Source organism: Capra hircus, chromosome 3 (genome assembly GCF_001704415.2).
Source record: "Capra hircus breed San Clemente chromosome 3, ASM170441v1, whole genome shotgun sequence".
Classification (NCBI taxonomy): domain Eukaryota; kingdom Metazoa; phylum Chordata; class Mammalia; order Artiodactyla; family Bovidae; genus Capra; species Capra hircus.
Genome location: NC_030810.1, coordinates 87,287,134 through 87,429,497, shown reverse-complemented (window position 1 = coordinate 87,429,497; position 142,364 = coordinate 87,287,134). Strand labels below are relative to the sequence as shown.

Genomic DNA, 142,364 nt, shown 5'->3' with positions numbered 1-142,364 from the left:
ACTCTGCATATAAGTTAAATAAACAGGGTGACAATATACAGCCTTGACATATTCCTTTCCCTATTTTGAATGAGTCTGTTGTTTCATGTCTGGTTCCAACTGTTTCTTCTTGACCTCATACAGGTTTCTCAGGAGGCAGGTAAGGTAGTCTGATATTCCCATCTCTTTAAGAATTTTCCACAGTTGTTGTGGTCCACACAGTCAAAGGCTTTAACATAGTCAATGAAGCAGATGTTTTTCTGGTATTTACTTGCTTTTTCTATGATCCAACAGATGTTGGCAATTTGATCTCAAGGAATAACAAATGAAAAATAAATGAAGTGAGACAGGACCAGGGGAGATGACTTCAAGATACCCTGCCCACTGGGGGATGGCGTTCAAAAACAGGGTTTTGTGTCTTCTCTCTGGCTGGACCTTTGGAAGTAAAAGCCCAAAGGTAAAAGTAGAAGTGTGCTCAGTCACTAAGTCATGCCCAAATCTTTGTGGCCCCATGGGCTGTAGCCTGCCAGACTCCTCTGTCCATGAATTTCCCAGGCAAGAATACTGGAGTAGTTTGCCATTTCCTTTTTCAGGGGATCTTTCTGACCCAGGTATTGAACCCACATCTCCTGCATTGGCAGGCAAGCCACCAGGGAAATCTCAAAAGTAGAAGTAGCAGTAATTATTTGAACAACCCTGGGGTCAGATGCAGTGAGGTCTGGCCTCCTTAGTACTAGCTTTAAAGGTCTAAAATTGTATTAAGGTAGATAGCAAGTTTTCCTGGTTCACTACCCCATTTCCTAGTTCTCAGCTACTTCAAAATGGTGGATGCCATCTTCACACCTACCTTCCTGGAGCCCACCCCACCCCTACTGCCCGAATGTCCAGATGGGTAATTCCCTTTGCATAGACCTAGGGTCTGCCTTCTGAGTTCTGGTCTGAGAATCTTCTTTGTCTTCATGACAGATTCTTTCATGACTTCTACCCTACTGGGGGAGATCCTCTCTCTTCCCACCCACCCAAACCATTGTAGCCTCAACCTACAATCATGTTTGAATACAACATTAAATGTACTAACCAAGCAAGAGAATCACACATACGGTACAAGGGGACGTAATCTCTACAAATCTTGATTTTGCATTTGTAATCTATAGCTCTCTGAAGCTGTGGTTAAGAGGGGGATCATAGTAGCCACTCATGTTTGGGCTCTGAATACACCACAGTTGAGCCATATGACCTTAAGGAGTTTGATTAATTTCTCTGAGCCTCAGTGTGCTAATCTGCAAAATGAGAATAACAAAAATATTTACCTCATTGGATTACATAAAAAGATGCTTGCAACCAGTACTCTGTCTGGCCCACAGTGAATTCCCAATATTAGTTATCAATATGCTATCCTCACTTTCCACAGCAAAATAGTTATTTTCAACATTTAAGAAAATTGTTTCTATCAGGGTGAGTATGGTGCTTGTCACATAGTAGGTACTTGATAAATGCTTTTTGAAGGAGTGAGGTAAGCATATTTGGTTTGGGAAGACCTCCTTTCAGGCTCCTGACTGATGACAGTCACCATAAGGAGAGCTGTGATATTCTGGTCTATAATAAGAAACACACATTTGGTCTTTGTTCCATTTCCTGGCACAAAGCTAAAACTCTTGGAATTTCCTGTGACGAGAGCAATAAAGGTGTCTTTGCTATTCAAAGAGGTGATTTTTGGAAAACACTCGAGGAAAGGAGGCTGATTGGCTGGGAAGTCAGCCATGCTTGTGATTACAGGGTTGGAACCTTTAGTCCCTTTGCCCCCCTCACCTGGGGGAAGGGGAAGAGAGGGGCTGGAGATTGAGTTCAGTCACCAATAGGCAGTGATTTAATCAAACCTGCATACATAATGAAACTTCCATAAAAATTCCAAAGGATAGGGTTTGGAGGGTGGCTGCCTCAGAGGGAACGGAAGCTCCGAGCCTTTCCGCACATCTCAAGCTGCATTTCTCTTCCATCTGGTTGGTCGAGTTATGTCGTTTGACAATAAACCAGTTATCTAGTAAGTAAAATACTTCTCTGAGTTCTGGGAACCATTCTAGCAAATTAACTGAACCCAAGAAGGGGCTCATTGGGACCTCCAATCTATAGCAGTGTGGTCAGAACAGGTGACAACCCGGACTTATGACTGGCATCTGAAGTGAGGGCTCTGGGACAGTCTCGAGGGACTGGACTGAGCCCGTGTCACGTGGGATCCCATCTCAGGTAAATAGTGTCAGCATTGAGTTAAACTGTGGGACACCCAGTTGGTGTCTGAGAATTGCTTGGAGGCATGGGAAAACCACCAACATATTGGAATTGGTGTCAGAATCCTAAGGACACAGTCCATTCCAATGCATGATTGAGATGCAATACTTTATGGTCTCCCTCGATCCTCATTCCCTGGGTGAGGTTCGCAGGTCACTTTGGAGATGCTTTGCTGAAGTCCCTCCACCTGCAGCTGCACAGGGCTCCTTCAGCAGAACCAAGAGTTAAGGGAGGGCCAAAAGAGCACAGGCTTATTGGGAGAGAATGGTGTCACAGGCAAATACCCAAGGCAGAGGAAAAACAAAGAAAAGCTCTAATCTTCTGCTTATCTGTGGTCAGACATGCATGCGCCCTGCTCCTCTCCTAACTCTAAAAAAAAAAGAAAAGGAAAAGGAAGCAATGAGGCAACAGATGGACTTAGTTTTGGAGACAAAAAAAGAAGATTTTGTAAATACTGGAGGTTGTCTCTCACGAAAGGGGAGACGTGACACCAGCAGGGCAGGGTCCTTCAGCTCCACTCCAGGGATGACAGTTTCTTTCCTCTCTTTCTTCCCTCTGGGATTAGGGGAGTGATGGAGATAATTTACCACTTAATGTGGGCAGATGGCTTAATTAAGCTAAATCAGAAGGCAACTACAGTGGCTGTGAGGGTGTGAACGACTCCAGGTGGGACCTGCCGGATGTGTATTCTCACCTTCAGTCTCCTGGTTCGGCCCAAGGCACTGCAGTGCAGGGTGCCATGGGTGACTCGCTTGTGAATTCAGGGTCCCAACTTCCGAAGCAGCCTCCTCCTGCAGCCTCTGCCAGAGCGTCCTGGGTGGGCCCTGGCCCTCATTTGAGAAAAGCCTCTGGCTCTGTAGGGAGCGTCCAGGTCAAGAGACAGCGGCCGCCACAGAAGCTGGTGCTGCTGGGCCTTCCTGAGGCTTGTCCTGAGATTTCTGGGTGCTCAGTGACCCAGGGATTGAAGCCAAGTCCCTGCCCTCAGGGAGTTTATAGTCAGGAGGGGATACTAAACTCACAGAAAAGGCTGAGAGACTCGAGTCCTTCTAAGTCTGACAGATGAACACACGGGGCCCTAGACACTGGAGGAAACTGGCTCACCATCAAGAGAAGAGGGATGAGAAGCAGCTCCCAGCTCCTGTACTGTGAGCATGCGCGGGTCCAAGGATGCACGAGCGCACGTGTGCGCATGTGCATGTATGGCTGTATTGGGCAATATGACAACAAGGGTTGGAGGATATAGAAAGCACAGATTTTCTAATTCCTGCTCCCGCCCTGCTTCCTGTCTTCCTCAATTTATGGGTTCCTGATGAAGGCCAAATCCTTTCCTTCCTGCCTCTAGTTATGTCTGAAGGGGGTGGGGGCGGATCCCCGCCACCCCCAACAGGCAGTGAGCTTCTAGGTCCCACCCGCTCCAAGCCCAGAGCTTTACAGCCGTCAGGGGGTGGCTGCACATCATTTCCTCGGTGAATTCTACTTCCACGGCTCATTAAGCTATGCTGTCTGCAGTTGGCAAGTCTGGGGGAGAAACAATTCCTCCGTCCTCTCAATCCCCGACCCCCATCCTCAAGCACCTCAAAATTACTGTTTTGGTCCAGAACCGGAGAAGTGATGTTTTCCAAACCTTAAGGCAATGTTTCTTGGCTCGTCAGCTTGACTGCTTTGCCGACTAGGAGTCCCCTCGTCACCCCTACAGGAAGCCCAAGTCTGCCGCCTCTGAATCCCATGCCCCTGGGAGGATCTGAGTGATATGGGAAAGTATGCTTAGGGTCCAGTCCTCAGGGCTGCGCTGACTGCTTCAAGGAGGACTCCAGGAGAGGCTAAACTGGGGAAAGATCACTGGGCAGCCCTGGGCAGGGTACAGGTGACAGTTACTTGGGAGTTCCACTGGGGGTAGTTGGGCAGTGGAACAGGGAACCTGGAGATGGTGGGGCAGTACAACGAGGGATGATGAGGACGCCAGCCCACAACAATGCTATCTAGTGGATAGAATCGCTCCATAAAACATAAGAAAATTTGAGTTTTGGATAAACAATGAATAATTTCCTACTATAAGTATATCCCAAATAGTCAATGGGTCATACTTATACTAAAACATTATTTGTTGTGATTTGAATCTCAAGGTTAATTGTAAAAATAAAAACCATCCTGTGTTTTATTCACTACATTGGGCAGCCCTAATGCTGGGAGAGACAACGAAGAGATGGTGGGACAGAGGACCAGAGGATGATAGACAGTAGAATAGGGGGTGGTGGGCAGTAAGCAGGGCATGATGGGAATGCCGGGGCAGTAGGACCAGAAATACAGTAGAGTGCCCAGGACCTCAGATCCTCAAGACTGACAAACACAGAATGGCTGGGGGAAAGTGGCAAAAGTGAGTTGATAACAAGCGGTCCCCTCAATAAGCTCTTAAAATTTGGCAGAGAGCTAGAACACCCTCTCCTCCCACCCTAGGGCAGCCACCAAACACAAGCACTCGGGCTGTTTCTGTTAGAGGATTTATGGTATTGCTTTGCAAGCACGCTGGCCTGCCTATGAATCTGAGCTGAGTCCCCCACTAGCAGTGCACCTGGGCATGTAATTAACCACTCTGAGCCTCCATTTCTGAGAAACGGGGGTAAAAAGAGAATCAACCTTTTGTCGTTGTCTAGTGGGTTAATGTTTATAAAGCTGTTAGATCATAGCACTCACTAAATGATAGCTTAAAATACCTAAAACCCTCTAATCACCACAGGAAAGGGATAATAAAAAATAATAAATGCAGGGAAGTTACACAGTACCAGGTCTTTCAAAGCTCTCACTCACAGCCATTATCCCTCTTTTAGAAATAATGGAAACCATCATTCCCACAGTCCCTTTTCTTACCGGAGAGTAGCACTCACTAAATCACCTCTCCTCCTTCCGTCCCTTCCTTCCCCAAGGCTGCTTTCTCCAGCATTAGTTCAGAACATGAGCTGTAGATTAGAGTTCTTTCACCCCCCTGAAGCCAAGCAGGCAGTGTGTATCTTAGGGGGACCATAAGGTGGGAGACTCTTCATTTATTCAGCAAACTTGTATTAAGCCACTCCTGTGTATACGGAGGATAGACTAATGAATCAGACAGACCCTGTCCTTGCCCTCATGGAACTTACCATCTAGTTGAAGGTCTCATCCCCTACCTCTCTCAACAGCTACTGCCGCCTTCACCTGAATAGTTTAAAGACTGGAATGGCAAATTGATTAAATGACCGTGCCAGTTCTGATGAGTCATAACTGGCTTCAGTGTATTTAGCAATGCTCCAGTTCAAACGGGAAGAGTTTTGTGATTGATTAGTGATGTCTGCCACGGGTGCAGGAGGGAGAAGTGGTCCCACATGTGCCATTGATATTCACATCAAACATTTTCTTGTATTCTAAATCCCAGCAGAAGAGCTCACAGCTTGAATCTCAATGCTCTCTGAGGACAGGGAATTCACGTCTCCAGGGAGAAGTGAGAAGCTTGAGTCCCCCGCTCAGCTGAAGGTAACTCTTCAGAACTGGCAGAACTAAGTCCCAAAGGAGGAAAGAAATGGACAGGACAAGAGAAGATTGCACTCCTGGTTCCCTGGCAGACATGGCTCATAGACAGGAACAGAGCTGACCAGACAATGAGAGAAATTCGACAGTGAGAACAGTCCAGTGATGAGTGATGACCTAGCAGATCAACGGAGTGATGCCATCATGGACCCTATCCCTACCCCATCAAGCTTCTCTAACTGAAAATGCTTTCTTTTAAAAATGTATTTACTTTTGGCTGCCCTAGGTCTCCGCTGCTGTGTGCAGGCTTTCTCTAGTTGCACGAGCAGGGGCTTCTCTTGATTGCGGTGTGCGGGCTTCCCATTGCAGGGGCTTCTCTTGTTGCGGAGCACAGGGCTTTAGGCCCCCAGGCTTCAGTTGTTGTAGCACACAGGCTCAGTAGTTGTGGCGGACGGGCCTATTTGCTTCACAGCATGTAGAATCTTCCCGGACCAAGGATCCAGCCTGTGTCCTCTGCATTGGCAGGCAGATTCCTATCCACTGTGCCACCAGGGAATCCCTGAAAATGCCTTCTTTGATGATGGATGTTCTGTTGATGCTGGGAGGGACAGATAAGATGGCAGCAGGTGGCCCTGGGTCTGCTTAGCCTGGAAGGCAGCCCCAGGAGGTAAGGACAGAAACAGGAAGCCCTCCTGATACCTGAGAAAAATGCCTTGGGCCTTGCCATCAAAACTCAGGAGGTCCTAATTACACATGCTCATGTATGTTTCTAATACTCATACAGATGGGTAGAGAGTCTTATAGCTTGACTGTAACTTAGAGATCATCTACTCCAGGATTTCTAAACCTTGACACGATTGACGTTTTAGCCAAATAATGTTTTTGCTGTGAGGGGGCTGTTCTGTGAGTTGTACAATGTTTGGCAGCATCCTTAGAAGCCAGTAACACCACATATTTCACATTGTTACAATCAAAAATATCTCCAGGTGCTGCCAAATGACTCCAGGGAAGCAAAGTCATCCCTGGTGGAAAACCACAGACTCAAAATCATCTCAATTTATGAATAAGGAAATCGAGATCTAGAGAGGTGACCTTCCCAAGGAAACTTTGATTTATTCTTGGATGATTCTCTCTGGAGAATTCTTTATACTTCTCACACAAAGAAAGGGTATTGTAAATATGCACATAGTGTGATCCTATAATTATTGTTGTAGAATATGTCATGTCCAACTCTTTGAGACTCCATGGACTTTAGCCTGCCAGGCTCTTCTATCCATGAGATTTCCCAGGCAACAATACTGGAGTAGGTTGCTGTTTCCTTCTCCAAGGGATCTTCCCCACCCAGGGGTCAAACTCTCGTCCCCTGGTTGGCAGGCAGATTCTTTACCACTGAGCCACCTGGGAAGCCCATAACTCTAATACAACCATATCACATTTTTTAGGGTGAGCCTGCTTTTGGGCTTCCCTTGTGGCTCACCTGGTAAAGAATGCCTGCAATGCAGGAGACCTGGGTTTGATCCCTGGATTGGGAAGATCTCCTGGAGAAAGGAAAGGCTACCCACTCTAGTATTCTGGCCTGGAGAATACCGTGAGTCCATGGGGTTGCAAAGAGTTGGACATGACTGAGTGACTTTCACTTACATTTAATTAGAAGTGGGCCCTGCTCCTGTACCCTCTCCTGAGGGTCCTAGGGCTGCACTGTTCGCAATATGGCTTCCTACCCAGACTTTCCTGGAATCTGGTTTAGAACAAAATGTACCAGGCTTTAGATATGGAAACACTGTCACTCTCAGCTCCCATGGCAGTGCTCCTGGCTTGAATGTCAGTCTACAGGTCTTGGTATTAAAGGACAGCGAAGGACCTAGGTTTCATCAGAAAGGAGGAACCCCAAGGTTAGTAGTGGATGAGCTGTTTCAGGGGCAGATGAGGTGACTGAATAGGAAACGTGGCAGGCTGTCCGTTTCACCAATAAATCCTATTTTCTTTAAGAAAAGAACATGCCTCTGTTAATTTGTTAGAGCACAGAGTTGCCCACGGCTTTAAAAGTGGCACAGGGAATAGCATTACATTTCTATTATCTTCCTAATGCAGGCATCATGCGGCTATGCTATTTCACATTTCCAGCTAAAAAGCAAGCAATTTCAAAGGCATTCCGCTAGGCCTGAACATTTTTAATGATGTGTTCTTTCTTAACTTCACTTGTAATATCACCCTATCAAGTGAGTCTAGCCCCTGTGATTATTGAAATAGTTGAAGGAGATGGCTAAATTAAAATTCTGCCACTGTGTGGGGTGGTAGGTGGGGCTGAAAGCAGAAGCTTCAGAAGGAAAGGACAGTTTACAGGTCCTTAGCAATTTGGTTAAACTTGAGTCTCTTACTAATTAAAAATGTGTGAGCTGTTTTGGTAAATACACATGACCCAGGTCTCAGCACCACTCAGAGCTTACTGGGGGAACTGCCTATTGTCAACTCACTGTTGCAGCTTTTCCCCTGCCTTTCCATGTCTGTCAATCTTGAGTTTGTTTTTGGCGCAGTGACATGATGCACCATTTCTGCATGAGACTGTAGGGCTGTTCTTTTCATGCTGTGTTGAATACAAAATGTCTTGCTCTCTCTGCCTGAAGATGATGCTGTTGGATTTAGATGCACTGAAGGACCAACTCATGCCAACTAACCTCCTAAGAGGTTGATGGTAACTCAGAATTGTCTTGAGAAATGTTGTTCCCAAACAGCTTGGAGTCAGGAGTTGTATGGATGGTATTAAGGCAGAATGTTGGGGTGGGAGGTGGGGCGGTGGGCAGGAGGTTGGCTTATACTTTTAATGGTTAACATACATGCCATGGAGCCAGGTACCTACATCTCTGCTCTAGAAGAATTCCCACCAAGGAGTCCAGGTACCCATGGGGTTTGGTCAGGGCTCCCTCACTTTCTGACAGAGTTAGAAACAGTGATGTTCACTGGCTCTTTTTTGCCTGGACACCATGAAAGCTACTCTATTTCTATCAACTCACTGTTTGCATAAACAGATCCTAATGACCTGTTTATACTTTCAGATCCTAATGACATTTTAGTCCTGGGAGTATCTCAGGTCCTCCCTATAACCCACTAGCTTCTAAAGCCTGGTGACTCCCTTAGAACTCTTAGGGCAGCCAATAAACTTTGAAACAACTGGTTTTGCTACTGCCTTTATCTCCCAGAGGAATAGCTTTATCTGTGCATCCCGGGGAACCTCTCTACAACACCATTCACCCACACCTAGAGGACATGTGCTTTGAGTTCATGGTTTTGAGTGATTTTAACCACCTTCCTCACCCCTCTGAGGTCTCCTTTTGTGACCCAGGAGCACATATTCCCACGAGCAACATGTCAGGGCCAGGATCACCGTCAGTAGACATGGAGCAGCAACACAGTTCAAACCCACAGCTTTAACTAGAATTGAACTAATCAGTTCTCCAGTCACTTCCTCGTTGCCAGACTCTGCATGATAACCAGGGGTCCCTGTTCCTTCTGTACTCTTCATCTCATAGAGAAGACAGACACAGAGACAAGTAACTCTCAGAGAAGGCAGACCCTAATAAAGGCTTAGTTGTAGAACTAACCAACAAAGCACTAGCGTGTTTGTCTCCCTCACTAAATTGAGAAGAAACTGTGTCTTTATTTCTCTCTTTCTTCAGCACCAAGCCCAGGATCAGGCACACATATGTGCATAGTAAATGTTTACAGAATGAATGAAGGAACCAGCTTAAGAAACGCAGAACACTTCCCATCTAGGGCCCAAGCCAAGTCAGTGAAAGACACTTTCCATCATTAACTAGATGCTCTTTTTTGGCTTCCAGGCTCATTTTCTCTAGGAAACTTTTTATGCAGTTGTAGAAGCGGAACTTTCCTTCTTTCTCTCCTTGCTCGGCTTCTTAATGGTCTTTCACTCTGCCAAGCCAATTCTCATGGGAACTGTACAGACTTAGACACCACTACCAATTCCAGGGCCATCCCTTGGAGATTTGGGAATGATCATTTTTATAATACGTGAAACCAGATAACATGAAGATGAAGGCATCTTAGGATAGGTTTACTAGATGCAAAGAATGAAAAAGCACTCATGCAAGCCAAAATAAAGAAGGAAATTACTGCAATGTTGAAGCCTCCCCAGTGGCTCAGTGGTAAAGAATCTGCCTGCCATGCAGGAGACCAGGGTTCATTCCCTGGGTCGGGAAGATCCCTTGGAGAAGGAAATGGTAACGTACTCATTTTCTTGCCTGGAAAATCTCATAGGCAGAGGAACCTGGTGGGCTATAGTCAATGGGTTCACAAATGATTCAGTCATGACTGAGAGACTAAAACAAACAAAAACCATTATAAGTTTACAGTGCAGCTCATAGAAATAAAGTACAGCCCAGTTTCTTGCAAACTGAATCTGGAAAATTTGAACACTTAAGAGTTCAAGGTAGGCACTCTCTTTGATTCTCTTGGAAGCCTCCACGATGTCTTGTCTATTTACATGTGGTGCCATTTTCCTCTCTTCAGCTTTTCAAGAAGCTTCTCTGCCTCCTGACATCTTCAGACTGTGGTTTGTGGGTGAAGTCCTTGCAATAATCTTTGAATTCTGATTGAGTTCTGGCTCTGTGTTTTAAATTCTTGAGAGGGTGACTGATTGGTTATTGACAAGCAATGAGGTTCAGGGCAAGGTGCCCCAAATATGTCACTTTGACACATGGATTATTTTGAGTCAAAGTTATCTTAGGGGACTTCCCTGGTGGTCCAGTGGATAAGACTTCACCTTCCAAAGCAAGGACTGCAGGGTCTGGTCCCTGGTGCTGTGCTCAGTTGCTCAGTTGTGTCCAACTCTTTGTGACCCCATGGACTGTAGCTCACCAGGCTCCTCTGTCCATGGGGATTCTCCAGGCAAAAATACTGGAGTGGGTTGCCATGCCCTCTTCCAGGGGATCTTCCCAACCAGGGATAGAACCCAAGTCTCCCAAGTTGCAGGTGGATTCTTTACCATCTGAGCCACCAGAGAAGGCCTGGTCCCTTGTTGGGGAACTAAGATCCCACATGCCTCATGGCCAAGAAAACCAAAACATAAAACAAAAGTGATATTACAGTAAAAAATTCAATAAAGACTTTAAAAATGGTTCACATTAAAAAAACCTTAAAAACAAAATTACCTTAAGCAGCCAATGCAAGAACAATACTCTGACCTTCCTTTGCTTCCTGAAAACAGAAATAAATCTCCCACGTGAAAGGTACCGTCCCTGTGCCAGGAGACAGAAGGCATCCTTATCACCAGAGGTAGAGAATTTAGAGCTGAGAAGGATGTACAGGTATCTTCCACTTTTGGAAAGTTTGCTTTATGCCACTTCACTTGTACAAAAAACCTACATTTGCACCTGTTTTTTCTAACTGAAAGAAGTCTGAAGAGGTTTATAAAAATGTGTGAAAAGCAAAAATAGCATTCAGCAATTGTTTTGCAGGGCGCTGTTTTAGAGACAGCATGCACCCCGTGTGGCAGGAGTGGCCCCGTCAAGCTCCTCCCTGCAAGAACTCAACATCTCAGCATCAAGCTCCCACAGCTCTGAACTGTGTCTGTGAGCACCGGTGCTGTATCTCCATTTATTTCGTGTATCCATTAGCAAGATGCTTCCTTAGGTAATGGTTTCTTTGCTTTATACCAATTCAGCTTGTGAAAGATTTCACAGGAATGTTCTACCTTCGGATAGCAGGGGCGCCTATATGAGCAAACTTTGCTTCTTCTTCACCAGTTTATTACCCCAAACTCCAACTTCTTTGTCTTGGCAATTCCTCTCAAATGTATTGTTTCTTTGTCTAAAAGGTATAAAAACTGCCTGTTTTGGTCACTTCTTTGAGTCTCATATTTCTGTGAGCTCCTATATACACAAAATTCTAGTGGGTTTTTTCCTCCTGCATGCCAGTCAAAGAACCAAGAAGGGAAAAGGGGAAAAGTTTTACTCATAGTTCAGCATTGAGACAGGATCTGATTCTAGTCCAGTCAGCTGGTGGGGGGGAGGGTGTCACATGAAACAAATAGGGTAGCTTGAGCCTTTCCCTTCAGTAGGGTTTAGTTCAGATCAAGAAAGATTTCAGAGAATGGGGATTGGTGGCGGGCAGGGGGGGGGTTTCTCCAAAAAAAAAGTTACTACATTAGATCAGTTTTGAGGTCCTCAAAATTAACAACTCTAGGGAAGTTCGTGGCAGAAGAGGGGATGTGTCCAGGTCATGGTGTTAATAATTTAAAGAAATGTAAGGTAATTGTGAGTGATTGTGTGGTTTGGCTCCAGGTCACTCTTAGCCTTTTACGTGTGTTCAGAGCCTCCTCCTCCACCACCAGCTGCCTGCCTGAGTCACTGTACAACTGTCAGCAAGAGGGAAGATTCCTGAAGCATGTGGCAGGGACAGTGTCCTCCCCCACCCCATAACCCACCCCGCTTCTGCCATATCCTAAACTAGAAACAACCCCACATGGTTGTCTGCCTTCTGGCAAAACTGAGCCTAAATATTTCCAGGAACAGCTAGCCCTCTTTTTGCTGCAATGTCTGCCTCTAAAGAAGGAGAAACCACCCTCTCGCTCCACACTCCCAGGGTTAAACCCAAGCAGCCCGAGACAGGGCAAGTGCAGGTATTTGGGGTAGGAATGAGACAGTCCAAACAGATTTGAGCTCAAATGAGATTTGCTTCCTATTTTTAGCTTTTTGCTCTTTAAAGATAAGTTTTCTAGACTAGATTTTCCTGACCAACAGCCAGGTTTCTGAATTCAAAACTCTCTCTAAAAAGTCCAGAAACCTAGGTTCCCGTATTATCGCTATTATGTTAGCTGTGTGACCAGGGGCAGGTCCCTTCCCCACTCCAGACCTCAGATTCTTCACCTCTAGGCCAGCTCTGGCAGGCAATCCCTCCCCACCTTGCAGCCTTGGAACCCTCTTCACATAGTGTTTCTGCTTGTCTTCTTGTTTCTCTGGGAATTAATTTGCTCACGCTCACAGTTTGTGCTCAGCTCCATCAACCATCAGCCTGACTCACGAAAGAAGTCTGGTAGCCACACTATGGATGACTCACAGGAATGTGTGGATTTGGGGTTATCAGGTTGTTGGGCTGCCTCTCGCTCAGTCCACACTGAGATATTAGTGTATCCTCACCCAACTTCTTGGCTTTGGTTTGAACTTTTCAGGCAGAAGTGTCTGTCCTTCGCTATAATTGCCTCTTAATTCCATAATCCTCGATCTCCCCAGTAGCTTGTCTTCTGGGGAGCTCACTGGCCATACCTGGGACTAGAGGAGAGGGCCTCTCTGCATTCAGTTTATTATCAAAGGAATGAGGCTAATGTATGGGCAGAGTATCCTAAGAGAAAGGGAGCAGGAGGAGACTGCGGATGGCGTGACTTCAAGAAGAGGTGAGGAAGGGGTGAGCCAGATATGGTCCCATCACTGGTGGGAAGGTGTCTAATCATGGTGTTTCCAGGTGAGAGTGGTGGAGCATCAATAGCTCTGTCCTCTAGAAACTTCCAAGCATCGTGGAAAGTGTTCACTCATTCATTCATTCAAGATTTCCTAAGCTCCTGCCCTGATGTATTTTGTGTAGGCAATATTGAAATAAACAGAGCCTATCTCCTGCCATCCAGGCTGCCACGTGAAGTAAAGAAACACAGAAATAGATCATTAAAGTATCATGAAGCACATCTTTAGAATGGAAGGAGGGTGGACTGGGGAAACTAGAGATGCCTAACACTTGTGAGAGTGTGAAGCAACTGACTCTTTCACGCACTGCTGGTAGAAATGCAAAAGATTACAGCCATTTCGGAAGACAGTTTGGCAGTTTCTTAAAAGTTAAATATATGCTTACCTTACAACTCAGAAATCCCTTTCCTAGGTATATACCCCAGAAAAAATGAAAACATATGTCCATGTAAAAGTCTCTACATGAATGTGTATAGCAGCTTTATTCATAATAGTCTAAACCTGGAAACAGCCCAAGCGTTCTTCAACTGGCGAATGGACACATAAACTGTGGCACATGCATACCTTGGAATATGACCTAGCATTAAAACAGAAAGGGTTTCAGATACATGCAACAACATGAATGAATCTCAAAAAGGTTATGCTGAATGAAAGAAGTCAGGCTCCAGGGTCCATTCATGTGACATTCTGGCAAAGGCAAACTAGAAGGGAAAATACACCTGCCCAAACTGGTGGCTGTGAGAGGCTGGGGGTGGGCAGCGTAGCTGACTATAAAGGTGTATGAGAGAACATTTTGGGGCGATGGAACTGTTCTGTATCTTGATTGTGTTGGTGTTTGCATAATTGTTTGTATTTACCAAAAATCATACAACTGTACTCTAAAAAGGGTGTATTTTACTCCGTGTAAATTACATACCAATAAAGTTGACTAGAAAAAAAATATGATATGGTTTAGATACTATGCGTAGAAAGATCTATGGGGTAAGTGCTTCCTCAGAAGGTGGCCCTGTCCTGGAGGTGAGGTAGATGGGAAGCGTGGTAATGGGGATTAAAAATGGTGACTGAATTTAGAGGGGCACATCCCACTAAAAGGAAAAGAATAAGGCAATGGCTAAGGGCATGGCCAGCCTGAGAGGCTGAAATGAAGTTTCCGTGTTCAGGAAAGGGATAAGGATCCAGATTCTAAATGTATTTATTTTTAAAATTATTTACATATTTATGTGGCTGCACTGGGTCTCAGTTGCGGTACATAGGATCTTCGATCCTCATTGCAGCATGTGGGACCTTCAGCTGCGTCATGCAAACTCCTAGTTGAGACACGTGGGATAGACTAGATTGGCCAAAAAGTTTATTCCAGTTTTTCCATAAAATGATACGCAAGATCCAAATGAAATTTTTGGCCAAACCAATAGTTCCCTGACCATTGGTAGCATGGAGTCTTAGCCACTGGACAACCAGGGAAGTCCCCTAAATAGATATAGGACTTTCTGTGGGGGTGTGGGGATAGTGTTAGTATCCAGAATGTACAGATTTAGGAAAGACCCATGTCTATAAATGGCAACCCATTCCAGTATTCTTGCCTGGAGAATCCCAGGGACAGAGGAGCCTGGTGGGCTGCCACCTGTGGGGTCACACAGAATTGGACACAACTGACGCGACTTAGCAGCAGGATGTCTACAAGCAGTGGGGGCGGGGTGAGACGATAAGGGTCAGCCTTGGATCAGCTCAACCCATGTGTGGTGAGCACAGCACTGAGCCAGGAATGTACTTGCGAGCCTCAGAATTTACCAGTGCTTCAAAGAAAACCCCTGGACAGCAACTGCAGTATAAATAGAAAACAAGCAAACACATTCTTCCACATCAGAATGGAGCAAAGATGTTGGCCCTGAGGCAGGCTGAAGGGGTCCAAGAGCAGCCATCCCCACTCCTCCCAACACCCCCCCCCAAATTGCCCCCTCAGCTCCCAGAAAGCTATCCTCTTTTCCCAGCAGAGTCCAGTCCACATGGCCCCTGAACAAGTGATGAAGAGCAACACTCCCCAAGGGCACTGCCTGCGGAGGCTTGCAGGCTGCTTGCTAAATGGAAGCTTCAGAGGCCTCTGGGGCTGCTGCCGTTTGTTTTGCTGCAAGCCCCTTGGCGGATGCTGTTTGCTCAGCCTGCCTAGTGAGCCAAGGAGAGAAAGTGGGGTGCTCGGCGAAACCAAGCAGGCGATGGTGAGGGGACCTAAAAAGGAGCAGATGCCCTCACAACAAACCGTGCACCAAGGCCTGGAGCCCTTGGGGGCTGAGGGAACCCGCGATGTCAGGTATCTCCTGGCAGTGAGGTCCTTTGGGGGAACAAATGCCAAGGATTTCAGGGGAAGAACTGGGGCCCGTCACCAAGAGTGAATTTTAGCAAAGGGGCCAATCAGGCCAAGAAGTAGAAGCCACAGCTGTGGAAGTCAGAGCTGAGAGCAGACTGGAGCTCGGTTGCTTGGGTTCAAACCCCAGCCCTGCCCTTTATGGCTGCTGTGCCCCAATGTCCCTAGGCAAGCTGTGTAACATTCCTGAGTCTCCAGTATGTTAAAAGCTATTTGTTTATTCATTTTATTTTGGGCTATTCTGGGTCTTTGTAGCTGCGTGGACTTTCCTCCAGTTGTAGAGGGTGGGCACTACTCCTCGTTGTGGTGCACGGGCTTCTCATTGCAGTGGCTTCTCTTGTTGCAAAGCACAAGCTCTAGAGCACAGGCTCATTGGTTGTGGCACACAGGCTTAGTTGCTCCGTGGCGTGTGGGATCTTCCTGGGCTAGGGATTGAACCCTGTGTCTCCTGCATTGGCAGGTGGATTCTTAACCACTGGGCCACGAGGGAAGCCCAATAACTTTCTCAGCTTGTTATTTCTCCCTCTATTCCAGAGGCAGGTAGGGGAATCAAGTGAATTACACTTAACCATAAGAGTACTCACTCCACAGGGCTCCTTCTTTCTTCATGCAGAGCTCAGGAGCCAGTCCCCACTCTGTCCCTAGCTAATACCCCTGTACCACAGCCTGGCATTGCTATGTTTTCAGCAGGAGTGGGTCTAGGTCTGGGCAGGACCTAACCTGTCCTACCCACCCGCCAGGGCATCTCTCCTTGCTCTGAGTTATTTTGGGGGGCCTAGCACAGGCTAGAAGAAGAACTGAAGAGCCTTTTGATGAAAGTGAAAGAGGAGAGTGAAAAAGCTGGGTTAAAACTCAACATTCAGAAAACAAAGATCATGGCATCCAGTCCTATCACTTCATGGCGAATAGATGGGGAAAATGTGGAAACAGTGTCAGATTTCGTTTTCTTGGTCTCCAAAATCAATGCAGATGGTGATGCAGCCACAAAATTAAAAGACACTTGCTCTTGGAAGAAATGCTATGACAAATGAGAAAGTGTATTAAAAAGCAGAGACATCACTTTGCCGAGAAAGTAAAAAATATGATTTTTCCAGTAGTCATGTATGGATGTGAGAGTTGAACTATAAAGAAGGCTGAGCGCCAAAGAACTGATGCTTTCAAACTGTGGTACTAGAGAAGACTCATGCGAGTCCCTTGGACAGCAAGGAGACAAAACCAGTCAATCCTAAAGGAAATCAACCCTGAATATTCATTGGAAGGATTGGTGCTGAAGCTGAAACTCCAATACCTTGGCCACCTGATGCAAAGAGTTGACTCACTGGAAAACACCCTGATGCTAGGAAAGACTGAGGCAAGAGGAGAAGGGGACGACAGAGGATGAGATGGTTGGATGGTATCAGTGACTCAATGTTCACGAGTTTGCGCAAACTCAAGGAGACAGTGAAGGTCAGGGAAGCCTGGTGTGCTGCAGGGTTGCAAAGAGTTGGACATGACTTAGCAACTGAACAACAACAATGATAGGCTCCTTTGTGCTCATTGGGAAAATGATGTCTCCTTGGACTCTCTCCCTAAAACTGTGAAGGTTAACATTTTGACACAAGCATATTGTAATCCAAAGGGCTTCAAGCATCCAGGAGAAGAGTGTGGGGTGATCATGCCTAGTGCTGCCTGGGGAGAAGGGCCTGGATGAACCTCTTGGGCAGCCCTGTCATATCCAGGGCTTTTTCTAAATACTGTCTTGTAGTAGTCTTTGTAGAGAATGTGCATATCTTTTGCTAGGTACTCATCAGAAATATCCACAGGTTACATCACTTCCAGATAAATCCTTATTTATATAACGTTTATTTTGTAAGTAGTGGTGGTGGTGGTGGTTTAGTCACCAAGTTGTATACAACTCTTGTGACCTTGTAGACTGTAGTCCATGAGGTTCCTCTGTCCATGGGACTCTCCAGGCAAGTACACTGGAGTGGGTTGCCACTTCCCTCTCTAGAGGATCTTCCTGGCTCAAGGATCAAACCCAGGTCTCCTGCATTGCAGGTAGATTCTTTACTGACTGTAGTCATAATGGAAGCTGTTGTAAGTGGTATCATCTTTAAATAATTTTATTGCTATTGTTGGTGGCTAGTATTATAGAAATAAAATAGATTTTTGTATATTGAAAAAAAAAGCCCCTTGGACTTTTCCAGCAGCCTTCAGTCCTATTGGCTAGGGGCTGTCCTCTGGGTGGGATGCCTTTTTTTCTTTTCCCTGCTTCTGGAGACCCATCAAACCTGGCCATACTCCTGTTTACTCATCGGCCACTTGCATATCAGTTTTCCAAGGCTTCCAGATTAAGAAGAGCCTAAACACTACAAAGAAGAGATTTTTCTAGGGATTTTCAATGAGTGGCGGTGCCGGCGGGGTGGGATGGGGAGGAAGGTACGGGGCAGAAGAAATTCTAGTAGAGCATCAATAAATTATATTTGGATATTGCAGCTGTTTCTGTACTTAATTTTCTTTTTCTCTTCTACTTTTTTTTTTTTTTTTTTTTTGTTGAATCCTGTTAGAATTCCAGCCTTGTTGTACTGAGTCAAATTCCTTTGACCAGAAGAATGGGCGAGCTTTGTACTCAAAAGGGTGGCAAAGCCCAGAGGTAAAGAGAAGCTTTAAAACCCCGAAACCCCCCTCCTCACCTCCCCTCAGTCAAAGCTTGTAAGAGTTTGGTTTTGTTTTAGGAAGAGAGACTGTTCCCTTACAGACCTTCTTTTTTCCCCAAGAATAGCCCTCCTCGCTGAAAGAGCTGCTTTTTCTTTTACATCTAAAATGAGATTTTGAACCTATCAGTCCCCCTCCTGAAATGTCCTCCTCTAACTGATCTCCTTTGTGTAGGGGCACTTTGAACCCCAGAAGCAACTGTGGGTTAGATGATGGCCTGGTTGGCAGAGCCTGCATATTTCAGAGCATCTGTCTGTCTGTCTGTCTGTCTGTGTTGCCCAAACATGCTCCTACTTACCCTGGGTAATCCTTTCTGGACCAAGGGTGCCAAAGTAAATATCATTCATTCTATCTCCAGCAGCAATCCTAGATGGACAAGAAAACGTCAGCCTTGGAAAATAAACAGCCCTAATATTAGCCCAGACATGTGGAAATATCCCCAACAGGTGTGGGGAAAAAAAAAAACCCTTAAGTTCTCATGTATTTTTAAAGTATGATGCCTGCACCCAAAACCTCCCAGGGTGTCACTAAATGTATTTTGGCCCAAACAGCAGTTATTACGGTAACTCTTACCCAAGGAACGAGCCCGCATCCAGCCCTCGGTTCCTTGGCCTCAGGGCAGGCAGCTGTCCCCAAACCTGGTTGAGCAGCTCATGTCTTCTGACCCCACATGTCCCCTCTGCCACCAGACAGGCAGCGATTCTCAAGTCACAGCACATGGCCACTCCCTCCACTTAGACAAACACACAAGTGACAGAGGCAGACAGATCTCTGCACAGACCCCAGATAGTGCACTGTCAGCAGTGTGCACTCACTGCATACAGCGGCTGCCGCGCACAGTGAGTCATGAGGCCTGGGTCCCGTACCTGCCCTTGTTCCTGGGCTTTCCTCTCGGCCCTGAGGCTCCACGAAAGCTCACAGTCCAGGGCTCGTGGGTCTGACGGTCCAGTTGAAGAGGCCAGACATCCTCATCACAATAAGAGCTGACAGTGCCCGACTGTGCAGAGCAGTGCTGGAGAAAAGCTCTCAGAAAAGGGGCAGTCCAGGGAGGACTGCGGGGGCCAGGGCCAGTGAGGTGCAAGAAAGAAATGGGATCTGAGTGGGGTCCTGGTACAAACCTAGACCTCAAATAAGCGAGGAAAGTGCTTCAGGCAGAATCAGGAGAGGCAGGGATGTTGAATTTGATAAAGACCAAGTGAGGCAGAAGCACAATGTTGCTTCATGGAAGCTAAGAGTTTATCCTGTGGCCATCAGGGCGCCAGAGTGACTTAAACACACAGGCCTCACAATGTAGGCTGCAAGAGTGAGGCAGTCCCTGCTGGCCTGAACTTGACATTCACATTTACAGAGAAGGCACCTGCACAACACTGGTAGGCACCAGGGCAAGGCAGAAGGAGTCAGGGGAGAGGAGAGGCCAGGAAAGAATAAGAAACACCGAGCTTTCACTTGGGTCAGAAGACAAAGAGCACCCCCGTGGGATAAGACAATCATCAATATAAGGCAATATTCAGAAAGCATCACATAATTGCTCTAACACTCACAGTCTGTTCTTTTAAGCAAACAGAAACATTATCTAAATTATTTGTTATATATTACATAATTATTACACTTCGATAATTTTAATTGTCCTTCCCACATGGCTCAGTGGTAAAGAATCAGCCTGCCAAGGCAGGGGATGCTAGTTAGATCCCTGGGTTGGGAAGATCCCCTGAAGAAGGAAATGGCAACCCACTCCAGTATTCTTGCCTGAGAAATCCCATGGAAAGAGGAGCTTGGTGGGCTACAGTCCGTGAAATTGCAAAAGAATCAAACATGACCGAGTGACTGAACATACACACATGCAATAATTTTAATAGCTCGAAGTCAAAACCTATGGCAATTTCTCATTTAAAAGATCTTCAAACAAGTTAGAAAAGTTTTGTGCACATCTGGCTTTAATTTCTTTGCTGTCGAGTAAATGAATATCATGTGTATTTCTATCTTTGTAACAATGCCCCAAGTTCCTCTTTTTATTCCAGTTAATAGTTATTATTATTAACAGATAGTAAAACATTTTTAAAGGAAGTCATTTACTCTCCCACGTCTTTCCCTTACTGGTTTGAAATTAGTTCTTTCTCCTGTATTTCTATTAATAGTTCTTAAACAAAATCTAGCAGATACCATTAATTAAGAGTTTAGAAATCTCTATAGTTTTGTGAAAGTCCCTGAGCACTGTTCACCTCACACAACCTGAATGAGGTGGGTTTGAAGTTACTCTGAATCGTGAGGCACAGCAGTCATAGTCAAAGTGGGTTTGACTGCCTGCTTTTGTGTGTGTGTGTGGCCAGTGGGATTCTAATAGTTCCCTGCTGCTGCTGCTGCTGCTGCTGCTGCTGCTAAGTCACCTCAGTCGTGTCCAACTCTGTGCAATCCCATAGACAGCAGCCTACCACGCTCCCCCGTCCCTGGGATTCTTCAGGCAAGAACACTGGAGTGGGTTGCCATTGCCTTCTCCAATAGTTCCCTGACCAGGGATCAAACCCACAGCCCTGGATTGGAAGTTGAGAGTCTTAACCTCTGAACCACCAAGAAGTCCCAGAAATCTCTATACTTTTAATCAAACATAAAGCAAACTTCTTAGAAGATATATTTTGCCTTAATATTTATTTCTTAAAATTTTTACCACTATCTATGCATCTTTCTGGAGAAGGCAACTCACTCCAGTATTCTTGCCTGGAAAATCCCGTGGATGGAGGAGCCTGGAAGGCTGCAGTCCATGGGATCGCTGAGGGTCTGACACGACTGAGCGATTTCCCTTTCACTTTTCACTTTCATGCATTGGAGAAGGAAGTGGCAACCCACTCCAGCGTTCTTGCCTGGAGAATCCCAGGGACGGGGGAGCCTGGTGGGCTGCCGTCTATGGGGTCGCACAGAGTCGGACATGACTGAAATGACTTAGCATGCATCTTTCAATAATGCCTGACAAAAGATTGCATTTTTTTTTTGTTGCTGTGTTGCATTTTGTACATGATTTCAGTCAATTTTTTCATGGTAGAAAAAGCAAGGGTTTCCCTAAGGGCATGTGGATTTTTGTGTTTTGCAATTACTGAGAAAGACCAAAAGACTCTTATATATGTTAATCATTACATTTAAAGAAATTTTGTTAAGTACTGGAGTAAGTATTGTAATAACTTTGAGCATCAGTGAAATATTTAAGGAAGCTTATATTCATGGTCTAGATGGTTTGTTTTTTAAATATCTTGCTAATTGGAAAGCTTTCTTCTATCAGTTAATATCTCAAGGCAAAAACTTAGGTCAATAATCTCATTACCAATAATGTCAACCATATTTCGGGGATTTATTGTTTCATATCCAATTAGTTGTCCCTGCTTTTGCCTTATAATATAACAGATAAAGAGCTTAACCAGGAGGAGAAAGGCCATTCCAGATATTTTCTTATTGTTTCTTACATTTGCTTTGTTGATAGTATCTCTAATCAGGTTTCTCTGTGGTCTCTTTTAAAGCATTTACTCATTTTGTGAATATTATATAGATACATAGCAAACACCCAGATGGTGGTCGAACTGAGAAAAATCTGACAGATGATACAATCATGAAGTCATCATTTCCTCCTTAAAAAGCCTTAAGTACGTACAGATCCCCAAAAGTTGAGATTCATGATCTATGGACTCATCAGTGGGGAACAATCTCATGCCTTCAATGGTTTGAAACAGGGAGGGAGAAAATTCTATCCCTGGGTTTAGGAAGATCAAGTATTTAATTCTCAGGGAATTTTTAGCCCAGAAGCATTTTCCTGGATGCCCTATTCTCCCTTGGGAAGAATAAAAGCAGTTCATGGAACTTAATTCTTCACATTTCCCCTGAGTGATATATACAAGGTGAACAATGGAGAAAGAGCTCCGCAGAGTTTGAGATGCATGCCCAGGCCAGTTGGGAGTTCTGCTGGGAGAATTCAGCCGCAGTTTTCTTCCCTGATAAATGTGAGCTGATCTGAGCTGGCTGGGTTCTAAGTGCAGAGAAAGTGATCCTGGGGACAGAACCAAGACAGGAACTGCATATTGCTTGACAAAGTTTTGAACACACAAAAAGTCATAGCCCTCTGGCAATCTTTAGGCATCAGTTAGGATTACACTTGCCTTCCTGTATAACAGAAACTTACGTTGGCTTACCAAACTGAATAATTTTTTTTTTTGCCATATAACAAGAAGTCAGGAGGTAGGGAGTCCAGTGATATTATCAAGAAAGTCTTGAAGTACCTTAGAGCATTCTAGCTTCCTGCTCTCCGTCCAAGCATGAAGCTTTTCTTCCCAGAGTCATGAGCTGGCTGCTCCATTCCCACTCATCTCCTCTTTTCAGGCAGGAAGAAAGGGAGGGGTGAGGCCCACATGCAGTCTTCTCCTCTTGGGCATTTGCCTTTTATTAAGGGATGGACAGCCTTCCCAGGGATGTTTACCTGTATTTTACTAGCTATCCCTGGGTAAATCTGCAAGTAAGCCTGAGCGATCAGATATTTCAACTGAGCACTGCCACCAAATAAAATTGGTGTTCATTTACCAAAGATGAAGGGGAGAAAGAATTCTAGAGCCTGGGTTATTTCATGAGTGAACCATCCATGCTTCAGTTTCATTTGAATAAACCGACACTTGCTTTGCCACAGTCCCCTCTCAAAATCCTTTTCATCATGCCTTGGACAACTTATTACTTTATTTATTTTTGGCTGCACTGGGTCTTTGTTGCAGCACATGGGTTCTTTGTTGCTGCGTACAGACTTCCTCTAGTTGTGATGAGCAGGGGCTAGAGACTATCTCTAGCTGTCAAGCACAAGCTTCTCATTGCGGGGGCTTCTCTTGTTGCAGAACAGAGGTTCTAGGGCTCCCAGGCTTCAGAAGTCGTGGCACACGGACTTGATTACCCTGTTGCATGTGAGATCTTAGTTCCCAGACCAGGCTTCAAACCCATGTTCCCTGTGTTGGCAGGCAGATTCCCACCAGGGAAGTCCCCAACATGTGACTTTAAAATATTGTCAGGAAGCACTACATGGAGAGAAAGTCTTGCAGTGGGCTCCCCATGTGCCCAGTCATGCCCCTGTGCTGGCCTCTGAATCAATCCTAAAATAGTTTTGTCAGGGTGGCAGGAGTCAGGTTGCCTGGGCCCAGGCTTTGGTTTACTGCGGGGCTCCTCCATGTCCTTGACCTACCTTGCGAGTTCTTGAGGAGGATGGCTCCAATTCATAAATAACAGGAGCCATCTGCAAGAGGCTGAGCCTCGCTGGCGAACCAGCAGTGTTCACCCCGGCTATTCGGCAGACTCCAGGCAGGCTTGCAGCCCAGCAGCCCCGAAGGGCATTAGGTTTCAGCAGCCAGAGACTGTGTGTGGGAGGCACTCCCAGACAAGATAACCTGGCAGTGGGAGGCTCAGGACTGAGGACCGAGCTTTGCATAAAGCTATGATTTTCTCCAGTTCCTTGGTGGATCAACACTTCTACTCCAAGCCCCTTCCAAGAGTGATAACTAACTATAAGATCTGTAGATTTTGCTCTAACTGAACTGAATTGATATTAAGTTTGCGCAAACACTGTTTTAAGAATTTTTGCTCCATTCTCATGAAAGTGGCATAACATAGGTGACTCTGAGCAGGGCTAATAATCACTTCTGTGCATGATTAGAAGAGGGATGGATGAGTAGTTTTGTGTTTTTCTCGTTGTCAAATAAATATATACACACTGTTAAAACTTTAGAAAGCACAGAAAAGTTTTGAGAAGCAGGAAATAAAAACCCTTTATAAATCTTAGTACTCATACGTAGCTTGTATATACACATATGTATATCTATATATATGCGTGTGTGTATATATATATATATATACACATACATATATATGCTGTTTGCATATGTTTGTGTGTGTACATTATATCCCCATACAGTGCCTAGAAAAATTCTGTTCCCAGTATCATTCTCCCATTCTTCACTCCTACAGTCACTCCAGTGTTATATAGGGTAGCGATGTAACCAGATAGAAGATGACATTTTGTAACATTCCTTGCAATTAGCAAGCGCTAACAGATTATATGTGGGAATTAGACGAACTTTCAGGAAGACCCCTAAAGGAGAGAGGAAGGCAGACAGGGCTTGCATGCATGCTCTTTTATTCCTTTCTGATCCCCCTTTTCCTCCCTGGAATGTGGATGTGATGGCTATCACTCCAGCATCTTGGATATTTTAGGATTGAACTGTGTGCTAACGACAGTGATGCAGAAAGCTAGAGGGAAACTGCATGCCTGATAACGTGTCAAGATATCACTCAAGCCCTGGAATAACTGCCTCTGGACTGCTATGAAAAAAGATAAACCCCGAGTCTGTGTAAGTCATGTCTGTGGTCACATCTCTGTTAACAACAACTAAAAGAGATTCTTAGCTGCTCCACTGCCTGATACAGTGTAAGTGTCCCGTAAAAGTTTGGGGCAGCTTAGAAAGAGCTTAGAGAAGGTTAGAAAGAGCTTCTGGTAATGAGAAGGGTGAGCAAAGAATCCTGGCCCTTGCTCTATCATCAACTCTCTGAGAGACCCAGCTTCATGCTCTCTCTGGGCCTCAGTTTATTTTCTGTGAAGTTTGAGTGTCAGGTTAAATGCTCTCACCTTCTTTGGGCTCTTATCCTTCTGAATCTAAGGATTGGACAGAACTGAGTGTTCTTTGGTTCTACCTATTACCAGCTTTGTAACTGTTGGTGGGTCATCTCTCCTCTTGGAGCCTCAAGGTTTTCATCTCAGTTGCCTAGCATATCAGGTTCACAGGCAATATTTGCTGAATCAATGGGAAAATAGGGGACCATGCTACCTGTCTTGGCTGCCTCCCTGGGTGATAGCAAGGATATAGTAAAGTAATCCTACACAGTGCCAGCTGGAAGAGCGGGTTGCTACGATTCAGCTGGATCCAGGCCTGGGTTAACCTGTCTTCCCCCAGCCCCAAGCAGAGCTTTTGGTTGAGGCATTTGCCAAGACTGGTCTCTACTACAAAATGGCCCTGTCACCATTCTCCCCAAGCAGCTTTTTGGATAGCCAAAGTCCCTGGGTGAAGGATCAGAGAGAAAACTAAATCAGCCCTATGACAAGTGTGAGGGAGAAATAGAATCAATATCCATCCCTGCCTGAGTGAAGTTCCAGACACAGCATCCTGCATCTCCCGGCTGACCCCTTCTGAGGATACCAGGAACTCTGCCATCGTTCGCCTTCAGGAGAGGAAGCTGTGGCCATCCATGGAGTTCCTTGATTCCCATTGGCCCAGAGCTCTACCTGGGCCGTTGTTTTCCAACAGGAAGTTCATTTGCCCTGGCGCTCAATCTCCATGGCAACCCTTGCTTTTGAGACACTGAATGGAAACTGCTGGTGTGGGGAGGCCAGTAGCAGAATACTGATTTGCCAGGGTGTCTGTAACCACGACTGCATCTCAATACCTTTCCAGATACCCAAAGAGCTAAAAATACATCTGGCTCTGTCTAGGGCTCTCCAGCCAGGCTAAGCATCTTAAAGTGAGTCTGTGCTGACTCTGACCTGCTAATATTGGTTATCTTTGGTAACTTGGGCTTGGGAGACCTAGAGTGGAGCTTTGAATGTAAAAGTGCTGAGCGCAGGTCTGGAGGAGGGGTTACGTTGAAGAAAAAAAGGTAAAGGAGTGAGAAGAAGGATCTCCTGAGAGGAAACCAAAGGGTTGGAGAGGGACAGCCAGCAGAGCCCCACTGAATCCTGACTCTGCAAAGCGCTGGTGAACTTGCTGGTCCGACTCAGATGAGTCGGGCATTTGTTCTTCTATTCATTCAACAAGCATACCCTAAGCGACACTCTGTTCCACACTCTGTGCCAGGCACAGGGCTTACAGGTGTGAAGAAGAATGCATATGTTCCCTGCTTTTAGCAGAATTTACAGAATGTTTTGAAATTATCTTGGAAAGTGCAGACATACTCCATATACACCTGGATGCCCTCTCTACCATGCAGCGAGCTTCTTCAGCTTGAAGACTGTGTTACATGTAACCTTGGCAGTGTTTGCAGCAATATAGTAGGTGGTGAGCTAATACCGGATCAAATGTAACAGGATGGAATGTGATGGCACTGATGCCACAACTATGGCCTCTTCTGCCCCAGTGCAGCAGCGCTCTTCGTGGGCTTCCCCGAGGCGCTGGCCAGGTCTGCAGCCCATGCTCAGGCTGTGAGGTCCTGTGCAGGGGACAGAGGAGGTGGACTGCGCCACTGTCACCTGCTAAGGGAGCTCAGTGCAAATGACATTCATTCCTGGTCTGCTTGGCAGGACCTACAGACAGTCCTCCCCTCACCCCATTTCTTTCCTGTAATCGCTGCACATGTCATTCAGTTAATCCTTCATTTCCCAAAGCAGGAAGCTGTGCAGTGTTTAGAGCAAGCAGTTCCTGCCAGCGCTGCTCTTAAAAAGCAGGTGTCACACGCTCAGCCCACGGTCCCAGCTCCAACACCGGGCCCCTCCCCAAGGCAGATAAGCCTCAGAGGGAGGGGGAAATGGAAAGTGACCACGCTCTTTGGGGGCTGTTCTTGGATATACAGTAAGTGCTAAGCAGGCACATGAAGAGCCCACAAAAGATGCACCAGGTCGTGTGAGGATGCCGCCATGACCCTGACCTCCCTCCTGAGCCTGAGGGGGTCAGATCTGGCAGCTGATTGGTTGGCTTGGAGCAGAGAGAAGGGGCGGGGCTCCTGGGTGCCCCCTACCGCTCCCCGCCCCACCCACCCCCGCCCCACCAGATCCTTCGGGCTGTCTGGCTGAGAAAGTAACCATATAACCTAATTCTCTTTTTCGGGCAAAGCCGCTCTGTATATGCCCAGTGGAAGCACCCACTGCCTGAGGGAGCAGCGCTCCTGGTTCCCTGCTGCAACTCCAGGGGCAAAGCTGCCAAGGCGTCTCCTTCTGCCTTGGTATTTTCCTTTCCTGTGTGAGGCGAGAGCCGGTCTCAGATGGTTTTCCTTTCCCCTCCTACTGAAGGAAGGATCCTGCGGCTCCCTGGGGACTGGTCTAGAACTGACCACTTGCCTCTACTGGCACCTCCCTGGGAGGTGGGACAGGAATCTGCTGAGCAAGACCTGGCATGAACGCTTGAGGTCTATAGGGAGGGTCCCCTCTTAGACCAGGACCTCAACCTGCCTTTTGTTGGATTCACTGGGGGCTTTACTTGAGCTGCTTCTTACCACTCCCACTTTTGACTCAAGCTGCCCTCAGAGCCAGTCTGATGACACCCTCAACAAGACATTAGCAGGACCCTTCTCATGGCTGGGGCTCCTGGGGTGCAGAAAGAAACAGTAGAGAAACAGTAGAGAAAACTCAGCTGACCCAGGATACCACTCCAGGAAACAGATGATCCTGTGCCTGTGGCCTGGCAGAGGAAAGAGCCTTCCACATGGGAAGAGAAAATCCAGGTTCCAATCCAGCTCTTCAACTAGCCAACTAGTCACCTGAGCTATGGCTAGTCCCTCAGAACCTGTATACACACCTTGCAAGGTTCTCAGGAAGATTCATCAAGACAATGGCTATCCAATTACTGTGAACAAGAACACACAAATGCGTGGCGTTTATTCAATACCTGCTTTGTAGTTGGACGTGGTTGGCTGGATGATATGGAAGATGCTTGTAATATCCAGAGTCAACATCTCACGTCTGTAAGCAGCATGGCATCTCAGATGGCTGGCTGTTGCTCTTTATGAAACTGCGCTCCGTGAAACCATCATCCCCGACCTAGGAGATGCAAACCCACTGTCTTTTTTAATTGAAACAGTTCCCCTGTTGGGACTTACTGAAGCTCAGGTTCTTTTGTCTCAGTACAGAAAGAACAGCAAAAGGCAAAGAGGCAAATGAAGAGTGAATTTATTAGAATAGGATGCTCATGAGAAAGACAAACAGGCAGGTGAGAAGGCTCTGCCCCAAGGACTGCTGCTACTGCTGCTAAGTCGCTAGAGGACTTTATTTGTATAAACAAATGAAAAGCAGGCAGTGGGGAGGACCACCTTCCTCCTCATTCTTGGGCAGATGTCGAGGCTTACGTCATTAGCTCCTCCTTGGACCCTGCATGGATTAATTAGGATTGTCATTTTGTTGTTGCTCAGTCATGTCCGACTCTTTGCAACCCCATGGACTGCAGCACTCCAGGCTTCCCTTTCCTTCACTGTCTCCCTGAGTTTGCTCAAACTCATGTCCGTTGAGTCTGTCATGCCATCCAACCATCTTATCCTCTCGCCTCCTTCACCTCTTGCCCTCAATCTTTCCCAACATCAGGGTCTTTTTCAATGAGTCAGCTCTTTGCTTCAGGTGGGCAAAGTATTGGAGCTTCAGCTTCACCACCAGTCCTTCCAATGAACATTCAGGGTTGATTTCCTTTAGGATTTTCCTTTAGGTTTGATCTTGCTGTCCAAGGAACTCTCAAGAGTCTTCTCCAGCACCACAGTTAGAAAGCATCTATTCTTTGGCACTCACCCTTCTTTTTGGTCCAACTCTCACATCTGTACATGACTACTGGAAAAACCATAGCTTTGACGGGCCTTTGTTGGCAAAGTGATATCTCTGCTTTTTAATACGTTGTCAACGTTTGTCATAGCTTTTTTCCCAAGGAGCAAAAACGTCTTTTAATTTCATGGCTGCAGTCATGGTCTGCAGTGATTTTGGAGCCGAAAAAAATAAAGTCTGTCACTGTTTCCTTTTCCCCCCATCTATTTGCCATGATGTATTGGGACTGGATGCCATGATCTTAGTTTATTAGCAAAAGTGGGCTTCCCAAGTGGTGTTAGTGAGAAAGAACCTGCCTTCCAGTGCAGGAAAGGAAAGAGACTCATATTCGATCCCTGAGTTGGGAAGACTCCCTGGAAGAGTATATGGCAATCCACTCCAGTATTCTTGCCTGGAGAATCCCATGGACAGAGGAGCCTGGCAGGCTATAGGCCACAGGGTTGCACAGATTTGGATATGACTGAAGCGATTTAGCATGCACATGAATTAGCAAAAGTGTGGTGACATAAACTAAAATATGGTAATTCATCTCAGGTTTTGGTATAATGTCCCCTTTCACCGATTTTTCACTCCTTTTCACCTACATTTCTGTTTTGGCTACATGCAGAAATGCAGCTCTTCAAGGACTATTAAATCCGTGATGTCAAAAAGAAAGATTCAGACACCATATCTTTTGTCTTGTGTTTCAACTCTCAGTATTGGTAGCTTGAGTGTGTCTGGAGCTTGGATGTGCCCGGTCTCCCTTCAGGGTAGTATAGATTGTTGCTAGGTTACTAGATTCTTCTCTTGAGTGGTCATTAGCTTACAGCAGACACTTAAGCTCCCTTAAAATTCCCTTTCTGTCCTTAATTCCCTACTGGGATTTCTAAACTGACTATTTTATTATCCTGCTCTATCCCTATCATTTAGGGAAGCCAAGATGGGGTAGAAAGAAGGCCTGCATATGTGAAGAAAACCAAAGCCATAATGAAGTGCCCTTATGTTTAATAAAAGCATTGCGAAATTAGAAGAGAAAGGGTGAGATGGACGTGGCCCAATACATCAAGGAATACTCTGTGGAGAAACTGGCTGAGAGGATGTGGGTGGGCAAATGATGCTGAGGGTGGAGGGACCTGGTGAGCGCAGGTAAGGGTGCTTCGAGGGAAGACAGCCTGCTCAGCAGACTATAAAGGCTGGGCTTTGGGTTTGATTTCAAGTCTGTCCATCAGCAGTCACTTGTCTTGGACGAACTTAATTAGCCTTAGTCTCGGTTTCTTGACTTACGAAAAGGTTGATAACAATACCTGCCTGAAATGACCAGTGTGAGGAGTATATTAGAGCCAGGCTGCAGCTCACTAGCTGTCTGACCCACACAAGTTCACTCCTCTGAACCTGACTTCTGGTTTTCAGAGAGGGGATCACACCTCCTCCAGAGGGTGATGTTAGGACTAAAGGAGCTAATGCCAGGAAATATTTGGCAGAGTAAATGCCCAGTGAATGTGATGATACGTCAGATCCATTCCAGGGAGGTGGGCTATTGGGAGGCTTTTTGAAAGCAGAGTTTTTTGAACTGAGCTGTCTGCCCTCTCCCCTCTTACCCATGGAGAGCATTTCTTTCTTTGTCTTTTTTTGCTTGTATTTTAGTTGGAGGATAACTGCTTTACAGTATTGTTTTGGTTTATGTCATACATCAACATGAATCAGCCAGAGGTATACATATGTCCCCTCCCTCTTGAACCTCCCACCTCTCTAGGTTGTCTCAGAGGACCGGATCTGAGCTCCCTGCGTCATACGGCAAACTCCCACTGGCTGTCTATTTTACATATGGTATATATATGTTTCCATGCTACCCTCTCAATTAATCCCACCCTCTCCTTCCCCCAGTGTGTCCACAAGTCTGATCTCCATGTCTTCGTTTCCATTGCTGCCCTGCAAATAGGTCCATCAGTAACATCTTTCTAGATTCCATATATATGTGTTAGTATCTGACATTTGTTTTTCTCTGACTTACTTTACTCTGTATACTGGACTCTGGGAGAGCACTTCTGAGCGCTCCATGTACCCAAGAGGAAGAGCCCAGTGGGGAGCAGAGCTTCTCTACACTCCCTCTCAGGCTTAAGCCAGCGAGTTAACCAGGTCAGCCTTAGCCCTAAAGGGTGGACTTTTCTCCCCTGAACTCAAATGACCAATTTAATGACTGTAACCAAGGCAGGAAAAGATTCCAGAGAGGGCCGTCCTCTGGCAGTCTCTGGTGGATTGCAAGCCTCATTTCTTTGTTGGAAGAAAAAAGGGAATCGTTTCGGTGGATTTATTTGCTTGCCACCACACTGAATCACAGAACCTGGAAGCCTTTCCCAGTAGTGAAGACTCTGGGCTCACCACACACCCCCACTGAGGCCTGGGAAAGTCAGTGCACTCAAACTGCTGGGGCCATGGGGCTCTGGCCACCTGGACCAAGAGCAAGGGTGGGTGCGGTGGGGTTGCACGGGCCCCAGGTTGATGCAGAGCCTGCCCTGAGACCCTCCGCTCCTTCCTGGGACCAGTCCTCAGAGACCTGCCCAGAGTAGCCAGACAGCTCACCATAGTGGGCTTGGTCTCAAGATCCCCCTAATAGGGGGCCCCCTTTACCCACGGGGTCTGAAAGGCAGCCTGAGGAGAACAAGGACCCTGAACTCAGAAACACTGATCTCGACTCTCCTTTACTGATGAAATATGGAGTTGCCAGTGAGAGCCTTAACCTTTCGGTGCCGTGTTTTCTTTGCCTGCACTATGGGATGCTGTCCCACCCTGCTCATCTCATGGGCTTGATAGGAGACCGTTTGGGTTAACGCTGTCTGTCATCCTGCCTGCATGCTCCGTCACTTCAGTCGTGTCTGACTCTTCGCGATCCCATGGACTGTAGCCCACCAGGCTCCTCCGTCCATAGGATTCTCCAGGCAGGAATACTGCAGTTGGCTGCCTTGACCTCTTCCAGGGGATCTTCTCCACCCAGCGGTTGAACCCGCATCTCCAGCATTGCAGGTGGATTTTTTACTGCTGAGCTACTGGGGAAGCCCGTCTATCATCCTAACACCTTACAAATAATCATGAATGACCAAGTCACCTAAGTGCTTCCTACTCTCTTGGGCAAATAATCCCAAATCCTAGCCCGCCGATCAAATTTGAGTCCTGTCTCTCTTTCTGCAACACATTTTCACATTCGTATACTGTGGAGCTTGAAGCTCTCTACAGATAGTCCTCTAAGCCAAGCTAGACTAGTGCACAGTTGAGGGTGGAGGGTGGGCATGGCTTCACGTGGTGGTCCTGCCTGGCCTGGGCTCCCCTACCTGCTGGCACTACCCCCTCCCCTCTGGCTGTGGGCAGCTGCTACCCCAGATACCTGGATCTTTCTCTCTGCCTGCTCACCACCCTGCCTCCCCTCTCTGCCTGCTATGCGCTCATCGTCCACTTGTCCTGACCTCAAAGGCTGGAGTGTTAGCCAGGCCTGAAAGTGAGGCCAGTGTGTCCTGACAGTCCAGGGACTTGGCCTCAGGAGCAGCCACCTGCCTCTCTGCCTGTAGGCTGGGCTGAACCTCCCCCCATCCTCCCAAGAGAAGCCCTGGGTTTCTCCCAGAGGACATGGCTTCTCTTCTCTGGCCACACAGCTGTGTCTGAGCACACAGACCCTCAGGAGTATGTCTTACCTTCCTCTTTCTCCTCAGGTTTGAGTAGGGCCCCCAGCTGTGTACCTCACTCAGAGGAAGTGTGTGTCTGCGGGATGAGTAGGTGAATGAATAATTGTGCTGAAAGCCTCACAAAGGCCCTGGAGGAGGAAGTGGCAGCCCACTCCAGTATTCTTGCCTGGGAAATCCCATGGACAGAGGAGCCTGGTGGGCTACAGTCCATAAGATTGCCAAGAGTCAGACATGACTGAGCATGTATGCACCTCACAAAGAAATCTCCTCCCCCTTGGGATTTGGTTTTCCTCCGACGTGAAATCCCTACCAACGCAGAAAGTCCCTCCTCCCCTTCCTTGGGCCAGCCACGTGGGCCTTCTTCTCCAAGAGGATAATTCCATTGCTTTTCCTGGGAGTTTCCAACCCCAAAATGGCTCAGGCTTGCGCAGTGGTGCCAAATGTGGCACAAAAATTATTCTGAGCAACTCACAGCCTGGTCTTACACAAATAGTGAAGTAGGGGAAGATGATTCTGGCTTTCTCTTTCTTCATTCCTGCCTTCCCCACTGTCGTTGATTGAGTGAGTCACGCTTTGAATCATTGATTCAGTTGCAGAGCGCCAGGCACTGGTAGGTGAAGGTTATACAAAGGGACCAAGTGAACTGTGCGGCCAGGAAGGAGTCTTTCTGTAAACGAACAGAGCGAAGTGCAGGGCTGCCCATTCTAGGGAGGCCCAGAAGTCTAGGGAAGTAAGGAGGAGAGACCCCTCCTGGGGGTGTAGCTGGAAAGACTTTCAAGGAGAAGAGGCTTGGGTGGGGGGTCACGTGGGCCTAGGCAATGAATGTAGGCTGTCTAGTGATGTGGGAGGGGGAAGGGTGAGACCAGGGAAAAAGGAGCTGTGTTTGGCAGCCATCTATCTGCAAGCCAGTGCTTCATGTCACACGACAAAAGGGCGCGTGATGACCCATTGTTCTGTCAGCAGCTGATTCCTGCTAAGGTGCTAATTGCTCATTAGGGAAAGTGTTAAGTGTTGATTAAAGGCATAATTGTGAATTAAGCTTTAAGGTGTGGGCCTCACCCTTTGGTGGGGGTGTGGGGTGTGGAGCACTTCCCAGTGGCTCAGCAGTAAGTAAAGAATCCACCTGCAATTGACACTCAGGCTCAATCTCTGGGTCAGACCCTCTGGAGGAGAGCAGAGCAACCCAGTCTAGGGTCCTGGCTTGGAGAATCCCATGAACTGAGAAGCCTGGTGGGCTATAGTCCATAGGATTGCAAAGAGTCAGACACGGCTGAACGACTGAGCAAGCACACACACTCCTTTTGAGGACTGTATTTGTTTTCATCACCTACTGCCTGGCAAGCTGTGGCCTTAGAATTGAGCCAACTTAGGTTCAGAATTTGACTGCAGTTACTACCTATAACCTTGAGCAAGTCATTTAGTTTCTGGAACCTTCCCTTTCTATAAAGTGGAGACAACAATCTCCACCCCACAGGGTTGTTTTGTGGGTTAAATGAGATGTCACATGGAAAGGGCCTAGCTCAGAGCCAGTGCAACACAGGTGCTCAGAAATCTTGCTTTTACCTCCAAAAGTTAAATACAGAATTACCATATGATCCAGCAATTCTGCTTCTGGGCATATACCCAGAAGAACTGAAAGTTGAAGAGATATTTGTACACTTATTATTCACAAGAGCCAGAAGGTGGAAGCAACCCAAGTGTTCTCCAGCGGATGAAGGGATAAACAGAATGAAACAAAATGTGAGCGATATCACGTGTGCACACACACACCCACCCACCCCCACACACACACCACAATGGAATTTTTTCGGCCTTAGAAAAGAAGGAAATTCTGACACATGCTACAATACACATGAACTTTGAGGACATTACGTTAAGATAATCACAAAAGGACAAATACTGCATAATTACATTATATGAGGTAACTTGAATAGTCAAATTCATGGAGACAGAAAGTAGGATGGTGTTTGCCAGGACTGGAGGGAGGGGGGAATGGAGAGTCGTTTAACGGGTACAGAGTTTCAGCTCGGGGTAATGGAGAAGTTCTGAAGATAGATGGTGGTGATGGCTGTGCAAGAATGCATCTGTGCTTAATGCCCTTGAACTACACACTGAAAATAATAAATTTTGTTATGCATATTTTATTGCAATTTTAAAAAGAGCCATGTTGCTTTTATTCTTCTCCAGCAGCAGAACCTTTGCCAATTTCTCTTCTCTTTTTAAGAAAAGAGGACTAGGACAGGCTTGGTGTTACACTTCTGGAAGGTCACTTGAAGCCTAATTCTCGGGGGACCCTGCCCAGACTCCCAGAGTAGGGACTGATGAATCAGTGTTCTGTGGAGGCTGAGGAGTCTACAGATCAGACTCACTGGAAGGAAGCGGCCTAAAGTCAGGCAAAGGGAAAGGAGGCAGATTAGCATTCAGGGAGTGTCCACTGTGCGCTGGGCAGAGCGCTTAGCAGGTGCCAGGCATACAAATGACAAGCTTCTGCCCTCAAGGAATTCACAGTCAGTTTCCACCTTTACCTGCCAGCTGGCCTTCCCCACTGTAGAGATGGCAAGGAGGGCAAGAGGAAAGACACACCGCTTTGCAATTGTCTTCTTGGACTCGGGCTCAGAGATTTTTCCAGCAGTCTCAGATTCTCCTAAAGCCCTAGCTCCTGAGCCTGAAAGTCCTCTGTGTCCAGACCCTAAGGAGCAGTCAGAGTTGTTTAGGGAGGATCTTCACGCTGCCAAGGCTGGTAAGAGCCCAGGCCAGGAAGCAACAAGGGGAGGGACCCTCCTGGGGGCCCTGCTACTGTGCCCTGGGTGGGTGCAGCTGGCAGGACCTCCCCTTGAGCTGATTGAAGGGACTTGCCTTGGTCAGCAATCCCTTGAGATCTCAGGCTCTCAAGAGTCGAAAATCTTCATGGAGATCACCCAACTATTTCAAGGTCCTAGAATGAGGATCTCATCTTTCATATATCCTCAGTTTCCTGGCATATGGCAGATGGAGACCTCCACTGCAAAGTGTAAGCAGTTTAAACATAAGGTCCCAATTCCACGCAAGTGCTTTTCATTAATTCAACAAGCATTTATTGAGCCCCTACTTAATACCAGGCGTGTTAATAATACAGTCTCTGTGCTTAAGCTGTATAACAGATAAGAGACCTAAGTAAAATTTCCAAAAAGTTAAAAGCATGACTCTCATACAGATATGGAATGAACATATATCAAAGACTTTCTTGAACTCACTAATTAACCAGGGAACCAATAAGATGACAAAGCTGGTTCGAAGAGCATTTAAGGACAGAGATTTAAAGGAAAAGCACACCAAAATAATGTTTTCAAGTTAGAGACAAATCTGGTAAATATCCTACAGGGTAATAAAACAGGGATTATCTCTCCTACTGGACAGAAACCATTTGAATCTCTACCGGAAAAAATCTGCAAGTTAAAATGTATTTCACAGTCTGAGTCCTTCATTAATAATATAAAATGACAAAGTCAAACAATGAACTTACCTCCTAGAGTAGTGCTACCTGATAGTATGTAACATGAGTCAGGTGTGTAACTTAAGTGTTTCTAGTCGCCACACTAAAAACAAACAGATGAAATTAATTTTAAGAATATATTTTATTTAATCCAGTATGTCCAAGATAGTGTCAGTTTGACATGTGGCTTAGCCACATTTCAAGGGTTCAATAGCCGTGTGTTGATAGCACAGTTACAGAGAATTAAATGATCTTCCTGTAGGTCTGTTAAACAAAGCTTTAGTATGACACTGAAGGAATATACAGTCATCCTCTTGGCCTCTAAATTTCGGATAATTTTCCCTAACATACCTACTTGCAGTACCTGTGACCTAGTTGGCTGGGGTAAAGGAAAGGTGAGTCCAAACAGTGACTCTTAAAAGGCATCCATATGACCATCCATTGTGACAAATGGTCTTGGACAACTGTATGGGGGCCGTGAGGGCCCTTAGTTTTGCTAGCGGGATGGGATGAATCAGAAAAGACTTCACAAAGGATGAGTGGGCTTCACTCCAAGCAAAGGGAAGAATGTAACCAAAAGCAGGACAGTGTATAAGGTCAAAGAACCCTTCTGCTTGGGTGTGTAAGCAGGGAGGGCAAGGAATGAGCTTCAAGTTAGGCCGGGACCACATAATCAAGTGTCTTGGGCATCTTACCTCTATCCAACAAGGGGCCATAGAGGGGTTTTCAGAAAAGAAGGGACATGTCCAGATTCATCTTTTAGAAAGACATGTCAAGGAGCTGTTGGCCCTGTGGCTGGCAGAATCTTCTCCATTTGCCCCATTTGTGAATAGGGAAGACGTCATGGTTGGTAGCCAAAAATATTTCCTATTTCCATCAAGTTCCAGATGTGATGCCCAAATCCAGAGTGAAGAAAGCATTGGTAAGAGGGGCAGGGATGCAGCAAAAATGTCTCTGGGTCTCAGGAAGGCTGCAAGATGATTTTTATGGATTGGTGACTTACTTGCAGACACTTTAATAGTCTTTGGGGCCAAGTTAGTACAAGGTAAGAGAAATCTCAGCCTGGAATTAACTCAGCCACTGGCCAACTGAGGCAAGAGAGGGCACGGGCTTGATTCTCATCATCTGGATGGAGACAGAGCTGGCTTTGATTTCTCTTGCCCTTTACATCTGAGAGGGCTTCCCTTGTAGCTCAGCTGGTAAAGAATCTGCCTGCAACATGGGAGTCCTGGGTTCAATCCCTGGGTTGGGAAGATCCCCTGGAGAAGGGAAAGGCTACCCACTCCAGTATTCTGGCCTAGAGAATTACATGGACTGTATAGTCCATGGGGTCACAAAGATTTGGACACAACTGAGCGACATAATAAACTGTGGAAAATTCTGAAAGAGATGGGAATACCAGACCACATGACCTGCCTCTTGAGAAATCTGTATGCAGGTCAGGAAGCAACAGTTAGAACGGGACATGGAACAACAGACTGGTTCCAAATAGGAAAAGGAGTACGTCAAGGCTGTATATTGTCACCCTGCTTATTTAACTTCTATGCAGAGTACATCATGAGAAACACTGGGCTGGAAGAAGCACAAGCTGGAATCAAGATTGCTGGGAGAAATATCAATAACCTCAGATAAGCAGATGACACCACCCTTATGGCAGAAAGTAAAGAGGAACTAAAAAGCCTCTTGATGAAAGTGAAAGAGGAGAGTGAAAAAGTTGGCTTAACGCTCAACATTCAGAAAACAAAGATCATGGCATCCGGTCCCATCACTTCATGGGAAATAGATGGGGAAACAGTGAAAACAGTGTCAGACTTTATTTTTTTGGACTCCAAAATCACTGCAGATGGTGATTGCAGCCATGAAATTAAAAGACACTTACTCCTTGGAAGGAAAGTTATGACCAACCTAGATAGCATATTAAAAAGCAGAGACATTACTTTGCCAACAAAGGTCCGTCTAGTCAAGGCTATGGTTTTTCCAGTGGTCATGTATGGATGTGAGAGTTGGACTATAAAGAAAGCTGAGCGCCAAAGAATTGATGCTTTTGAACTGTGGTGTTGGAGAAGACTCTTGAGAGTCCCTTGGACTGCAAGGAGATCCAACCAGTCCATCCTGAAGGAGATCAGCCCTGAGTGTTCATTGGAAGGACTGATGCTGAAGTTGAAACTCCAATACTTTGGCCACCTGATGCAAAGAGCTGACTCATTGGAAAAGACCCTGATGCTGGGAGGGATTGGGGGCAGGAGCAGAGGGGACGACAGAGGATGAGATGGCTGGCATCACCAACTCGATGGACATGAGTTTGGGTAAGCTCTGGGAGTTGGTGATGGACAGGGAGGCCTGGCGTGCTGCAATTCATGGGGTTGCAAAGAGTTGGACACAACTGAGTGACTGAACTGAGCTGAGCGACATTCACTTATATCTGAGAAGCCCAGAGAGATTGCTGGGCCTGCTATAAGATGCTGTCTCTCACTCCCACAAGAGGCGGGTCAGATAAGGATAGGGGAAGCTGGAACAGGCATGAGAGTATGAAGAACCAAGAACTCCTGAATTTTCTGAAATTTCCTCCTTGGTATCCCCCCTCATCAGTGTAAGAGAAGAGAGACCTCACTTCCCTGAATTCTAGTTCTACCTGAAATGCACAGAATGAGCTACTTATGGCTGACAGTCTGTGGCCTCAGGAAGGGGAGAGGCAGTGTGGAGGAGAAGGAGAGGTTTGGGAATGGCTCTGGAATCAAACCATCTCTCTTGGTGGTGTGTACCAGAGGCCAAGGGGTCTTAAATCAGCTTTTTTACAGTTGATATGTTTCCAAGTGACCAGTCTGAGAAGGCAGACAACCCTTGGGTCCTATTTCCTCTGAGGGTTATATAATCACCATGTGCAGGACTAACCACCCAGTAGAAACAGGAAAATTCTAATCTCCTTGGAGATAAGACTTCCTCTGGCTTTTTGCCACGAATTGATCACCAGCTGGGGCTTCATGTGAATGTCTTCTGATGAAAACTGAAGCCCAGAGCAGCAGAGAGAACTGAATTGGAACTTAGGAAATCGACCTAACTCCCAACCTCATGTTAAGAAATGAGGTGGACAAAATGTCAAATATTCCTTTAAAGCCAAAATCCAGTCCAATAACCAGCTATGTTCCAAATATCAGATATGAGTTCAGTTGCCTCTCTACCACAAAGGGGGCCTTTTGTTTACTCAGATCTCTCTCTCCCACCCTCCAGATCCAACCTTCCAGCCCCAGCCCCTCGTGGAAAGTGAAAGTGAAAGTCTCTCAGTTATGTCCAACTCTGCGACCCCATGGACTGCCAGGCTCCACTGTCCATGGAATTCTCTAAGCAAGAAGAGCGGAGTGAGTTACCATTCCCTTCTCCAGGGGATCTTCCCAACCCAGGGATGAAACCCAGGTCTCCAGCATTGCGGCAAATTGTTTACCATTTGAGCCACCAGAGAGGCTATGTAATTGCCTGTATTCTCTCTCTCCCCAGTGTAGGTCTCCTCAAAGATCCTATAGCGGAGTCTACCTATTAAATTTGGAAAGAGCCTTAGAATTCACTGAGGAAAGAAGGGAGAGAGGAAGCGAGGACATTAAACTTTATGAAATGTTAGTTACTAAGCTAAGCTGTAGAGATGTGGGATCTCACTTGAGCCTGGTGAGGACCAGCTGGGTGCGTGCGTGCTAAGTCTCCTCAGTCATGCCCAACTCTTTTGTGACCTTATGGACCGTAGCCTGCCAGGCTCCTCTGTCCATGGGATTCTTCTGGCAAGAAGATGGAGTGGGTTGCTATTCCCTCCTCCAGAGGATCTTCCTGACCCAGGGATAGGGTCTTTACCACTAGCGCCACCTGGGAAGCCTGTGAGAACTGGCTAAGGTGGGCAGTATTATCCCCAGTCCACAAAACAAAGAAGTGCTGCTCGGCTAAGTTAAGCAAGCTGCCGAAGATTGCACAGCCAGAGGTAGACGTGAGGCCGGAGCTCCGGCCCTCTAATTCCTGTTCACATCGGGTCCCAGTAGAGCTGATCTGAACTCTAGAGAAAATGGCGGTGGAGCAAAAGTCCCAAAGTGAGAAGGGCTCCTTGGGCCAGGCTAAAAAGCCATGCCCGGGGCCCCCTGGCTCCAGCTACCTTCATGGTAGTGCGGGCCCGGCCTCAAGCTTCTAGACTAACAGTTCTTCGTCTTAGGTGTGGGGGTGGGGGTGGCGGTGGGAGGTGGGTGCAAACTCTTCTGAGAATCTGATGAAAGCTCTGAATCCTGTCTCTAGAAACATACGTTTACCCACCACCACACGTACAGTTTTGGCTGCAATTTCAGGTGGTCCATGGGCCCCCAAAGTCATCAATTCTCTTTGAAACCCAGGAGTCTCCATGGGGGCCTAGGTGGAGAAAGAGAAAATGGTTTGGAAGAGCAAAGGAAGATTGAAACCGTGTGCTCTTGGGGGGTAAGGGGAAGGAGCAAAGAGGTGGTGTGGAGGGCACTCAGGGAAGCAGGCGGCCCACGGCCAAGCCTCCGGTGCTTGGGCACCTCGCAGAGTGAAGTTTGCTGACATCAAGTGAGCTCCTCGAAGTGCATGGTGGGGCTCTGGGAGCACTGAGAGAAGCAGGGCCCCCCACACCAGTCCTGACCCATCCTGGAAGTGGGCTCTGTTCTAATCAGGGGAGTGGGATTCCATGGCACAGCTCAAATTCCTAAATCCATTTGGAAAGTAGATTCAGAGCCCTTCTCTGAAGCCAGCAGCATCCACGGTTAGAAATAAAAATCCAGAGTGGTCTCGGCCGCAGAGTAATCAAACCTTCCACCTGCCAAGGATAGGGTGGCACCAGGCTAACGCAGCCACCATGCCAGTCTGTTAAAAATAATGATTATGTAAAGAAAACATCCTCAGAAAAGAACCCTATCTAATCTGGGCTGGGCTAGAATAAACGCCTCCTGTTCTGATTTACCTCTGAGGTGAAATGATCTATTTCTTCCTTGAATTGCTCCCCCAGTTCTGCACATTCACGCGCTTGCTTAGCAGACACCCAAACAGAGCGTTTTGGGGTTTGCCCAGCTGTTCTATTTCCAGCCTGTTCAGTTCATGTCAGGTCCCACCACGTGGCTTGGTCCCTCCTTCTCCCTGTCCTCCCCACCCCCTCGTCTTCCCCTTCCCACTTTTCCTGTCCCTCCTTCTTCCTCCCTTTCCTCCTCTGAGATCCCTGCTCTGCCTCCCCCCACATCTCCTCTCACCTCACTGCCTCACTGGCTCCCATCCCCAGGGGCCCACAAGTCTATGTGGAAGTACCTTGGGGGTAGCTCTGGAACCCTGGGCTGTCGGGGCAAGAGGAGGAAGGCAAGAGGGCAGAGGCAGGGCCAGCACAGGTGAACAGGCTTGGGAACAGGCTACTCTCTGATTTCTCACTGCTTTGGGTAACAAGTACGCAGGTGTCGCTGTGCCACCAAGAGGGAAACGACCATACTAGTGAGCCATCTTATAGGGCCTGCATCAAACAGGACACGGCCTCCACCCCATTATCCCACAGTGAGTGGCCCTAGCAAGGCATTTCTGGAAAAGTGTTTTTTGGTGTTTTCTGTTGCAGAAGTCAACCCCACCCCCACCCACCCCACTGACTGTTTCCCTATATATAAATGGGGAAGGACACTTGTTGAGTACCACTCAGCTACCTGAGTCTGGCTAGCTGTTTCATGTGGTCATCTTCCAATGAGTCTTCCTGGTAAAATTTGCAAGAGACGTCGACGATCCCCATTCCAGGGATGAGAGGCCATGCTCGGAGAGGTTAAGTCATTTGCCCGAGGTTGCACAGCTCACCAGTGGCAAAGTCCATGGTAGCCAGTATCAGCATTCTGAGAGTGGATGATGAATCAATGGCAGTGGGAGTCTAGTGCTGAGGTGCCAGCCCCTCGCTGTGACTGTGTGTGGCCACCGGGCCAGGGTCAGGCTGAATGGGTTCAGGTCAAAACCAGGCTGTGAAATCTACTCTCTATGGGACCTCTGTGCCTTGATTTCTTCATCCATAAGTGGCAGTGACTGAAAGAGCCCTTACCTCCTGGATTTGTTCTGAGGATTAATCCACATATAGCATATAGGGCTTAGCAGTGCTTGGCCCACATAAACACTCAGGGTTAGCTATGACTAATCCCAGTGGCACTGACTCTTTGATTCTGGAAGAATATCCCAGTCCCTGAGAGGAGGTTGGAGGAATGGTAACTTTCACTTCTGGTATTGCTTTAGGGACCCAGAGGCCCCATCTACCCTCTTTCTCATTTAATCTTCATAACTCCTGTGGGTGAGAGCCAGGGAGGTTTAATTCCTAAGTCACAGATGTGAAATTGAAGCCCAACAATAACATAGGGCTGGATTGGGCGCCTACAGAAACAACCCCTTCCAGCCTCTCTCTCCATGGCCTCTTATGCAGCAGGACTTGTGCCAAGAATGCACCCCTGAGCAACCAGACTGGCACTCAGAGAACTGGGGAGAGCATGCGGCTCATAAAAGAACACGCTGATGAAGGCTGATGAGGAGAACGATGGAGGAGAAGCCAGGACAGGAGCCCCTGGCCCTCCCAAGTGGACTTCACTGCCAATCTAAGCCATTAACACCAGGAAGGAAAAGCCCAGCTGGTCACAACCAGGGAAGCCAAAGGGAATGGGGGGCAGTGAATGGGAGCAGTGGCAGGGGGGAAGGGTGGTGGAGAGACTTGGCTGGCACATGGTAGTCTGGGGGTAAAGGGAAGGGCCCAACATTCCAGGGAATTGTTCTGGACAAATTTTGAAAACCGACATTGGCTAGAATGACAGATGTGAAGGACAAGAGTCAACAGTGAGCAGCTAATTCATTTGTTTTATCCCCCCTCCCTCCCTTCCTCCCTCCCTTCCTTCCTTCATCATTGAGCTCCTGGATGCTGAGCAGGATCTAAAACTGTTAAAAAGATGAAGCATCTATAACTGAGTAAACAAGCAACAAGCTATACTGTGATTAGTACTGTAATGGAGGGGCAAGTAAGGTGCAGTGAGAGCTAAAGGAAGAATCTAAGAAGGCTTCTCAGAGGAGGTGACAGCTGTGTGGACCTTGAGGGATGAATAAGAGTCTGCCAGGAAGAGGACTCAATACTGGAATGTGGAACGGGGCAAAAAAGAGAGGATCTTTGGCTTAGAGCCAACTGCTATTGCTTATCACTTTGGATTTCCCTCTTGTTAATCAGAGCCAAGCCAGAATTTCTTGTAGAGTCCTGGCCTCTAATGTGACTCAAACAAGGAAGCCCCTGCTTTCTTTATCCTCTGAACAAAAAAAATTATTATCTGCACTGTTTGAAGCTCTCTTGTGATAGGATGTCCTGTAACAGAGAACAAGGCTCTCACTCCCCAAGTTGAGGAGAGGTCTAGTAATCCTATAATTCTGAGAAATAAAATATACATGGACTTTAATTTATACTAGAGTGTGGATGACTGACACAAGATACTTTCCTATGCAGAGATTAGAACATGAAGAGAGGATGAAGAGAAGGACCCTGGAAGTATGTGTGTGTTTGAGCAGGGTATACAGGGAAGCCAGAAGTGAAAGCCCCTGACAAGGGTAGAGAAGAGCCCAGGGAGAGAGATGGAGACCAGTGTTCTTGCCTGGAGAATCCCCATGGGCCAAGGAGCCTGGAGGGCTACAGTCTACAGGGTCGCAAAGGCCGGACACGACTGAAGTGGCTGAGCACCCTGAGACCCACAGGGAGAGTGGTGCTCTCTGGAACCTTCTTACCTGCCACCTGCTCCCACCATTCTACTCCCAGACTCTCTGGCCAATGGTTGCCACCTCCAGTGGGGTCCCGAGAGAAAGAAGGTCCCCAACTGACTGCCATGAATACGGTGCTGTTCCCTCCGGGGAGGAGGTGGTCCCAAGGCACGAGTCTGGATGTAGGTGGGACACTGGGAAGATGACAGGTTCCGTCATGTTCCTTGGTGCTGGGAAGCCCTGCTGGACTGAGAGGAAGGCACAGGCTTGGCCCCCGGGATGACCAGCCAGCAGCCAAGGAAGGGTTAAGGATGCAGGCAGCTTCTACGTGGTCTGTTGGCGGCGATGGCACAACTCTGCTCTCCATAGCACCTCAGGAACCACCACCCTCGGGAGAGCCTCCATGACAACAGCTGGTGTGGGAAGAGGTCCTTCGGGTCTCCCCGCCTCTTGGGCTCACCCTCGTCCTCCCGGGGGGGGGGGCAGCCGGCCTGGCCTGGGCCGTGATGGGGAGATGAGCCACCTCCGCTCAGATCCCCCCTGGGCCTAGGGCTGAGGACATGGGGGAAAGCCTGGTTTTGTTTATTTCTCTTTGTTCTGAAACTTTGATCACTGATATCATGTTTGAGGTGACTGTCCTTGAACCTGGGGTCTAAAGATGAATTGAGGGGAGTGTGAAGGGGGAGTCTCTGGGGACATTAAGAATGAAGTCACGAGATAAGTGAGGAATCCCAGTCTCTAGTGCCTGCAGAGGTCTCCTCAGAGTGGTCCCCACCACCCCACCACCCCCATCGTGGCCTTAGGCTCTGTCCCACCCAGAGGCCTGAGCAGGATCAGGAGGCTCAGAGTTCAGGATGGAGCCCACGGGAGGTGAGGGGGCACTTGCATGAGGGCCAAGCTGAGCCAGGCAACTCCGGCCTCAACTTTCCATGCGCAACTTCACTTCCTTTATCGTCTCTTTCTTCTGTTCATCAGCCCCTACATCCTTCCTTCTTCCTCCTCTGGACTTCTCCTCTCCCTCACTCCTCCTTTTTCATCACTTTCTTCATTCACTTGAATGTTTTCCTGAGCACCCACTGCGCAGAGAACTCTGGGCTAGGCCCTGAGAGGCTTTGGGATGAATCAGCTCTCTGGGGTCGCACACGGTCAGGGGAGGGGAATTCTACAAGCATGTAGAACACCAGGTATAAATGGTTACGTTCTGAAAGGAAGAGCTAAGGGAACTCTCCTCTTAATCCCTCTCTTCCAGCCTGCCTTATTATTCTGACAGTTTCTCAGGCAGGAGACGCATAATGTAAAGAGGAGAGCTTTTTATTTCCCCCAAGGACTCCCAGGAATGCCCTAGAAAGCGAGGTGCAAAAGCCAGCGGAGACAGCTTGGGAGGGATAAGACAGGTCAGAGCTCAGCATTTACTCATGCCAGGCCCACCTCTGCCCTTCATTCATTCATAAAACATTTATTTCACATGGTGCTAGAACCCAGGAACTTTCAGGAAGGCATGCAATAGCCAAACAGAGCTGCAAGGAAGAAAGAAAGATGAAGAAAATGAGCAGCGGCAATGACAGAAAGCAACACAGCGGTGGCGAACTCAGCCAAGCGAAGGGCTGCGGTGAACTGGGTCACAGTGGTCACGGGAGGAACAGCGTGAGGAAACCACTGAAGGTGGCAGAGGCCGGTAGGTGTGAGGAAGGTCCCCAGGGGTAGAGGGAGGGCGCAGGAGTGGTCTGCTGAGGCAGGAAGAGGCCTGAGGTTCAGCAGAGCCTTGAGGGCCCATCTTTCTTTGAATACGTTTGGATTTTATGCAAAACGCAGTGGGAATTTTAGACAGGGATAGCATTTTCTGGTTTCTGTTTTAAGAAGCACTCTCTGCTGCGATGGCTGGGCAGTGGGACCCAGGGAGGTCAGGAGAGAGGAGATGGAGCCCACCTCCTGAGTTGAAAGGGAGGAAGGAGGTAGGAAACGTGTGAAGCATTTCGGAGCTGGAGCTGGTAATGGTAGAACGAACTTAGAACTTGCTTGCTAGGGAACGGTAGAATTTACTTAGAACTTACTTGCTAACGGCTTGGAATGAGGCGGGGTGGCAGGGGTGGTGGGGAATGCAAGATATGATTAGGTATTTTAATCTACTGGTCCTTTAGTCTATGTCCTCCATTAGAATGTAAGCTCCGTGAGGGCAGGGATTTCATTGGTTTGGCTCACTCGTGGTTCCCCAGGACACAACACAGGCATTTCATAAAGATACTAAACAGTCCAACCAATCCATCCTAAATGAGATCAGTTCTGGGTGTTTATTGGAAGGACTGATGCTGAAGCTGAAACTCCAATACTTTGGCCACCTCATGCGAAGAGTTGACTCATTGGAAAAGACCTTGATGCTGGGAGTGATTGGGGGCAGGAGGAGAAGGGGACAACAGAGGATGAGATGGCTGGATGGCATCACCGACTTGATGGACATGAGTTTGAGTGAACTCCAGGAGTTGGTGATGGACAGGGAGGCCTGGCATGCTGCGATTCATGGGGTCGCAAAGAGTCAGACACGACTGAGCGACTGAACTGAAGTGAGCTGAGCTAAGGGAGGAGAGGGTGGGATTAACGATGACATCTCAATTTCTGGCTCACCTAGGGGAGAATAATGGTGGCATAGCAAGAGAGGAGGACCAGGGAGGCACAGAGGTGAGCGGTAACAGTGTTGCGAGGGGCCAAGCAGGCAGTGTGAATGGGCATAGAGAGCACGGAGAGGAAGGGGGTGTGCGTTTGGGTCACCATTGTACACCAGCAAGGAGAGCAGTGCCTGGAATAACAGAAGAGGCTCGATGTGTTTGTTGAATGGATGGGTGAGTGAATGAAGTTACGAGGTGAGTTCTGGACTGGAACTACAAACGTGGCTGTCACTGGTCCCTGGAGGGTGTTGAAGGCCGTGGGCATGGATGAGGTCATTTAGGGAAGGGTGTCTGGAGAGAGAAAGGAAGGGAACCCGCTAACCCAGCCACCACCTCTCCCCATACCAAGTTTTGCTGATTTAGGAAGCAGGGACCCTAACTCAGCAAAAAGCAGAGACCTGCAGTTCCAGGAGACTCCTAGGGAGTAGCCATAGAAGCAGGCACATCTGGTGGGAGAGGCCCCACCACAGAGCTGTCGGGAAAGGAGAGGCTTCCAGCACTAACAGCAGAAGGTCCCTCTGACCTGGAGCCACAGCCATACTCCTGGCTCCTTCTCAGCCCTTGATGCTGTGGTCAAGCCCAACCGAGGTCTCCCAGGAGACAGCAGGTCTCAAGAGCCCCTGGCAGCTATTGCTGGCCTCTGACACAATACTGGCTGTTGGGGCATGAGTGTGCTTATCACAGCCCTGGGTGACTGAGCCCGCTCATGCGCCACGCGCTGTGTGGGTACCAGGATGGGCGTGCACAAGGGCCTGGAGCTGGGAGATGAAGGCAGGGGTTCCCTGTGGTGATGCTGTCGGGGCCTGGGAGGCTGCAAGGGGTGGATGCTGGGTACATGTCATCAACCCAAGCCCAGGGTATCCACTGAGTCACTCTGGACTGGATGAACCCCAAATATCGCTCTCTGCCCCACCCTGTGCCTGTGATTGGCTGGGCAGAGGCTGACAGAAAGTCTAGCAGGGAATTCTACCCTAGAGTTGAGGACTTTGAGGAAAATCATGCTAGGAAATGGAGAAGGCACCCCACTCCAGTACTCTTGCCTGGAAAATCCCATGGACGGAGGAGCCTGGTAGGCTGCAGTCCATGGGGTCACGAAGAGTCGGGCACAACTGAGTGACTTCGCTTTCACTTTTCACTTTCATGCATTGGAGAAGGAAATGGCAATCCACTCCAGTGTTCTTGCCTGGAGAATCCCAGGGAGGGGGGAGCCTGGTGGCTGCTGTCTATGGGGTCACACAGAGTCGGACACGACTGAATTGACTTAGCAGCAGTACCAGCAGCCTGCTAGGAAAGGAGCTTATCTGAGTCCTGTTCAGAAGACGGTTCTGGACCTGCCTCCACGACTGATACCTGTGTGGTTCCATGTACGCCAGAACATCTTAGACCTAGAAGGGGTTTTCTAGTTCCACTTTCCAGGCTGAGCAGAAATTCCTCCCATGAACCCCCAGCCCACGATCATTCAGAATCTCTCTAAACTTCCAGGATGGGGATTTCACTCCCCACAGGACAACCCATTCCTTCAGGAGTTTGTTAGAAAGCCTCTCTTTATCCAAAGGCCAGAAGGGCCCAACACCAGAGGTTAACAGTGTCACCTCCAAGGAGGACAGTGGGATTGAGAGAGGGAGACAAGGCTTCCCTGTTGATTTGGTTTGGGATGATTTCAGCACTGTTTGTTAAACTTGTGATGGCAGGAAAGGCAATGAAAATGGCAGATTTTTCTTGATTTAAAGCCATCCTGCCTTCCTAACATTTCTACCTACTAATCCTAGGTCTTCTCTTTGAGATCAGAGAATAATCTAAACCCATTTCCCCTCTGATGCTCTTCAAATACCTGAACTTGATCTCCATCAAGTTTCCACCGAGACTTCTTCAGGCTGAGCTCCAGACCAGTCTCCATCCCAGTAGCCCCAGAAAATAAAACTCACTGGGTTGCAGAAAGAAGGAATCAATCACTCCTTGAGCTGGGAGTTAGCTCATGCTGATTCATTAGTGAGGCCTGAGATTTTCTTCTCCGTTTTCTGTGTGTGTGTGCGCTTGCGCGTGGCACAGGAGGCGTGATCACATCACTTTCTTCCTCCAGTCTTGGTTTTCTTACCATAAAAGGGGAAAACAATACCTTTGGTATGAGAATCAATACAGATGAAGGAAATGAAAAACATTATAAAGCACAAATCTATACCCTGGGTGTGATGACCCAGAAGTCCCATTCCATTTAGGGAGCAGCTAAGTGTAGGGCTCACAGAGCCAGATGGCTTGGGTTCCAATCCCAGCTTCACTGCTTATTGGATGTATGACCTTGGAGAAATGACCCGACATTACCGTGCTGCATTTTTTTTCTCTGAAACAAGGGACGATGATAACACGAAGCTCAGAATGGGTGTTTAGGAGCATTAGACACATTGCCTAGCACTTTAAAAAGGTTAACTGTTGGGTATTACCACCCCAACTCTATTCCTTCACAGAAAGATAGGGGTTCACAGAAATGAGGCAAATTCATGGCACTTACTTGAAAGGGGAGGTCATTAAACCAAAGCTGTCATTGGAGTGAGTTGCTCCCTGACCCCAGTATTTGTAAACCATGCTTTGTGCTAGGCACTGTGCTAAGGGTGTCTCAGGCCCTGCCTCATCGGATTCTCCCAAGGGTTTCATGATGTGGATACCGTTACTGCTCCCATTTTACAGGTAAGGAAATAGAGGTTCACACAGGCTAATTAACTTGCCCAGAGTCACATAATCAGGACGTGAAGGAGCCGTGAGTCTGACTCCCAGTGCCAGTCTCCATCACTACAACATCTAGCTCTTCTCACCAGCTCCCTCGTTTGGGCCCCACTCCAGTTTTGGGGACTAGAGGGAGTCAGAGCCGTCGCTTCCTTAACAGCATTGTCTGCTGTTTCTGTGAGGTGGGGAAGTGGGGTGTCCCCGATTCTCACTGAATTCCTCCCTACTGTACACTGTCCCTCTCCCTTCAGGGGTCTGAGGGTGTTGCTGGGGACTCCAAAGGCATCTCCTTGGGTCCCCTCAGGCTCTGTTGGCATTGGGTACCCTTGGGCTGCTTGCTGGATTCTCAGCCCCTGACCATGAGATGGTTCCACACTGATCGACGAAAAAAACCCCAAACAAACCAAACAACAACAATAAAAAACCAAACACCATTTTGGATGTGGGCCCTGATGCGTAATATCATTATGGAACCAGCAGCGCATCCCATTCCATTATCGCCCGGCCAAGCTTCTCTGAGGCGAGCCTGGCTGCAAATGGCTTTCTCCTGTCTGGAGGGGTGGGGTGGGGTGGGGTGGGGGGGCTACAGACCCTACTTGCCCTCCACTGCTGGAGAAGAGATTTTATCTTTAATTGACAACTGGCTGCCTGCCATTGCCTCACCTCTGCTGGCCCAGGCGCCCAGCCTGACTCTCTGCTTCAGGAACAGGCTTCCCCTTGCTTCTCCCCTTCCCTCCCCTCACCCTGCTCCCTGGTGAGGTCTTGTCCTTTCCTGGACAGATGACCCTGGGTCAGGCCTTCACATTCACTGGCTCTGAGATGGGTGCTATCATTACATCCATTCTACAGGCAGGGAAACAGGTTCAGTGAATTGCCCCACCTTACCCAGCTGGGAAGTGGCAGCTGAACTGAGGTCCCCCATCTGCCCACTGACTCGAGTAAGGAGAGCAAATACGTGCCCAGGCTACATCATTCAGAGCCCTGTGCAAAACAAAAACACTGGGCCCTTCTTCACTAATTATCAGTAACTTCCAGAGGGCAACAGCTGAGCATTAGTTGGTTGTGGGCCTTCTGAGCATCTCAAGGGGCACAGCCCTGAAGCCAAGCCCCTGTGTGACTGTAGGAGGGTCTAGGGTAGGGATGACATCTGAGCATCCCCCACCACCCCCACCTCCTATCTGGGCCCAGGACTGTTCACTTCCCAGCCCTCAACGGTCCCAGTTGTGGCCCCAGGCCCTTGTCTGCCTCAGTTCATCAGCCGTCCAGTCATTACAACTGTGGCATGCCCTGGGCCTCGGCCCACACAGAATTGGTGCAATTTCAGGGAAGAGACGAAGCCCCCTGCAAAACAAGGAGGAATACAGTGGAACCGCTGAAATGAACAAGTCTCTTCTTCCACGTTTTGGTGGGGGGGTGGGGGTGCGGAGTGGTGGCAGCAGTGGAGATCACTGCCCAGGAGCCTAGGCCCCAGGTTAGTCCTCTTGGCGTGACCTTGGCTAGAATCACTCTTCATCTCCAGCATTCATGTCTGGTTCTACACGCAGCTGGGCTCCGCTGGTGATTCCTGGTGGGGGTGGGGTTAGGAGTATGCATTTCTAAAATGCTGGGGGGGCAGCCAGGGAGATCCCCACAGACACAGAAAGGAGAGGCGGAGGCAGTCACACAGCAGGCACGGCAGAATGCTCCAGATGTCTTTATTGGGGCTTGAGCACGGCATGACAGTCACGGGCACGCGGGCAGGGCGGTAGGGCCCAGCCTAGGCATGCCTCAGACGCACGAGGGGACAGCTTTAGAAAAGGACGACCAACACCTGGGAGGGGCAGGGCGGGCTGGGAGTGGGGAGGGAGGGCTGAGGCAGGGGCAGAGGCCAAGGTCGAAGGGGGGCACCTGGCCTCGGCTATTGCACGCATCCTCTGGCCACCAGCCAGGAAGTACAGTATTGCAACTGGTCTCCGCTCGCCCGCGGCTTCCCCTTCTCAGACCCCTGAGCCAGATGGGCAGACAGACCCCTTCCCTGCCCGTCTGCCCAGCAACATCTTTGGAAAACAAATGGACGAAGGAGACAGAACAAAAAACCAGAAATAAAAAAAGACAAAACACCCCCTCAGTCAAGGACACAGGGAAGGTGGAGAAAGGAGTGGAAGAAGCTGCAGAGGAGCCCTGGGAAGTCCCCCAACAACTGGGGCATGGGGTGGGAGGTAGAGCCCCAATCTGGGGTGGGGTGAGGCCAGTGGAGCAGTGACCCCAGGGGGCAATCTGGCCTTCCACCAGCCTCTGGCCCACAGGGGAAATGCTCCCAAGAGGGAGAGTCTAGCCTGGGACCACCTAGCTGGACTGGCAGTTCCCAGGTGTATTTTTCCTGGGATATTCCACACACACATTCGGCAGAAACAAAGAATCAGTGAAGGGAAAGGGGGTGGGGTAGGGCAAAGATTTGGGGAGACACAGCCTAACGAAGAAGACAGACCACCAAGAGCACGTGCACTACACACAATAGTATAGTATGTATGAATATAGATACTATATGTGCATATATATCTCTTCAATGTACAGAACAAGAACATCAGACCCGATGGCTCTGGGCCCGAGGGTCACATGGGAGGTTTTCCATCAGTCCTGTGCAATCAAGGATATGAGTCTTTCCCAGCGAAAGATTCTTGCCTGGGTTCCAGAGTTGCCCTAAGCCTCTGGCTTTCTGTCTGTCTGCCTGTCTCTCTCACGTTGGTGCCGCTTTAAGAGAGGGTGAGGACTTCGGCCTGGGCATAGTTGGACGAGAGGGCGTCTTGGCAGGTCTCTGTGTTTAAAGAGCACAGGTGTGAGACACTGGGACGCACGCTTTCGGCTCAACATTGCCTTCTTGGGAGGTAAGGAGTTCAGCAAAAGAAAGGGAGAAACGAAGAATGAGATGTTAGAAGGAAGGCAGCTGCTGACCCACAGGCTGTGGGCTGAGGAGTAGGCCAGAGATGCAAGGCATGGGGCCTGGAGTTAAGAAACCAGAAAGAGCAGGGACAGGAAGGAAAGGGTGAGCCCTTCATCATCCTTCTGCCAACCCAGCGCTGGGCCATAGTGACCCATAGGTGATGTCACAGCTCAGCTCCATGTCTGTCACGTAATGAACTCCAGGAACCAGGAGCCCTCGGGTCCCCAAAGCTGCAGTGTGGTGGGGAGAGGGATCACAGCTCAGCAGCCTGGCATGGGGGCAGCAAGGGAAGTTCCTGCCGGGGCTCTCAGCCCACAGGCCATTGCCTGCCCAGCCTGTGCTCCTCCCTCAACACAGCTCCATCTGCTGTCACCACCTAGGTCTAGCCCACTGTCCCAGGGGCTGGTGAGGAAGGCTCCTGAGTGTGCTGCCATGTCAGGCCCAGCCCCTTTCCTCAGTCTGGCAGGAAGAGTCTCAGCAGCTGCAGGGTGAGTGCTGAAGAGGAAGCTCAGGGAGGATGAATGTGCCCAGCTCAGGAGAGGAGGCAGGAAACCCAACACTTCAATGAGCCCTTCCAGACATCTCCTTCTCAGCCTCGGACAGCAGTGGCCTGGGCCTTCCCTTCCCCTGCCTTCCTAGCTGGGGCACAGGCAGGGCAGGCAGGAGGCTGCAGCGGGGGCAGGGACTTTGGGAGGTGATACTCTCTGGCCAGGGCAGATGAGGCCCTGCCCCGAGGAAGCTCTGCAAAAAGGGAGCCAGGGCTGTTTCACAGCTTCTCCCCTGACTCCCATGCACCCTCCCCTCTGGCTCCAGCTCACAGCTTCTCCTCTCAGAAGCCCTGAGGGCTGAGGACTGGTCTCCACAGTTGTCAGCAGCAACTGGTACAAACAGGAAAGGTAGCAACTCCTGCCTGGGCTGCCTGCCCTGCTCTGCGGGGAGGGGCTGGGCCACAGCTGAAGGGGAAGATGCTTAGAAGCCACAGTAATGGGTACAAGCCCAAATCCAGAGGTAAGGGAAAGCAAACTGTGCTCTCAGATTGTGGGTGGAAGACAGAGCTTTCTCCTGAAACGGGGAGGCCCAGGGCCTGGGCAAGCCTGAGGCCTGTGAAGAGGGCCACTTTCCCAGGCAGGGCCTAGAGTACTGTGGGGCCCTGCATACTCGCTCTGCCCTTTCCCAGGACCCTGAGAGGGAGCTGGGGCGGGCAGCCTACTCAGCGTTCCTGTTGGCTCAATACTGTGTCAGCCCTACAGAAGCCAGAGAGCCAGGAGGGGTGTGTGGGAGCCCACCCAGCCCCCCCAAGGCACAAGGGGCCCCAGGCTGGCACTCCTGCATCATGTCGCCCAGGGACATCTGTGCCCACCATGGGGGGTGCCATGAGCATGCCCGTTACTGTGGGAGGGAAGAGAGAAGGAGGCGGTGGGTGCCGTGGAAACTTGGGCTCCTGACAACTTGAGGGCTGCCACAGAAATAGCCGCCTCAGTTCCCTGAACCAGAAAGGCAAGTGAGAGGAGGAAATAGCTATAGGGCCCATGCTACGCCAGCCACCTCACTCACGGTGTCCATGTTGGAGTCAGGACCCCAGCACTGGTGCGCCCAGCAGGGGCAGGACCTTCCATCCTACTGGAAGAGAAGCTGGGCTCTCAGCCTGGACTGAAAGGGTAGAAGGTGCACTGCTCTCTGTCCTGCTCCCCAGGGCTTTGCCTGTCTGTGTCCCCTTCTGAGGGGCAGTGGCATGAATGGTCCTGTATCTTCTCAGCTCTTCTTCTTTTCCTCCTGAGAGCAAACAGGACGCCAGCCCCACAGACCACAGCAGGGCGGGGAGAGCCCAGGACCCACCTTGAAGAGAATTTCCTGTGTCTGCCCAAGGCTGAAGAAGGCATTGACTGAAATGGTAATGTTTCTAGAATATGCTCTTCTTCATTATCCCCTGCAATCCCAAGAAATGGCTGACCTTTCTGCCCAGTTCACCTTCTGGGGCGGCTTCCAGAGTCCCCCGCCTCCTGCCGAGTCCCCGAATGCTGTCTGGCGGTGCCTATCTCTGCCCATTCTGGAAGGGGCAGACATGGGCCTTACTTAGTCATTCCCTACACAAAGTTGCATAATCTGGCTCTAAAAATTGCCAGGCGCCCAGCTCTGCCGTCAGGTCTAATTCCCATCAGGTGAAACAGGAAATGTCTTGGCTGAGGTGTTCCGAGTTCCCAGGCTGAGGCGGTCCATCCTGGCGAGCCTGGCTGGGGTGCTGGGGGCCTGCCCTGGGGAGGGGCCCCCTGCAGCTCGGCAGGCCCTGGGCGTGGCTTCGTGCCCCTGCGGGAGGCAGCGGGTGGGGGCTGGATGGCTCCTGTCCCTGCACTTCCCCTCAGCTGCCCCTGCCCGGGGTGCACCCCTGCTCACTCTGTGACTCACAAACCTGTTGTGCTCCTGGGCTCGTTAAGTAAATGAATACACTTAATTATAGAAATTAGATGAGTCTCCGGTTCTGGCAGCGATATAGAGCACAGAGGCTGGGTGGGAGCGGCAGGTGACTCAGAGGCAGGACTGGGAGCTGGAGGGAGCAGGAGAGGAAGGAGAACCGTAGAGGAAGCAGGGGAAGCAGCGTGGCCAGCGATGCTGCAGCTCACGGGGGTGGGGCACAGACGGGGGGCTGGCTCCGAGGCTGGGCTCCAGCGAGAGGGGGACATGCCCGCGTCTAGGGCGCCTATCCTGGGGCTCCTACTTGGGAACCCCTGCCTGCGCCCCACACCCCAGGGGACAGCCTTATTCCTGGTTGCTCTGAGTGTGGGATGGACAGACAGACAGACAGAGATGTTCAACTGCAGGCTGTTTGGTTACTGGTTGAAGGCCCTGACGGATGGGGGTGCATTTGCTGTGATTTAGGTGGGAGCCTGAGGGAGAGGCAAGGCCCAGAGACACAGTTACAGAGTCCCAGGGGTGACGGCACCTTCAGCTGAGAATAGGAGTGAGTGGGGTAGGAGGCCTGGAAGTAATCTCCCCTCCCTCTCAGGCTCCAGGGCTGAACATTTTAGGGAGCTGGGTGCTGTGGACAGGAGGCTCGGGGGCCTCAATTCTCCTGTATCCTGTTTGACTCCTGAAGACCCAGGAGGGATGAGGCTGGAGGGATGTGTGTGCCTGTTTGTGTGCGGGTGCCCAGGGTCGGGGAGAGCTGAGGGTGCAGCTACGAGGCCAAGTGTCCAGGGGGCGGGCTGGTGAGCGGGTGGAAGGGGTGGGCGAGCAGGGGCTTTCTCGGAGGGTAGGGCGAGCTGTATCGCGATGTCAGTGGAGACAGCCCCAGACTGGTTCCAGCCGCTCCCGCTATGTTGTTTAGGCTCCGGGACTTTCCACAGCCTTGGTGAAGAAAAGGCACATGGATCAGGGAGGTGCAGCTTCTCGCCTGAGACGCTCCATGGGATCCGTGTTCCGGGCACCCAGTGGGGCAGGTAGCCCCAGGGCTGGCTGCAGAGGCCTGGTTCAGCTGGGAAAGGCTTCCTGGCTCTCTCTGGTCTCCAGATGGACCCCAGGGCCCCATCCTCAGCTACCCTTTGCTTTGTCATCATCCCCAGGTAAGTTCCCTCCAGTTGTACAAAGACCCCTCAGCCGTCAGGACCCTCCTTTCTCAACCCTAAAAAGCCCTAATGGTCACGCACCACTTTCCTCCCAGGAGTTCATACTCAGCCGCATAGTGCTCACTGGTGTCTGTGCTGGTGGCTGGAGGAGGCCTGGGCCCACTCACTCCTGGACCTGAATGTAGCCCAGCGCAGAGAAGTGCGGCGTGGTCTGGCATGGGTAAAGTTGCCGAATACACACTGGGAGTTTGGCGATGCTAACTGCCACGCTTCCTTAGCAGGGCCTGTTTCCCAGCAACCCACCTGTTCCCTCTCGAAGGTCACTCTAATTGGCTGAGCTACATGCTTGTTGCCAAGAGGCAGTGTGGAGGCATCTTGAAAATAGAGCAGCCAGGCCCCACAAGCACCCAGAGAGAGACGGTGGTGGGACACGGGCTCCCCAGCCCCGCGCATGCTCACACGTGGGCTCCTCAGACGGGACCTGCCCCCCAGGACCTCAGGGTCTCTCCTCTGACTTGCACCCTCACAGCCTCCTCCTCCACACCACTACTTCCACTGAGTCTTTCCCCACACTGGATGAAAACAGGGGTGCTCAGGATTTGGTTCTGTTTGCTCAAGTCCTCCCTGAGGGGTGGGGTCCCTGCCACCCCACCTTCCATGCTAACCAGTTAGCATTCTCCAGCCAGAGCAAGGCTCCAGGTCTGAACTAGACACAGGAGAAGCCTCGGTGTGTTTGGGGTGGCGGGCAGGAGGGACAGGCACACCCAGAGCCCAAGGACTGGGCTACCCAGAGCCCAAGGACTGGGCTACGCAGAGGCCAAGGGTGACCACAGGAGCACAGGAGAGTGTGTAAGCAGTCTGAGCACCATCCATTTAAAGCTCTAAATTTAGCTGGGTCATATCCAGGTTCCAGATTGCTGCTCCTGCTTCTGCCACCCAACAGGGCACATATCCAGCAAAACTGGACACATAGCTCTCAGGGCTTGGTTAGGGTCAGGGTGCCCTGGGGACAGTGGTGATTAGCAGGCCAGGGAAAGGGCCTGGGAAGATATCCCTGGACATTTCCTGGGCTGGGCAGGCCAAGGGACATCCTTGTGGGAACAGAGACATCACAGGCTATTCCTACAGCAGCTACTGTCCCTGCCTCACTTGACCTTGTTTCGGTTTGGGATTTGGGGATGATGGGAAGTAGTGGGGGGAACGGGGTTGGACTGAGAGAAGACTAGTTAAGAGGTAGCCTGCATACCCAGCTGTTTTGGGGTGAGGATTGGGGTTTATCCTGAAACTAGGCAGGCTTTTAAGAGAGGTTAGATGGCAAGGACAGGGCAGAAAAGACAACAAAATCATGGGGACTGGGCAGAAGGAACACCGAGGATTGAGAGCCTTGGTCCTCAGCCATCATGGCGCTCCTCAATCCCTAATCATTTCAGTCCCACTTGGTCAGGCCAGGAAACCCCTAGCTCCACTGTGGATGGAATTTCAGCTTTCCCTTGAACTCTCTAAATCCTTCAGACCACACCTCAGAACATACCCCTCTCCCTGCCTACTCCCAGCCCCTGGTCACCTTCTGGCTCTACCTGGAAGGGACAGTCACATCCCAGGGGCTTGCACAGCTGGGCTGTAGGACCCCCAGTGTAGGACAGAGGAGGTAGGGACTGTGCCAGGCTCTCTGAACCCTCACACCAGAACCCCATTCTCACCAGAATCCCATTCTCACCCTGACTCCTGAGACTCCTGGGAGTCTCCTGGGACTACTTAGGAAGTCTGAGCTGTGTTTAAGGGAGGCCTAGGTGAAGGCCAGCAATGATACTGTGGAGTCAAGCCTAAACGCCACAGCAGGAGCCAGAGGAAGGGAAGGTGATCAAATGGAAGGAGTGGGCCGGAGCCCTGATCTGCGGTCCCTTCACCCTCCAGCACTTGTCTTTCCGGAGGGCACCTGGATGGTAGGGGGGCTCTGTGTACCTTCTGGGGATGTCGTGGGCCTTTCTAATCCACGGACTAGAACACCAGGGGACCCATCCTAAAAGCGAGGGTGCGTCCAAGGCAAAGGAGATGGTGGCCACGGCCTCAGAGGAGGAGGGGACCTCAAGCTCCGTGGGGGACACTGGGAAGACTCAGCTCCATGGGGGCTCCCCCCCTGCCCGGCCTGGGGAGCCATACCTTTGCGGACACTACCATCGGCGCAGGCATAGTCCCCAGCGCTGAGCAGGAAGCAGGCAGCTGCCTTCTTGTTTCTGTCTCGGGTGCCGGAGCGGCGCAGGGCCCTGCGCTCCTCAGGGGTGGGGGCGGAGGCCAGGGGCTGGGTGAGGCCGGCTCCCTCCTCATCCGACAGCACCGCACTGGCATCGCCATTCTGCTTGGAATCTAAAGGGGCAGACAGAAAGGAGGCTGCAGGACGGCTGATCCCTGACCTAAAGCACCACTTACCCAACCCACAGGGAGAGTGCTGCCAGAACCAGGGGGTGGGCCTGCTCCTGGGGGCAAAGAGTGGGATGCTGGCTTTCCTCTCAGTCTTGGCTGGAGATGGAGCCACAGATACGCCAAAAGCAGAGGCTCCCCAAGTTGGCCCTGTGAGATCAGCCCAAGGCGGGCAGTAGAGTCTGCTGCCTTCTTGGGTCTGGCTCAGGCTGACACTTGGATGAGTATGCATTCCCTGGGAGAGTGTCTGGCTTGATGGGGTTAAACTTACAGAGTGGCTTCCACAGCTGTCTTGCTGGGCCACCTGAAGGCACTTACTCTTAGTCACCAGGCATTCCAAGCCAGAGTTGATGCCTGAAGGATTCAGAGCCCTTTGTCTCACGGGCTCACTTGTGTCTGGGGGAAGACACGCCCCCCCCCCTCACCCCGAGGGGAAGAGGCTCCAATTCTGCTCCCACTGCTGAAAGCTCTTAGTCCCAACCCCTGCTCCACCGGACAGGCAACAGCACCAGCAAAGCTGAGTCCCTGGGTCTGGAGAAGGGGGGTGGCCAGTTGGTCTGAAGGCAGGGACCAGGAATGCCCTTACTGTGACCGAGCAGTTAGGGTCAGGCTAAGGCACAGCTCATGGTGCCACAGGTGAAGTGTGCGCGGCAGAAGCCTAGGGACTTGTACAGTGTGATATTAACTTACCCTCCGAGCCCTGAACGGACCTCAGGGTAGAACTGAAACTCCCTGGGGTACTGGCTGGGAGACTTCTGTTCAGGAATCTGGGAAGAAGGTACCGTTTTGGTGGGGGAGAGAAGGGGAGCCTAAAGGGTTCCATCAAGGTCTTTGAAAGACCCATGCCCTTGAATGACCCCAGCATGTAGGATGGGCCCCCACCAACAGGCCACAGGTGAATATCCTGAGCCAGGCACCTCCCCACAAGGACAAGTCCTACTTTATCCCCAGAGCCATGCCCGGAAGGAGCTGCTGTCTTAAGAGCAGCTCCCCAGTGGCCTGGCATCCAATGGACCCCCATACTAGGAATCTCATACTTCTCTCAGGAGCTCATCCCATACCTAACAATTGGGTTCCCACTCTCCAACATAACTCTGTGTTGCTGTGGATGAAGCCAATTTCCTTTCACCTCTTGACTCAGGTAGAAGCAAGCTTTCCTGAGCTGGCCTTTCCCATCCTTGGATAGCACGATTCAGACCCTCAGGTATGGTTACTCCACCTTGCAGCTACCAGTTTTTTTCCCTTTCCTTTCCTCTCTCCCAACATTGTCTGGGCTGCTCCCTCTTGGTTCCCTTGCATCCATGTTAAACCCCAGGCCCAGGACTCAATCTAGCTTGTGCCAAACAGAAGGCAGCCTCCCACAGCCATTACGTTATCACATTTATTAGGCCAAGAGACACCAGACTCGAACGTTTGGAAAGAAATGATTCATGTGTTGATGCTCCTCAGGAGAACAGCTGCCCTCCTCTCCAGCTAATAATGACAGTGCCTGATATTTGTAAAGTGGGTTTAACTTCTCAAAGTACTTTCATATCCGTCATTCATTTGGGGCTTGTCCAAGTCTTGGAAGTAAAATATTGATAGCATTTCTGTTTTACAGGTGAGGCATTTATATCCAGAGAGGGTGAATGACTGGCCTGGGGGCACACAGCACACTGGCCAAGAAAGGATTAGAAACCCAGGCTTCTCATTTACAGCCCCATGCACTGCCCATAACAACCTAAATTTCGTGGGACACTCATTCTACAGAGCCTGATGTTCAGGAAGCTATCAGAAAATGGAGATTCAGCCTCAATACTGTGCCTTCCTAAAGGCATGCCTTATATTTAGGGTAGCCAGCGCGACAAGAGCACAACCCCAAACTCCAATGACTGAGTTTCAGTTGGGAGCTCCCCTGGCCACTACGGGAGAGGTGGCTTTCCTCACCTGCCCGTTTCCTCTCAACCACACCCTCTTCTGGGGCAGGGGGGCTGGCATCACTGTAGGTGCTGTCCCTGGGCGAGGTCTCCTGTGACTTGCAGTAAATGGGCGACTCCAGCTGGGGCGGCCGAGGTACGTGCTTCTTCCGTTTCTTGGGCAGCTTCTGCTTGGCCATGGCCAGAGAGTAGTACATGCCAAAGTTGTTGACAATGACAGGCACGGGCATGGCAATGGTGAGCACGCCGGCCAGGGCACACAGCGCCCCCACCAGCATGCCGGACCACGTCTTGGGGTACATGTCCCCGTAGCCCAGTGTTGTCATGGTGACGACGGCCCACCAGAAGCCGATGGGGATGTTCTTGAAGTCGGTGTGGTCATTGCCCCGCGGGTCGGAGGGCCTGGCGCCGATGCGCTCTGCGTAGTAGATCATGGTGGCGAAGATAAGCACGCCCAGGGCCAGGAAGATGATGAGCAGCAGGAACTCGTTGGTGCTGGCGCGCAGGGTGTGGCCCAGCACGCGCAGCCCCACAAAGTGGCGCGTGAGCTTGAAGATGCGTAGAATGCGCACGAAGCGCACCACGCGCAAGAAGCCCAGCACGTCGCGGGCCGCCTTGGATGACAGGCCACTCAGTCCCACCTCCAGGTAGAAGGGCAGGATGGCTACGAAGTCGATGATGTTGAGTAGGTTCTTGACGAAGTCCAGCGTGTCCGGGCAGCACACGATGCGCACCAGGAATTCCAGCGTAAACCACAGCACGCACACGCCCTCGATGTAGGTCAGGATGGGCTCCGTCTCCACTTCCCGCCGGAAGCGCACGCTGGTAGTATTCCCCACGCGGTGAATCTCCGTCACGTTGCGGTCGATGTTGAAAGCCTCGTGGGTCTCCAGGCAGAAGGTGGTGATGGACACCAGGATGAAGAAGAGAGAGGCGAAGGCCACCACCTATGGGCGGGGAGGAGAGTGAGGGCAGCTATGTCAGGAATGGATGCGCCCAGCGGGGACAGGGCCCTCTGCCTGTGGAGGCCGGGGCCATAGGTCACGAGGCAGCCTGTCAGGTGGTGAGAGGTGGGATTAAGGTGCACAGTGGGGGGCTGGAATTCCCTCCCCAGAGGGTGTTCATCCGTGTGTTGCGAGTTGCTCAGCCCTGTCCAACTCTGCGACCCCATGGACTATAGCCTGCCAGGCTCCTCTGTCTATAGAATTCACCAGGTGAGAATAGCGGAGTGGGTAGACATTCCCTTCTCCAGGAGATCTTCCCAAGCCAGACTGAACCCGGGTCTCCTGCATTGCAGGCATATTCTTTACTGTCTGGGCCACCAGGGAAGCCCTTTATCCCTGTGGTTGCTAAGGCAGTACTTCCCAGTCCTTGTCAGGTGCATAGAAGTTAGAGGCTGCTCTTGGCTGGAAGGAGCTGAACAGAGAACTATAGCTGCCCCATCCTGCCTTACTGCCTACCTCTGCCCACCTCTAACCTTGTCGTGCTCTGAGCTTCTCAAACTGGAATGGCTATATAAGCCATCTGGGAACCTTGTTAAAATGCCACTCTGACTCAGGAGGTCTGGGGCAGGGCCTGGGCTTCTGCATTTCTAACAGGCTCTCAGGTGAGGCTGCTTGTCCACAGACTGCAGCTCGAGTAACTAGACTTTAAGGCAGTGGTCCTCAAAGTGAGGGCCTGGACCAGGAGCATCAGCATCAACTGGGAACCAGTTAGAAATGCCAAATCACAGGCCCTACTCAAACCTACTGAATGACAAATGCTGGGGGGAGGATCTAATCATGTTTCAACAATCTTTCCCAGTAATTCTGATACACACTAAGTTAAGAGAGCCACTGCATTAAGGAGTATCTAGAGGCAAGGAGCTGGCCTTCTACCTATTAAGCTCTGGCCATGACCCACATCTTCAAGCCCTGTCATAGCCCCTCTGGCCAGTCTCTCACCCTAGGATGTCCCAGCTGACTGCCCAGATGGTGAGAAGCATTTGAAGGAAGACAGCCTGCTCCAAGGCAGGAGACAGGGTAGTCTGTGCAGAATATCGACTCTGTCCCTTCTCAAGAGGCTTCCCTGGTGGCTCAACAGTAAAGAATCTGCCTGCAATGCAGAAGTGGCAAGAGATACAGGTTCGATCCCTGAATTGGGAAGGTCCCCTGGAGGAGAGCATGGCAACCCACTCCAGTATTCTTGCCTGAAGAATCCCATGGACGGAGTCTGGCGGGCTATGGTCCATAGGGTTGCAAACAGTTGGACATGACTGAGCACGCGTGCTCGCCTGTTCTTCTCAAGAACTGACATTTCCTGAGACGCTGAGCGCCAATAAAAAATAAACTGCACCCACTGGGATCAGAGTGTGGCAACAGCCGATCTAGACAGCTGCCGAGATCGTAGCTAGAATGATGACAGCGGCACTCAGCAGAGGAACGGCTGGGTTTAAGTGTCCAATCATTATGAATGGAGATGAAATGCATGTGTAATAACACCAATTACGGAGCCTTCATTTGTTATTCATGTGATACCATTCACCACTGTCAGGGTACTGGTTGCTGGGGTCCACGCCCCCTGCTGTAGCCTGTCCTGCTGGGAAGGTGGAGGTAGGTTTGTTCCCTGAGCAGAGGGCTGAGCTTAAATAAGATACATGAGGGAAGACTGTGCCCTATGACCACCTGGCAAACCCCAACGCCCACCCCACTGCGAATTCCACCTGGCCATGGCATTGCCCCCTATCTAATGATGCTCCCCAGAGATGCTTTCCTCCCTGGGAGTCTGCAGGTGTGGGCGGACACACCTTGTTCTTAGTACCGCAAAACACCAAGGGGGAATATAGAGGGAATGGCGCTCTCCAGGTGGCGCTAGTGGTAAAGAATCCTCCTGCCAGTGCAGAAGATGTACGAGACAGGGGTTGGATCCTGGGTCAGGAAGATCCCCTGAAGTAGGAAGTGATAACCGCTCCAGGATTCTTGCCTGGAAAATTCCTCAGAGGAGCCTGGTGGTCTACAGTCCACAGAGTCACAACGAGTTGGACACAACTGAGCACGCGTAAGCTCATGAGCTGGGAAAATGTGCAAGAAATAGTGCCTCCAAGGATTTCGGGAGCAGAAGTGGGTCTGAGACGGGAACTTTGGGGGTGAACATTCACTAGCTCTCTATACTGTGCCTGACACACTTGGGCATTCTGTGTTATCACCTTCAGCCTTCCCTATGAGGTAGGCCCCATTATCCCATTTTCCAAAGGAGGAGCTGAGGATCAGAGAGGTTATATATACTTGTCTAAGGTCACACAGCTTTAAAGAGATGGAAACCAGATTTGAACTCAGCACCATTTACTTTCTTTTCACACCTTCCGGGCAGGGTCAATTCCTAAACCCAGGAAAGTCATATCTGAATTATCAATACTTCTCCCAGCCAGCTCTCGGATGACTGACAATTTCACCCTTAGGAACATATACCTTTGACTTGGGACAGACACTCACCACACACTAAGCTAAGACTTATTTACCCTTGAGCATGGACAGGTTGACCAGATACAGTAAGTTAGGAGAAGCAGATTAGCAGACCACAGACACGCTTTCCCACTTGACAACTCTGTAGCTTCTTCTGTCTGCTTCTCCCCGTGAAGGTGAATTTCAAGTTCCCTGTCTGGTTTCATTTTTCTTCCCATGAGGAGTGAGCTATCAAGACAATACGGCTGACATGGGCATTAGGCAAATAGCTCCAGCCCATAGGTTTTTCAAGGCCGTCCAGAGATGAGCTGGTGGAGGCACATGCCCAGTGGCTGTGGTGACACCAGGAACCCCGAGTCCTGGCACTGCTCTCCCAAGCATAGGAGGCGGGGGTGAGGGGTGGGGTCAGCATATCCCATCTCTGCCAGGAAGCCTGGGAAGCAGAAGCTTGCACTCTCAGAAGGAAATGTTAGCCAGGAGAGTTGGCCCACCTGGGAGCCCAACATGAAGTTAATTAGTGATTTGGATAAACAAGTTCACGAAAAGCTGCCAAGGGACGGAGCAGAGGGTGCAGGGAGAGGGGGGAGGGGAAGAAGGGTGCTGTGGCGCTGGGACCCTCTCCCACCCAAACAGCCAAGGTGCCTTCCTCAACTCCGTCCCATGGGCTCCTTCTGCGGCAGGCCCAGCGGGTGCCAGCCACCCCTCAGTTCCTGCACTGTTCACTCGTTATTTAAAAAAAACACTGACCCATCCCATCTACTTACTTCCACCCTCCCTGCTCCTCTCTGTGAGGACAGAGGAAGGGGAACCACATGTGCCCACCTCTCAGGGCCAACAGAGGCACGAGACAGGGAAAGGACTTGGTGAGGATTAAGCTGGGACTGGGTCCCCTGACTCACAGATCTTTCCTCTTGGCCCCTTTGTCCAAAGGTGGGACAATCCTCTTTGATGAAACCTACATGGGGCCTCAGGCTCCCGTGTGGCCCCTCTAGGCTGGTCCCAGAAAGCACTCATTCCCCAAGGAGACAAGGCAGAGCTGAGGCCGAGCCCTGATGGGTGCCCGTGCTCGGGCAGGTTGCCCCATATTGGGTCCCGGGGTTACAGGTCCCCCTTCAGGGCCCAGATTATTCCTCTCTCAAGCCAAATTCTGTTGTAAGTGGTGGCTCTACTTTCACCCAGCCTTTGCCCTTTGGTGGCAAGGATACTGCTGTCTTTCTCACAACTCTTTTTTTGGTCTGTGATTTTTTTGTTTTTCTTGCTCGCACTGCACAGCATGTGGGATCTTAGTTCCCAGACCAGGGATCGAACCCACTCCCCCTGCATTGGGAGCACAGAGTCTTAACCACTGGACCACCAGGGAAGTTCCATTCTCGCAACTCTTGATTGGGACAATAAAGGGACCAGGGAGGAGGCAGCTGCACTACCCAACCTAGAGGTCAAGGCCTCACACTTGAGCCTCCTATCCAGCCCCTCCAGCCCCACCCTGGGCCGTTCTGCCAGCTGGCAGGGTTCCTCAGAGCACTGCCCATCGGCCCCTGCCCCATGCGGGGCTGTGTGGCCTCAGGGAGCTGAGACTGAAGAATGTGCACTCTGTGTGCATTCCCTCGCTACGCAGTGGGACGGTACTAGCATCCCTAGTGGTGTTCCTGCAGGACTGAGTGAGCTTCGACACAGCATGTGCCTGGCACACAGTGAGCCCTCAGTAAATGGCAACAGAGCTGAGGGAGGCAGGGGACCCTCTGCGAACACCCCCTTGCAGCTTCTGAGGACAAGTTGGATCTGGAACCCAAACTATCACAAAGTCTTTGCTTTTCAGAAGTGAGATTTAGAAGGTCGCTGAACTCAACGTCCTTTCTGCTGTTTTACAGATGACGAAACTCGAGGCCTGGGGACAAGCAACTTGCCTGGTTCCCATGGCCAAAGTTGTCCCTAATTTCCCTTGCCTGGGGACAGAGGGCATGGATTTTGCTGGAAGTTAAAACTGTCCAGGTGGAAAGCCGCCCATGTGAACTGGTCTGGCCAGCAGCAGCCCCTCTCCTGCAAGGTGGGAGGATGCAGGAGGTTCAATCCCCCCTGGACAGGAGGGTCCTAGCCTGTGAAGGAGCACCCTGCTCCTTCAAGCTTCCTGCCCTCCTGGGCCCCTCGCACTGGCCAACTGTATCCTGTTGGGGACCCATCTGCTCCCTGACACCCAACTGTTTCAGCTGGTGGGCCACCCCTGTGACCAGAGTCCTTCACCGAGCTCATTCCACAACTGTCCTTGGCAATGCAGGACACACACTATGTAAAGTCACACACTTTTGGGTGCAAGTTGGCTCTGCAGTTACAGCCCAGGAGGCCTTGGGCAAGCTTCTTGATCTCTGTGAGCCTTAGGATCTTTGTTCATAAAATGAAAAATTGAGTACCTACTATGTGCCAGATACTGTTCTGGGTGCTGTGTAACAGCAGGAAGCAAAACACCTTGCCCCTCAGACTGTCAACAAATAAACAAGTAAAATATAGTATGTCAGATGGTATCAGTGTTAGGGAGAAAAAAAGAGAAAGGAGGTTAAGAAGTGACAGGGTGGGGTAGCTATCTCAAATAGGGTGGTCAGGCAAGGCCTCAGTGCCAAGGTGAATGAAGCAGAGACCTGAAGAAGTGAGAGAGCAAGTTAGGTGAAGACCCAGCAGAACTCCAGAGGCAGCAGGAACAGGCAGTGCAAAGGCCCTGAGGCTACAGCATACCGAAGGGCTAAGAGGAGTACCTCTCTAATAGGGTTGTTTCGAGGATTAAAAGAAATGATATTTGTAAAATTTAGCACAGAGCCTAGAGTGGCTCAGAAATCTGGCACAGGCTGGGTCGGGGGGGTGGGGAGGAGGTGACAGACACCAGTCATTGGGAACTGACTACAATCAGCAGGAGCAGGGGAGGGGAGCCCAAGGAGGAAGGGCCAAGGAGACAGATGGACAGATAAACATACGAAGACTCATGCCCAAAAACCTATATTAAGGATGAAGTGTAGGAGAAGAGAATTTGAGAACACAGCCAAAGACACTTGCAGAGGAAGATCTGAGGGGATGGATGTGGCGCTGAGCCTTCTGGGGAAGCAAGATCCTGGTGCCCAGGCAGCACTGGAAAGGCTGTGGGCAGCCCTGGGGGCTCAGAGGCAGGAATGGAGAGGGAGTCCGCCGGGCAAGGCGTCTTTGAGATGTCCCTGGACTCCTGGGTGAGGGCCTGTACTGTGATGCCCAGGCAAGGTGTCTTTGAGTTGTCCCTGGGCTCCTGGGTGAGGGCCTGTACTGTGATGCCCAGGCAAGGTGTCTTTGAGTTGTCCCTGGGCTCCTGGGTGAGGCTGTACTGTGATGCAGGGCGTCTTTGAGTTGTCCCTGGGCTCCTGGGTGAGGGCCTGTACTGTGATGCCCAGGCAAGGTGTCTTTGAGTTGTCCCTGGGCTCCTGGATGAGGGCCTGTACTATGATGCCCAGGCCCCAGCCAAAGGCCCCCTGCTCCTCTCCCTTCATAGGCTGCCCTGGGCCTTCCTGTCCTGAGCCAGGACCCTCTGGTTCCAGTGTCAGAACCAGCCTCTACCATGCCCACCCTCTGCCAAGTCAGCACCTGGGGGGCACTCAGGGCCACTGAGCTGCCCAGAGCTGGTGAGTCCCAGCACCAGAAGGAATTCAGTCCAGCCCAGATCACTGGCGAAGACCTTATTCAGACAAACGTGACTCCAGGCTCTTGCCCATCCACCAGAACGCCCCTGCCCCTGAAGACTTTCTGTCCCATGCTGCCCTATCTCTGCTCTGGCTGGTCTCCTGGCCAGGAAATTCCCTTCTTCTCTAACTCTGCATGCTTAAGCACTACCCACATTGAATATTTATTTATATATTTATTTATAACCTGCTTCCTTCTAAAAATTATTTAAGGGAGCTAAGTCATTATCACGCAGGGCCTACCCAGTTTAACTTCTATTAATATTTCCTCGTTGAAACATCCCTGCATACCAGCCCCCCTCCAAAAGCAATAAATCCCACACAGTGGTGGGATGTGCGGCTTCTCCCCTCACCTCCTATTGAACTTCATCTTTTAAGACTACTGCGGCCCCTCTCATGATATATGTGTATTATCTTTACCATTTCCTGTCGCTCAATTTTCTCTGGCCACCACCTACTCCACCTGACCTGGCTCTTCTCAGGAACAGAGCCCACCTTTAACTCATCTCTATAAAAGCCACCCTGGTAGCTGGCATGTAGTACGTGCTCAGTAAGTATTTTCTGAATGACTAAAGCCAAGGTGACTGCCTGCCTGCTCCCTCTCCTGGTCCTAAGGAGCCTGTCATGAGGAGAGATAACAAAGGGGCGCCCAGGAATCCCTCCTGGCACCTGGGCTCTCAGACCCTGTGGCTCTCCAAGGTGGGCCAAGCCTGCTGCCTGATGGGGACCCCTGCCAGGGGCAGGTAACCTCACCCAGCTGGAAGAATACCCCAGCAGGGAGCTGGGTCAGGTTGAGGCAGGCTGGCTGCCCAGGAACAAAGGTGGCATGCGTACCCTGGTGCCAGCATCCCAGGCCAACACTGACCGTGGCAGAGGTGTGGGGCCTGGAGGCTCCTGGTTCCTAAGGCCCAACTGCCTGACTCTGTTCGTGCCTGCCCATCCCCCAACTCTCCAAAATAGCCCGAGTTTATTTTATCCCTTCCCCTACCTTACACCCCACCCCAAACGGTGACAAACAGAAACACCTCATCATCCAGAGACAAGATGTTCAGAGACAAATGTTGGTCTGTTCAGAACAAGAGAGGAAAACAGAAAACAAGCCCGGGAGGAGCCTGGGAGGCTGCCTAAGGGCAGAGACAGGTGTGAGGGTGGGAGGCAGGCTCTGGCCTGACACAGCTCCTGCTCCTGGGAAGGAGGCAGAGGGGCTGCCCTGGGGCGTGCTGGCACTGTCATCCCAGGGGTGCTACGGAAGCCAGGGCACCCAGCCTCCTACTCAGGTTCCTAGCCCTTTCTCACCCAGAGGGCATGGGGACCTCAAAATCTGGCCTCACTTAGAAGCCTGTCATGCCCACCAAGTGGCTGGTACCAGGCAACATCCAGGCAGAAGTCAGGGCCTTCAGAAAAGGTGAGCAGGAAGCAAGCTCTGCATTTCCTTCCTAGAAGGCCTTGGTTTCATTCCTCTGCCCAGGCCACGGAAAACCTGGTCTCCTCTCTCAACCAAGCCTTCTTTTTGTCCTATAAAAGCCCCACAGTGAGGGAAAGAAAGAGCAAGCAAGCTCAGGTGTGAGCAACTCTAGGGAGCAATGAGATGGGGCTTTAATTCAGAAGGAGATGTAAAGGAAGGGATGGGAGGATAGCAGAGGGCCTCCTGAAGTCAGAGGTCCTCTCCAAGCAGAGCCCCAGGAGGTGGCAGAGGCAGGGGACAAGCACACACAGGGATGCCCAAGATCTGGGCTTAGATCCTAGTTCTACCACCAGCTATGTGACTTTCAACAAGCCCCTCTGGTCTCCGTTTCCTTCTCTGTAAGCTAAGGTCAATACCCCCTGCCTCACATGGGTCAGATATCAGAAAGAGGCCCAGGTGCCAGCACCTGACACATAGTGGATGCCTAGGGGATGTGAAACCCCAGCTCCGGCTGCAGTAGAATCCTGTGGGGTAACCCCTTCTACTCAGAAGGGAAACATCATGAGAAAACTCAAAACAGGTACTGATTCACCCAAAGGAGGACTATCATCCTTAAGAAGGCCAGTAACTGGACTTAAGCCAGATCAGCCCTGGGGACCTCTGGGAACAGGGATAAGGGAGGTGAGCAGCCCAGGGTCCCATCCATCAGGACTTATGTCAGCTGTCAGAAAAGGAGGAAGGCCTGATTCTAGAACTCTGGATGCTGCCCAAACCCCAACTGGTCCCCTACAGTCTGGGAAGCCACCCCCACCGTTGCTGAGCCCTCCCTCTGCCTAGATCGCAGGCAGTGGGCAGATGGGGCCAAGACAAGCCCACCCCTTGCGCTTGCTCCCAGGTCAGGCCATGGGAACAGAACCGCAGCAGCAGCCATCCATGGGCCCAGACCAGCGAAGGGAGTCGGGCGAGCCCAAAGGGGAAGGCTCTGTGGGCCAGGCCCGTAGCTAGGCAACAGCCTCCCATAATCATCTCAGTTTATTTTCCGTTTGTATCTGTTTTGCTTCTGTCATAACGCGCTACTCAAATGACCAGCTGCTGTGTGCGGGGAGATGCCCGGGGTCAGAGGGAGGCTCCTCTACCCTTACTGGCCCTGGAAGCCCCCATCCAGGGATGAGGGAGGCAGCAGGAAGAGGCCTGAGGGAGGGAAGGTATCCACACAGACCCAGGGGACAGCACTGTGGGGATGTGGGGGGCGTGTTACTGGTCTGGGGTAAATAGAGCTAGGAGAACACAGCCCCAGAAACCTTGTACCTCAGGCCTGGAAGCGTAACTGAGTCAGTGTCCCTTCTGACGTCCCCATCTGCCCCTGCGTTTTCTGATGTCATCTACAGCAGGTACAGAACCTTGGAACACCTCCCAGACCAGAGTAAGAAATGAGCCACCTCAAAAGCATGATTACAAGAGCATGTGATCATCTGAGGAGTAAGGGAGCCCTGATTTTGAGTCCTAGCCCACCGCTCTCGAGCTGTGTGACCCAAGAGAAGTCGTCTGCCATCTCACAGCCTAAGTCTATTAAATAAGGATAATATTAATACCTCCGCTGGTAGTTTACTGGGAGGATTAATGCAAAGTACCTGCATGGAGTGCTCAATAAATGGCAGTTGCTATCTGTTAATTTTTTAAACTTTTGTACTCTCACTTGCGTGTCCCAGAACAGCTGAAGGGCTTGCCTTGGCTTGTGCTCCTCTGTAGGAAACGAGCCCCTTCTGGCATGAGCTCCATACAGCTCTGTACATCAGTGTTAACAACCAAAAGGCAGGCTGCATGGGGTGGTTTGCTGGTTCTATTATTTATTAGTTAATTGTCTGTGATAAGACACCTAACATCTCTGAATCCTGGTTTCTTTGTTAAGTGGGAAGAACTTACCCAGCCCAGCCCCAAAACTTCTGACCTCAACTGGACTGCCCTGGTTGCTGTGATTCTATTGATATATCAAAAGGGCCAAGTATTAATATCTTGGGCTCATGGAGGACTTCTAGAGGCTAACCAGGCTCTGAGCTTACTCACAGAGCCCCAGTTGGGCCACTTGGCAGTGAGTTAAGGGCAAAATAAATGCACTGATGGTACAGCCCCTTGGAATCCAAGGGAGAGGAAACTGAGTAGGCAAAAAGTCTTCAGAGACCCCAGGATGTTCAGAAATAGGGCCCCTAAGCATCTCATCTCATTCCTGCTTCCCTGGCATGCTCTCTTTCCCCAACTCCACCAAGTTAAATCAGCCTCCTCCTTCCTCTACTGCCAACTTTGAAAGAACCTAAAAGATCTGCACTTGTCTCTGTCCCCTCCCCACCCCTCTCACCATGCACACAGCTGAAAGCGGACACCAGCAGGGCTAGAGGACTGCATGAGAAGCTCGTGGGATTCACAGTCTGCCAGGGCCTCACTGAGCCCTCACGTTCTGAGCGGGTCTCAGGGTTGCAGGGGAAGAAACAGAGATGGCACCTAGCTTTGCTCTCTGTCCTGAAACCAGCCCCTGCCTTTCAGTGGTTGCCTGAGGACGTATGCCTCAGCCACTGACCCCTCTGCTCCTCCCTCCTCTTAGACACAGGAGATGCATGTGCCCTGGTAGAGCATTTATGCCAGCCTGGCCCCTCCCTGCAGCCCCATTTCCCAATCTCCTGCTCTCCCCTGGGGGTGGGGGGAGTGGAACTTTTCCTTCCATGACTGTTGAGGCCCAGCACCAGAGGTGCTGAGGAAGGCGGCAGAGCTCTGAGACTCATTAATGTGACAGCTTGGGATGCCAGAGGTAACTACCAGCTTCCGACGCAGGAGAGCATCCCCACACCCAGATCCAATGCATCATGTTGGTCTTCAGTCTCCCAGACAGACCCCAGCCAGGCTTGAGATCAGACACTAACCTCCAGGGTTCTTTCTTTTTAGAGAATCTAAAGCCATCCTTCAGGTTTTTTTTTTTTTTTTAAGATGCTTGAGCCTACCTCTCCACCACCCCCTTCCACCTAAAAGGATTAGGGAAAAGTGGATTGACTTGAGGAGGGGGTGGTGGGAAGGGACTAGATCTTGCCTAAATCAACCTGCACTTCCTCCTGCCCCCCCATCCATCCCCGTCACCTATTTCAAGCAGTAACCTGAACCAGGGCTTTCTGGGAAGCCAATTTGTGCTGCAGCAGGAAGAAAGCAGCAGCAACAAATCTGGGATCATCACCAGGCAGCCTGTGGCTGGCCACTGCCTGTAGGAGCCGAAGGGCCCAGAACCTTAGGCTCTTCCTGTCTGACTCTCCCCTCATCCCAGCAGAGGCCAGGACAACTCTAGTGTCCTGAAAGCCTCAGGGGCATAGCTTGGGGCAGGCATCTTGACTTATCTTGCTCTTCCTGCTTGCTTCTTCTTCGGAAAAAGAAGGACTCTCCCAAACTGGGTGTTCTGGTCCCAGTTCTGCCTATTATGGCTAAAGAGCTGAAGCCTGAGGCCCTTTCTCTAGAACTCACAGCTCTTAGCACACAGAGCTGCCGGGAGGGTTTCTATGAGATGGGACACAAGGAAGGAGCAAACCCCAGAATCTGCCAGATCTGCCACTTACACCCTAGTTTCCCTCCCATCGCCCCAAATCCTGCCTGACCCCAGCTCAAGGCTTCATTCCAGCTCTCCAGGGCTCTGTTCTTCAGAGGAATTGGGGGTAGATGTAGAGACGCCGCCTGAGCAGGAAGGAGGGGGTGGAAAAGCAAGAGCACAGCTACGGGTTGTCTACTCGCTTTGAGGGGGGATGCCTTAAAGCAGGAGCTGGATTAGGTCCAAGTAGTAAATCAGGTGGGTGCACTCTCCTGAAGCGTGCAGGGGGCGGGGTGTGGGGTAAGGGGATATAATTTCCAAGGGGCCCCATGTAAAGTAAGGTAATTTGGGAGGGAGGTGGTGGTCAAGTCAGTCAGTCTCGGTCGAGAGGAGACCCAGGCTCCTGCCACTCACCCTGGCCGCCCGGGAGGAGTAGGGATCCTCGAAGAGCGCCCACATGCGGGGCTGCCAGCCGCGGCAGCCCCCGGGCCCCGCGCCAGGGCCCGCGCCTCCTTCGTGGGGCCCCAGGCGCTGCAGGGCCAGCTCCCGCTCGTCGTCGCCGGCCTCGTCGCCGGGCCCCGCGCCCCCACCGCCTCCGTCCGGGCTCTCGAAGATGTCGAGCGCCTCCTCGGCGTCGCGGTGCTGCCGGTAGGTCATCCAGCAGCAGGGCTCCACGTCGGTCTCGTCGATGCCCCAGAAGGTGAGCTCCTCCTCAAAGAGGGGGCCGCATACGTCGGCGGGGCAATGTAGCTTGCCCGTGCGGTAGTAGTTGAGCACGTAAGCAAAGACGCCCGGGTGCCGGTCGAAGAAGAATTCGCAGCCCCCGCCGCAGCTGCTGCCTGCACCACCGCCATCGGACTCGGGCCGGCCCCCGCCGTCGGGATCGGCCAGCCAGGCGAGGCGGGTGCCCGGTAGGGTGCGCAGGGTGCTGCGGTAGGTCTCATGTCGCGTGCCGCCCACGTTGATGATGATCTTCTCCGACGCCTCGCCCTTGGCCATCTCCTCCTTCAGACATGTTTTGGACGGAGGCTTGTTCCCCGACTTGCGCCCGCGGTAGGAGGAGACACACACCGAGCTGATCATAAGAAGCGCTGCGGGGCTTCGGCTTGGGGCGGCCGCTGCCCTCCAAACACCCTTCCCGAGGAGGCAGCGTCAGACGGGGGAGGGGGAGGAGACGAGGAGGCAGGAGGCGGCGGCGGCCCCCTCTGCGGCGTGGCCCTGCCCCTGCCTCCCCCCCGGGGCACGGAGCGAGAGGAGTTGGATTTCTCGGGTGCACAGGTGGTTGGGGTTTGGGCTGGCAGCGCCGGGGAGGGAGTCCGGAGGGGAAACGGAGAGCCGAGGACCCAAGCGAGGCGCCCGGGGAAGCAGGGCAAGCACACACACGTTACCCCCGCTAGGACCCGAGGCACTCCGACGCTAGAGGCCCGGGACACGCCCCCCCTTCACCTCCCGAAAGACAGGGAAGTGCACTGTCCAGGCGCACTGCGAGGGTCCGGGCGGTGCGCGCGCTCACACCCACACGGGCCACCCTCCTGCTCCCAGTCCGCGCCGAGCCCCGGAGCAGCCGGCTTCCCCGCCGCAGCAGCAGCGGCAGCGCAGCAGCAACAAGTCCTGGGAGCGGCTGCCGGGGCCGGGCCGGCGCTCTCACGGTAGCCGGAGCTCCGCGGGCCCGGGCTGCGTGCGGTCAACAAGAGGCGGCGGCGGCGGCATGTGGCCTCTTCCCCCCATTCATAAATCCAGCGCAGGGCACGGATGGCGGGCGGGGCGGAACGCGGCTTTCAGACAGGCGGGTGCTGCGCAGGGCGAAGCGGCAGAAGGAAAACAAGCGCGCCGGCTGGAGCGAGCCTCTGGTCCTGCGTCCGCGGCTCGACAGCGGCGGGGAGCTGCGCTGGGCTGGGCGCTGCGGGGGCCGTGCCGGGGCGGGGGGGGCCTCAGACGGGGCGTCCTGCGCGGCGCCGAGCTTGGGGAGGCGGGGCAGGTCCAGGGAACAGGGCTCTGGGCACTGGTGAAGGAGTCTCCCGGGTGGCGGCCGAGCAGCCAAGGACACCTGCAGGCTTCCTGGGCTGCGCCGAGAGGGAGCCTCAGCGCAGCGCCCCGGCGCCGGGCTCCTGCGATCTGGCGGCACTGGGAGCCACGACATCCACGCGTTTACCCATCTCTGGGCGGGGCGCTGGCCTTGGCCCGCAGCAGGGGGCGGGCGAGAGGTGGCCTAGGGACGGGGGTTGCCTCCACGCTGGTGGGTTGCGGCTCCGAGGGTTCTCCGTCTCCCTCCGGCGTTGGCAGCGGACGCCACTCCGCTGGCGCCTTTTCCTCCCGGCCCCGCCTCGCTCGGGCGCGCCCTCCGCGGGGCGGGGTGGGCGGGGCGCGGCTCCGGGCCGACCAGGCTAGCTGCAGGGCCCCGGCGGCCGAGCTCTGCGTTCCTCCGCGGAGCCGAGCCGAGCCCAGCTCAGCCAGGCGCGTAACCCCCTCGCCGCCTGCGCGCCGCTCTTGCGCGCCTCCGCCGCCATCCTCTCCCGCCCCCTTCGGCCCCGCTCCCCGCCTTCCTAGAACCCGCAGCTCCTCCCACTGCAGTCCCGCGGCCACCGAAGCGCTCTCGACCTCTGACCTCTAACCTCCGCCTGTCCCTTCTGGCCGCTCCCGTTTCCTCCTGCCGATCTAGCCGATCGCTTTGTTGCGGTTTAATTGTGGCCGACTGGAGGCCGGAGGCGGGAGGGGGGGTGGTGGTGCGGAGGAAAGAGTGGAGAGACAGTGTCGCTAGGAAGAGGCTGCCCCCTCCTGCCCCAGACATTGTGTTAGGGCCTCCTGACGACTCCGCCCCAAACTGGGTCCAAGATCCCCGTCGTCCTGATGCTGGCCTCTGTCACAGTCACCGAAGCCCCCGCCCGGCGGCCTTGGACAGAAAAGCAGCTCCTGTTCTGGGTGGAAGAAAAGCGTAGTCCTGGCGCTGTTACGGGTGTGGGGCAGATGGCCCTGAAAGATCGTTAGGTTAAAACCGTGGCTCATCGTTGTCCCAGGGGGCGCATAGAAAGCGTCCATGCCACACCTTGTGACTCCCTCCAGGTTCTACTGTTTCACTCATTTGCAAATTGACTTTGCCCTTTTTCTGTCACATCTCTGCTCTCCGACCCTGAGCTCTTACAGGCCACACTGCTTTTTCATCTTGATAGTTCCCACAGTGCCTGCCTCTGAGAACCTGTTTGCTAAGTGATTGAGAAGCTGCCATATCCAAAATATTAGGCACTAGCCTGACTGCATTGGCTTCAATCCAAAAGCAACGTCCAGATTCATTTGTTTTTATTTGTTAAGTCTAGAACTCTTCCACATCTTTAGTCCTCTTTTTTAATGACTTTTTTTTTTTAGTTTTAGCCAAGCCTTCTCCATATCTGTCCAGATCACTGTAAGAAGGATTTTAAAGCAGAAATACAAGGTGATTGACACACCTCCCCGGGCACCTGTGCACCATCTGGCTATAGCTCTGAGGAAAGGTTAGAAGCCCAGTACAAATATGGGGAATCCTTATACGCAGAAGTCTCATCCTTAATGAGGTCAGAAAAAGCAAAATAATGCGATGATGAACAGTAATCTCTACTAACACACAGACAAGTTAAACAACATTCTGGACTGTAATCAGAAACACAAATTTGCTGGCACTCATTTTGTGTCTAGTCTCCCTACCCCTTGGATCTGATGTCTGCATTTCAGAGTTTAGCTGGCTTTGAGTTTGCTTCAGTGAAAAAGAAATCTCCCAAATGTGACTGGGAAGAGACGACCCAGGACAAGCCAAAAGCTAGAATGAGGAAGTAAGAATCACAACAAGGGTATTAAAGAATTGACTGTAATGAATAGCTTCAAAGCCCTAGCTGACTGTGTCCTGGCAAACTCCGTTGGGGTCTCTCCTCTACTTTCCATTCTTCAGGGTGGTTGAACTCAGTCATTCCAAGAATAGAGAGAGGATGCTGAAGGTGGGTGGGAGAGGTGAAAAAAGCCTTGCCAGCATCCCACTCCTAAGTCACTTGTTTATTCAATAAATATTTCTTGAATATCTACTATGTCCCAGAAGCTATTCCAGGCACTGGAAATCAATGAACAAAACATAGACCCTCCAGCCTTGCCCTGGTAAATCTCTGCTCTCTTGGTGTTTCCACACTGCAGGGTGCGTAGATGGTGAGAAGCCTGTAGGGAGATGGGTGGAGGGAGAAGGCTACCAGGGAAAAAGGAGGCCTGGAGATCAGAAAACTGGGATGGGGGTAGGGGAACCCAGAAGGAGTAACTGAAAACAGAGGGCCTAGCTTGGGAGAGGCAGTGGGGAGAAAGAGAAGTGGGTAGGAGGGCCTCTGACTCAGCACACCACCCAGCTTCTGGAGTAGGGGACTCTGCCTCAGACCAGAGGCCTCCAGAGAAGACCTCACCACTTGCTGAAGGTTTTATCCTAGAGCTCTGGGCTACTTTGTTACCTGAGCCTCTCTGAAATTTTCTGGAGAATTCAGGATGTGGCAGTTGGCCTTATAGGGCTTGTCTCCCTCTATTCTGTGTGTATGAGGACCTCCTGTTTGCTCAGAGCTCAGAACCCAGGAAGGAGAGAGCCCCCTGCTCAGCCAACCATGTGACAGCCTACTGTGGATGGGTAGGTGCTGCCCCCTGGTGGTGCTGGGACACCATGCTCCAGACCTCACTTGGCTGTGGTCCTGGGAGAAAAAGGGTCCGTCAATTCCAGGACCTCAGGTTATCTCTCCCATCTGGGTCTCAGCTTGCTCTCTCCCTTTTCCATTGTTCCAAGACCTTGATATCTGACAGTTTTAAGCAAGACCACAAAGCAGTCACAGTTGGAAATTCTGAATTCCACAAACTTCTTTCCCTTCATTATCACCTTTTCTCCACTTTCCTTCCCTGACTGCCCAGGTTTCTTCTGGCTGTCTGGAAATGACATCCATCTGGGAGCCAGTTCATGCTTAAGTGTCAGCCACAGTGTGCTTTCCTCAGCAGGGATAAAGGTATGGCAAATGAAGAGAAAAGAGAGTAGTGTTTGATCCCAGAGTGGGCTGGATGGGGGGGTGTCGGCTCTGGAATGGCCCCTATAAGGCCCTTTCTCTCCTAGGGCTGAGGCTGATCTGGAAGGCTTGAAAGCCTGACATCAAAGCTATTTACACTTCCTGATTTCCTACTTGGTGCAAGGCTCGACCACTTTGGGATAACATGAGCCACCCAGTCTCCTCTCCATTTTTTTCTTTGGACTCTGCTTGTTTTGAGGGGTTCCAGGCCTAGCAACAGGCCTGTAGGTTCCAAGCCAAGGGCCTAACCATTGCTATTCACATATCCCTGTTTTGGTATTCCAGCTCCAGCCAAGGACCGATCTCTCTTCCCTCAGATACAGGTCAAGGAGCCAGCATCCTCTCCCAGCCTTCCCTGCTTCCCAGACTGGTTAATTGAATTGCTTTATCAGCCATCATCACAGAGGCAGAAGGTGATAGAGCTTTTCCCCTTGTGGAGGAAGAGTTGGGAGGATGAGTGGAGGCTGAAACCTCCTTTGTGCTTATCACTTCACTTTATCCTGCCTCCCATCCCCACCCCCAAGCAGCCTGCAGAGACTTGCAGGCTCCAAATCAAATGCTGATAGCCTTCCTAGGAGGGATCTGGGAAGAACCCAGACATTAGGACAGCCCACTGGGCCTTGCAGAGGTCAGCTGGAAGGGCTCTGCACAAGGGCTGAAGACGGGGCTGGGTTGCAGTGAAAATCCTAGTGCAGGTGTATTTGGGGCCCCAGGAGAATTCCAAAGATGGCCTTTCGGTGGCCCAGCTCTTAAAGGGAAAGGGTCAGAAGGGTGTAGACTACAAGCTCAGGCCTAGCCAGGACTAAGAGTATCATAAACCATGAATTTGGAGTCAAAAGGCTGGAAGGCACCTGGGTGTCAACTCACAGGCACATTCTCCTTGAGAGATTCCAAGCCTGAGGAGCAGCAGCGATTGCTGGGAGACTGAGCTGGGCCTGGGGTTGCACCAAGGGTCAAGAAGGACCTGGGGTCCATGTGGCTTCTGCAGGCAGAACAGTGTTCATGGGAATCATGGGAACAGTGTTCAGGATCGGGGCAGCTAAGTGGACCCCCAGAGCCCTCCTGGCTCAAGGCTGCTGAGGTAGAGACCTAGCCTGGGGGTAGAGAGCAAGAGTGCCCGTGGACACACAGTAGGTCAGGGCCCAGCTGGTAAGACTCCTTGGCACTCAATGCTTCTCCATCTAGAAGAGTACAGATTATTCCCACTTGGGCCAAATTCCAGCAAAACTGGTTTACTCCATTAGTGTGTTCATTAGTCCCGATGGGCCCGGTCCCCTCTAGCAAGGTCTTGGAGAAAGGAAAGTGGTGTCTGGAGAGGCAGAAAAAACTTTGGCTCCTCTTGGATGCTCATGAAGCCTAGGGGTCCATCCCTGCTTGGGTCAGCTCTGGGAAGAGCAGATAGACCTAGAAGGCAGCCAGCTCTGACCCAGGGAGCCAAGGGCAGAGCTACGCTCTGCAGCTGGCACCAGGGCTCACATGGAGTAATCCTAATAATGGCTGGGTGGTTGTTGAGTGACAGACATTGTCTTCTCCCCATTTCCCAGGGTTTCTTCCCACTATGTAAGTAAATGCAGGAGAGTCGCTAGCACTGGTGAATTTAACAGGGACAGGATGTGCCAAGTCAGATTATTATTGCTTCTACAAAGCAGGGACCCCTGCCTGATATTGTATATTCTCAGTGCTTAGCACAGTCCCAGGTGCTCAGAACATTTGGTTTATGTTTGATGGAGGGAATTAATGAGGCAGTGGGATGAGGGTAGGAGAGGGCCAGAGCCCTCCCTGTGAGCATCTTGCTATACTGGAGGGTGCACTGGTTTGGGAGAAACCCAGTCTTTGGCCTCAGTTTTGCCCCCACTTGGTTGACACTCGGGTCCCTTTCAGCCCTTTGACTCTAACTCCATGGTTTATGAGGCTCTGATTTCCCCTTGCTGGGCTCAGTTTCCCTGACTGTTCTATGAGAAAGTTGGGCCAGATCAGCACTAAGGTTCATACGCTGTGAAACAAATTACCCAGATTTCATGGTGTAAATCCAACAAGCTTTGTATTTTGCTCATGATTTTATGGGTCAGGAGTTAGGAAAGACTGTTGGCCCTTGCTTAGAGTCCCTCCTACAGCTGCAAGCAGATGTGTCAGTCGGGGCTGCAGACATCTGAAGCTCAGCTGGGCTGAGTGTTCACCGTGGTGCATCCATGTGGCTGGCAGTTGATGCTGGCTGTTGGCTGGGAGCTTGGCTGAAGCTGTCAACAGAACACCTGCAAACACATGTCCTCTCTGGCACAGGCTGGTCTCAGGATAGTTGCACTTCTTAGAGGGTGGCTGGGTTTCCCCAGAACTCCCAGTGGGAGTGGCATAACCTAGTCTAATCTAGACCAGAAGTCATATAGCATCACTTCCACCATATTCTATTGGTCAAAGGAAGCCTTTGCCCACAAGATTCCAGGAGTAGAGCATGGATTCCCCTCCCTTGAAGTGTTAAAGAATTTGAGGCCTTAAAAAAAAAAAGCCACCACACACCTATGGTCTGTAGAAGCCTTCTCCTTCTGTCCCAGGCCCTGGGGGTGGGGCTGGGTGAGGCTGTTTGGCTGGTTATGGTTGTTAGGGGAGCAGGAAGTTGTGTGGGATTGGTGAGACCTCCCCACTTTGATACTCCCTTTCCTTCAAATGATGCCTTCTCTTCCCTCCTTCCTTGATTTCATTGAGTTTTAGGCTGAGACTGACCTTTCTGAATAGCTCTTGGAGAATGACTCACTGCAAGGGTAACAGGGGCCCTGGAATGAAGCAGGCGCATGAATGTACTCTAGTTGTAAGAAGAAAGGAAGCTAATATTTAATGAACTCCTATTCTATTCGTTTAGAAAGAATTCTATACTGGATTCCAGCAGGTTTACTACAAGGAGTTCATTTTTCCTTCCCAACGTCTCTGTGAGGAAGGGATTTTATTGTTATCTTCATTTTAGAAAGTGGGGTTTAGAGGGTTCAGGGACTTGCCTCACGTGGCAGGGTTGACAATAGAGCCATGACTCAGACCTAGCTCATGTCCCTGCCTGGGCAAACGTGCAGCGAAAGAAGCTGTCTCCCGTGTCCCTGCCTGGGCAAACGTGCAGCGAAAGAAGCTGTCTCCCATGTCCCCTGCCTGGGCAAACGTGCAGCGAAAGAAGCTGTCTCCCGTGTCCCCTGCCCACATGCCCTTCTCTTCCTCCCTGTCTGCTCCCAGGGCAGGGCCCAAGCTTAACCATTCACCTCCTGTGAGAACTTACTTGTTTGTGCCCCACTCAGGTGCCAATGACTGACGATCTCTGCATCCTCCAATAGGCCACGAAGATTTTGGTCCCCCTCCCATCAATAGGTGAGGTCTGTATGCCCTTCCGTTAACTCTGGGCAGATGCTGTGACACACAGAGTATGGCTGAAGTGATACTGTGCCATTTTCCAGGCCCGGGCCTTAAGAAATTGGCAGCTTCTACCTCCTGTCTCTTGAAATGTTCTCTCTGGGTAACTTGAGCCATCGCATACAAGTCTGGCCACCTGGATGTGAACTGTGCTGTGGAGTCCAGTTGTCTGCGGAGTGCGTGAGCTTAGACTGCCAACCGTTCTCACTGAGATGCCAGTCATTTGAATGAATGTGAGTGAGCCTGCCTTGGGCCCTCTGGACCAGCTTATCTGCTAGTTGAATACCACTGAGCAACCTCAGTTGCCACTAGAAGAGCCACACAGATAAGCCCTGCATGAATTCCTCACCCAAAAAACCACGCGATTTAATAAAAATGTTTTTTTCAAGCTACTAAGCCTTGGAGTAAATTGATACATAACAACATGTTATCTCATTCAATCCATTCATTATACCTATCTTACAGACTCGAAAATTAAAGCTCAAAGGGCTTAAATAACTATCTCTAATTACTCTCTCAGGAAGCAGAAGTCTAGCTGTCATTTGAACTTGAACTTGGGACATCTGACTCTGTAACTCCCTCAAACTCAAGCATTTGTGATACTGCTTCTTAGTGAATTAATGTGTCCTTTAGGGCTGGCATTCCAACCCCAAACATTACCTCCAAATAAAGAAGTGAATTAATTTTCAAAGAGTGATATTTTTAGTACCAAGACATTCCCCTGTTTGAGAGAGAGATTTGGAGATGGTGGGTGGGAAAGGAGGGGCTCCTTTCTCCAAACTCAGGACAGTGGGTGCTGATTTATTTATCTTTGTATATCCATAGGTGGCACAGAGTCTGTTCATGGTGGACACTTAATAAATGATTGTTCAAGAATAAATTAGCCACAAAGGAATAAGAGATGGAGAAACTGGTAAGTGGACTAAGAGCTGGAGCGAGAGGTTGTTATGCCATCTGGTGGCTATTCTTGGAACAACACTTTCTTCTCTGCGGCAGGAAAAGGAAATAGAAGGTTCCTTGGGGCACTTAGGCTGTGTCAGGGATCAGGCAGCCTCATTCTAGACTGGAGTGGGATGCTGTGGGGTGGGGCCTCCCCCAGGAGCCAGAGTTTTTGTTTCTTCCAATGTTTGTGCCCCTTGAGAGTGGACAAAGTGGTGCTTCCCCTACCCCCCAGCTCATTCTGTTCTTCAGAGCTGAGCATTCAGCAGATGCTCAATAAATACTTGAGATTGAACTTTGAGAAAACAAGCAATGTGCAGTCTCATATTTCACCTCTACCCTCTAATGAAGTTTGCGAAAGAGATAGCTACCTTGAAGAGATGGGCCATTCCCTCAGAATTTACACCACGGCCTGCTCCTAGAGAACTCTCCAGCCCCCTGCTGCTCGCTACCTGACTCCCAGGCCTCTGGACACTGGCACCTTCCCACCCCCAGCCCTCCCCACCTCCACCCTGGCAGAACTGACCGGCTTTCTTCCCGGCAGTAAAGCAGGGCAAGAATTTCCCCTATGACATCTTGTACATAGATACCAAACACCATCAGATGGAGCCTCATTCCCCTCACTTGGAGTAACCTGGACAGCGGTGCATTTCTGAGCTGTTACTCTGTGCTCACAGGAGATTAGACGTGTGAACTACTCGGAATCCATAAGGCCTGCTGCCAGTGTATGTGCTATCAACCATTCTGGACAGTTCCTAGGGAAATAAATGCGTGCCCTTCTTCATGCCCCTCAGACTCCTCAAATGGACAGCCAGGCAGCTTCCAGACTCCCACAGCGGTCCTCGCCCACACACACCCCCAATCTGGGCATTCACCCCAAAGCTGTCCTCAGGATCTGTGACCTCCCCCATCCCCTCTCCCTGATCCTGGAGCAGGTCAGAAAGGCAAGAGGCGTTTGGTAAGAACAGACACTTTATTGTACACCATGTGGGGAGCAGAGAGGAAGGAGGGGCTGCAGGGGTGACGGTGCCTCATCCCCTCCCCTGGCTGAGTGCCCTTGACCCAGGGTTCTGACCAGCGTGGGACACATGGACTGGAATCGCTCTGAACTGAAGCCAGAACTGAAAGGGTTGCTGGCCGTGTGTGCTTGGGTCTGTACAAAGCAGTGCCTGTGATGAGAAGGGACTCTGGGCCCTCCTTCTCCACCCCCAGTCACTAGGCTCCAGTGAAGGGGCAGCAGGCCCCACAGGTGGGGGCTCAGGGTGTCAAACGTGTCCCAACCTGTATTCTGGTAGCAAGCGGTGGGGGTAGTGCGGCTGAGAAGAAGGGCAGAGGGCAGCCCCCTGCCTGTAACACTGCAGGCCTGCTCGGTCCCGGGACCATGCAGGCTCTGACCCCTAGCCTCACGTCCTATAGGCTGACTTGAGGGGTCTCTTCCTGGCACTAGGAAAGCAGCAGTCCCACGGACTTATTGCTCAAGGGCAAAAGTCAGTCTGGTGGGCATCAGCCTGTGTGCCCATCCATCCACCCGACATGGGTCTCCCTCAGGCTTCAGGTTGCCTCAGCGGAGAGGGCTCTCTGAGCAAGAAGCTGGTGATGGGGGCTGGAGGCCAGGCAGAGGTGGGACCGGGGACCGGGGACTCCTTCAGGGACACCCCCGGCTCACCCTGCCCCGCCCAGGAGTCTGCTCTGTTCCCGGTGGACACTGCATGGACAGCACCAAAGTGAGCCCCCTGGGAACTCTGTGCAGGAACACAGGGGCCCGGCCCTCTTTGACCGCCTCCTGCTCCCCCAGAGAATTTGGGGCTGGCTCTTACCTGTCAGATGCCCCACTTGCCCTTGACCCCACTGGCCCCGCCCACTCCCAGCTCCCCTGAGAGTGAGCAGAGAGGTGTGTGTGTCAGAAGCACACAGGAGGGGCAGCCGTCTTCTCTGAGCGCTGTCAGGGATGTCTCAAGGACAAACGCCGGACAGAGGCACTCTGAGATGAGGCCCTCTTGGGGCCTCAGCATCTTCAGAAACCCAGCACTTTCCCCGGGGATGAAGAGCTTGTGACGCCAGTGGGCACAGCCAGAAGTCTGGCTGGAAAATAAATGTGCAGACTTCTCCGACCCCTTAAGACCCCTCATTTCCTGTTTCTGGCAAGCCTGATGGTGTGAAGGCAGTAAGTCACCAGCAAGAGGCATATGCTTTTCTCACACCCTTCCCACAAGACTCTACCCTGAGGCCTTGCCCAACACAGCTGAGAGGAGGAGGCAGCATGGTCTTTAGGAACGTGAACACTAGGAGTCATAGATCAGCACCCTACGCACACCCACATATGTGCACACACACACACACACACACACACACACACACCAAGCTCCGGGCCCTATGTCTAACGGCAGAGACACAACAGGATGGGCCCAGCCTACAGCAGCAGCTATAAGCGCTACTAAGCCCACCGGACCAAGCAGACGGCCGCAGCTCAGCCACCCTGTCACAGGCTGGCACGATAGGGCCTGGTCCAGCCACACGCTACAAAATTAAAAATATATCAAATATACAATGAAAATAGATCTGTACAGCACTGAGGATGAAAATAGTCCACCAGCCACAGTATAATATTGGGTTTGTCATTTAACAGCATTTACACCCACATGTACAGATTGAATATACAATAGAAATAGAATATATAGAAGAGTATATATAGTAGTGTCTCTCCTGGGGCCTTGCTTTTCCTGTTGCTATTTCTGCTCGGGATTAGGCACAGGGCCAGGCAGGAGGCGCTGTCAGGTGAAGGGGTGCCTATGGCGGGATGCTGTGCCCCAAAAGCTCATGTCTGTGTGTGGATGTGGACCCCCCTCCCCTCATACACTCAGGAGGGACAGGCGGGGCTGAGAAGGCTGGCAATGGAGCAGGTGCAGGGGAGGGATGAGGAAGAGAGATGGCGAGTGGACCCCAAGTTGGGTGGGGGAAGCCAAGGGACTAAGGGGTGAAGAAGAGGATCTGGGGCTACTGTGCCCCTGCCAGTGCTGAGAGCACTCAGAGGCACAAGAGCGACTCAGGACCCTCTGTGAGGGGCGTCAGGCCAAGCACCATGGCCTGTTTCTGCCGTGCCCACCACAGCTCTCCAAGATGGAGGTCTGCTGTCCCAGCCAGTCTTGCTCCCTCGCTCTGTCCCTTCTCCCCTTCCTTCCATCCATCCATCCTTGCATCCTTTCATCAGTCCATTCATCTCTCTGCACACTTCTGACCTCCGATCAGATCCTAATCCTCTTAACCTACAACCCTATCCTGGGGGCGTGAAGGTAAGCATGGGTGGGGATGCTTCAAGGCTGGGACCCAGGACAGAGTCCCGGCCCTTGCCCTGGGCAGCTTCGGTGTATACCCAGCGCTGCATGCGGCCCTCCCTACCACTGGCCAGGCAGCCTGGGAAAGGTTTCTGAGGTGTCCACACACGCCGTGCACACCGGGTGGCTGTGCTTATCCACGGAGAGTGGCGGTGGCCCAAAGGGGCAGTGAAATTACCACTTTCTCCAGGTGTGAGCCCCTGAACACCAGGGGCCCCTGTTCCAGGAGAGAAGCTGCCACTAGCGAGAAAGTCAGGCCCTGGGTGAGAGGGGAGGGGGTGTGCTTCACAATTGTGCTCCAAATCTGAATTGTGCTGGGAACCATCAGGTGTGCTCTGGAAACCTCTCCTCTCCGAGGGCAGAGACAGAGGCACCGCTCTGGCCTCCAGGACAGGGGTGGGAGGAGGGCAGGCAGGCTCAGCCCTAAGGGAGGTGGGAATGGTTCTGGGGCCAGTCATCGCCCTCTCAGGTGGGTGGGAGCACTCCCCACCCACTCCAGGCAAGGCCGAGGTCCTGGAGGGTCTGTCTTGAGCTGGGTGCTAAGGTGCTAAGGAGCCCCCTCATCTCACCACCTCTGCTGCCGTGGCTCACGCTCAAACCAGCGGAAGCCATCTGCCTCACCAAGCCGAGCCTGGGGATTTCTGCAGACTCCATCCCCAAATCAGAGCCCTGAGTCCTGGCACCTCTGTCCCATCACTAACCTGCAGTTGGGCACCTCTCGGCCAGGACACTCTGCCTAACCCCTCCCAATGACCCTCGCCACAGCCGCCACCTGGCAGCACAGACCTAAGGGGCCCCAAGACCTAAGAACTGCAGGCACCAGCAGGAGAGGGAGGGAGGGATGAACTCGAGAGCAGCCGCTTGGAGACTCCCCTGTGCCAGGAGTCGAGACTTCTGGGTGGTTCCAGCTACTCAGCGGCAATTTGGTAAGACGATCTCAGAAGGTTAGCTGGGGTGGGGGCTTAGCTTGGGGGACAGAGCTTCTCCCAGGCCCCACTCAGATCTAGGGAACACAAGTCGGCTGGGACAGGGGTGGGGGATGAGACAGGGCAGAGCCCCACTCCTTGCGCCGAGGGCCTGGCCTGGCAGGTGAGGCCAGATGGGAACACGTGGGCTGGCTGGGTGTGTGTGTGTGTTGGGGGTGGGGGTGAGGTGGGCAGGGCAGGGCAGTGGTCACAGCTCCGACTCAGGGGTGCCAGCCAGGAGGTAGCCACTTCCATAGCGTCCATTGGGGTTGCCGCTGGTCTCCAAGGGTGATGTACTGCCAGGCCCTAGATAGGAGCGGTGAGTGGGCATGGGGGAGGGCGCCTCGCTGGGCACCTTGCTGAGGATGAAGCGGGTCTCATCGTTCTCCTCCAGGTTGGAGATGTCCTTCATCATGCGGCCCTTCTTGTAGGACACGGAGAGGGTGTTGGAGCCGTCGGAGAGCAGGTGGAAGTGCCGCAGGACAAACACCACAGGGATGGGCAGGACGGCCACGACAATGAGCGTGATCAGGATGGCCATGGCCCAGTTGGGGAAATACAGGTAGCGCTCGGCAGCCTAGGGGTGCACACAGGTGAGCGCTGCTGCCTGCCTCGCTCTGCAGCAGCCTCGCCCTCTCAGACTCCTGCCCACTCCCATCCCTCCCACACTGCCCAGGCACTGGCAGAGTTGGGGTCATCAGGCGCTGACCCTCAGGTCAGCTGGTCCCCTTGGCTAAGGGCTGAGCCTCCCCAGGTCTCATTTTCTATACTTGTGTAAAGTTGGGCTGGTCACAGAGTCATCCACAGAGAAGGGAAGCATGGGTTAGAAAGACTGGACAAGTGCATTCAGCTTTCTGCCTGTTTTCCCGTGTGTGTGATAGCAATAAAACCATCTCTCTCTTTGGGTTGCTGAAAAGGTTACAGATCAGATGTACAGAGCCCCTGGTGGGGCCCAGCACCAAGCAGTCGCCCTGTAAGGGTTTATCTCTATTACCTGTTGTATTAAAGGCCTGGGAAGATGCCACCCCAGATCCCTGGGGTTTTAGGCCCCCACTCTCACCTCCTCCCTGATCCAGGCGCTGTAGCCCGGGGGCGTGACCCCAAGCTGGATGATGCTGGCCGTGGTGAGCACAGCCATGCATAGCGGAGACACGAACTTCCACATGTAGAAATAGAAGCGGTAGGGCTGGAAGCCCAGCATCTCCGTCAGCTCCTGCATGAACCTGCCAGGAGCAGCAGAGAGTCCAGAAGTTGGCACCCCCACTGCACTTGCCCAATGCCCCCAGACTCCTCCTGCAAAGCCGTCACTCACCAGTCCCTTCTGTCCGGGCTCTTCCACTCTTCACATTCAGTACATTAGTCTGTGGCCCTGATGGCCTCTGAAAAGCCTCTGCTAACCTCCTCTAACTTACTCTATGTCACATTACATCTCACCCAGGGAAGGGGTACCGGCCACAGGGCACGCCCTGGGCACCTGGATAGGCTCCACAGGGCTTTCCCGGGCACCCAACCCCACTCACACTGACCTGGCTCTAGACTCCCCCTGCTGGAAGAGAGGCAGAAGTGCCTGTCCCTGGCGAGGCTGCCCTGACTCAGGTTTCTAACCATTGGGCCTATGGGTGGAATTCGGGATACTGGCAGACTATGTACATGAATGACAATTAAAAAATCATCTTTACCTCAGTAACACCTAACTGAAATCTTGTGTTTCTTTCTATTACAAGTGCAAGCAATGACAGCAGTATTATCAGTACCCATGAGGCTGTAAGGAATTGATTAAATCACAGATATTTTATCACATTACAATTGAGAGACCTACAAATGTCATTTATGCTCATCACTACTTAGAAATTACCATTGTTATTAGACCCATAGCTAGATCTTGTAACTTAATGCAGTAAGAATAAAGCACACGTGTATTATTGCTATATCACAGATTTAAAACATTATTCCGCTAATATTCAGGATAAATTCTAGGGCTTCCCTGGTGGCTCAGTGGTTAAGAATCCGCCTGCCAATCCAGGAGACACGAGTTCGGTCCCTGGTCCGGGAAGATCCTGCATGCCTCAGGGCAACTAAGCCCGTGCTGCACAGCCAGTGAGCCTGTGGCCTAGAGCCTGAGAACCACAGCCACTGAGCCCGCGTGCCTTGAGCCCATGCCTGCAGCAGCAGAAGCCACTGCAACGGGAAGCCCCTGCACCGCAACCAGAGAGCAGTCCCCACTCCCGCCCAGCGGCCTGGGGCAGTGTCCTCTCTCGGAGACTTGGTTTCCCTAAGTGATCTGTAGGGGGCCACTTTCTGGCTAACATTCTGACTGTGACCTCCTGCCTAAATCACAAGCAGCCCTGGAAACACAGCACTCTCTGGGGAGTCATGAGGCGATGGACCTCTCCTCCTGTTCCCTACCTCTCCCCACACACCCCCACCCCTTACTTCTTGGTCCCATAGATCCAGGCCACCGCGACATTCTCGAGGATGACGATGACGGTGAGCGGCAGGGTGGCCGAGTAGTCATCAAACATGGTGACGAAATAGTTTCCGGAGCGCTGGACGAACAACAGCCCCACGAAGAATGCAAAGACACAGCAGCCCACTACAGAGAGCCGGGAGGCCAGGGTGGGGGCAAAGGTGCAGGGTGGGTGGGGCCTGGGGTGTCTTCAGGGCCCCCAGGTTCCTCCCATCCCAGCCCTCCCCCCAGCAGGCCTGCAGCTCACCCTCCAGAAGGCCCAGCCCTGCATGGAGTGGGGCAGGGGTCCAGATGCCCAGGTTCTGAGCTCCCACTCTACTAGGTGGGGAGCATTCTGGAGCTGGGAGTATCAGGATGAAACAGGGTACAGGGTTGGCAAGGAGGGAGGCCATCCTGCCCAGACACCTCAGCAGGCCCTTGGGGAGAGGGGCAAGTGAACCAAGAAAGAGGCCTATCTCCCAGCCCAGGTTTGGCACAGATTCCCAAATAGCCTTCTCCCTTCTGGCTCTGAAGTGCTCTTTTTGGGGTGGTTCCAGATGCGTCCCGGGTTGGGTAGGAGTAGGGAAGCTTTCTAAGTATGGAGTCATGAATAACCCAGTAGGAACCCAATCTTCCTAAAGTCAAAGCTACCACCTGATCGCTTCCCCCGCCCTCCCGGGGCAGCCCACAAGGCCAGTGGGGACCGCTGGGAGGAGTTACCTGTGAACATCTCCTTGGGCACCTTGAAAGTGTCGATAATGGGCGTGGTGATGCCTGCCATGGTGCCGATCATACTGCCCAGGCCCAGGTTGATGAGCATCAGGAAGAACATGACAGACCAGAATGGGGAGGCAGGGAAGTGCGTCATGGCCTCGGTGAAAGCGATGAAGGCCAGGCCTGTGCCCTGCACAGACTGAGGGTGGGGGCAGAGGGTGGGGCTCAGTGGGGGCCATGCCCACCTTGGAGCCTCCTGCTTCCTTCTCTCTGCCCTTGGAGCTTTAGGAATCACTGTTCCCTCTTTCCCAGTGATCCTGCCCCTACCTAAATTCTCTTGTTTCTGGCCAGTGGGTCTCAAACTTGAGACTGGCATCAGAATATACCCCAGGGAGTAAAACACTAATTCAGGACTTCACCTGTGAGACCTGGAATCTATGCATTGTCCAAGGACCCCCAGCGATTCACATGAAGATGCTCTCTTTTAGAGACACAACCAGCTCAAGACTCTCCTCCTCTGAGCAGTGCAGCCATCCCCAGCTCTGAGTTCCAGACCTTACCATAGCGGCCTCAGCCTCTGCTGCCCAGTGGACTCACATTGGAGCCTTTAAAAAACACTGATGCCTGAGTCTCTCCCCAAGGACGATGATCTGCCTGGCTTAGGGACAGAGCTGGATATTAAGGTTCTATAAAGCCCCCAGGGGACTCTGATGGGCAGCCAAGGTGGAGAACCACTGCTGCAATGCTGGGGCCCCTGCCCGTGGGGAGCTGACCACACACTGTCCACTGACATCACTTCTGCACCCTCCTCACAGTGTCAGGGTTTGGTCAGGGAACACCCACTCCAACTGTGTGAGAGCAGTGCTTGTCATTTGGTTGTTATCAAGATTGTATTATATTTAAGAAATCCTACTTCTGTCCAGAGGACCAGGCCCCACCTGTGAGAATGGGGCAGGGTCTCAAGGAAGGGGGCCGTCCTTTATACTGTCAGGGGAAGAAACCAGGGCGGGGGAGCCCAGACAAGGCCTTTTAGCTCTTGATCACATGGGAAGAGGTGAAGGGGACTCAGTCCCTGAGCATTAGCTTGGTGCCAGTAGAATGCAGCTAACTTTTCAACTATTCATGGGGTTCTTGGTGTTTGAACAAACTCCCGGAGATAGTGAAGGACAGGGAAGCCTGGCGTGTTGCAGTCCACGGGTTGCAAAGAGTCAGATGTGACTGAGCAATTGAACAATGACTTTTTAACAAGCAGGGAAAGCTTCACCATCCCTGGTTCCATGGAGAAGGGCAGGGTTGGCAGAGGCTGACAGATGGGAGCTGGTGCAGCCCCCAGTGAGCCCTGGCAAGCGGTGGATCCCAGGACCCCATGGGCACGTCTGTCTCCTGTTACCCCTCCTCACAGAACAGTCACTTTGAAAGTCTCTGGCTGTGCAAACGGGGACAGAAGCAGAGTGTCTAAGCTTGGGCCTGCTTGTCAATGAAGGGCAGCATATCCCTGCCCTCCCCAGGGGCTAAAGGTCATTGTGGCCCTGCGAGTGGGGGAGGGGCAGAAGCATCAAGACTTGAACCTGGCTCTCCAACTTCCTAGCTGTGAGATCTCGAGCAGGCTCCCAACTTAAAGGCTGCTTGCCTGTAAAACAGGAGACGACGTTGACACTCAGCTCTCAGCGCTGTCCTGAGGGCCCGGAGGGACAGGCAGCAAAGGGCAGATGCTAATGTAAACACTCACATTCTGCGTGCCATGTCTAAGGCACAGTTCCCAGGGCATCACACATGGCAGTGATGGGTGCACAGGAAACCCGTTCAAGGAACGGGTGAGCTGTCTGGTTCCCTGTGATTTCCGGGATGTGTGTGTCTGTCTTGTCTTCTTGGTGAGACTCAGCCTACCTCAGGGCAGGGGTTTTGGCCAGTACCTTTCTCTCCGGCACATAGTAGATCCTCGCTTATCAAACCAAAGAATGAGTCCCTGGAGGCTTTCTGCACCCAAGCTCCAGCCACCCATAGCCTGTCTCTGGGCCCTGCACTCCCACATCTGCCTTCCTGCCCGTCCTGGAAGGACAGCCTCCCCCATACCTTATCTAGCTCGTCCTCCAGAAGGCAGGGATCGAGGCCCAGGGCTGAGAAATGGTCCTCCTTCACGGTCTTGATGACCTTGTACATCTCTGCATAGTCCTTGGTGGTGAGGTGGGAGAAGTTGACGTGGGGAGGGATGAGGGCCCGGCTCAGGACATCGTTGTTGAGGTACCCCAGGATTTTCTCAGCATTCCTGCAGCACAAAAGACACAGCAAAGTAAAAACATTTAAAAAAAAAAAAAAAGGTTTTTTAAAAAAGTGAAGGTAAAAAGGCAGGACTGGGCACCATCCAGGGGTACCTCGCAGACACCCAGGAAGGTCACTGAAGACCATGGATACAGACATCTCTGAAGCTGGCCCTGTGGTCCAGGGCTGAGGACAGAGAGCTGCTCTGACCTCCATCCCCCAGCCCCAGTGGAGGGGGGCTCTCCCAGGGGAAGGTGGACTGGAGAAGAGAGGACAGGAGGAGAGGGGCCACCTACTCGACCACACACTTCTCGTTCATGATGTTGGCCTTGAAGCCCAGCACAGCGAACACCACGAGGGTGGCCAGCACCGAGGTGAAGAAGTTGATGAAGGACACCAGGGCAGCATCAAAGTGGCAGTTGTTGTCCTGCTTGTTGTAGCTGGAGAAGGCTATGACGCCCCCGAAGCCCAGCCCCAGAGCGAAGAAGACCTGTGTGGCTGCCTCCCGCCATACCTGGGGGTCCAGCATCTTGTCCAGCTACAGCAGGGGAGGGGCAGCCATGGCAGGGCGAAGAAAAGAGACACAGAGATAACGGCTTTAGCGAATTCCCTGGCAGTCCAGTGATTAGGACTCAGCATCTCCACTGCGGTGGCCTGGTTTCCATTCCTGATCAAGGAACTAAGATCCCACAAGCCACATGAGGCAGCCAACAACAACAAAAAAGAGCTTTATTCACCTGCAGTAGAATTTCCACCACACCCTCTTTCCTCAGCCTCACAGAGGCAGCGTGGCACAGTGGTAAAGAACTGTGGTTGTGTGACCCTGGGCAATTCCCCTAGCCCCCTGAGCCTCAGGTTCCCCACAGGTAAAACGCAGAAATTCAGAATATCAGGAATCTAAAGCATACAATGAACTGGTGAATATTACAAAAAAGAAACAGACTCATAGATACAGAAAACAAAGCAGTGGTTACCAGCGGGGAGAAGGAGGTGGGGGGGGGGCAACACAGGAGCAGGGGATCAAGGGGAACAAACTATTGGGCTTCAAATAAACTGTGAGGATATATTCTACCTCACAGGGAATACAGCCAATGTCTTATAATAACTATAAACGGAGTATAACCTGTAAACATTGTGAGTCACTATATTGTACACCTGTAATTTTAATAATATTGTACGAAAACTATGTGTGTGCACGTGTGTGTGCACGTTTCTGTGCATATGTGTGTGTGCGCTCAGTCATGTCCAACTCTTTGCGACCCCATGGACTATAGCCTGCCAGGCTCCTCTGTCCATGGAATTTTCCAGGCAAGAATACTGGAGCAGGTGGCCATTTCCTCCTCCAGGGGATCTTCCTGACCCAGGATTGATCTCGCATCTCTTGCATCTTCTGCATCGGGAGGCAGATTCTTAACCACTGCACCACCTGGGAAGTCTGTACATCAACTATACTTTAATTAAAAAAAAATTGTATCAACTTCAGATGATTGTTGTGAGACCTAGGTAAGTTAAAATAAATGCTGTGTGCTTAAGTAGTAATTCCAAGTTAATCTTAACTGCCATCACTGCTTACCATGGAGCTATCATTTCAAGGAACATCTTCAAGGCTATCAGCAATGATGTGTAGGGCAAACTCCAGGGAGTGTCATTCGCTTAGACTACAGTGTGAATGGCGCCTCCTGGAGCCATGCAGTATATGGCCTGCACAACAGTACAAGACAAGTAAGAACACCAATATCTCCCTGATACCTCATCCAGCCATGAGAAAGACACCAACTCCTCCCTCTTGCTCACCCAAACTCCCTTTTCCAAAAAAGAAAAAGACCTAAAGTTCATTTGCACATGCCCTGGATCACAGAAGAACCATCCCCTCAGCTCACCCAACTTGAAGCACAGAACTCAGACACTTCTTAGAGAGGGGACCCCTGGCCAGACCCTCCACCTGTCCTCGGATGTGAGAAGAGCCAGGACCTCCACAGCATCTAGAGGGCATGGGGTAACTTCCAAACATTTTCATGTCTGTTTTCCTTATACTGTTTGTTCCTCAAGGCAGGGACTAGGGCCTGGGCCCAGCATAGGATTGTGGAGTCAGACAGACCCAGATCTAAGTCTGACTCCCTCTTGAAACTGTTGTGAAGGCTTAGGCAAATGACAGTGCCTGTTTCATGAGCTTCTGTTTTCTCAGCTGAAAAATGGGAATAATAATAAAGTCTTCCCCCCAAAAGGCCAAAGAATGTTCTACGACACAATTGCACTCATTTCACATGCTACCAAGGTAATGCTCAAAATCCTTCAAGTTAGGCTTTAACAGTACCTAAACCGGGAACTTCCAGATGTACAAGCTGGATTTTAAAAAGGCAGAGGAACCAGAGACCAAATTGCCAACGTCTGTGGGATCATAGAAAAAGCAAGGGGATTCCACAAAAACATCCACTTCTGCTTCATTACTATGCTACAGCTTTTGACTGTGTTGATCACAACAAACTGTGGAAAGTTCTTAGAGATGGGAATAGCAGATCACCTTACCTGTCTCCTGAGAAAAGGGTATGCAGGCCACAAAGCAACAGTGAGAATGAGACATGAAACAACAGACTGGTTCAAAGCTGGGAAAGGAGTCTGTCAAGGCTGTATATTGTCACCTGTTATTTAACTTATATGCAGAGTATGTCATGTGAAATGCCGGGCTGGATGAGTCATAAGTTGGAATCAAGATTGCTGGGAGAAATATCAACAACCTCAGATATGCAGATGATACCACTCTTCTGGCAGAAAGCAGAGAGGAACTAAATAGCCTCTTGATGAGGGTGAAAGAGAAGAGTGAAAAAGCGGGCTTAAAACTCAACATTCATAAAACAAAGATTATGGCATCTGGTCCCATCACTACACTGCAAATAGATGCGGGAAAAGTGGAAACTCAGACACTTTTAAAGAAGTGTCTGTCTTTATTTTCCTGGGCTCCAAAATCACTGTGGACGATGACTGCAGCCATGAAATTAAAACACACTTGCTCCTTGGAAGAAAAGCTATGACAAACCTAGACAGCATGTTAAAAAGCAGAGACATTACTTTGCTGACAAAGGTCCATATAGTCAAAGCTATGATTTTTCCATTAGGCATGTACGGATGTGAGAGTTAGACCATAAAGAAGGCTGAGTGCCAAAGAATTGATGCTTTCAAACTGTGGTGTTAGAGAAGACTCTTGAGAGTCCCTTGGACAGCTAGGAGACCAAACCAGTCAATCTTAAAGAAAATCAAACCTGAATATTCGTTGGAAAGACTGATGCTGACGCTGAAGCTCCAAGCTTCACTTTGGCCACCTGATGTGAAGAGATGACTCAAGGGAAAAGACCCTGATGCTGGGAAAGAATGTAGGCAGGAGGAAAGGGGATGACAGAGGATGAGATGGTTGGATGGCATCACCGACTCAATGGACATGAGTCTGAGCAAACTCCAGGACACAGTGAAGGACAGGGAAGCCTGGCCTGCTGCAGTCCATAGGGCTGCAGAGTTGGACACGACTTAGCGACTGAACAACCCCCTCCCAAAGTGATTGTGGAGACCAAATGTACAGTCTCAAGCAGTGCCTTGTGCACAGGATCCTTTAATCCTGACAAAATGCCTCTGACCAGGTCAGGCCAGGGGTTGGCTTTTGGTTTTTGCAGGTGTTTGGGGGGAATTTTTTTGGTGGAGGGCAAGGAATTGTTATTCATATTTGGAAAGAGTAAACTAAGACCAAAGATGAAATAACTCACTCAAAGTACTGGAGCCAGCCCACTGAGACTCAGGAGTTACTAAATACAGACTGTCCGACACTGGGCAGTGGCATCCTCCCAGCTCCATCTCCTGACACAGCTGGCCTGCAGCTACCCTCCTCTGACCACTTTCCCCTCAGACCTTTGCTGCTGAGGCCGACCAAAGTGACTTCACTCCAGACAGATGAGGAAGGCAAGGAGTGAACTAGAAAATCTGCCTCCCCTGTGGGGACAGCCCCACATGGTCCCAGGCTGGCTGCCCCTTACTGCGTGCCTGTGAAGGAGTCTGCTCCTTGTGTGCACAGTAAAGCGATGGGCTTGGGTTCTTCCAGCTCTGATATTTCAGCCCTAACACTGAGGGCAGAAGCTCAGCATCTCAGCAGCTTCCCAGGCATGTCTGAGCACCAGGAGTCACTCCCCAGCTGAGGAGGTGGTGGCATGCTTGGAGGCTGGCAGAATGATGGGCTCAGGGAGGAGGAGGAGGAAGAGGAAAAGGAGGAAGGTGACAGCAGAGCCTTCTGGCTTCGGGTCCTGTACACAGGTAGAGGCCTAGGAGCACTGCCTGGCTGGCTAGTATTCGAATTCCAGGGAGATTACCGTCTCCCACCCCGTGCAGAAGAGATAAACCCACCTTTGGCCCACCAAGAAAGCCCAAAGTGCAGACCTTAAGGAGCCAAGAGCCCCTTGCATCCTCCCACCCCCTCTCCCTCACTATACTCTCAACAGCTATAACGTGCTGGGGGCTCCCTGTGGATACAACACGCAGCCACTCGCTCACCAAACCCTGCGGACAGGCCTGGTCCACAGCAGGTAAGGTCCCAGCTCTCGTGGAGCTGACGTTCTAGTTGGACAGATGGACATTGGTCAGACAAGCCTATGAACAGATGCTAAGTTCCAGAAGTGACAAGGGCTGAGAAAGCCAGGTACCTAATTCTAGGAGAGAGTGTGATGGGGGAATTGAGTTGAATCAGGTCAGGGAAAGCTTCCAGAGGAAGAAATCTTTTTCTTTAATTTATTTATTTTTGGTTGCACTGGGTCTTCATTGCTGCACTTGGGCTTTCTCGAGTTGCAGCAAGTGGGGGTTTCTCTTTGTAGCAGTGCACAGGCCTTCTCACTGCGGCGGCCTCTCTGGCTGTGAAGCATGGGCTCTATGTGCACAGGTCTCAGTAGCTGCAGCACGCAGGGTCAGTAGCTGTGGCGCATGGCGGCGTGTGCAATCCAACCAGACCAGGGATTGAACACGTGTCTCCTGCATTGGCAGACAGATTCTTACCACTCTGCCACCAGGGAGTCCAGGAAGGGTTGTTTGAGCGGCCCACACTAAAGGGAGGGAAGAGGACTCAGACAGAGGAAACAGCGTGTGCAGAGGCCCTGAGGGGGAAAAGGAAGGACACCCTTTTCACACGGGGTGTGTGGAAGAAGGGAAGTAGAGGAGGCCAGCCTGACTGGAGTGTTGAGGACAGGCCGGAGTGGAACAGGAAAGGCTGGGAGAGTCAGAGGAGCCTGAGCAGACGAGCGTGAGGATCCTGTCTTGATCCTAAAAAAGCACTGAACAGGGAAAGCAGTAAGGGGTGTGAAAGAGGAGGGAAACAGTCAGGCGGGCATTCCTCTAAGAAGCCAGTGAATGCAGCAGACCAGCAAGGAAACACTTTCTGGGGCCCAGGCGGGAGATGAGGGTGGCGCTGTCTGGGGTCAGGGAGGGACAGATGGAGAGACTATGGCGGGAAAACCCGAGCCTGCTTTAGCGATGGGCTGCTGACGGGGGGCGCTGGAGGGAGAGATGCCAGGGTGACGGCCACACCTCTGGCCTGCAGACCCTAGTGGGTGGAGATGGAAACAGTGGACGAGGGGCAGGATTCGATGGGGTTTGAACAGGGGAGGTCCAAACATCCCTTCTAGAAATGTTGAGTTTAATGTGTCCTTAAGATCTCTACAAGGAGATATCAAGCCAGCAGTCAGACAGATGAGTTTGGAGCTTCAAGGGGAGCACAGAGCTGGATGTATGATGTGTGAGAAGCAGATGGACCAGCAAGGACTGCAGCTGAGGCTGTGGGTAGAGCGAGAAGAGGCAAGAGCCGGGGCCAAGTCAAGGTCTGCAAGTTTAAAGCAGGAAGGAGGGGGCTTTCCTGGTCCAGGAGTTAGGAATTACCCGCCAGTGCAGGGGACACGGGTTCAGTCCCTGGTCTGGGAAGATCCCACGTGACACGGGGCAACTAAAGCTGTGTGCCACAGCCACTGAGCCTGTGCTCTGTTACAAGAGAAGCCACCGCTATGAGAAGCCCACGCACCGCAACTCGGGAGTAGCCCCTGCTCACCGCAACTAGTGTAGCCGAAAGAGCAAGCACGGAAGAAGCTCAGACAAGGGAGCGAGAGGAGCAGCAACAGTGGCGGCAGGAGGAAAAGCGGCAGAGGGTCACGGAGGCCGTGGGAAGAGAGCCCACCAGGGAGGAGGGGGACCCGTGCCACGGGGTGAAGGATGCTGCAGCCACGAGAGCACGGGTGAGCTTAGCTGGAGATGTTCAGGGAGTCCTGAGGCCAGAAGACAAGTAGGAATGAGGAGAGTTGAGAAACAGAGGGGAAGAAAAGGTGGACACTCGGTGGGGAAGTTAGGCTAGGAATGAAAGACAGGGCAGTATTGGGGGAAGGCTAAGAAATCACTGGAGGATCGCTTTTAGACTTGTTTCATTTTTGTTTTTAATGCAGTGACTTGACAGCTGATGGAGAGCAGGGGATCTAGAGGAGAGAAGGGGAGCTGTCATCCATAGGAGACGAGGGAAGGAGGACAGCATGGGGCAGCTGTGGATAAGCTTGTATATCCCGTTTCTATCTCTCTCATCTAAGGTAGTTGCTGTCTTGGTGGCCCCTGTTTTTCCTATAAAGCAGGAGGCCAAATCATCTTTTGCGGGTGAGGTGTGCTGGGAAGAGAGGTCAGAAGGTTCAGACAGTGGAAGCGGTTTAAAATGTTTGCCATGGAACCCGGGAGAGAAAGATGGCCAGAGAAACGGCACAGGGTCATCCCACACTGCTGAGGGCCTGCTCTGCTTGCCGGCTCATCTTCTTTACAAAGGTAATACAGACCTGCATCTTCTCATCTAAAAACCTTAAGGCCAGACTGGTTTTGGAAATCAGGCTTTGCTTCTAATTTTATTTTAGAAAGGCAACATGGTGTGTATACCACATAATTGCATGACACCCCCTGTAGGGTTTGGGGCAGCACCCTTAATCAGATACATTTGTATTTCTGAAGCAGAATATGAAAATTCACACCAAGCGAATAAAGACTATAAATAGCCTCACATCTGTTCAGGTCATTTACTGCCAAATGAGTTATGGGAGAAAGAACAAACATTTTTTTCTGTATTTCAGGGCAATTCAGATTTTGGCATTGTGAATAAAGTTTTAGGGACCTATACATGCTCCTAATAGAAATTTGGAGATTATTTTTAAACTAACATAATCATAGTCTCAGTGGGAAGGAGCGTCGGTACCTCCTTTCTCCTGCATGGCTTTTTTTTTTTTTTTTAATGATCCTCTCAGTCTGACTCTTTGCAACCCCATGGACTGTAGTCTGCCAGGCTCCTCCATCCATGGGATTCCTTCAGGCAAGGACACTGGAGTGGGTAGCTACTCCCTTCTCCAGGGGATCCTCCTGACCCAGCGTCTGAACCTGGGTCACAGGCAGATTCTTTACCATCTAAGCCACCAGGGAAGCCCGGTGGGTGGATTACCTACGCTTAGAAGGCATGCCGTCTAAGTTCATGGATGTCAGTCATGACTGTCCTACCAAGCTGCTCGAACCTCAGGCTAGAAGCCTAGACATAGCGGGAGGGCTCTGGGTAGTTCGCAGAGTTCCAACCAGGAAGGAGCGCAAAATGTTGTAAGACAGGACCAGGTGAGACAGACACAGCTCTGGTCACGTCATTTGCATGTTGAAGTCTCTCTGATGGTTCCCCACTATCTGCTGGGGTTTTCTTGGTGGCTCATTGGGTAAAGAATCCACCTGCAATGCAGGAGATGTGGGAGATGAGGGTTCGATCCCTGGATCAGGAAGATCCTCTGGAAGAGGGCATGGCAGCCCGCTCCAGTATTCTAGCCTGAAAAATTCCATGGACAGAGGAGCCTGGCGGGCTACAGTCCATGGAGTCGCAAAGAGCTGGACATGACTGAGCCACTGAGCAGCAGCACCGTCTGCTGGAAAATCTGTCTCCAGCCCATGTTCTGAACGTCCGAACTACTCTCCAAAAGCATCATGACCTTACAGTCTGGTCTTTGCCCAGGTTGTTTCCTCTGCCTGGAATTCCCTTGCCCCTATTCACTTTCTGGTGAACACATACTTATTTCTCAAAACCCAGTACGAATATCACCTGCTCTTTAAGCTTTTCCTGACTGCCTCTGGCAGAGCTAGTCGTGGTCCCTGGGCTCTCACAGCTCTTGTCAACAGCCTCATGACAGGCTTACGTGTCTGTCTTTCCTTTCACACTCTGTGCTGCTTAGGGGTGGAGCACATCTCCTGTTCATCTTTGTGTGAGCAGTGCCTGGCACACGGGAGAGAAGGGAAAAGTGATGGAGGGTAAGAAAGAGACAGACAGAGTCTGACCTGTGTCCTGGAGGTGAGCTGAGCAGGAAGGGCCAGATCAGGGGCTATGACATGCCAGCCCTTTTGTGCTAAGATCCAGTCTTCTAGGACAAGAAGATCCTTAGGATTTAAATTTCTACTTTATAAAACAAGGCTATTTCCAAGCTGGCTTCCTTTCATTCTCTTTTCTCTCTCTCTCTTTCTAAAGTAACTCTTTCCTTTTTGATCTAGGTCAGTCATTACCAGGCTTCCCTGGTGGCCCAACAGTAAAGAATCTGCCTGCCAACTCGGGAGACTTGGGTTTGATCCCTGGGTTGGGAAGATCCCCTGGAGGAGGAAATGGCAACCCACTCCAGTATTCTTGCCTGGAGAATCCTATGGACAGAGGAGCCTGAAGGGCTACAGTCCATGGGGTCGCAAAGAGATGGACAAGATTTAGCAACTGAACAACAAGTCATTACTAAAGATTTTACAAAAAGGTCTGGGCCATGTGTGAGACCTAAACACACATCATCATTAGGATTTTCACCATTCCCTAGGCCTAAAACTAAGATGTGGGTAAATTCCTAGGCCACCATCAGGGCCAAATCTCAAAATGGGAGGCAGCCACCTAGGGGAGGACACCATCATCCCAAACTACCAACAGAGCTGGCTCTACGGTGTGTGGGGTTTCTCGGAGGAGGGATAAGGAAACTGTCTGTCAGTGCAGGAGACACAAGAGGTGCGGGTTCGACCCCTGGGTGGGGAAGATGCCCTGGAGTAGGAAGTGGCAACCCACTCCAGTATTCTTGCCTGGAGAATCCCATGGACGGAGGAGCACAGCAGGCTGCAGTCTATCGGGTCGCAAAGAGTCGGACGTGACTGACATGCACACACACGGGGTAGGACTGTCTTACAGGCAAGGATTTTGGATGGAAACCAAAACTGGTTTGTGTTTGTTTGTATATTAAGATTGTACCTATTTGCTGTTCTTGTTCTATTTTTAAAAACTATGAGACATTGATTATATAATGTACAAAAGTGGAAAGGATAGTGTCATGAACCTCTATGTACCTGTCACCCAGCTTTAGCAATTATCAACACGTGGCCACTCCTGCTTCCTCTGTATCCCGACTCTCTCTCCTCCCCCTCCCACCTCTAGTTACTCTGAAGTGCAGTAGTGGATCCACATCTGACATTAATAAGCCCCCCAGGAAAGCAGCCCAGAGAGCCAAAGCTGAGCCTTTGTGTGAGTGGTTCCTGGGCATCCCTGCTTCCAGCCTGCAGCATGGAGGTGCACTCTTGCCAGTGGAAATGACCAGATGCCCAGTGCTCATCTGGGGATAAACAGGCACCTTCACCATTGAATGCCTGTGTTCCTTGAATTTAAAGGTGCTCTTTCAGGATTTTACGGATCATGGTGCCTGATTTCAACAAGATCCTGATCATACTGTTCAGAGGATGAGCCCACAGCCAGATCTCAGAAAGCACAGTGTCCTTTCCAGACGTCAGGATGTGACTGCAAGAGGAGAGGTGGGAAATGGGCTTTCCTCACTGAAGTCAAGGCTCGAACCTGCTTCTGGGTGCCCTCTCTGAAACAGAGCAGCAACTTCCTGCCGTTTGCTAGGCACACAGCTGAGTCACTTCCTGACGCACGGAGCAAGGTGTTCCACGGCTTTTGACTCAGCGGCATGAAGATGCTTTTTGAATCGACAAGCAGCTGATGAGCCCTAGCCTGGACTGGTGCAAAACAGAAGCGCGTGCCCTTGCTTCAGCACAGATGGGCCCATAGACACCAGATGGCACGGAGGCACTGGGTTCCCGATGCCCAAGAACAGTGTCACCTTCACGATGGACGAGAAGAAATACTAGCTAACGCTCACCACACCGTCTCTGCACCCCAGGACAGTCCTACATGCTCTCCTGGCGGTGCTATGAGCAAGCTGCCATGGATCCCCCTATCTTGCAGCTGAGGAAACTGAGGCCCCAAGCAGACAAAGAACTAGTCTTCCCATGACTGACTGATAAGCTGGGCTTGGAACCAGACTGTCCGACTCCAGAGCCTACCCCTGGGAGCAAGGCTGCCTTTCCATCCTGCTCAGAAGCCTGACTCTGATTGTGGGGATCACAAAGTTCCTCCACAAACCGCTATGCCTGAGCCTTTGCAGGGAACCCACTTCTCTTCTCTAGGGGTTACCATACACCCTTGACCCTGAGGCCCATCCTCATCAGGCAGAACCGTTCACTGGTCTCCTCCAGAGGCCAAAGCGGATGTTGGAAGCTCCTGCCCGGCTCAGGTTTTGCCGGGCTACAGCCCTGAAAAGCTGGTGTGGCTTCTGTCATGACTGGTTAATAGTAAAGGGGTTATGTGGCTCGAAACTGAAAAGGCACAGAGAGGTATTCACCCCTGTATTCCAAACACTCAATTCCTCTTCCCTAGATGCAACCATGGTACCAGTCTCTTGCCTAACCTTCCAGTGATATTTCATATGTATAGCAATGATATATATTGAGTTGGCCAAAAAATTCATTCAGGTTTTTTTGATAAAGATGTTATGGAAAAAGCCAAATGAACTTTTGTCTAACTATTAAGGGGCTTCCTGGTGGGTCAGCAGTAAAGAATCCACCTGCAGTGCAGGAGACTCAGGTTCAATCCCTGGGTTGGGAAGATCCTCTGGAGAAGGAAGTGGCAACCCACTATAGTATTCTTGCCTGGAGAATCCATGGACAGAGGAGCCTGGCAGGTTACAGTCCCAAAGTGTCAGACACAACTTAGAGACTACACTACCACCACCATAAATATTATACACACACACACATCACACACACACACACACATCACACACAAACATCACACACACACACCACACACACACACATCACACACACCACACACACACACATCACACACATACATCACACACACACCACACACACATCACACACACACAATCACACACACATCACACACACATCACACACACATCACATACACACATCACACACATCACACACACACAATCACACACACATCACACACATCATACACACACAATAATACACATCACACACACATCACACACATCACACACACAATCACACACACACATCACACACACATATCAAACACAATCACACACACATCACACACACAATCACACACACATCACACACACAATCACACACACATCACACACACACATCACACACGCACACTCATCACACACACACTCATCACACACACACATGTGTATATTTATTGTTTTTCTCCCCATATTTTCCCTACTGTCCACTGGAGATGTCACCTCAAATTTCAACACTCTCCTATCCTGCAAAGTTGGGAATCCACAGGGTTCCAGGGCTCCTGACAAGCTGTCCCATCTACCCCTGCCCGCTCACACCCTCATCTCCACAGTCAGACTGAGAGACCACCAGGCCAGGTTCTTGGTCCCAGGGCCCAGTTTAGCTTGGCTGCTGCAAGATGCCCATGACTCCTGGGTCGTTCTTCACAAAGAGTTCAACCCCAGGATGGCCAGGTCTGAGCCTGCTCTGACTAGAGCCTCCATGCTCCCCTCCGACTGCCTATACCCTACCACTGGGCCCTGTTATCAGCACAATCCCCCACTGCTGCAACTCATCTCTGGATGTTCTCTTCACCTTCTTGCTGTGACTCAGCAGCTCACCATCCTGGCTGCACAGTAGAATCATCTGGGGAGCTCTGACAATCTGCTTCCATCTGGACCCCACCCCCAGCGATCCTGATCAATGAGTCTGCTTGCTGGATTCTGGTTAGTCAGGGTGGGCCTGAGCACTGGTAGCTTTTCCTGGTTCTTGCAGCTCCCAGGGGAGCCTGATACGCAGGGAAGGGCTGAGCAAATGACCCTAAGGCCGAGGTGGCCCCGGCAGCCTCTCGGGTGAAGGCTGTCTTCTCGCACATGTGGGACCACTGGGCCTGGGTGGACAGGGTGCTGCCCGCTCTCCAGTCCACTCCCCCACATTCCCCTGGGCACTGCCTCGCCTCCCAGCACTACTGCTGCCGTCATCTGAGTGACGAGAATCGTCGTCTGAGTGAGTTCCGTATCTCCATCAATGTCCCCTCCAACAATCTGCCTCTGGCTCCCTTTTCCTTCTCCCTTCTGAGACAGGAGGGAAGGGGGCGGGGCACAGCCATTAACAGAATGACAGGGCTGTTGAGGATACGAAAAAAAGTGGTTAGAGCCGGTTACAGCAAGACGGCAGGAGATTCCACTTTCGGTGGACCTTGAACCTCTTTATACGCCCACTGTAATGTATTAGCTACATGACGTATATCCACAGACACCAGGACAGTTCCCAGATAGCACGAAAGACCAAAAAGTGGGTGATAGCCTAATTTCTGGAAATCCCCACCCTCTTCCCCAAAACAGTTGCCTATGAGATTACCCAGCCCATAAAAACTAACCACCCTGTATTTGGGGGCCACTTGAACTTCCCATTCCCTGGGACTGCTTTGCCTGCTGAGACAGACTGCATTCTACCTTTGTGTATCTTAATAAACCTGCTTCCACTTATTCATTCATGGCTCATTCTTGAATCCTTCCTGAGGGAAGCCAAGAACCCTAACTTGGTAGCCCATCAGAGGGACTCACCTGAGATCTAGAACATAACCATCCTCTCGCACCCCATTTTCCTGCAACCTCCCCCTACTCTTGTCCTTCCCCCCACTTCTACAGTCACACCACGGCCTTTGTCATGACTAGGAGCTGTGCTCCAAGTAAACCTTAGTTTTAAAGATCCCATCTTCCAAAACACCCAACTTTCTAGCTCACCTCTAGTATCTAGACTCTACAACATTTTTCAGCCTTGCTGGGAACTCCAGCCCTTTGGCCTCCCTCCATTTCACTGCCCCTCACCCTGTTTGGATCCTAACTTCCCTTCATCATTGGCTTAGTCAATGTCCATCCTCTTCATACTCCTTCCTCACACTCTCATCTGCCCAGCCATCTCTCCATTGTCACCTTGATAAGCTCCTGACCCGGGTGATGTCCAGCCTCCCTCTACTCTGGGCTGTCCCCAGGCAGCAGTGCTGGACACAACGTAAACCTTGGGCCCTGACACATGGGACCTTGGACTGATTATTTACCTCTCTGTGCTTCAGTTTCTCCAGCTGGAAAACGGGGATAACAATAATACTTCGGGACCTTGCTAGCAGTCCAGTGGTTAAAACTCCACACTGCCGGTGCGGGGGGAGTGGGGTTGATACCTGGTCAGGGAACTCAGATCCCACATGCTGTGTCATGAGGCAAAAAGATTTTTTAAAAAATCTTTTTCACAATAAAACTTCTAGAATCATTATGAATTTAAATGATTTAATATACATAAGATGCCTCACATAGTAAATACTGGCTGCTGGAAAACATGATTGGTTTAACTGCTTCACTGTAGGAGCAGCCTGCCTTCAGAGCTGGTAAAATGTGAATAGCTGTCCACCGTGGAACCGGAACCACACTTGCTGTCTTCACCGCGGTGTTCGACCCTTAACCTCCATCGTCCCCCACCCACCCTGCGTGAACACACTCCCCATCTTGTGTGCAATTACGTCACACTCACCCCTCCTTAGGCCTCCAACCCCATGCCCCGTCACCGTCTCTACTCTCAGCTGACGACCTTGCTGCCCACTTCACATCGAAAAATGACCCAATGAAAAGAGAGTTCCCACACTGAGAAGCTTCTGGCCAGCGCTTCTCAGTTGATAGCTCTTTGTGCTGGCTGGCCCGTCGCTCCTGCTTCTGGGGGACAATGTCTGCTCTGAGCTAAGACCAACTCCTCCACCCGGGCGCTGGGTCCCATCTCTCTTGCTTATTCAAGGATTTTGTTCCCTCTTCTCCCATAGCATCAATTTCACCCCTCCTTTTTTTATTTTCAAAAAAGTGTATAATACAATGGTTTTTAGTGTATCACAAGACTGCACAACCATTCCCACAATCAATTTGAGAACATCATCACTCCGAAAAGCAAGCCCATACCCATTAACCACTGCTCCCCATTTCCCCCCAACCTCCCAGAAGCCCAGTCCTAAGTGACCACTTGTCTGTTTTCGGTCTCTACAGAGTCCCCTATTCTGGACATTTCATACAAACAGATTCACATAATAAGTGGTCTTTTGTGACTGGATTCTTTCCCTCAGCGTAATGTCTTCAAGGATGAAATCATCCATGTTGTGGCATGGACTTCACTCCTTTGCATGGCCAGCCAATATTCCACTATATGAACATACTACCTTTTATTTTTCCATTCATCAGTTGATGGACATTTGGGTGGTGTCTACTTCTGGCTATTATGAATAATGCTGCTAGGAACACTTGTGCACAAGTTTTTGAACATATGTTTTCAGTTCTCTTGGATATGTGCCTAGGAGTAGAATTGCTGGGTCACATGCTAACTCTGTCTAACCTTCTGAGGAACTGCCAGACTGTTTTCCAAAGCGGCCACACTATTTTACATTCCCACTAGTAATATATGAGGGGTTATTTTTATCATCAGAATTCATAACATTCTGAAATAACACCTTTGATCTCACAGTTCTCTTCTGGTTACCACCGCATTTTCCATTCCTCTGATCCCCTTACAGCAAAACTCCTGAAAATAAATGGTCTTTATTACTTGTCTCCAGTTCCTCCCCTCCTATTTTCCCTTGAACCCACTGCTACTAGACTTTGGCCCCAACACGCCACCAAAACAGCTCTTGTCAAAGCACTAGCGATCCTGCTGCGGCCAAATGCCTTGGCCCTTTCCCAGTCCTCATCATCTGACCTTTCAGCAGCTGTGGACTTGACCCTCCTTCTTAAAGCACTTTCTCCACTTGGATGGAACTCTCTGCATTTCTCTCTCTCTGTGTGTCTCTATCTCCCTCTCTTCTCCGTCTCCCTCACTGACTATCTCTCCCCTAGCCTCTACAAGCTGGGACCCCACTGTTCAGTGTTCAGTCCTTTTCTCTGTGTTGACTCTCTAAGTGATTACAACCAGTCACAGCTTTAAACTCTCTAACTCCCAAATTTATACTTCTGCCATGTTCCAAAGTACTCTCATAGTTCCCCATCAAACCTGCTCTCCCCACCGTCTTCCCTCATCTCTGTAACTGTCAACTCCACCCTTCTAGTTGGTCAGACAAAAGGCTCTGCAGTTCCTTGTCATCCCTCTCTCTCACACCTCACATCCAATCCAGCAGCAAATACTGCCGACTCTACTTTCTAACTATATCCTCAATCTGACTACTTCTCATCACTTCCACTGATGTCACCTGGGCTCCCTCCATAGTCACCTCCCACCTGGATGAATTCTGGCACCTGGATGGAGCCTTCTAGCAGGTCTTCCTATTTTACCGTTGCCCCCTCAGACGTCTGTGGCGACCAGAGTGACTCTAGGAAGATGGAAGTCAGATCATGTCACTACTCTGCTCGGAAACTTCCAACAGGCCCCACGACACCCTGAGTAAACGGCAGAGTCCTCACCTGGCCTGGCTCCTCACTGCCCTCTTGACTGCAGGTCCTATCTCTCTCCCCTCCCACTCCAGCCATAGCAGCCTCCTTGAGAATGCCAGACTTGTCCAATCTCAAGGGCTTTTCATTCATTGTTTCATTTTGGAATGGAATGTGCTCCTTGCAAATACCCACGTGCTCTGGTCCCTCGCCTCCATCAGGTCTTCACTCAAATGTCACTTTCTCAGGGAGGCCCTCCTTGAGCACACTAGTTATGCAGCCCTCTCCCCAGTGCCCTGAATCTGTCTTTCTCTGCTTTTTCTTTTCCTCCTTAGCAACATCATCCAACAACTCCTTTATCTTATATTAGTTGTCTCCCTTCACTAAAATATAAGCTACTTCAGGGCCAGAAAGTTTATCTGCTTTGTTCACTGCAGGATCCTGGGACCCATAACAGTGCCCAGAACATAACAGGAATTCAGTGAACAGTGTACTTTTGATAAACATTCCCTGGAAGTTTTGGTGGTTAGATAATCTATTCTAATACATTGTATATTGGGCAACTCACATCATTTAATGTACGGTACCCCATACTGACTTGGGTTTATAACTGGATGGAGAGAAGCAGCCCAAAGAGTTCAAGAAGTTTATTAGCCACTAACATAAGGGACTGTCCCATCAAAGGCGCTAGTGAGTCATCAAGGTATCCTGGCCACACTGCATTCATCACACCCAGTAACAGCTTGAAAACACGGACTGCAAGTCCAGGTCCTCTAGCTTGGATTATTTCTCATGTTGGAAGCCTGTATAGGAGGGGGCATCTTCCTGATTATCCAGTACACCCATGGAGGGCCTATGCTTTGTTAAGGTTGATTCTGAGATGCCCTGGCCAGAAATCTTGGACGCCCCCACCACTGCCAAATGGCATAACCCCTGGTGATGTCATTTACACTGTGGTCGATCTGAATGGAGCAGTGCACAGGTGAGGCGCCCGTGTGCAGCCACCTGGCATTCTATAGCACTCTCCTAGAGCGAGGACTTGAAATGCCTCCCAGTTCCCCATATCTCACCAGGCCCATGCTGAAACAGCCCCAGATGTGCAACAGCAGTTTGCCACGTACAGACAGACATTTGTCTCTGAGCGTGGATCCACACTTTTTGCAGATGGTTGGAAAGTTTTGTAATAAATAGGAACTTCACCCCAACTATCACCACTGAGCCTCACTTGCCTAAAACAAATGATGGCACAGACTTTGAAGGAGATCCTTGATCCTTTGACCTCTGAGGCCCTCAAGCCTCCCCTTCCCTGCTCAATTCATCCCTCCAGGGTCAAAGGTAGGAGCTTCCTGCTCAAGGTCTCAAGATGTGCTGGCCCCCGCCCTAGGTTCTGTGCATACTTGAAACTCACAAGAGCTAGATGGACCAGGTCCCACACCTGCTGGTTCTTGACCTGGATCCTCTTGAGCCTTTCAGATTTGATTTCTTTAAGCTTCGCCTCAGGAAGACTCTGGGGCTCTGCAAATGCTAAAGTGGGACCACACTGTTCTCTGAGTATCCAAGAAAAGGTGCGGGAAAGGAGCACTCCTATTATTCAAAGTGCACATCAACTTCTTGCATCCATCTGATTGGCAAAACTCAGATGTACACTGCAATTGGCAAAAATTGCAGCGTAACAAACGTGGAGCAAGTAGGACTCCCATAAACAACTGGTGGGAGTGATAATAGATGCAACCACTTTGGACAGTGATTCAGCCAACATCTAGTGAAACTGAAGACACGCATACCCTCTGAGACATCAATTCTATTGCAAAACATACACACCCTAGAGAAATGTGCATTCATGAACATCCGTGTCATATGCTTATTAGCATTAGTGGCAATGGTGAGGATTGAAAACAACTTAAATGACCATCAACTAGAGGACGAATAAGTAAATTCATCCTCTAGCTTGACCATCAACTGGTCATGTAATGAATACATTCATTACAGTGGAATACAATACAGTCATGAAAATGGATGCACTAGAGTTACATGTATCAATACAGCTAAAATCTCAGCAAGCTGCAGAAGGTGGTATATAATGCATTTATATAAAAATTTAAAGTATGCACATATGTTCTATTGTTTAAGGACACACATATATTTATTATAAAAATTTTTAAATGAATTAGTAGAATAAACCCCAAATTCAAGATAATAGTTATTTTAGGAAAAGGGAAATGAATGAGAAGAGAATGGATACTTGCTATTGTTGCTGTATAGCTGCTAAGTTGTGTCTGACACTTTTGCAATCCCATGGACAGCAGCCCACCAGGGGGCTTCCCAGGCAAGAATACTGGAGTGGGTTGCTATTTCCTTCTCCAAGGGCACTTTTATGGCATCTGTAATATTTCATTTCTTAAGAACGTTGATTATATTATTATATGTGAGTTTATATGTCTGAGATGTTTCACTTAAAAAGATGTGTTAAAGAGTGCTAAATCAGTGAATCAGAAGGGAACAGTATTGTATGTGTTGGGCCTGGTAGCTAATCTTATGAATCGGTTCCACTGGCTTCTGGAGTTAAGTCCCAGGCTCTCCTAACAACACTCAGTGGCCCATTAGACTTGTGTGAATCTCCACATTCATGATCATCTCTAGAGTATATAATTTTCTCATAAAATTCAACAAAGCATAATGGAAAGTCTCAAGTGAACACAGTAGATTGATCACGATTCTAGAAATACAGTTGAATTCATTCATAAAAACCACTGACTTTCTTCTTACGGCTGTTTCCCCCCCAAAGAAAACATTTGCAATTTTCTCCTCTTTGTCAGACATCACATGTTCACAACAACATACCCCAGCCAGGTGGCTCCAGAGTCACACTCATGCCTCAGGAGATTCACTAAGTGCTTCACAGAGCAGACCTCTGTGCTCATCCACACAAATCCCAGATGTTACATCCAAGAATGCCAAGGGCCAATCATCCTTGTCTGATGAATATGGAAGGATGTGTGTCCTGCGCCTTGTTACCCACCCCTAAGCATCAGCTGTTTGTAGCTGCAGAGCTGGGGAACGGGGAGGGAATGGGGCTTTCAAACTCCACCAGATCTGGATTCTTCTCCTTGTGTCATGAGTCTGGACCTTCTGTGTAATCATTAATGTGTGTGTGCGTTTACTCAAACACATGTGTGAGACAGTACTATTAAGGGACAAGGTCAAGACACAGGACTGGACAAGGTCCAGTCTGCAGGCACAGGGCCAGAACCCTGCCAGGCCGGACCGAAGCTTCACCAGGTCCCTGATATTGCTACTGATCAGCTGGCATTAGGAACTGAACTTTCTAGCCTGCCCACCAGGGCGACTAATGTACTTCTTGCCTAGGGTTACCCTGAAGGGCACGCCAATGTGCATTTGAAATTCTCTTATTCCTCAGTGGACTGGTGCGTGCCAGCTGCGCCTAGCGGTCTGAAGAGCAACAGAGAGACCGGGCCACCTGGTGGGCAGAGACCGTGCTTAGGAAATTGGGTGTCCACTTTCAGGACACTTATGCCCCTGAGGCAGCCCTGGGAGCCATGCCCCAGAATCCTGCTCTTCCCTCACTGGGCTATTGGGAGGATTAAGTGAGAGACCTGGCTGGCTTCGGTAAGGGTAAAATCATGATTCACGCGGTCTTTTACCTTTAATAAAATAGTAACCCCATTCCCCTGATTTGGGTACAAGTTGGGATTCCCAGGGAGCTTTCTTTAGGCATCTTCTTGGTTCCTACTGTTACAGATTCACTCAACGAACCCCCACCCCCACCCCCACAGCCTGGCCAAACCTGACTTTCCACTGTGGCCTGAAGCGCGTCCAGTGCCTTTCCACACTCTTGCGCATATAGCTCCGCTGAAATCTATCTGCACCCCGAGGCCGTTTCAGATGTCACTCCTCCCGGAAGCTTCGGATTTCACCCATACTGATGCACTGCCTCTCTCCTTGGAACCGTGCATGCGGGGCCTGTGCTCCCTTCCCTGGTGCCTCCGTCCAGCCAACACAGAGCCCGCCACCCAGCAGGCCCTCAGCGAGTGTTAAACTGCATGAAACAGATGAGGCCCAGCAGAGCTGTCCGTGTTCCCCAGGAGCCTGTGACCCTTACCTTGGGAGTGAACATGTGTAGGATGCCGTCGATGGCCCCCCGCAGCAGCAGCCCCCGGACCAGGAAGCAGGCCAGCACCACGTAGGGGAAGAGGGAGCTGAAGTACATCACCTGCAGAGAGAACAAGGACCCGCTGTGGGCCCAGCCCCTCCTGCAGCTGGCACCCCCCTCCCTGCTCCCAGCTGGGGTGCACGGGCCACCTCTGATGGCAGTAGAAAGCAGAGCCCCAGGACCCCCCGGGCACGCTGCCAAACCCACCGCACGTCTGGCACTGAGCCACGGCAGAAGCAGGCACACAGACGGGCTGGAGTCGGTGTGGCTGTGCCTGAGGCTTGTTTTCTCTTTCAAGGGTTGGTGGGGCTGGGCCCGCAGCCTCCCCACCCCCAAGGGCTGCCACTGGGGCGAGGAACCCTTTGCTCTTCCCTCTTCATTTTTTTTATGTCTTCATGCCAGCTTTTCTGTCCCTGACTCCAGGGGACTCCCTAAGGATCTCCCCTGTCCTTGGAGCTCCTTTGACAGAAAGCATCCAGGAGGGTACAGGCACAGCTCCCAAACAAAAGCATCAGAATAAGGTCCTGCCTCTTGTGATTATAAAGTATATTTTCTTTTCTAGCACATGCATTTCTTGAACATTTCTATATCCCCATGTGCCTGGCACAGAGCCACCCACAAAGGAGATGCTTACAAATAGTTTACTGTGCTGAAACAAACCAAGAGGGCTGTTTGGGGAGGATGGCGTAAAGGTTAAAAGCATGCATGTCCAGAGTTAGACCACCTGAGCTCTGATCCCAGCTCTACCATTTTCCAACCATGCGACCTTGAGCTATTCACTTAACCTCGGGGTGCCTCCTTTTCTTCATCTATAAAATGGGTATAATGATTCCGAAGGTTGTTGTGGTCCAAATGCACTCATAAATGTGGCAGTGTGTGATCCATGACGTGAAGTGCTAGCTACTAGTCTGGCCTTTGCAGAGAGAAGAGGCGGTGGCTGAGATCACACTACCTTTCTAGGGCTTAGCTTCCCTGCTCATCAAATCCACCAAAGAACCTGGAGCCTCCGACAGACAAACAAGGTTCTGGTTTGAGCCCTGGGGCTGACTTGCTGGCTGTCTGACCATGGGTGAGATGGGTAGATTGAGCTATAGGATTTCTAACATCTTTTCCAGCCCTGGCAGTCCATGAATACTGATACATGACAAAGAAGAAAGGGTCCTTATTTGAAGGGAAAATGACCTGCTGGGAGAAGGTGTGTGGGGTTATGCTGGTCTGCATCCTCAGAGGCTCTCAAAGTCCCCTTCACTCAGAGCACCCACCTATTCACAGAGCCCATTAGTTACATATACAGTGAACTGTTAGTTTTCACCAAAAATTGCTGAGCAGGCTCTTCTAGGATTCTTGCTAGGGAAGCTGAGGGGCAAGTGTCTAGCCAAACGTTCTAGTTCAATACTCCTGGTTTTTTTTTTTTTAACCTTAAAGTTTGCAGAGCAGCCCTGAGTTATCCGAGCGTGGAGGCAGCTGGGGTCATGGCAATGATCTTCCACAAACCCATCCTGGTGGGCTGTCCACAGGGACCAACACTACAGCAGCGACACTCCCATCTCGGACCTTTCACGGTGGCCCAGAGTGCTCTGCCCCTGCCGTCCACACTTTTCTGCAGCACCCTCTCCCCAAGTAAGTGTGGGCGTCCCCTGGCCACTCACCTTCCCCGAGGACTGGATGCCCTTGACGACAGCCATGCCCACGATGCTCCAGGCCACGAGGAGGCACAGAGTCATCTTCCAGTTGAGGCCCCCACTCTCCGAGATGGAGTTGGAGATGTCCAAGGCCTCTCGGTACCAGAAGTAGGTAGTGGCTGAGCTCTTCTCACACTCTGCCTCCACCACTGAAATGGCAGCAAAGGCCGCAGGGGCCCGTGAGACCACCTCCCCGGCTGGAGCCCAATCCAGGGCAGCTGAGCATGGTAGCAGGAAGGGACTGCATTGTTCTGGGTTAGCCAGGGTCTGGCAGATGGACTCCTGGGCCACCGAGGAGTGGCCTAACTGATCTAACTGAATTCCCGCTCATGTCATTCCCCGGCCCATGTCCATCAGTGGAGAGCAGGAAGGATTGGGCAGAACTGGCCTCAAGTTCCTTGGGAAAGGTCCTGACCTAGGAGCCAGGCCCCTGGGTCCTCATCCTAGATCCTGAGCGAAATCAGCGGTGTGACCATGGGAGAGTTGTTTCTGAACCTCAGTTAACCCATTTATGAGGAGGCATAAATCATCCAGCCCTTTATAGGACTGGCATGCAAATATAGATTGTTTCCAGACAGAATAGTGCTAGAGTAACACAGGGTAATTAATAATAACTAAACAAAACTCACAATTTCCAGAGTTACTCCTACACTCACTATTTCATTCAACTCCTATAAGAACTCTGTGGGACGGGCTGGCAAGAGATCATCATAAGAGGACATGAGGGGACTTCCACGGTGGTCTAATGGTTAAGACTCCATGCTTCCAATGCAGGGGTAAAGGGTTCAATCCCTGGGTGGGGAAACAGATCCCACATGCTGCACGGCCGAAAGAAAAAGAAAGTGGGAGAGATGAGGATCAGAGAGGGTAGGTGGCTTATCCAAGGGGGCACAGCAAGTCAACGAAATCCCAAAATCTGCAGGGAAGGAATGGAGACTCAGATGTGGAGAATGGGTTTGTGGACACAGTGGGCGAAGGAGAGAGTGGGATGAACGGAGAAAGTAGCATCAGCAGCCTAAGCCTCCCCTCTTAGGCCCTGTGGGTTCCTTCCTAGGACAGAGCTAGCTGGAATCCCCAGGTGGGTTCCTTAAAGAACCATACTTGCCTGCCATGGTCCCATTCCTGGAGACAGGGCACTCACTCCAGGGCAGTGGGTACTGGAAAGACTTGAAGAAGTAGAAGATGCTCCACCCGATGATCACATTATAGTACAGCCCCACAAAGAGGCAGACCTGCAGACGGGGGTCCACGGGGATCACAGAGGCTGCAGGCAGCTCCGCCCCCTCCCCTCCCCCATGCACAGCCTTGAAGGAGGAAGAGGAGATGGGACGGTGGTAGCAGAGGGCCTGCTCCTAATCCTCCACTCATCTGTTATTCGGGGAATCCACAAAGGAATGTTTCAGATATTAAAGTTCTCTCCTTTAAGCAATGAAGTCTTAAAATGTTAATCCTTTCCAGTTTGAAATTCCTCTAAGATGCCTGAAGCACTTCCCCATCATTTCCTGATGACTCAGGATTATAATTCCAGAACTGCCCTAGGGGGCTATGGAGGCATGCCCAGTTATCGCTGCCACAGTAAATGGCCCCAGACAGCTGTGCTTATTGAGGTCCTGTAGATGCTTCTTATTGGCTTCCCATGTCCTCCCTTCTCTCAGGATGCTGCTTTCTCTTTGGTACTGTCAGAAGCCTGCCTCTAGAAAGACATGACTTCTCATTTTTTGGAACATGATAACCAACCTTGGTAGAACTGTATTTAAAACAAAAGCACATGGATCCTGACTGAGGCTCAAAGGGGTTTCCTTTGAAAGCAATGCTTCTACATGTAGAGATTTTCTGCATCCACTTGGGATGCAGACCCCTGCCTATAGCCAGAGACCCCCTCTCTTTCCAGGGGCCTGGCTATCTGATGTATGTGACACTGCTGAGCAGTGTGAGGGCTGAGAGACCCTGGCTTCATCAATTTTGTCTGAGCCCTGGTATGCATGAGCAGACACTCCTATAGCATACCTTACATGTTTGGGAATATAGCGGGAGACATGCCCACTGCCTTTACTGGAATGCTTACAGTCCAAGGAGGAGGCCCCACTCACACTCATGCACATATACACAGCCAGCCCCAGCAGAGGGCACTGTATTCGGTCCTGTCAACCTGTGCAGAGGTGATCTCTCCCAGTCTGCCTGAGGCAGGTTTGGGCTGGCCCTGTTGCCAGGCCTGACAGATCCTTCCAGAGGCAGATTCCAGTTTTCATCCTGGGTGTGAGCATGGGCACCTGCAGACTTTGCTCCTAAGCGAGGCTCGGTTTCCCCACCTGGAAAGCTAAGCAGGGCTTCATCTGCAGCCCTGTGGATCACCCTGTAACCCTCATGGAGCATTCCCATCCAGGCCAGTAGGGTCTCCCCATCTCCCACTGTTCCAAAGCCACACCCCTCCTGGGTTGGCCACAGACCCCTGAGGCCTTCTTCAGCTCCGTTCATGCGCACAGCAAACTGGAAAGGAGACACCATACCCCAAGGCTGCCTTTTCTCACCCAAATAAAATACCCTCTAACCCAGGAGAAAGGATGGGCCTCCCTCACAGAGTGCTGATGGGCTAGTAAGCAGAGCGGGTATCTGGGATGGTCCACTTGTCCCCAGAGAACTCTGGCTGAGATGTCCCAGGCCTTTCCTCCTTCATAACAGTCCCAAATATTACATCATTCAGGCAGTGGTGCCAACTTCCAGTTTAGGAAGTATGTGGTCCTGAGACACCAGCTGGATGCAATACTCAGGATGAGGGTCTCCCTCCCTGCCCTTCACCTCTCCCAGGACTCTGGGCTGTAAGCCCTGTGCCCCAGAGCAGCCCCTCTGCCTCCCAGCCTGTGCCCGCCACCGGCCCCCAACTTACTATGCAGCTGGAGAAGCCGATGCCGCCCAGGCGGGGGCACACATAGTGCCACACGCCGATGCTGCCGCGGCGGATCCTCTGGCCAACAGCCAGCTCCAGGAAGAAGAGCGGGATCCCGATGATGATCAGCAGCACCAGGTAGGGCACCAGGTAGGCACCTGGGGAGGAGGGAGGGATGTGAGAGGGCGTCTGGAGCATGGCAGCCAGGTAAGGGAGGGGTGGCAGCCAGGTAAGGGAGGGGTGGCAGCCAGGTCCTACAGCCTCAGCCACATCTCCAATCATCCTCAAACTGTCTCCAGGCCCTGTGCTCCTCCAGGAATGCTCCGGCTTACACATGCAACCTACCACACGCTGGCTGCCCAGACCTCCTTCTCCCCCTTGGCTCCACTGACCCAAAACACTAAGGGAGGAGCCAGATGGATGTCAACGCCTACTATTCACAAGGCTGGATTCAGAGGCAGACAGCCCCACCTCCCTACGCATTCTGTGGACACCTGTTCACACCCCCTCCCGCCCACAGAGGAGCAGCCCCCACCCACTGGCCCATCAGAGGCACAGACCCTGGGGTGCCGTCCTCCCCAAGTCTGGGGGGACCAGATGCTGACACAGCAGACTGGCCAGCTCCAGCGAAGCAGAGCTTGGAAGCTCTCCAGGGACACAGGGTCTGACAAGCATCGCCATTAATCTATAGCTAATTGGGAGGAACGGAAGAGAAATTAGCAGTTTAGGAAAGCATAGCCAGGAGGATCAAAAAGGATAGAATGGATCTCACTAAAGATTCCAGACAATAAATTTAGCTTGCTGTCCCAGGTCTCACGGCAGACACAGTCTCGATTCCAAGTGACAGGGCATTTAGCAGAGGAATTAAAGCCATGTCTGGACACAGACAATTGACTCTGGTGGAGAGCTGTGCCAACAGCCCAGTCCTGTGAGCAGTGCTATTGGCACAGCTCTGCCTGTCTGTTAAAGGTGTCTCCAGTGCCCACCATTCCCAGACCAAGCCCTGCAAACTGGGAGCCTCCAGAAGACCCCCCAGCCACACTGCTTTGTTCCCCATAATGCAACATCCCAACATGTGTAATAAACCCAGGAGTCAGGCACCTCTGGGGCCCACAACTCGGCACTTGGCAACAGCCCATTGTTGGCTATTCTATCCCAGGGTGTGCAGTGGGGCTATCTGGGCCACGGAAGGCACAGACACTATCCCAGGAGAGCTGGTGGGACCCTCGGGTTCACCTGAGCACTATCAGCATGCACACACACATCACACACGATCAGCTGAGCATATACATGCTGAGAGAGGGCCGCGGGTCCAACGGAGCTAGTCAGAAAAGGCGCCCAAGGGAACAACCCCCCGCAACTTATATAAGAGCATCTAATTCATGCAACACACACGTGCACACGGTCACATGAACACATACATTTAACTTGTCACTAAAGAGCCTCTGCATCATATTATAAAAGGAGAGGGACCTAAAGGACCCCCGGTTCTGTCTTTTAACCCAGCTCTGTCTCGTGGTCTCCAGCTCTGGGAAACGGAAGAGCAGAGGAGTGATCTGAAGGACAGCAGAGGGACACAGGCTCCCTGGTGTTGTATTTCACCCACGAGTCCTCAGGTCGGGGAAGACGTGCAGGGAGACAGGTCTCAAGGATCAGAGAAGTAGGATGGCATTTTCTGTGGATGCCTTTCTCCTCTTCCCAGGGAACTAGGGAGAGTCTCCAGGTAATTGCTATCCAAAGACAGGTGCTGCTGCAAAGACTTGGCCCCCACCAGCCACCACTCAGGCCCCAGGACTCCGACTGGACTGGAGGCTGCTTCAACACACTGAGGTCTAGCTAACCACAGGGCTCAGGGGACTACAGGCTGGATGAGCAGCATTCTGCCTGGGTTCACAGGTGCTTTTTCATATCAACCCTTATTAAAGTCATTTGGACATGCACCCTCCTCTACCTTAGAAAATACAAGTGGGGACACATCTGAACTTACTTTGATGGTTCAGTGGTTTTCGGGGCCTCAGGTCATCAGTCTAAACAGCTGGGAGCACTGTTCAGGGAGTTATAAAATTTAGGAGCACATGGCTGCAGAGAGTTAGATTCTGGGGTCTCTGAGGCTTCCTGGATCTCTAGCACGTCTCGCTATTAATAGCAAGCCCCAAGGTGGGCTTTGAAAGACCACCTTGATCTCGGCCCGTTGAGATGCGTGCTGAGCGGGGGGTTGAGATCCAGACCCTGAAGTCAGACCTTCTGGGCCTGAGTCCTGGTTTCACCACTTACTGGTTCTGTGACTTTGGGCAAATTGCTTGATCTCTCTGTGCCATTGTTTTCTTATCTATGTAGAGGATGAAGATATTAGGTAGAATCATATGAAATTGCTGATATTTGATCATTTTTTACTTAAAATGCCCAGTTCATATGCTTCAACTGCACATCTATTGCACAGGGCTGCCATGAGGATTAAATGAGTGACTTACCCACAGTAAGCACTTGATGACCATTTGCCTACTTCTCACAAAAATAAAGAGAAAAACAAGCAAACTGCGAGGATGAAGAATAAAGAAACTGCCAACATCTGGCGGAGATAGGCGGAGTTTTGGAGTTTCCATTCAAAATTAAGCAGTCCTCACTGGATCACTCAGGGCTCAAAACCAGAGTTTTGACTCTCAGACCAACCATCTCCTGTGACAATCTGCCTCCTTCCAAAATACATTTAAGATGACTAAAATGTTTAAGATGGCTATAAAAACCAGTAAAATGTAGGAGTTAAAGGTAGAGATAAAGAAGGATTCCAGGAATTAGAAAGGATGGGAAATGAAGGTAGGAGCATGGAATGGGGAGCTCAGAGTCCTGAGACCTGATAATGCTTTTCTTTGGGGGTTGTTCGTGATGTCTAGTGCCGTGGCAACGGTCTGACGACACTGGGAACTAACAGACTTTGGCAAGAATGCAGCCTGGGGGCAGGGGGGTGGTGGAATGTGTGGCGGGGAGAAGGACTCTGGGATTCAGCACTGAATGCTCGAGCAGACTGATTATCTCAGCCATGAGGGATGCGGTTGGAGGCTGCCAGCCAGAGCCCCTAATGCAACGTGCCCTATGAAGTCATTTTGGGTACTCTGAGCTTTTAACATCTAACAGCACTTGAGGGAATCACACACTTCCCTTCGTAACTTTGCTTCAGGCTGGCCTTATATCAACTCAGTGACTTGGGCCTGGCCATTGTCATACAGGGGGCTTTCCTGGTAGCTCAGCTGGTAAAGAATCTGTCTGCAATGCAGGAGACTCTGGTTCGATTCTTGGGTCAGGAAGATCCCCTGGAGAAGGGATAGGCTACCCACTCCAGTATTCTTAGGCTTCCCTGGTGGCTCAGACCGTAAAAATTCTCCTGCAATGTGGGAGACCTTGGTTCAACCCCTGGTTTGGGAAGATCCCCTGGAGGAGGGCAGGGCAACCCACTCCAGTGTTCTTACCTGGAGAATCCCCATGGACAGAGGAGCCTGGTGGGCTACAGTCCATGGGGTCGCAAAGATTTGGACACGACTCAGCAACTAAGCAGAACACAACATGGCATGCCATACAGATTGAAAGCTCTGATCTCAGCTATTTACTGGGTGAGTGAAAATAAAGATCTTCAAAGCAAGGAGAGTACAGAGGGAAGAGACTGTGCCCTGGTGGCAAGATGGAAGTTTCTGGCCCTAAGTCAGGTGGGCATTCTCACTTCCTGCCCTTCAACAGAACTGGCAAAGGAGGAGAAGTCTCCAGCCAGGCTCTGCCTTCTGGACCAGGGAGAGCATCCCAGAGGGGAGGGAGGGACTCTGAAGTGCTGCATCTCTGGGGGAGCCCACATGGCAGATCCATGGGGCAGGGAGGGAAGTGACAGGGCTAAACTGCCTGTAGAGCTGGGGCCACACCTTCAGGCTGGAGCGTGGCAGTCCCAGGGCACAGGGACCCAGGGGCAAGGAAGTTCTTTGCTGGCTCCATCACTTTCCCAGGACCAGAGGTCTGAGCTTGGAATTGTCAAAGCCCATTGGGTTGTTTGTTTGTTTGTTTTTGCTTATTTTTGGTTCATTTCCCCCTGGTTTCAAAGCAAATTGCCTTTGGAACATTCCAGCCTACCTCAGAGGTGCTAGGGGATAAGGCCTGGGGGCTTCTACCCACCCCAGGAGCTAGAATAGTGAGTAGAAATGGTTTGATACCAGGGGCAAGATCCTCTGTGGGGAGCGAATCCCCCTCTGGAGGGGCAGCACGAGGGCCTCTCCAACCTGCGAGGCAGCAGGTGTAGTGATTAAGGGCTCAGGCTCTGGGGCCAAGCTGTCCAGGTTTGAATCCTGACTTTATCACCAGCTGTGTGACCTTGAATAAGTGATCTAACCTCTCTGTGCCTCAAGTAACAGCCTCTAATATGAGTTAACCTACGTGTTACCTCACATAGGTTTTTGGGGACAATACTGTATGAACCATATGAAATTGGTGCTTTGGCTGTTCCAAGATGCAGCTTCATGCATTTCAACCTAATATCCAGGAAGAGCTTATCACAGTGCCTGGCATCTATAAGCATTTAATAGTAATGGCCAACAGCTGCTCACTACTGTGCGTCAGATACGTGCTCGGTCGCTTCAGTCGTGTCCAACTCTCTACAACCCTACAGACTGTAGCCCACCAGGCTCCTCCCACCATGGGATTCTCCAGGCAAGAATACTGGAGTGAATTGCTATGCCCTCCTCCAGGGGATCCTTCTGATCCAGGGACTGAGCTCACGTCCCTTATGTCTTCTGCATTAGCAGGTGGATTCTTTACCACTAGCACCACCTGGGAAGCCCCGTCAGATATAGTGGTAAGCATTCTATTAATAAATATAAAGCTCATTTAATTCTCCCAACTATCCTGTGAGGCAGGAACTACTATTATTCTCATCTTACAGATGCAGGATAGCGAGGCACAGAGAAATGAAGCAACTTGCACAGGGTCCCAGAGCCAACTGGCCCCCCCTGGGACTTGAATCTAGGCTGTCCAGGGCCAGAGCCCACATTGTCTCCTGCAGCCTCTTGAGAGCTGTTAGCCATTCCTGGGAAAGAGTTTCAGTCTCACTCTGGAGTCCTGAGCTCCAGGCTACAAGGGCCTTGGCTCTGCATCATAAAGGGGTGTTTTTTTCCTCCCCTCAGCCCAGCCCACATGCAGGGCACTCTGGGACAAGCAGGGCTGCCCCTTACCTCCTCCATTTTTCTGGCACAGGTAAGGGAACCTCCAGATGTTGCCAAGGCCCACAGAGAAGCCAATCTGGGCCAGGATGTACTGCAGCTTGCTGTTCCAGGCCGGCCGGTCCTCCGCGTCCAGCTCCTCCTCCGCCGCCTTCTGCTTGCCGCCTGCCTCGCCAGCCACATTCAAAACACTCTGCTTGTAGTCCACGGGCTCCTCCAGGGCCAGCAGGTCGGCCACCGACTCCGTGACGTGCTCATTGCTGTGCTCGCGCTGGGTCACCTTGCTGTTCTTCGGCATTGGGCCCCCTGGGTGGCGCAGCCCTGCTTCCCAGCACGTGGAGAAGGTGGGACTTGGCTGCCGTCAGCTCCCTCTCATCCAGGGACCTCTGAAACCAGAAAAGCAGGAGAGGGTTTGCTGACCACACTAGACAGGTGGGGAGCCCGAGTGGACACGACCCAGTCAACTCCCTCTCGCACACTCAGAAGCTGGTCAGTGGCCTTGAACTTCAAGCTTGCCTTCTTCTCCAGTGAGGGCCACTGAGGGCCTCAAGGTCTGCACCCTCAGTTTCCCCATGGGCCTTCTCAGCTGAGCATCATCAGAAAGGCAAGCCTGATGGAAGGGGTAACACCATACACCAAACCCAAATACAGGGTCATCCATCACAACACGGCCATCTTTCACCATCATAGATCCTAGAATGTTCAAGAACATTTGGAGGGCTCCACTGCCTTCCCCTCCTAGGGCAGCACAAGGTGGAGCCAAGTCCTAGCCCTCTTGTGTTCTATGTAGCCAAACCACCTGGTGGGACTCAGGGAAACCAGCACCTGCATTCCAAATGCAGTTGGGGGCCAGTGGCATCAACATGCTCGTCAGTAACACAACTCTCAGTCCCACCCCAGACCAAAGAATAACGTATTTCTACAGAAACTCCAAGTGATTCAGAGGGACATTCATGTTTGCAAAAAAGAAAAAAAAAAGGCTAACGCTCTTACATGGGGGCCCTGCTGGTGTCCACACCAGCATTCCCCAGGCAAGAGTACTGACCAGGCTCAGCTAAAGATTCTGGCAGCAGAGACCTAGAGATGCTTGCTCAGTGCCAACAAATCCTGGGTCATCGCTCAGCAGTGACATTATCTGAAGGCCACCACAGCCAAGAGCCAGTTCTCCATCCTTCTGTGACAGTTTTACAGCAGATAATGTCTGCACAAGGCAGGCGGGGGAGGCAAAACTCTCCCCTGCCTCTGCCATTCCCCATCCATCTTTCCTGCTTTCCCTTAAACAAATAGAGCACCAAGGAAACGAGTCCTTTGAAGGATCCCAACACTCTGCTTGTATCAAAGCACCTCCTCATTAAGGGAAGGGTGGAGGATTTAAAATTAAACCACGTACACCCCGGCCGGCAGTTGCCTTGCATCTTTCTAGGGATGTAAATCATCCTGTTCTGTCGTAACTCCACGAAGCGAAGGAGCTGCCTCTGTTCCCCCTGCATGCGCCATCTCAACACTCGGGCAAGAGCTCTGTGTAGCAGAAGTGTGCACACCTGCCCCTCCTGCTGGCCTTGACCCAGACCTCCTGGCTGACTCCACCCAGCACCTGACCTTTGTGGAGACCTGGCCAGCCAAATCCTAGTATACATGCAATGAAGCTAGGAGACCTGGCAGGTGGGGACAGCTGTCCTCCCTGGTCTGCAGGCTAGCCAGCCCTCCCCAGGCCAGGTTTTGGATCACACAAGCAAGTGACACTTTCTTGTCCTCTTCATCCAAGGGGGCAGTGATTCTTTAGTGACTGCCCCCTTCTACTCTAGGCATAGTCAGGGTCTTGGGACAGAGCCAGACTGCCTGAAAGACTTCAGAATTCCCTATAAGAAACAGCTCTCGGTTGGGACTCTGCTTCACAGTGGGTCAGCTGAACACTCCATCATGGCCTGGAGGGTGTCCCAAGGTAGGATTGTTTATCTGTGGGCCCTCAAGGCCTCAGCCTCCCCGCAAGCTGCTATGGTGCCTGTGCTACAGAAGCAAATGGTACCCCTAGAAGTTGTGCCGGGGGAAGCCTGTGTTCCTGCCTAGGCTGCCAGGATGAGCCCCTCCCTCTCCGCAGTCATCAGGTCGTGGTCCCTAGGCCCTCAAATGGAGAACAAAACCTAAGGCACACGCGATGGCGGCTTGTCCAACTCGTCCGTCATTCCTCAGCTCCCTTAGGAGTTTTATAAAAACCTAGCGCTGGGGAGGAGGGTCAGGTAGGTCCTTCCTATGAGCGCAGTCACCAGGGCACCTGAACTCAGAGCCTCCCTGCAGGTACCCAGCCTGCAGCAGGATTAGATCAGAACAATCTGGAATGCATTAGATATGATATACTGTTCATCTTGTCACAACTGGAGAAAACAGGGATTCCTGCAAGTCAGCAGAATTTACCTTGAGGCTGGCCAATTCAACAACACATTTTCCCATAAATAGATTAGTGAGTGGCAGCTCTGGTCACCAGCACGAGAAGGGAGGCGGGGGATAAGGCACCATTGTAAACTGAGAGGGCTCAAGGACAAAACTGGCACATTCTAATAAGTCCAGAGAAGGGTACCCACAACAGCATCACGGAAACCACAGGCATCAGCTCAATATGAGCTTCTTCCTTCTTCCCAAGACATCACTGATGCTCATGAACATCCTGCACCACAGGATGGGGCCTGGGGTCCTCTGGGCCATCAGCAAAATGCTCCTGCAAACTTGCAAGCTCAGACACTGGGCCAGGCTGCCATCAGGACTGGAACCTTCTGCATCCACAAATCTGCTCGCATTACAGGAGTCCAATGTTCGGAATACTAAAGTTTGAGGGATCCTAGGAACATTCTCATTTTATATATGAGGAAACTGAGGCCCAGAGAGAAAGAAATAATTGCCCAAAGCCACTGGGTCAGACCCAGCAGCGGGGTGGAACACAGGAGGAAGACAGTATCTTCTTTGGGGGCTTTGAAGTCAGAAAGGCCTGGATTGGAGAGCCCATTTCACTCATTCCATTGAGTTGACAAATATTTACTAAGTGCCTTCTTCTGGTGGCTTAGACAGCGAAGAATCTACCTGCAATGAGGGAGACCTGAGTTCGATCCCTGGGTTGGAAAGAACCCCTGGAGAAGGGAATGGCTACCCACTCCAGTATTCTTGCCTGGAAAATTCCATGGACAGGGGAGCCTGGCGGGCTACAGTCTATGGGGTCGCAAAGAGTTGGACACAACCGATCAACTAACACTTTCATTTTCTCTGTAGCAGGCTCTAAGTGTGAGGGATAAGGCAGCAAGCAAAAGAATCCAGAGCTTCCCCTTGTGGAGGTTCTGTTTCTGGCAGACAGGCCACTCAAAGAAATAGACACACAAAATAACCAGTGGTGATTTTCACTACAATGACAAATATCATGGGATGGAGAGTGAGGTCGCCGGCAAGCTGGAGGGCTACAATGTTAGGATCTGGAAAGGCATCCCTGAGGAGGGGACACTGGGGCAGAGGCACTCAGGAAAGGTACGTCAAGTGCCTGAGTGAGCGAATGAAGTGCCTGTATGACTTCAAAGCCCCTGCCCTCCACCCCACTCCTCCCCCACCTCTCACCTCCACCCCTCTACCCCCCTCCCCACCCCCCTGCTCCGCCAACTGTAAAGACACTGGCTGGTGCCCTGAAAGAGGTGGGCAGCCACCTCGCTTGAATTATGCAAGTGTCGGGCCCTTGCTGGGTGAAAAGCTTCTATCTGATGACAGCTCCTGCCTCCCAGGGAGGGCTGTGTGAGGATTCCATGAGCAGATGCACGCAGAGTGCCTGGCACGGGGCTTGGCGCTAGGAAGGACCCCGAGGGTGGAGGCCGCAATCTGGAATTCTGGTCTTGTTTGTCTTTATCCATTTAAAATGAATGCATTTAAAAATATGTAAGTCCCCCTATTTATATTTCATTACATAAATGCCCTGTTTCTCCTCAGGAAAAACCAAAATGAGTTTGTGGGTGGAGTGGGGTAGAGGGTGGAGAGCGTTGTGAAGCACCACCAGCGCAGAGATGTCCTCTTTCGCTAGCGAGACGTAGCAGCATCCTGAAGCTGGTGGGGCAGCACCCTGCGAGGTCCAGGCCAACCCACCTGGCCCTGGGGTCAAAGGGAAGCAGGTAAGTGCCATACAGGGCCAGGCCCCAGGCCTGAAGATCAGCAATGTTATTGCTGATTAAAAAAAAAAAAAAAAAAGCATGCCCTCACAGTAAAGCCTGGCAATATTAGAATAGAACTATGGCTCATATTTGGAATAGTTTGAAATCATTTAAAAACATGTTTTAGACAGTCCATGGGCCCAGTATGAGGTGGTGATTCTACTCCGAAGCCAAACTGATTGGGTTCGAATCCCAGCTTCCCTCCTTAGCAGCCACCAGCCTGGCCAGGTTCTTCCCCTCACTGAGCTGATGCCCTCAGTGCCAGGGAACGGAGCACGGCCACCTGGTAATGGCGAGGGGAGGACAGGTTGTACAGGTCTCAGGAGCGGGCCTGGCCCCCAGCAAGTGCTCACAGATGTCAGCTCTGTGACACAGGGGTGTGCCCCCGGGTGGGACAGGGCATGGCCATCATCACACAGCTGTCAGTACCCACGCCTCCTCACTCCTGGGCTCTCTCCATGTCTAAAGGGGAGGCAGCAGCAGTGACTTCAAAGAACCTGCCCTCTCCACAGCCCTCCAGGCCCCTGAAGCCTGGAGACCCTGTGCCACAAAAGGTGAGCTTTGAGCCCAGGGCCCGGGAATCCGACGTGTACCCAGCGACCTTGAAGCTCAGCCGGGGACAAGCACCAGGATCAGAGAAGGTGCAGGCAGGTAGATTCCTCTCTGCCCTGCCTTTGCTGCTCATGGAGCCAGAGGTGATCCAGGCAATGGGAGGCCAATTCGGTGCTGGTCTTGCTTGGCCAACCACCAGCCAACTGTGCAAAGTGGCACCATTACCTGGCCTCTCTGCACCTTGCTTTCCCTGTGTGTGCAATGGGTAGGTCTGGATGATCCCGGAGGCCCTTTCAGCTCTGCGTATATCCAGGGAGTGCTCCTCCCGCACATGCATGTGAGCAAGGTGTGACCTGCCCCAGGGACCAGACACTGCAGGCCCTTGGGCTTGTCTGTCAGGCCACGCTCTTCCAGATGAGAGCTCACTGGGGTGCTGTGATGATGCTTTGACCACCAGCCCTCTGTTCTCAGATTACCACCCCACATAGTAAATGGGGGGGGGGTTGTAAAGGTGCTTTCCCAAGAGGCACATCAGAGGATGCGGTGCCATGGTACACCCCGGAAGGATGCTTCAGCTGCTTAAAACACGATGCCGAGAAAGCCATCGGTTGCCAGATCTGTCACTTAGCAACAGATGCAGCTTACAGCTCAGAATAGCGCATGTGAGAGAAGCAGGCCGGGAGAGTGAACTGTGAATCTTCTTAAAAAGAGAAAAAAATAGTGTGACTAGGAGGCAGACAGGTAAAAATATCTCGGGGCCAGAGGGCTGATGGCTCCACAACAACCTTTCAAGCACAGCACTCACTCAGTAATTACCCCCGGGATGGGGGCTGGGTTGGGGGATGGCTGCTCACCCTGCAACCAAGGCCAAGCCAGGGGCCTCTCCACCCCACAGAAGCTGGGGAAGGGGGACCCTCTGAGCACCTGCCTCCTGAGGTCAGTAAGGTGGTACCTGGTAACTCAATGGACAAACTCAAAGGAGTCAGTTTCAACGTGAGCCTCCCAGGTGAACTGAGTGGACAAGCTGCTATCTTGGGGAAAGAGGAGCCAAGAGGACCTCAGACCCTGAGGACTGACTTCACTGAAACCCTGGGGGTGCTCAGTGTTGCTGCCTTGGGTGGGTGGGTACTCTGGAGAGAGTGTTACAAGTCTATAAACGCAAACCTCTATCACAGGGCTTCCCGGTGACTCAGTGGTAAAGAATCTGCCTGCAACACAGGAGACCTGGGTTAGATCCCTGGATCAGGAAGATCCCCTGTAGAAGGAAACGTATTCCACTCCAGTATTCTTGCCTGAAAGCTCCCATGAACAGAGAAGCCTGGAGGACTGCAGTCCATGGGGTCACAAAGAGTTGGACATGACTTGGCTACTAAACCACCGCCACAGCACAGGGAAGCCGTGGGCCCCCAGAAGAGAAGCGCAGTGGAGGACGCCCAGCTCCCTGGGCCACACAGCCAAGGCCAACTCAGGACTAAGCAGTGGTGAGAAGGAAGCGAGGTCAGGTCCCTTCCTCTCAGGGAACTTAACAGCTTCCTGATTTCCAAGTGACAAGCCATGGTGGTCCACACACTTTTTCTAATTACCTCAAAGCCTCTGGGCTTCCACTGAGCCCAATACAGATCAGACTGTTAAGAGACCCAAGTTGTCCTCCGAATTATTTTTAACTATCTTATTGGAACCTCTGGCAGTCAACTGATACAAACTGCTCCAGGCAGGCCCTGGCCTGGGGCGGCCGCTCAACTTGGGTTTTCTCGCCCAGGAGGCACAGCCAGGCGCCAGCACATTCCTGGCCTCTCCCTCCTCCACCCTCCATCCCCACATCGCAAAGTCCCGTCAGTGGGTTCAGATCTGTCCTCTCCCAGCCTCATGCTCTAAGTCAGGCCTTCTCTCCATGGAAGGCCAGCACCAGGTGCCCAGCTCCTCCAGGCCTTTGGAGGAGACACCATGTCTCCCCACACCCACTGCCTTCGCATCACCGTGGCAGCTCCTCATGCGGGCCTCCTTCCACCTCCCTGGCCCTGGCCCACTCACCACCCCTCATCCTCTGCCTCTTCGACCTTCTAGTCTTTGAAGGTCCAGCTCAAGGCCCAGCAATGACGTGACGCCTTTCACAGCTGTCTAGTGAGAAAGAACATCCCTTTCTCTCCCTTCCTCAGCACACTTCTTGTAAGACTGACTATTTGCTATTTTTACCATCTGGCTTTCTAGTATAGCTAGTTATTTAAGGCCTGATTCCTTTTTGAACCACAAGGCTTCCTGAGGGCAGGACCCAAGATGAATCAGCTCTGTGCCCCTCCCCATTGCCCCACACCCAGCCGGGCCTGGCACACAGGACAGGACATGGTATTCACAGATGCTCCGAGGTCTCTGCCTGCACACCCTCCAGGAACAGCATGCTTCCCTGCTTCCTATGTTAAATCGGAACTTCGGCCTTCTACTTTGAAACAAAGATGTGACGGCGGAAAGCTAACAGCTCTGAGCAGAGACGTGGTAAACCTACAAGAAGTCGTCTGCCCAGCCAGAGGCTCTAATCTGGCGCAGCCTTGCAGCACATGTGGGGAGGACCCTAGGCCTTGGAAGACAGATTTCTAGCCCTGACTCATCTGGAAAATAGGGAACAGCTCTTACCTACTAACTGCATCTGGTTATCACATGGATAGAGGGAGAAAGAGAACGAAAAGCTTCCTGAAACATCGAGTCAACAGAACGGCCACTTCTGACTCCATTTCACAGATTTTCCAGCTTTGTGCTGTGGTCCCCAGTCGTTATCCCAACTGACCGCATCTTTGCTTCTCCAAGGCCAAATTCTGGTGACCAACTACTACATGTGCTCAATAAATATGATATGAATGAACTGAGTGAGCAAATCAGTGAATTGATGTATTTTGAACTCCTCAAAATTTCCAGAATCTGATGTTATTTCTCAGCTTCAAATTTTCCCATCTTCTGACATGATACTCTGATCCCGGGAGCATGTGATGCCCCAAGCAGCTGTTTGAAGCTAACATAAACTAAGAAGAAGTCTGGCCATCGCTCAAAGACATTTTGCCTTTCATACAGGAGCTATGATCTGTGCCTCCTTGTCTCCACTTTGCAGGCAGGATTCATCCATACCACAGAGAAGTAATCACTGGATGGGCATGCTCTTGGCGTGGAGCCTTCCAGAGGCTAACACACAGGCAAAGGAGCCAGTGGAATCTTCTACATCTCGTCTCACCTTCCTGTTGCATTTACTAAGCAGGTTCTCTGCAGCTGATATTTTATTTTCTTAGCCAAGGAGGAAGGAAAGCAGGAAAAGGGGCAGATGGTCCACGGGGGGAGGAACTGGCACTGGAAAATATGGGAGAGGCCAGTGCCAACAAAAGCTTTTGGTTCAGTTCTACCAAGTCATGTGAGGGGGAATGCACGCCCAGTGAGTGTGAAAGCAAGAGCAGCACCGTGGTTGCCCCCCAGACGCCTGGCCTTCCACTAGAATTTAGGCGCTGAGGGCAAAGTGGACTGTAGTGACAGTTTCAGCAGCAGCACGGGGACTCCTCTCGTGAGCCCAGTGGCTGAGACGCCATACTCCCAATGCACGGCCCAAGTGGGTCCCTGGTCAGGGAACTAGATCCCATCTGCCCCAACCAATGACCCTGACTGCCACAGCTGAAACCCAGCGCAACCATATAAATAAATAAATCGTTTTTAAAAGACCAGCAGCACATAGGCTATCCTTCTTGAGGGCTGGCTATCCTTCTTGAGGGCTGACTATCCATAGCAGCCATTGTGTTGAATAGACATTATTTCCTTTAACCCAACCAAAAGCTGTATGAGGCTGGTGCCACTCTTATCCCCATTTTACAGATGAAGAAGTAGAGGCTCAGAGGGGATACATTACTTGTAATTTCATTGAACTTAAGACTTTTTGGTGCTGGTACTTTCTTGAACTTACCAGAAAGGGTCCCTGGAAGGTTTTCACCCAACTAGGTCACCACTCCACTTGACCAACAGCCCATCTGAGACACTGTTGCCTGCACATTCTGATTTTAAGATGTGACACTGTGCAAAATTACACATCTTGGGTTTGATGGAATATAGCACACAGTCCAAAAGTGGAGGCCTGGAGTCCCAACCACCAGCATAAGGTGACTCCAGAATCTTTCAGCCACCACACTGTCCCAGGAAGATCATGGGATCTGGAGTCAGGGAAACCTGGGCCTGAGTCCTGCAGCCACTTGCAAGTCGTGAGTCTTTGGGAGGGTTTACAGCCTCTTTTGGTTTCAGCTTCTGGACCTGAAAAGAAGGGGATGAAGCTCTGACCTCGTAGGACTGTCATGAGGATAAAATGAAATAACACAGGGAGCACACCATAAACCCCATCAGCTGCCCCTCCACATGGAACATGGGGGAAATGGGCTCAACCAGGAACAGAGGCCCGTTCCCCCCTGTGCTTGCAGCGTCCGGGAACCAGCCTGGAACAAGCACATGGTACCTGAGGACGTGTGGGGCTAGTGGGGGATGCAGGTGTTTGGAGCTCCAACTTATTTCCACTTCTCTCTTGAACTAAAGGAGAATAGAGCCCAGAGACTCTGACGAACTAGAGATACTACAGAAATATGGGATTTAAAAACTTCTCTATATTTTCCCTCTCTCTTTCCCTCCTTCCTGTCCTTTATTTCCTTCAACAGATATTTACTGAACAGTAACTGAGCATCAGGCCCTGTCCTAGTACAGCAGAGAACAGAGAAAACAATGTCCCTGCTCTGGGGGATTTAGAGGACAAATACAAATCACATATAATACAAATTAATATCACATGAAAATGAAAAGTGAAAGTCGCTCATCGTATCCAACTCTTTGCAGCCTCATGCACTATACAGTCCATGGAATTCTCCAGGTCATAATATTGGAGTGGGTTGCCATGTCCTCCTCCAGGGGATCTTCCCAACCCAGGAATTGAACCCAGGTCTCCCGCCTTGCAGGTGGATTCTTTACCAGCCAAGCCACCAGGGAAGCCCAAGAATACTGAAGTGGGTAGTCTATCCCTTCTCCAGCAGATCTTCCCAATCCAGGAATCGAACCGGGGTCCCCTGTATTGCAGGTGGATTCTTTACCAGCTGAGTTACCAGGGAATATCGTATATATAGGCATAAACTATATCCACAGTGACATCAAATAAATATATACAGGGGATAGAGTGAGGTAGGGATGCTATAATGTATAGGGGGTATTGGAAAGCAACTCTGCTAAAGACCTGAAAATGTGAAAGCACAAGCCAGGATATCGTGGGGAAGCAGTCACGACAGGGGGAACAGAAGGTGCAAAGGTCCCACGGCAGGAGCCACACAGGTGCTATGCTTAGAGCTCCCTAAGCCAGGGTAAGTAGGATATGCTGAGACAGGAGAATAGCTGGCAGCCTGAGCAGGCAGGGCTCAGCAACCATGGAAAGGAGCTTGGGTCTTCCCTCGAACAGAAGGCTGTTTTTAAAGGGATGGATAGAGTCCAAGTTAAAAAGCACGTGGATTAGGAGTTTGGGATTAGCAGATGCAAACTATCACATATCGGATGCATAAATGGCAAGGTTCTGCTGTGCAGCACAGGGAACTATGCTCAGTAGCCCGTGATAAACCATAATGGAAGAGAATATGAAAAAGTATGTACACATATGAATAACTGAATCGCACTGCTATACAGCAGAAGTTAACACAGTGTTGTACATCAACTACATAAATCTTAAAAAGAAAAAGCAGGTAGGTTAGAGATGGTAGTGACTTGGGCCAGGCTATTGGATAAGGTTGAGGTTTTAAAGAGAGGAAAACAGAGGACCCAGGGTACTGAAATGTATGCAGGCCCCAAACAGAAGACCCATGAAACTGTCCTGATTTAGAAAAAAAAAAATTTATTTTTTAAGTCAGTTGTGAAAACAAAAAGTCCAAGAGTGACAAGCAAAAGCCTGATTCCCTGCTTTTCTTATTTGTGGGAGGCCCACAGTGGCAACAGATGGGTCCTTACAACCTCTGCCCTAATCCTCTGAGCTGGATTTTCTTACAGCCACTACTTCCTCTTGTTCCAGAGAAAGACAGAAGGAATCACGGGTGTCCAATTACCTAAATTACCCACCAGACTGCCGAAGAGCACTTGAAAGAATAGTGATCAGAAACTCTTAATTACAGTCCCAACATGATGTCTCCTTCCTGAGGACCAGAAACGTTTGTGTCTCCTTCCCCAGCAGCCTTCAGCACGGCTTTGTGGAGGGGTGGGCAGAAAGGCACCCCCATCAGGAGCAAGTCACCAGCCACCTGAGATCGCAGCGGAGGGAGCACACGTTTGAAGACCTACTGTCCTTCCATATGTTATTTATCTCCCAAACAACCTGGGGTAAGATGGAATGCTCATTTTACAGATGAAGAAGCCTAAGCTAAGGGAAGATAACTACTGTATACTAGATAACTACCAGGTACTAGATTACCCAGCCATGAAACAGATGAGACAATCCAAGCTGTGGTCCGCCTCACTCAGTAGTCCGCACTCTTCCAGACTTTGGTGCTTTCCAGGCTTCCACACGTGATGACGCACGGAGAAGAGAATACTGCCAAGGCACATTGGGTAAATGGAGAGGCTTCTCCATCCTAGGCCCTTCAAGGCTATTCCAGGGGATGAAGGTGTCATTATCTCTGGGCCACATGCCCCCATCTGGGGCCCTGGTTAGGATGTTCTCCAATGCACTGTGCCACACTGCAAAGTGACACACGTGAATCTCATTCAGCAAGTCAACAATGGAACAAGTCCATCTACCATCATTCCTCCTGGAGTTCAGGAGCTTTCTCACTTGGCCAGGTCCATTCCCAAAGCTAAAAGCATAATGCAAACTGGGGGACTGGTCAAGGAGATTCCTTCCAGTGGTTCTAAAGGAGTCCCCAAACTACTAGCTGGCAGGCTGTCTCAGAGGTGTGCCAGGACCGTGGACAGCACCCATCGGGCCATTTTGAAAGCCAGCGCTGGCTGCCCGTTACAGGAGCATGCTCTCCTCCCTGCAGACCCCCAGGAAGAGGAGATCCATGTCTTCCCTGAGCACTCACCTGGCAGCACCTGCTGGAGCCATCCCATCAGATGACTGTTCACATCCCCTGAATGGTAGCTTTACCAAACAGCACTGCTAGCCTGGAGTTGGATTTAAAACCACAGGAGCCCAGAAGTCAATAACTAAAGAGAAAATGCAGCCAGCAGGAATTTGGGGTGTGGACCAATAGATTCTATTTGCAAGTGAAATAATAGGTGGCAAATTAGTGGTGTACAGAATCCAACAGAAGTTCCAATTAAACCCGTAATTAGAAATGATGGAATACAGCAAAAGGAAACTTATCTTCAAATGAACTGTGAGTAGGCTGTGGAAGACAGAGTGGCACCTCAGTGGGTCAGATGCAGTCGATTCAATGACTTCCAGGCCTGGAAGCTGGGGTGTTACTTCCTCTGGCCCCACGCTTGCCCCATCCTCACTCCACAAGTGGGCTCAGAGCAAAAGCATTTTCAGTCTCAGCTCCCAAGCTGGGGACTCAGGCTGCCCAAGCCTCATCTGACACAGGATTGTTCTCTAACAAAACGTACCTGGTTTTAAACATGAGAATAATTTGGTACAGTAATGCATCTTACACCTGGGCTCACGTTTTCACATGTGAATTTTCTGTGCACAGTGAATATCTAACTATATTTTTTAATAACTGAATTTATCCAGAGATGGACCATATCTTAATTTTTAAAATTACTCATGGGGGATGGGGGATGGGAGAGAGAATTACCCAAAGACTGTATCTCCTCAAAATGGCTGTCTATGGAGCAAGGGCTTCCAAGAAGACTTCTTTGTCCCCTGGGGGCGCTTACCTTTCAACAATCCACCCTCACTTTCAGAAACTTCCCCATCGTGAACAAAGAGGGCTCAAAGATGCGAGGCAGGCTAGGAGAGTAGGGACCTATTCTTCCAGGTGATTTCTCAGAGAGAGAAGAGATGGAGAAGCAGAAGGAATCAGAGACCAAGTTTCCCAGAAGAGTCAAGGATGCACGTGGTGGAGCCCCAAGGGTGAGAAGCACAGGCTCCATGGGACAGGACCAGGAAGCAAGCAGCATCCCCCTGGGCAGCCCTTGCCGCCACTGCTGCCAATGACCTTGGAGGGTTAGCAGTTTCACTCTGGGGTCTGGGGCCTCACCAGAAACTGCTGCAGGTCCCTGGCACACACTCTCCAGCAGAGAGACCTGACACATCAGAGCCCACCAGTGACTGGCTGCCCTTTGTACTGCAGAAGCAAAAATCCTCAGGCATCCTCACATTTGTTCTGACTCTTCCTTCACTGCTCCTAAAAACAACTCCAGACTGGGACAGACTTTATAGGAATGAGGTTGGGGTGGTAGCGATCAGGAAGAGAAAGATGGACAGGACAGTAAAGCATTGAGACGGCACCTGGGATGTTCTTCTGGATTCCAACCAACCTGGGACCACATACTGTATTCCCCCTTAGAAACTGGGGTATGCTCCTTCTCTACCAATTTCACATTAGTGGAGGCTCGTGTTCCTCTTCTCAGAGCAACAGCTTAAAGAAACAGACTCACAGGTTTAGACAACCTCGTTTGGGTAAATACCTATGTTGTCAGCAAAAATTTATTAAGAACTTATTATGGATTCACATCACATAGACATCAAGAACATGAGGTCTGGAAACTAACAGACCTGAGTGCAAATTCTCAGGTTGCCACCCACTACCGTGTGACCTTGAGCAAATTATTTAACCTCTCTGAATTCAAGTCCCACATCTGTAAACTGCTGAGAGCAATAATATGCCTCCTGGGACTGTAATGAAGGTTAAATGAGATAGTAAATGAATGAAGCATTTAGCACAGCTCAGAAGCTTCAATAAAAACTTAGATATTATCACTGTGTGCTAAGCACCCAGCACTCTGCTGCTGCTGCTGCTGCTAAGTCGCTTCAGTCGTGTCCGACGGCAGCCCTCCAGGCTCCACCATCCCTGGGATTCTCCAGGCAAGAACGCTGGAGTGGGTTGGCATTTCTTTCTCCAATGCATGAAAGTGAAAAGATCCAGCACTCAGCCCTCCTAAAAGCAGGCCAAGCAGGCATTTCCCCACAGATGACCATCCCACCTGCGATCACGGGGCATGCACTACCACAGAGCTACCCGTGGTACTGTGCTTCTGACCTCTGGAAGTCAGAGGGGATGCCAGACTAAAGAAGGCTGATGTAAAAGGAATCTATAATAACAGAATTTTTCCCCATCCTGGTGCTCCAGAAATTTTTGTAAGGATTTCTTGCAGCCCAGCCTGAGAGTGAGCAATAACTCAGACCTGGTTTAGGAAAAGACAAAATCCATCTTCCTTTTAAACTGTTCTGCTGCTTATCTTAGCAGCTTTGAAGGGATTAATGATGCATCGTTCTGCTGCAGCAAATCTGGACAGGAAGGAGCACGAGGAAAAGGAAGCTGCACAGACAGAAAGAACTTGCTTCTTAGGATTCCGCTCCTCTCCTCTCTGTATTTATTGTATCATCCTTGGAATTTGCTCCCAGATCCAACTGGGAGGGCAGTGATTCCAGGGTGCATGTACCACTCACTCTCATGAGCATGCACACACGTGCACACACACATGCGTGCACACACACACACACTCACTCACATACATACATTTCCAGTCGCAGACTAGAGTTCCCTGAGTCAGCATGGCTTCTTTCTTGCTGTCCGGGGGTCCCCTGATTTTCTTTGCTCTTGAGGTGCACACATCTTAGGTCAGCACCCAGCGGCCCTAGCGCAGCTCTGCCCACCCCCTACCCACCCCCACCACCCGACTCCACATTCCACAGCCCTGCTCTTACTCAGGCTTCCCCACTCAAGATCTCCCAGGGGACACTTGAGGGTTGGAAATAGGTCAGTTTGAAGCTGCACTATAGGTCCTTCTCAACCACATGGAAAGCCCTGTCATTTTCATCCCTCTCATACCAAGAAACAAGGACAGGAAGAGAAAGACTCACTTCTGATTAAGATCCATGAGGAAAGGGGTGCAGAACTAACATTTAATGAGCATCTGCTAGGTGTCTAGCACTGGGCTTAAAAATAAGCCTGCAGAAAAGGTACTACTGGCCTCCCTGCTCTACAGTGGAGGAGATCGAGCCTCGGGAGGTGAGGGACTTGCCCAAGGTCACCCCACACTGGCACATGGCAGAGCACTGGGCCCAGTTCTCACTGAAATCACCGGGTATCCTCTCCCCACACCCCAACCCTCTCCTCCACTCTCCCCTCCCCCAACCCGGCCCTGCTCACCTTTCCCATGGGCTCACAGCTCCAGGACACTTGCCCAGTAGCCAGATCTCTGCTTAGCTCACTCTGGAGACTTGCTCACCTTCGGTCAGTGATGTCAAAACACTGGAAGCTTGGGTCCTTGTCACTCACAAGTCCCAGTAAAGAGCTTCATTCAACTCACAAATAGCTGACACACAACTCTGCATGTGACTCAGGCCAAACACTCACTCCAATCAGGCTGGTGGGCACAATCTGCCTTCTGCACTGAGTCACCCTCCAGGCTGAGCTGCAAGGATTTGCTGAAGCTCACCACCTACTTAGCCACAGCTGCTCCATTAGAGAAAAAGCCAGCAGAGGAGCTGAGCCTCTGATGGTACCCATGGATGGGCCACCGCCAAGGACAAGTAGGTATGACCTCAAAGCTCTTCCTGCCCAGGTCCACCTCAGCCTATCACGCGATAATGCAAGCACAGCATGAGACACAAGAAGCCCTCTGTTAACCTCCACTCACTCTGACCTTGTTCTTCAGACATCAGTCCAATACAGTATAACTAAAGTTTTGGTTGAATTGGGTCAGGGGGAGCATTTCAGGATTTTTTTAGTTCCTGAAAGTTCTCATTAATAGGAGCAATGCCCTCAAAACAAGCCTCCTTCTCTACACCCCTGACCTATCTCCCTAACCCAAACCCACTTGCCTCGTGTTCACAGTTGAATTGCCCAAAGGTAGCTCCGGCTAGAAATTCCTTAATCTAAACCATCCGATAAAAATTTTCTCAAAGAACGAAAGAGGAAAGAGAACATTATTTTTTTTTTAACTCTCCTTGACAGCGACTGGATTCTGTAAGGTGAGTGGCCTCGGGATTTCTGAACACTTGCAGCCCTAATGGGGCTGTCTGAGCCTTAAAAGGAAAGAGCAGGTGGCCGCGCCCCTGCGGGAGCGATCCTCCCTGGAGCACTACAAGCATCGCGCGCCGCTGGAGAGCACGGTGTGCACAGGAATAAACGTGGCAGAGGCCTCGCTCCCGAAGCGGCGCCCGCTCCAGACCTGCACCTCGCGCACCTACGTCCGCATCTCCGCCATTCCGTTCCCAGACGCGCTTCCCTGGAGGGAGCATGGGCTCTCTGCTATCTAGCTTCGACTTCAGCCAGGACCAGCCCCAAGACTGGGAATTAAATATTTATCTCAGGCGCGAGCGCTCTGCTTCTCTTGCCAATGTTACTGTCAAGGTCATGGGCCTGAAGCCGAGTGGCTGGGGCTGGGGTCCCCAGCCGCGCAGGGGACTCCCGGTGAGAACTGCACCCTAGGCGCGCAGCTCTAGGCGGCGGTTCTTGCCGGGCCTCCTCCCCCGGTCCTCCGCGCGCGCTTGCCTCGGCAGCTCTGCCCGATTACCTCTGGAGTTCTTCGGCCCTCCTGAGCCCGGGAAGGTGAAGCCGGGTGTCCACCCCGTGAGCGGGGCGCAGGGCACCCGCGAAGCGCCGGAGAAGCTCGGGCCTCAAGGTTCCGTCGCCAGGCAACGGCGGATCAAGTGGCTGGGGCCCTCGCACAGCCAGGCGGATACCCGGGCAGCGCCGCCTCGCACCTCAGTCCTTAGGCCTCCCTGGCTGGGGCGGGGCCGGAACAGCTGAAGTTGCGGCGGCTGGTCCCATAAAGCCAGGCGGGGCGCGGACAGCGACTCACCTGTCCCGCGTGGGTCGTAGCGCGGTCTCGGCTCCTGCACTCGGACCGAGCAGCTTCGGTCCCCGACGGGTGGCGGGCGCACAGCCCCTCCCACGAGCAGTCCGAGTGTGGCGGCGACGGGCCCCAGCCGGGGCTGGGAGGAGACCCGGAGCCGCGCACGGGCGCACGCGACTCTGATCACTCCTCGCTCCCTCCCTCTCCGCCGGTCCCGGTCGGTCTCCCGCCCGCGGCGTGCTCGGGCCTCGGGGGAGCGGTCCGTGAACCCAGGTACCGCTGCGGAGGGAGCGCGTGAGGCTGCAGGCGCCGGAGCCCAGTACCAACCTCCCTGCACTCGGGCCGCGCCGGCTCTGCGGAGCGGAACGGAGCGGGGCGGAGCGCAGCGCTGCGCGCACTGTTCCCTCGCTTTGCGAAAGGCCACCCTGACGGCGGGGCGCCGTGACGCAGGCTTGACTCACGCGCGGCCCCGCGTCAATGCGAGGTTCTGGGGCCTCTGATGGCAGACGTAGGCGGAGTGGGCCAGGAGAGGTAGGGGTCTGCCTGGAAGCAGCCTCTTGAAGCCCCCGTCCAAGGAACCCAGACCCTGGAGAAGGTAAACCTGTGATGACTGACCTGGTGTGGGAGAGGGAAGGAAAGAGTCTGAGAAGGGTGGTTGTAAGGCAGAGAACTTGAAGGTGGTGTGGTGAGGGGTAAGGAGAAGGACTTTGGAGTCGTACAGACCGACATTTTCATCATGGCTGCCTGCCGGGGGCCAGCGTGAGGAACTCCGCCCATGGCAAAGGTCATGAAGAACGAGGCTTGGCATACGCAAAGGCGTGATCAAGCCTCAGGAGACCCCTGTTCCTGAGCATCTAACCCCAAAACCAGAGTCTGTTTTATGCTCTCACCTACACCTCTGACTTTACGGGGGGCTCTCCCCCATAACCGTTTCTCTCGGAGAAAGAGTAAACGCGCAGCTCCAAGGCAATAAAAATTCTTGGGCGTGACAAGAGTGTTTCAACTTACGGACTCCTCTGAAAGTTATCTAGCCCACCTGTGTAGGTTTGTCCGGCCACATGTGATTGTTTATAGCCTCCCAATCTGAGAGGCATGAGATGTTTTAGACTTACTAAAGGCAAATTCTTTTGGGGAGTTAGAAATTATTAGTATAGTGTGTTGGTTAGGAATTATATTGGTGAAGGGTTCTTCATTTGTTGTGTCAATAATTGCTGCTAATTCCCTGCTCTGGGTGGGACAAGGATGTTTCAGGTCAAACCTCTCTACTGACAGACTAGCTTGTGTGACAGGATTATTCATACTCCTGCCACATGATTGTTTACTACCTCTCAACCATAAACAGCACAGAGAGTTTTGGAGTATTTCGAGTCTTAATTAGCATAGGGCTTTTTCTTCTTGTTGAGTCAATGATTGCCGCCAGGCCTCCATATCCTTAGGCACTTGGGAATATATTAATCAATGTATTTGGAATATAGAAAAGGAAATACAGTAGTTTTTGATGTTAGCAATACTAGACTTTTTGAGTTAATGGATTTTCTCTTTTGTAATAGATCACTGTACTTTGTTATAAATCACTGTGTCCTTGCTGTGTAAGAATGTAACTTTATCATATCTTAAGACTAAATAGATCTTAAGGGGAGCATTGGTGAGAGGATTTTCATTTGTTGGGCTGATGTTTGCTGCTAAATCTCCATGTTCCCTACACTTATAATGAATATAACTAACATATAGGAGAAATAAGTATTAACCTTTGAGACTAATCATGTTAACCTTGGGTTAAATAAATTCCTTTTTTGATTGTAACTCACTACACCCTCACCCTATAGGAATGCAACTTTATTTGGAGGGTGGTGCCTGGTTTGAGAAAAAACACACGTGGAAAAAATAAGTTTTTTGGTTATCAGAAAGAAAGGATCATAAAATGTCAGCAGGTCTCACTCATGGCCAGAAGATGATGTAATATCCCTAAGACCTTTTTTTATACATTTATGTGAAGCACCTGATTTTGATAAAGGTCAGGACTGCTGACCCCCGCGTTACTCTGTATTCATCCCTATGTGTAACAAAAGGTATATAAGCAAACTCAAAAATAAAGAAATCGGGTCAGTTTCCGGAAAGACTGATTCCCCCATGTCGCTTCTTTCTTGCTCCCGTTTTTCTGGCTGAATTCCCATCTGGAGCATGGATGCTATTCCACGTTATCCAAGTTATTCAGCCTCTTTTTCTCCACTAATCTTCCTACTACACTATCCATTTCTAATCTCTCTATATCTGTGATTAAATATGTATTTTTCCAAAGATGCTGACTCCATCCCTACCTTCAAATCACCCTGGATCCACCGGGGCTGGACCCCTGCAGCTGCCATTTACTAGAAACCTTGAAGAAGTTACATAACCTTTCTGAGCCTCAATTTCCCCATCTGTAAAATGAATAACACATACCCCATAAAGTTGTTATGGTGATCAGAGAAGATTATTCTTTTAAAATATCTGGTATCACATCTGATATAACATGTGCTTAATAAATTACAGTTATTAGTGGTATTATTTATTGGGTGATTGTATTGTCACTAACCACAATAAAGAATCTAGAAACAGGAGCAGAGTGGAGGAGCATTGGGGAAGAAAGTCATGAGATAATAAGCCATATCAGGAATGAAGCAGATTTCCCATATGACACTAGTGGTAAAGAACCTGCTTGCCAGCGCAGGTAGATGTAAGAGACACGGTTTCGTTGTTGGGGATCTTTGAGACCTGCTGCTGCTTTCTCACTCCCTCAAAAATCTATCCCTAAATCCTGGAGACTTTTTCTCCTAAATACCTCTAGGATCTGGCCAGTTCTCTTGAACTTTGCTGCTACAACCCTAGGCCAGGCAATAATCACTGGCCACATGAACTCTCACTCTCACCTCCTGACTCTGACTTCAGTCCCATGCCCTTTTCTCCACGCAGCAGTGAGCGTGATCTTTTAGAAGCACAGATATGCTCACCCTCAGCGCCAGCCTGCAGACTCTTGCCCACATCTTTAACAGGTCCTTCAAGGCCCCTCGTCATCTCCAGCCTTATTTCACACCCTTCTCCCCACGGCCTTCTCTGCAGCCCACTATCTACACAACCTTCTCAGCTCTCCTGCTCACCCACTCTCTCCTGACTCAGCCTCCAGGCCTTATGCCCTCTCTGCCCAAAGCCACTAAGTCTCCTCCTGTTCCCCTGTTCCCCACCTACTCCCCCACAGAATTCACTTAAACCCTACTTCCTCATGAGCCTCTCCTGACCTAGAGAAGGGTCCAGTGCATCTCCCAGGTGGACATAGCTTCTTCTTTGCAGCCCTCATCATGCTTGTGAATGAGGACCTGCTGGTGTGGCTGGGGCTGAGGCACAATCTCCGTGGCTTGGGTGTAAGCTCCATGCAGCAGAGACCACCTTCAACACAGAGTAGACGCTCTGTAAAGATTTGCTGAAAAGGTAAGCTGTGATTTCAAATATGAGCATAAAGTCCAGGAAAGAGGGTGGAGATGCAACTGGGGAGTCATAAGCATAAAAGGGGTCGTTAAGTGGAGGAAAAGATGGCAGAAGAAGTACATAAAAGTCAATCAGACAGAATTTGAGGGGTGCAGGGCATTGCTTACTTCTAAGGGGCAGGAGGAGCAAGAGGGGCAAGAAAGAAGCAGAGAGAAGTCAGGAGTGAGAGGACAATGCCTATCACAGGAGAACGAAATCTGAGCTGAAAAAATTGGCCCCTGCAGTAGAGGTGCCAGTGTTCATAATTCACCCCATTTTGACTAACCTAGGAACCCTCTTCCAACAACACAAGAGAAGACTCTACACATGGACACCACCAGATGGTCAATACCAAAATCAGCTTGATTATATTCTTTGCAGTCAAAGATGGAGAAGCTCTATACAGTCAGCAAAAACAAGACCGGGAGCTGACTGTGGCTCAGATCATGAACTTCTTATTGCCAAATTCAGACTTAAATTGAAGAAAGTAGGGAAAACCATTAGACCATTCAGGTATGACCTAAATCAAATCCCTTACAATTATACAGTGGAAGTGACAGATAAATTCAAGGGATTAGATCTGACAGAGTGCCTGAAGACATAGTGCAGGAGGCAGTGATGTAGACCATCCCCAAGAAAAAGAAATGCAAAAAGGCAAAATGGCTGTCTGAGGAGGCCTTACAAATAGCTGATAAAGAAAAGATGCCAAAGGCAAAGGAGAAATGCATTTGAACGCAGAGTTCCAAAGAATAGCAAGGAGAGATGAGAAAGCCTTCCTCAGTGATTAATGCAAAGAAATAGAGGAAAACAATAGAATGGGAAAGACTAGAGATCTCTTTAAGAAAATTAGAGATACCAAGGGAACATTTTATGCAAAGATAGGCACAGTTAAGGACAGGAATAGTATGGGCCTAATAGAAGCAGAAGATATAAAGAAGAGGTGGCAAGAATACACAGAAAGTGAAAGAGAAGTAGCTCAGTCGTGTCCGACTCTTTCCCACCCCATGGACTGTAGCCTACTAGGCTCCTCTGTCCGTGGGATTTTCCAGGCAAGCATACTGGAGTGGGTTGCCATTTCTTTCTCCAGGGGATCTTCCCAACCCAAGGATTGAAGCCGGGTCTCCCACATTGTAGGAAGACACTTTACCATCTGAGCCACCAGGGACGTCCAGAATACACAGAAGAACTATACAAAAGAGATCTTTATGACCCAGATAACCATGATGGTGTGGTCACTCACCTAGAGCCAGACATCCTGGAATGTGAACTCAAGTAGGCCTTAAGAAGCATCACTACAAACACAGCTAGTGGGGATGATGGAATTCTAGTTGAACTATTTCAAATCGTAAAAGATGATGCTGGTAAAGTGTTACACTCAATATCCCAGCAAATTTGGAAAACTCAGCAGTGGCCACAGGACTGGTAAAGGTCAGTTTTCATTCCAATGCCAAAGACTGTTCAAACTACCACACAATTGCAC

General features: G+C 50.9%; 2 protein-coding genes across 7 annotated transcripts; both read right to left on the bottom strand.

The window, feature by feature from the left end:
• Nucleotides 50,698–73,827, bottom strand: KCNC4 (potassium voltage-gated channel subfamily C member 4). Of its 3 annotated transcripts, none has more exons than XM_018045893.1 (4): nt 72,342–73,827; nt 59,845–60,781; nt 57,661–57,864; nt 50,698–51,814 (listed from the first exon to the last, which is right to left on the bottom strand). In XM_018045893.1, exons 1-4 carry the CDS (start codon nt 73,008–73,010, stop codon nt 51,753–51,755), a joined length of 1,872 nt encoding a protein of 623 aa, XP_017901382.1. In that variant the 5' UTR covers nt 73,011–73,827; the 3' UTR covers nt 50,698–51,752. The 3 variants fall into 3 exon arrangements, with proteins under 3 accessions (XP_017901382.1, XP_017901381.1, XP_017901383.1); XM_018045892.1 differs by having other exon boundaries at nt 51,690–55,282; nt 72,342–73,825; XM_018045894.1 differs by having other exon boundaries at nt 51,730–51,876; nt 72,342–73,823.
• Nucleotides 82,261–137,801, bottom strand: SLC6A17 (solute carrier family 6 member 17). 4 transcript variants are annotated; one of them, XM_018045889.1, is made up of 12 exons: nt 137,102–137,801; nt 120,723–121,096; nt 115,519–115,676; nt 113,740–113,866; nt 112,602–112,783; nt 110,902–111,012; nt 91,314–91,555; nt 90,832–91,024; nt 88,765–88,957; nt 88,032–88,191; nt 86,659–86,821; nt 85,574–86,175 (listed from the first exon to the last, which is right to left on the bottom strand). In XM_018045889.1, the coding sequence occupies exons 2-12, from the start codon at nt 121,006–121,008 to the stop codon at nt 85,807–85,809; spliced, it is 2,184 nt and encodes a 727-aa protein (XP_017901378.1). In that variant the 5' UTR covers nt 121,009–121,096; nt 137,102–137,801; the 3' UTR covers nt 85,574–85,806. The 4 variants fall into 4 exon arrangements, with proteins under 4 accessions (XP_017901380.1, XP_017901378.1, XP_017901377.1 ...); XM_018045888.1 differs by having other exon boundaries at nt 137,390–137,801; XM_018045890.1 differs by lacking the exon at nt 137,102–137,801 and adding an exon at nt 135,733–135,799.

Coding starts and splice junctions, on each gene's coding strand:
- KCNC4 (XM_018045892.1), bottom strand. CDS start 73,010: ATGATCAGCTCGGTGTGTGTCTCCTCCTACCGCGGGCGCAAGTCGGGG. Junction 57,865..59,844: donor GGTTGAGAGGAAACGGGCAG/GTGAGGAAAGCC, acceptor CTGCCCCTTTAG/ATTCCAAGCAGAATGGCGAT. Junction 55,283..57,660: donor CGATGGTAGTGTCCGCAAAG/GTATGGCTCCCC, acceptor TTCTTCACCAAG/GCTGTGGAAAGTCCCGGAGC.
- SLC6A17 (XM_018045889.1), bottom strand. CDS start 121,008: ATGCCGAAGAACAGCAAGGTGACCCAGCGCGAGCACAGCAATGAGCAC. Junction 88,192..88,764: donor GCCCAAGGAGATGTTCACAG/GTAACTCCTCCC, acceptor GGCTCTCTGTAG/TGGGCTGCTGTGTCTTTGCA. Junction 86,822..88,031: donor TGGATCTATGGGACCAAGAA/GTAAGGGGTGGG, acceptor TGCTCCTGGCAG/GTTCATGCAGGAGCTGACGG.